The sequence below is a fragment of the Eutrigla gurnardus genome (genome assembly GCF_963514095.1).
Source record: "Eutrigla gurnardus genome assembly, chromosome: 4".
Taxonomy (NCBI): Eukaryota; Metazoa; Chordata; class Actinopteri; order Perciformes; family Triglidae; genus Eutrigla; species Eutrigla gurnardus.
Window position 1 is genome coordinate 25656028 of NC_139918.1, and position 144179 is coordinate 25800206.

Consider the following 144179-nt stretch of genomic DNA (forward strand, 5'->3'; position numbering starts at 1 on the left):
TCTCCTTCTATCTGGTGGCCTTCATGTGTAGTTAAACTTTCCTCCTCTTTCAGCAAAAAACAGAGTGCACACACACACACACACACACACACACACACACACACACACACACACACACACACACACACGCACACACACACACTCCTGAAGAAAAAAAAGGAAATCTTCTTTTCAACCGAAATAAATGTTTATGGCATTCCAAACATTTTGTGTGTGAGACAGTATGTGTGGTCCTGTCTGCACCTAACACGAGGTTTGAGGTTAAGGTGTTTGTCTGGCGTGTGAGCTGTGGTGAGTGTGTGTGTGTGTGTGTGTGTGTGTGTGTGTGTGTGTGTGTGTGTGTGTGTGTGTGTGTGGAGAGAGAGAGAGGAACACCCATGCTTGCTTCTAAAGTGTTTTGAAAAAGAGAGAAAAGAGATAGAAAATAGGGAAGTGGATGCGAGTTGTTTGGGAACACTGTGACATGCTGATACAGATATGTTGAAGGAAGGTCACGCAGGTCATCTGATGGAGCAGAATAACCTCTAGATGGCCCGACATGACTCAAATGTACAGACACAAAGTCACAACAAGAAAAAGCCACTTTCTGCCATAATGTGCTTCCATAAAGAAGGGCTTTTTATTCTGATTTTAGTGGTTGAAGAGCCGCTCTCTCTCTCTCTCTCTCTGCATGTGACAGGAATTGCTTTACTGCCTAATTATGAAACATGACAAATATTTGAAGTGCAGGGACATACTGAAGGTGCCATCTTTTAAAAGGACTAACCTTAGTGCTACATGACAACGTTTAGATTAGTCCCGTATCTTTGTTTGTAATCTTTGCTCGATGACATTTCTTTCCACAGGTTCAATGTTTGCATATAAGACGTTTTGTTAAATATGTGCCATGATCTCACAAACTGGTTGGCCTACAACTGTCGGAATATTTATATATTTGAATCATAATGGGAGTCCAAAGATGACATGCCAGATTTTTGGACCGGATCAAATGTCTGCGGCAGGTTGACCATCAACAGCGAAGCTCGCATTCCTATTGGTCATGAAATTACACGTACAAGGTTGATGAGATTTGGACAAATATACACCAGAGCACTTAAATATTAGCAACGTGATAACATACAGCTGCAGCAATGACAGAGGTCCCAGTGGGGCCGCTGATGGACACACACACACACACACACACACACACACACACACACACACACAGTAGGCTACAGCCAGCTGCCACTATTTAGTTTGCAGTGAGTTAGAGCTTTAATTCTTAACCTTGAAAAGTTGATTACAAAAATCTCAGCTCCATATATATATATATATATATATATATATATATATATATATATACTGTATATACGGTATAATTCGCTTGTTGTGCAGCCTTTTACCTAGTTGGCAACTTTAGGTTCTTAAAAGTGAAGTAAATGCGGAAGAACCTTAAACTTGCATTCTCCCTGCTGGCCACCAGGGGGCGACTCCTCTCTGGTTGTATAGAAGTCTATGAGAAAATGGTCCTCCTTCTCTCTTGATGTATTATCTCAGTAAACATTGTAAACATGAGTTTATGGTCTCAATCTCTAGTTTCAAGTCTTCTTCAATCCAGCATGATGTTCATTTAGTACATTATGGTCCATTTAGAGTCCACCAGACCAGAAAGTAAACCAACCAGTGACGCCACAATGATTACGTCCACTTTTTATAATACAGTTTATGCTTCGACCTCCTCCAACGTGTTAATCAGCAGGTGAAAGCTGCTTGGTTGTCATGGAAACGTAGATGTTTAGAGCTGAATATCTGAAACAGTTACAGTGACTTTTGTGATGCAACACAATTGATTTCTCCTCATTAATTATCATCCAGCGTACTGAAATAACCTGAAGGAATAAATATGTTAAATAAACCAAAAGAATTAAACACTGGCCATGTTTTTTCGTTTACATTTTAAACAGACCCTTGCTGTAAAATAAATAAAACTAGAATAACCCAGCCCCAATCACAGTCAAGCCACTCCGTAACAAATAGCACACAATGCCTTTCCAGCACTTTTACAAATGTCTGTGTTATTTCCCCCAAAGGACCGTAACGCCAGGAGCTGTAAAACTACGTGGAAACAGTTGTCTGCATTTAAAGACCATTATAAAAGGAAAATGCAGAACACACTCGTGCAGGCCTCGTCACACACACACACACACACACACACACACACACACACACACACACACACCCATATGACCACACACACAACCCTCAAGAACGCTCAGATGATGCATTTCTTGCATTCGTCTGTATATCAAGTCAACTTCTGACCCGTGGTGTGCTGTTTTCACACAATCGGTTCAATTTGAGTTGTGCTTTGACTCAACTTAATTGATTTACTTTGGCTAACAGAAGAGTATTTAGTTGTTTTTTAAGCACTGTTTAGTGTCGACGCCAACAGAGAACGTTAAACATAAGAGTCCGTTCTTTCACCTTTTATGTATTTGTGGCTTAAAAGTTGTGTGTTTCAAAAACAGGAATGTTTTTTTTTACCACGCTAACTGCATAGCTGTGTGGACGGCGACGACATCGGTTGTTGGGTCGGTCCGCCGCTTTGGAAAATATCTCAACAACTATGGGATGGCTTGCCATGAGAACATTCATGGTCCCCAAATGATAAATCCATATGATTTTTCTGACTCTTCCTCTCGTTCATGTTCATGAACAAAAAGGGTTAGGTTAGGGTGTTAGGTTAGGCTGTTAGGGTTTAGGGTCTTTGGGTTAGGGTGTTAGGTTAGGGTGTTAGGGTTTAGGGTCTTTGGGTTAAGGTTAGGGTTTAGGGTCTTTGGGTTAGGGTGTTAGGTTGGGGTGTTAGGGTTTAGGGTCTTTGGGTTAGGGTGTTAGGGTTTAGGGTCTTTGGGTCTTTGGGTTAGGGTGTTAGGTTAGGGTGTTAGGGTTTAGGGTCTTTAGGTTAAGTTTAGGGTTTAGGGTCTTTGGGTTAGGGTGTGAGGGTTTAGGGTCTTTGGGTTAGGGTGTTAGGTGTTATGGTTAAGGGGGTAGGGTTAGGGGTTATGGTTAGGTGGTTAGGGTTAGGGGTTATGGTTAGGGGGTTAGGGTTAGGGGTTATGGTTAGGGGGTTAGGGTTAGGGTGTTAGGTTTATGGGTTAGTGTTCGGGGGTTAGGGTTAGGGGTCAGGGGTTAAGATTAGGGTTTTTTTTCTTCAAAACTAACGTTCCATCGTCATCGTCTTTACTCAGCACATACCTACATATTCTACATGAGCAATTTAGCATGCCGACATTAGCATTCATCTCCAATCACCACTGTAATGAAGTAGCTTGGCTGTAGACTCTTGACAAATCGGCTTGTTTTGGAGGCCAAGTTATTAGCTTTCTTAAATGTATCTTCATCCCAAACCATTATCTACCACACAAGGACGCACAACAATATGTGTAAATCTGTGTGTCCGAGTGAAAAACCAAGGGGGGAAAGAACAACAGCCATGACTTATTATTGTTTCTGGTGAAATACGTTTGGCTGAGGATCAATTCAAGGGGTTTATGTATCTAAAAGAAGATGATGCACACACACACACACACACACACACACACACACACACACACACACACACACGCACACAGAGTCTTCTCCAGATGTTGAGAGTGTTTTGTTTCAGGGAAGATGCAGCCTCACATTGTGAGGAGATAAATCACAGCTCCTGGACGGCGATGAAGACACTTTTACAGACATTCGTAAACCCACCACGCTCACTTTGTTCCCAGATGGCGATACGTCCCAACAGCCTGTTTAAATAAAAATAAATATTAGTTTTGAGAGCAGAAGCTCAATATTGGGTTTGACTGTAATTGTATCTATGTAATAATATGGCTTATGACAGGTTTTTTTTTAAAGTACCTGGCACTCAACACAATGCATTTCCCACACACGCATGGAGGTTTCCAAACCTGCAGTACTCCAACATAACCAGCAGGGATTTAAAGGTGACCATGTCATATTACTCTAAGACTAAATTTGATCGTGAGGTAGTTACAATAATTGTCATCAAAGTAAATTATTTGAAATTTAAAAAGACAGGGACTGATTGGGGGAAAAGACAATAACAAAAATTAAATTTAACTATGAAGTCATATTGAATTAAATGTACGAGGAAAATCTGATTTTATTATATGCCTAACAAAGTTATTACACCATATTTGAAAAAAAGGATAAAAAGTCAGATGTACAATGAGACAAATTAATTTTTTACTGTAAAATCACATTTCATTATGACTTGCATCGCTGTGACATGATCAAAAGATATTGCCACTCTTCTGACTGTGTCCTTACATTCTTCTCTTCTACCCAACATCACAGAGATGTATAATATTAGCTGCCTCTGTTGGATATGAGCGGTATATATGAGACACTTGTGGAATCACCCAGACCTCCATTCATGTGGGAATTCAAAATCACCATCGTGGTTTTGTGAATGGCAGCAGTTTCCTGGCCGTGACAACTAATATACTCGTCTTCTCATCTTGATATGAAGCCTTTTGTTGAACGGAGGGAATGTCATCAATCATATCTTCAAATGTGGTCACTCACACACACACACACACACACACACACACACACACACACACACACACACACACACACACTCACACACACACACACACACACACACACACGAACGCACAGAACTCTGTGGTCTAAAATGTAAAAATAAGTGAAAAGATTAAAGGGAACATACTGGCCATTTCAATGTGTTTTAAAAACAATAATCTATACTTTAGAATATAAGGGAATGGGAATTATATACTAAGCTATAGGATTTAAGTGTATAAAGATGGAGGATCCTCTTTAAAGCCACTACTGAGGAACCCAACATATTAATTCAGTTATTACTTTATGTACATTTTGCCGGCATTGAACGTAAATGGATTGAAGGCTTTCTTTCTCGTTTCCACCCACCATTTGTTGAGGAGGCCTTTAATCATATGAATGTTTTATTTCATGCAACGTAATAAATCAGTAAGTAATTGGTAGGTCATGCCCCTTCACAAGTGTGGGCATAAAACTCTGCTGTTGGCCTCTGAAGAAGATATTCTTCTTGTGCAAGAGCAAGTGAATGAGCACCATCTGCTGGTCTGAGGGCAGTATTGCAGATAACTAGGTGGCACTACAAAGTACAACATAACTCTATGTGACTTATGTAGTGTAATTGTAATATAACTATTTCTGTTATTGGCCTGTTTTATTTTATATGAAATACTTTTCTACTGGAATATTTCAGCCAATTTGCAAAAGCAATACAGTAAACTATTTTTTAATGTTGTAATTTCAAAGAACTGAGTTAAAGCCGCTCCACAGGAAGATGATTTTAAAAATAATGATGCATCAATCTCTTTGTTGCATCTCCAGCATTCATTGTGCAGTGTATGAGGAGTTGATATGTGCAAAAAAAAAAAATCCCCCAAAATGATGTTGACCTTGTAGGAGTCATCATGCTTGACACCAGATTTAATCATAATTCCTTAACTCCAATTGGACTCCCCCGAAAAAATGTCATGAATCAGACAAAAGGAAAGTCCTTCCTCGTGTCCCATTTAGTCCCCTTGAAGGGAATGTTGGAGCTCCGCTGCGGTGAGGGGAAACTCGCCGCTTAATTATTAAACGTGTGTGCTGTCGGCTCCGGGGGGGAGATATTCTCTGGACATGATGTGACTGACCTCGTGGCTTTCAATCCATTCACACATCCCGCTTTGCTTCACTGGTGGATGTCACAGTGTCACCCACAGGCATGAGGGAGAGGAATAAAAGAAGAGAGGTGGTCGGCGGACATTCCTACACTGGTTGCTACTTACAAGTTCTGCATTTATACACACAAACAACCCCCCATGCACCCACCCCAAACACACACGCACAGCAAGTCACAGCATCCTCACGTATAGATCTCTGGCAAAGCCAAAAGGGGATGCAACCGCTTCTCCATTGTCGCATACCCCCTTAACTCCCCTCCTCTCCCCCCCACTCATTCTCCTCACTCTCCCCCCAAATCGCTATATACCCCAATCCCCTGCTAGCTGGCCCCCGCTCTTCTTTTTTTTTATCCTGGTTGTCATGGCGACGGCTAACAAAGCCATCACTTTTACCAATTTCCTCAGAGACAGGTGCTGGCACAATGACTGCTTCCTCGCCGACTGAAAGGGGAAGGGGGCAAGAGGGGTCCATGGGAACTCCAGGCGGACACTCTGAGGGTTGTCCAAGTGTCCTCCTCCCCAGGCCTCGCCGAGAAAAGAAGGCTAATTTGTTGTCCCTGTTTTCCCAGGGAGGGGGGATGCAGGAGGAAGGAGGAGGAGGGAGGGGAGAGAGAGGCTGCAGGGTGGAAGGAGGGCAAGCGAGCAAGAGAGAATGAGGCAGAGAGAGAGAGAGAGAGTATGCAAAGGGGTGTCCACCAGTTTTCAAAACAGACCGCCTAATATCAGTCTCCTCTCGCTTTCTCCTGCCAATGTGTGGCAAGGTCCTCCTTTCTCCCCTTGTTCCTTCATCTCCTCTCGCTTCTCCCCATTCTCCTGCTACATCTCTTTGGGCCCGGAAACAATGGAGAGTCATGGCATCATGACTGCAAGATGTTTCAATTTGGCTTTCAGCAAGCATTCACTTCCCTCTTTGTGGAGGCCTTGTGTGTGTGTGTGTGTGTGTGTGTGTGTGTGTGTGTGTGTGTGTGTGTGTGTGTGTGTGTGTGTGTGTGTGGATTGTAATGGGTGTTTTTTAATTTTCTTCTAATTACTGCAAGAGTGTTGTATCTGAATGACCGAAAACAAAGCTTTTCTCATCACAGGTTTTTTGTTGTGTTTCTTCATAGCTAAAATTCGGTTGGAGGGAATTTCCCTAATAGTGGAATTCATAGATTTAACATAAACTATTTAATCAACATGAATCAGTTCTTGACAATTGTTGCCTCATTAGGGCTCCAAGGCCTCTATCTATTATTCAGCACTGTAAATGAACGATGTTGATTTTGTTTCGGGGGAACATTTTTTTTTTTACAATGCTACTTGATAAGCTGATGTTTTCTTTAAAGTCGTCGTTTGCTGGTTTTTCTCACAACTCTCAAAGGGGGCGACGTCTGTTGGCACAGCTAAAAAGTATTTCCCGCCCCTCTGAGGAGGGAAGTCGTGGGCTTTTGGTGCATGTGTGTGCGCGCTCATGAAGTCATGTGAGTTTGTGCATGCATGTGTGGGAGCTGTTTTCTGAATAGACCATACAAACTTTTTTGTTGGGCGGTCACAAAACTCTTTGAGGCAGCATGTAAAGCACTTACCTTCTGTAGAGGATCCGCGCTATTCAGCTGCAAAAGACCCTAACGGCTGCTGCACTGGCCTCTCTGTGTGTGTGTGTGCAAACGGTTCACGGTGTCCCAGGTCCAGGTCCAGGTCCAGATCCAGGTCCAGGTCTGAGGTCCAGAGTGTTACCTGCTTCGCAACCCAGGCCAAATAAAGTAATTGTCATCCCTGTCTGTGTGTGGGTAAGTTCCTTCACATCTGAAACAACCATTCATCCAAACTTCTTCACACTTGCTGGGTGTATTTATTGGTGCCAAGGACATAACATTTCATTAAATTTGCACATAAAATATCAATAAAATGTTAATAAATAAAGCGCAAGAAAGCTCTTATGCACATATAACTTACATAATTTAATTTTGTTGATAAATTTATAAGAATTATTAGAAGTATGAATGACAGTATCAACAGAATGGCCTTTTTTTGTTTTTTCAGATATATAAATACAGTATATATCGATGTATGACTCCATACCAATAGGTGGCGGTAGTACGACACAAGCGTGAGGCCCCGGCAAGAACTTCGCGTGGACACCGCGGGAGTTCCTTCAGCTGATGGGTCTAACATGCTAACCGACATGGATATTACACTTTCTTTTACTTCCCTGGAGCAGACGAGGAGAACCGGAACAGCGCCGCCAGGTCTGCCATTGCAACGGAAATTGTAAGTTTATGCTGAAACTAATAATTCTTCTAGCTTTTTCGCGGGCTAAATAACTCCTGTCCGTTTGTGTGTCCCCACTAGCTAGGTAGCTAGCAAATGCCTGACCGCCCTCCTACTGTAGTTACCTAAAGTAGCGGAAGAAGCGGGAGGGTGCCACCCTCCCTTCCTCCTCCTTAACTGTTCTCCTCCTCCTACTCCCCCCCCCCCCCCCCCCCCCCCACACACACACGTTGCCGCTAGCCCTCCTTTAAATTGTATCTGTTGTTAGCATTGTTAGCACCGCTAGCTGCTATCTTCCCGCTTATTTTGAGCGCCATGTTGAGGCCAAGACCGATTGTTACCACTAATAATACAATTATAAATGCTGTAATACTGTACATTACATTTTTAATTTTTTATTGAAAGATTTGCAAATGTCAAGGGTGTGTGTGAGCATGTACTTAAAGTTACTTAACATTTGTTAAAGGTGGAGCTTTCAATTCTATTACAAACTGGATAATGTAATAAATGATTAATTGTTGTAGTTTGTCAGTAAAAACTGAACCTACAATGAGGTAACATCTTTCTGAAATAGAGGTACACAGTGTGTTGTATACAGTTGATTTGCATATCGGCCTTTTGTTAGTTATTTCGGGGTATATTTGAGTTGGCATAGTAGCACCAGTCCGTAATATTCATATCTAAAGAGAATATTCCTGTAGTTAGTTGGTCAAGTCTTCCACCTGTGTTTCTGACAGAGGGGAGTGTTTTGGGGGGCGGGTACAGTGACAGTAGGAGTATTCAAAACTTTCTTTCAGAGTAAAGATATTAACTATTAATGATAAAACTATTAACGTGATATTGCACAGTAAAGGTCCTGCATTTAATTAACTCCTGCTCAAGGTGGAGCATTCAATTCTAACAGAATGCTGTGTAGTTTTATTAATTTTAATATTGCATCATATTTGAACTTGTCGAGTAAATTCAGAATCGTCAATGTAACAAGTATTATTTCTGTCAGAAAAATGTATCAGAAGTACTCGTGTATTTCGTATATAGTTGAGTTGAATATCTTTTAAGTGCTTTCGGGTCTTTTGTAAGTTGTTTTCGGAGCTCAGTGAGGTAGAATAGTAACATGATTTGTTAACGTTCAGATGAAAACAACATAAACACAACACAACAAAGGTGCAACTGGCAACACAAATTGCATTAAAATCGGAAAGCTAATCTGATACATTAAATTTAGAGGTGATTAATCATCATGTGTGACTTCATATATTATTTTTTGTAAAAAGAAAATACTGTCTCTTATGTCAACATTATGTCAACGTTATTATTTTAGGTTATTTATTAATGTAAAGTATAATGATTGTAGAATATATCTCTGTGACTCAAACAACATGATGTTTTGGCTGCATTTTTTTATTATTTCTGTACTGATACTGATCTGGCATCCAACTTATTTCCCCCATGGTTTTATTCATCCACTTCGTGGAACTTCTGTTCATCATTGATTTGAGATTACTAATGCATAGCACAGAATTTGATTGTAGTGAATAGTTTTTGTGCCCATGACTCCAGGGCCAAAAAATTATTTGACTTTGCAAAACCACAAAGTTACCACCTTTACAAAGCAGCACCACATTTACATCCCAAAAATATACACAGACAAAGCATTACAAATCTTTTGAAAGACTGTCTTTAAAGTTGCTATATTTGTGAAATTGTAAGTGATTATGACATATTTCTAATTATTCTCAGGGCTGGAGTTGTAACTACCCTGGTCAAAATGGTGTTGTCTATATATAAATTGCATTAATGTATTTTTATTCTCAGAGTTCTAGAGTTAAATTTGCAATAAAGAGTCTGCAGTGCTGACTGCCACATTGACATATACTCAAACTAACACTTGAGGGCGCCAAAGTTTCAAACCCTACACACCCTCATAGTTTTTTTTGTTCAGTTTTAGATGAGATTCAGGTTTCCTCATTCTGTTACTCATATAATAAATACTAATGTAAGTGGATGATGAAGTTCCACATGTGACGTTTGAGCAGGGTGCCCTGAACTTTACATCTTGGTTGCCACAACACACGTCAGCTGACCTACAGGAAGTTTCTCAGCTGTCAGGGAAATCCTCATCTGTCATGCTCAAATCTATGTTTAGCATTGAGTAATGTCCATTACCCAGCTTCCCCCGTGACTTTCAAGTTTTCAACCCGGACCCGACCTTTGACACGATCAAGTTTTCACATTGTTAGAAACAAAATATAAAACTTGGGTTTTATATAAAAAGCAAGGTGATAAAAAGAAATAATAGTTTTTTTGTAATTGCCAAGAGACAAAAAAATATTTCTCAATGCATAATTATTGAAACCATAAGCACATTGTCTGCTTTGAAAAGCTTTTTTACAAATAACCACACATGATTATCTACATCAGACACATTAGAAACTAAAAGCAAATGAAATACTTCGCTCTATTATCAATCAACTGCACCCAGAATGCAGATGTGAAAACACCCGTAATCAGTCATATCACTTAGCTCTAATAGCTTGAACACTATAAAAAGGATTCGGGAATTGCAGAAACCTGTTAGATAAAACACGTTTTTCTTAAAAATGAATCCATAAATTAGAATAGATTCTGAAATCTGGCAGAAGGTCACCCCTCCATGATTTCTTTGGCTATTATTGCATCATGTTGCCAGGAGGGTTGGTTTGTTTGGCGGGGTTGTGTAATTTCATAATAGTGCTAATAGTCATGTGTCAAATCTGTTGAGCTGTCATTTTCTATTATCAGTTAATCTGTGGGAGGGTTGTCATTGATGATACATCCTTATTCCAGCTATTCTTCTATTCCTCTAATTGGCCACCGAGAGAGTACTTCTTTTGTACTTCTTCTTACTTTTATGTCTATATATCTTCAAGAATTTACATTAATATAAAAGTTATATAATGCACTAGTAAAAAATCTGCTAAGGAAGTACATTTGGAGGTCAGGTCAGGTTGGACATGCATTCAAAATTATAAGTGAGCCTTAAACCAATTAATAATTTGATTGTACTTAAACCAGACCAGAGATTATTAATTCAAAGAACTTTATTTGTCTTCCATTTGTATGTGACCTCCAATGAGTCATGGGATATACTTGAAGCTATAGTTGGTTCAGTGATCACATCCTTTGGAGGCCACATGAAGAGAAAAGCGTACAGGAAGGCACTCCAAATCTTTTATGACATCCAGTTTTCACAATTCCTTTTCTAGTTTCCAACTATATTAAGAAACAAGTCAAACCCACTGTGTCGTCTCAGAGAATTTAGGTCAGCGGTTGTTCTCTTCCCGAAATCTTAATTTAATGATGGCTAATGGGACACACCATTAGGATGTAAACTGTTTTGTATTCCGGCAATGACTTTATTATGGACAAGCTCCAAATGCTGCACTGCAGAAGACACGGACGAAACTAGCACACGCTTTGTGTTTGATTCATTTTCAAAGGAAGTGCTTCAGGCCCTTTTTTTCTTCTCCTGTTCGTCATGTAAATGTTGACCGTGGTCTTTAGAATAACATGTTGTTTTTGTCCATCAGGGGGAAGCATTGTGCAAGGTATCGCCCCATCTGGGCAAGTGTCTTTTGTGAGTGCAGCTGTGCTGCTTGACCCTCGCCATCCATCCCGTCCTCCACTGAACTGTTATCTGTTTATTTGCTTTCCCAAAATGAGAATGGTGAAGTGACAGTGAGATAGTGTGGTGTGTGATTACAAGACAGTGTTGCATTGGTGACCAACAGTTCTCTGTACAAAACCTGACTCTTTTTAGCTGGTTTACATCCTCTGCTCCTCCACAGCCCTTGTTCCCGAAAAATGTTTTATTCGCTCCACTGATCCAGAATCAGAAAGGGCCAAACAGTGGCAGCTGTGACCATCTACCGTGAGATGTTGTCGTTCGATCCGATTCAGGGGAACAACCGTCACTGACACATGTAGCGTATATATATATATATATATATATAGCACAACATCACAGTTACTATCTCATCGTGTCTGCTGCTTGCTCTCTCCATGTGTTTTTGAGAGTCTAATGAATATTGCTGGCTCAACTGGCCTACATACACAGTGTGTGCCTCGCATACTTAATCACGCGCAGAAAATTAATATTCAACAGTTCACTGTCTTCACAGGATGACCAGAATATCTGTAATAATGCAGATATAAAGCGTCTTCCCTCATACGGATGGTAATCGTTGAATGTAAAAAGAAAACTGATGATTTTGCATGATATTCCAGATGTCTAATGCAAGAATCACGATAAAAAGGGACATACAGTACAAATACAGAGTGTGAATGTTGAAGATTGTCACTGTAATTTAAGGAGTCCTCTTGTGCCACTCTTATGTCAACGCCATGTTCTCTCCCTGTTCTCGCTGGGAAGAGTTACACACCGACTGTTGTATTATTTGGACTCAAAAATAGCAAAAACCGAGCCATTTTCTTTTTAACGTGCCATCTCTGTAATAACCCTTCTTCTTCCTCTGCTCTGACCCTGCTGAGTGATTCATCGACACAGACGGTGCACAGCTAAAATAGCAGCATTCAGTCAGTCACCCACTCTGGAGATTATACCGAATGTTGTCCTGTAGGACAACCTAGAAGTGGAGTGAACATGGAAACACACACACACACACACACACACACACACACACACACACACACGTCCTCAGAGATATAGTGGATGTAAAATGTATGAATCGTCTCCCTCACTCTTTTTTTTAACACGTCTGAAGTTGGGAATGGCAGCAGTTCTATTTATGGTAAATTGGCAGTTTTGCTAAATCCAGATCCAGATGCGTTTACGCCTGCAGTTTAATCTGCGGATTTACTGTGCCTTGTAGTGATGCAATCAGTGATGCGTTTGTGACCCTTTCTATTGTGGGCTTTTGTGTGTCAAATGTGCCTTTTTTTTCCCTCTTTGCTTTTAATCTATTCATATCCTGCTTCAACGTCCTACTTTTAGTTATGCATTGTTCTATTCTGGTATGATGCCACAGAAAGCAATACACACTCACAGAGACGTCTCAATACTTGCAGAGGCCAAGTGCCGCAGATGTTTTCAGGGCAAAAATAGTAAGAAGGGGGGGAGGGAATACATTTTTTTTTTTCCGAGGAGGATTTTCCTCACAGGTGCTCAGAGGACTATGTACAGTTTACTTGCATCTTTAAAAAAAAAGAAGAAAAAAAAGAAAACAGGTCTGTTGTGTTGGCTTGTGTCATGTGCAGGAGTGCTGCATGAAATATATGTAACAGCAGGACGGAGGTCCATGTTTGTGTTGGAGAGAGAAAGGAGACTGGATGTTCCTAAGACAGTTAAACACAATGAATCACTTAGAGATGTTCTAATTTCCTGGGCTCATTCTGATTCTGACCTTCCGATACCGATTTCTTTGTAAGAACTATAATTGACAGCAAGACTCCAGAGATATTTTTTCCTTGACACCATCCCGAAAAATAATTTCAACCATCCCAAACTTTGTTGTCGTCATCTATCGTGGTTATTGGCTTATAAACACACAACTCAGATGATTAGGAAATCAATTATTGTATATTTGTTTAAATATTTGCTTTGATTTAAAAAATCGTAGGTTTTAATTATGTATTATAAGAATTATATTCGAGCTAGTGTTAGGAAGTTATAGAGGTCATACACTTTTAATTATTATGCATTATTAAACATTGTTGTGAAAACATCTTGGAACTAGTTTCTACCACTAAAAAAAAAATACAATTTAGATCATTATATTGAATACATCATGATGGCGTTATAATTTATCTTCACCTAATCCTCATTTTTACTTGGTAGAGCTTGAATGCATCATGATGCAAATCAAGTAGATTGATGCCATCATTTGAGATGATGTAATTATGTGTTGAAGATGACATGATAGTCATGACATGTCATATTTGTTCTCACCACATCCATGATGGAATCTTGTTTCTTTGTGTTTATAAATGGCAAGACTTTGGAGTATTGTGGGTTATTTTCTTTACTTTTTTTTTTAAAGAGACATATCATTATGCCAAAGCTCAAAGCTGTCTACAATCACTGTCACATAATAACTCATTTCTGTTTCTATTTTGAAATCAGATAAATCACATTTTGGGTTCGTCTTCACTTATCAGTTAAGAAAAGTCTGTTCAGCAGACAACAAAAAGCAAAAGTAAAGAACAATACATCTTTATTCTTCTAAAATTAGATTAGTTACATCAGCAGCTTGTTTAACTACCTTCTGGTCAAATGGGATTTAACTTGTTTTAGGGCATTATTTCTCTTTTATGTTTTACCCTATTTAAAGTTGTGTAACATACTTAGCCCAAAGAAACAAGCACAAACAGGAAAAAAACAAGATATCCTCATATTGATACTGACATAAGAAATAGCATTAAAGCAATATCAAATCTGTTTAGTGTGTATCGACAGGATGCAGGGGATGCTGCTGCAGTGAAAGACACAAAAGCATACAGGAAGTCAGCGCTATGCTCTCTGGAAATTTCAGAGAATTTCACTGCTTAATGCTTTCAACCGCAGTGTCTTCTGCTGTTACAGTGTTGAGTCCTCATTTGCATTTTGTTATGTCCCTCATTTCCTTCATTGCGTTTCCCTCCTAGGGGGGTTCATTTCACTGATTAATAATTAGCTACACTTTGTTCATATTTGCTATTGGCTATGATTACTGTTTTTGGACATATTGGTAGGTTGATTTATCAGGTTTATTCAACACAACACTGCATCTTCCTGCATTACCCTCTATGCAAGTTATAGGCCCTGCCACATTAAATGTCTTTACACAGATACATCTCTATATCACTCTCTGTTTGACACACACACACACACACACACACACACACACACACACACACACACACAGATTGATCGCTCAGCTGGCCGTGCTCCAACACACTCTCTTTTCTATCATGACTGCAGCACTGTGATAGGGATAGAGCCTGGTTTATATGTGTGGGTTCATCGAGAACAGTATAATGTACTGATTGCTTTGCAAAAGCTGCAGATTTGGGGGATAACTACACAAGAGTTGTTGCTTGTTATTCGCTTATTGTGAGATTACAACATCTGAAATCTGGTGCTAGAATACATAACTGCCAAATCCTTTTGTTGGATAACATTTGTAGATTTCTGGGAAACTCTGACAATAGAGTTTTTAGTAGAGGAAGTAGAAAAGAGGCTGCAGTCCTCTCATGCTTATGGTAGCCTACATCCACTTCATATTGACTCATGTTTTTCTCTAAACTGACATTATATAATACAGCATGCAGCGATTTTGTCTTATGCCTTTCATACAATTGCATTAAAGGCCTTTTTGTGAACGCTCTGGGGAGGGATGGGTCTGCCAGAGGGCCTGGATTGTGTTTGTCAAAAAGTACTGCTTTTATAATGCGCCATCTGTTTTGGTTACGTCCTCTCTCTATTTGTGCACTTCATATTTTAAACATTTACATTGTCACAATTTGATTTAATGTAGCACACATAGAAACATGCATCTTTTATATATATATTTTTTAAATGTGTAATCCACATGTAAGGTGTCAGGTGCCACCCAGGCGGAAACCTCCAGTTCTGAAAAGTAAAAATGAAGTGCCTTAAATTCACATTTCTTCGAATGAACAGCAGGGTGCAATTCCTCTGTTGAAGTCAGATTGTATAGAAACCTATTAAACAACGTTGTAAACATGAGTTTATTGTCACAATTGCTAGTTTTAAGTCTACGTCAATACCGTATGATGCTCATTTAGTAAAGTTTAGAGTAAAGCAGATGATAAAACGTGCTTCAGGGCGTAGCTTTGGTCTCCACCACAGTGCTTTTGTCTGGTCTGGGAGTTGTCCGTGTTTTTGTCTTGCAACGTTAACCCTTTGTCAATGTTTTTTCAGTTCTTGAAAGTTAATTGTAACGTTTTGGTCAGTCAAAATTGGCTTAATTTAGCTCCACCCTGTCGTGTTACTTCTGGTTGCTCGGCTTGACTTTAAATATGCTTGAATTAACGTCGGCCCCAAATACAATATAACATTTTCAAATTGATTGCATTTATTTGTGGTCTTTTTTTATTAAGATTTGTACAATAATTGCAGAATTGTAATTCTCATCCATAAAATAAGCCACTGTGACACCCTCCCTGTGGGCGCAAATCAATTATCCTCATTTTCAATGCCAGATAGTTAAACTTTCAGCGAGTGCACAGCAAATTTGATTGTATAAGTGTTGTATTCCAATGATATGATGCTATATGAAGCTGTGCCATCTCATTTTTAACCTTCTAGTGCAGAACTCATGATTTCAAAACCATAGTCCAGCCAATGGGTGATAAACCCAGAAAATAATGTCATAACGACGAGCAAAAAAGACGGAATTGTTATAAGACAGCTCTGTTGGATATTTAAACCTGTACTTTGGCACCGACCTTAATGTTAATTCCACGCGCTGAACATTAAGTTATTATAGGGAAACTAATCCTCACAGCCGTAGCACATAACTTGAAGCAGCGAACTACACAGAAACACTCCCCCTCTGTTTATTTTTCACTCTCTTCAATCGTCCATCTCTTCCTGAATCCTATCAGGGGAGGACTAGCCTCCCTGTGGACCGCTGGAGAGAACGATATCATCAAAAGATGGCCGATAAGTGTGATCAACAGATTCATAGGATGTTATTGTTAAGAATAATTCGATTTTTTGCTTAAAATCATTTCATTTTGCAGAGTAAACATGGTGAACTGTTGCGGTTGCGTAAGCTGCACGGTCAAATAATTCATCATTATGATTATAAAATACTGCATAGTAGATACAAGCAGGGAATCGTGATTGGACACTTGTTTCTTGTGTCTGTTATGTAAGAGAAGACTGTTTGTTGTGTTCTGCTCACAGGTAATTCAAGGTGAAATGACTGTAAAAGCCTCTCCGACGGTTCTGTAATGAAAGCAGAGCGTTGCCACTTCAGCACACACTCACACAGCAGCTCTAATGCAACACTCAGACATGTGCACAAACACATGCTGCTACACACCAATAGTGCTGCTTGTTTGTTCTGATATATCTATTTTAAGTATAATGTACCTTGCATCAACCTTTGTTCAAACCAGGCAGAAACCTCCAGTTCTGAGAAGTGAAGCCAAATCCTGAAGTGTCTTCAACTCGCATTCTCGCTGCTGGCCATCGGGGGGCGACTCCTCTGGATGCAAAAATAAGTCTTTGATTGCATGCATACATCAATAGGGACACTTCAATTATGGTCCCATTTAGAGCAAATTAGAGAATAAAGCAGGGAATGCTTTAGGGCATTGCTCCCATTGCATCGCTAGAGTTAACTGTAGTCCACAAACCGATGGATGACAACATAATGACTACGTCCACTTCCTGCAGTCTATGGTTGAGTGAAAAGAGTTGAAAATGCTGGGCCGGATTTTTCATTTGGATCATTTTTAAAATCTAGCATACTCTTGTTGAAGCTATTAAACACAAAGTTGTACAACTTCTTCTGCAAAATGATCACGTGGGAACAATCTAAGCAACACATCAACAGCACAAAATATCTCTGCACGCAACATCTCTTTAAGATCTCCTTCTCTAACCCAACACACAAACACACCTCAAAGCGCACACGGATGTTTACAGCTCAGTTTTGGGCGGTTGCTCTCTGTTTCCCTTCTAATCTCATTGTGCCTCTGCTCGCCTATGATCTTTGGCATTTTAGACATTCCAGCCATCTGCTGGTCTCTCATTTGCCTGGCAACACCCCAGCAGCACTAAACTAAACAGACCACTTGCACCCTCTGCTTTTTATTCCTCTGTCTAACGTCTGCCCGACTCGTCAGTCACTGAAAAAGAAAGAAAGTTTATTGTTTTAACGTCCTCTTAATGCCAGTGTAATAGTTTTTACACATTCCCTTCGCCGCTGTGAGAACCACAGATAGTGATGAATAATCGGTCCGTTGGGTCACTATGACATGTCTGGATGTTTATTTTGCCTGCTGTGAACCAAAGGTGTGATGTGTCACGGCCCCCAGACAGAATTGTTTTCTCAAACACCATATCATTCTGAAAGCGAGAGTGAGTGGGAGTGGATTTTTGAAGCCAGAAAAATAGTCAAATATCACTTTTTTTTTAATGGGTCATCACCATCACACCATAAATCAGCACTACAAAAAAAAAAGCAATGATGAGCGTTGAAATGCTGCTCTAACGTCAGACAGTTTCCAAAGAGATAGAGTTTGTTTGTTTCCTGTCTGGTTTGTTAAAGGTGAAGCACGATGCTGTGGTTGAGAAGAAAGGAAGTTAGAAGGTCATACAGTGCTTCTATCACTTTTGCAATCTCTCCCCACGTGTACTTTTATATTTTCCATTTTTTTCCACTCTCAGGTTAGAAGACGGTAACAGCAGTTTCTCAGTTGTTTGAGTTGTAAATTTGATATGAATAAATGCAGACAAGAAAAAAAGCAATGGGAGTAGAGTGCTCTAATCCTTTTCTGTGACCAAGGCTTCTCTGTAACATGAAAGAAGAAAGACATTGTTAATACATGCGACTATTTCATGAATTGCGTAACACAAGGTCGTTTCTTCTCGGTGAAATGTGAGAAATTGCTGAAGCCCACCATACAATAGAAGACTGTGAAAAGGCTTTAAAAATATTAAATGATTACACCCTCTCACATCTGAAGACTTGCTATCATAAGTCACAGAGCTTTTAGTCACAGACCAACATTTATTTTTCAAAGACTGGGGATCTTGCAGAGTCACTGTTTGCCAAGATTACAACAAGATTCCTTTTGAAGATCATTTCCCGTCATGCTCCTTACAGAAGATAAACAGTTGGGTAATGGAGCAGAAACAGAAGCAGCTTTCGGGACTTTTGTGTGCTGTGGTTTGTCCTGAAAATACGGCCAAAAAAAGAGAAGACACCACATAATGGGAACAGCAAGGTCTGTCCGTCCTACTAAATGGAATTGGAGGTGAGTTATGACAACTAGCTCAGTAATTCATAGGCTAGCAAACTAGCTTTAATGCTAGATATATTTGGCAAAGAGACACATCACAACTGGCCTTCCTGTGAATGCACATCTATAATGCAAATACCATAAAGCTGACATACTCAATTTCTTGTAATACTGTGGTTTAGCAGAAAATGTACACACACTTAGTGTTTTAATTTACTTACTCTTGGCATTTTAACAGGGAAATGACTGGACCGGCTATAAGCAATGACCGCAGAGGGATTCGACATCCTGCTGGAACGGCCGACACCAAGGAAGACCGGCGCCAGGTTTCAGAAAGCCGTCAGTGCGAAGGAAAGGTTATCTCTGACGCTGCCATTTCTTTTGGCCACAGATGTGTAACCGCATGGGAGGAATTAAGACTCCTGTTGTATGCAGGTCAACACCTCCATCTCCCTCCCTCACAGTTTACACACATACATTTGACCTGGTGGTTTTGAAAGATCTGAGTGCAGGAACATAATGGAGGTCAAGTTGTTACCATGGCTCCCCACATTAACGTAGACATGATCATGATTTGCAACAGCCAATAATGCCACAGCAAAGCAGCCTTTGTAATTCCCGAAGATTCTGCCTGAATACTGCGTCATAGAAACCCGTGGCTATAACTCTCCAGTGAGCCTCGGATTTTCTGTAAAGAAAAGTGGTACAAATATACGTTGGAGCTCATTAACTCTCACAAACACACAGTATGACATGGTGAATCTCATCACATTTCTGTGTTTTTCCTTTTTGAAGGTGAAACTTCTTAAAATAAATACTCAAGTAATGTACAGTAGCAAAGTATTTGTACTTATAAACACACAACCGGCTGGTAATTCGGGCAGCACCGTCCACAATTAGAAAGGTCTCTTCTCGGTGGTGTTAATGGCTGTTGTTATTATAGATTTGTTTATGTGGATTGTGGGGAGCCGGGGCAGACTTTCCGACGGCGGTCTCTAACCTTCACCTAGCCATGAATGGAGGCCTTCTTAATGTTTCGTCACCAGAACCCCGACAGCAACACTGTGATACCTCACGGCTTGACCTGCACACTCCTCAAGGAGGTCCCACCCAAGGGTCCAAAGAGCTGAGGGCCATTGTGAAAGACTACGTCATCTCACCTCAAGGCCAAGATCCATGGCAGGAAGACCACATATAGTGTGCATCAGTATGATGATTTCTCCCCCTAACAGTGACCACGCATTAACATTTCTGTTTGTGTGTTTTTTTTTTCAAATACATCTGTTTGTGTTCATTTATGCTGTACCTTTTAAACTGAGAAGTTTCACATGTCACATAGAATAAATTTGATTCCACCAGTGTATCTGGGATTTCTACAACACGTACAAAGCAGCAATGGTGGTTTATTTCAACCTGATGGATGAAACATTGCCGGTGTCTACAATCGCGAGTGACGCGAGTAAACACGACTGATCCTCCGCTGACCAGAATGCACGTGACTGCTGAAGGTTAAATTAGTTCACTGGCATATTTACCATCACAACTTCATGCATGTTTACACCCTGTTGAACGGCTCCCAATATCCAAGAAATCATATTGCACTTCCGTGGTTCAAGTGATTAAAAAATGACAGAAACATCATTCAGTAATTGTCAGTTGGCTATCAATAAACATCCTTTTACAGGCCTGTAATAAAGATCAACCTATCTGATCTGTGATAGTGGAATTAGTAGGTAATCCGACTTGTTTCCTGGTAATAAGCTTTCAAAGGTTGTTTTTTTTACGGGGTGTTATATTTGAATGGCACATTTATCGTGACGGATTCGAGACTAACACATAAACAAACACACACACACCACGCGGCCTCGCACAACTGCTAAACCCGACCACAGGAGCGCCACGCGGGGGGTATCGACATCGACTTCCTTTAGCGCCGCTTACAGCAGACTGCAAAAACACCAGCAGGACACGGTGCTCGTGTTTGTGCATGTCTTTACCAGCATGTCAGACTTTTTTTTTTTTATGAAAAGGAAAGCGAGAAGGAGGATTTTAAAAGACAATGCACCTATTTACAAGAATCACTGTGATGTGTGAAAAATGTAAACGAGTCAGACTGAGAGATAGAAAAGAAAACGGAGACGGACCAAAAAGATAAAGTGGAGGGAGAGGAAGAGAGGGAGGGGAAAGAAAGGGCTGGGGTTTCCTCGCCTCTCCCTTCTGCAGTCTAATCACAGCAATGACGCAGGCACAGGAGATGATAATACACACACATATGCACACACAACCACTCTCTCTCTCTCTCGCTCTCTCTGCCACACACGCACTCACAAACAGTGTGAAGCAATTGCCCCAAAAACCATCGCCGAGCATTTTGCAAACCGCCCACGGCCTCTCGACTGCGTCACTTGATCCCCCTGTTTCTCCTTCCCTCTGGGCGAGCTCCCTCACATCAGTCTCGGTCTCTCCTTTCTCGCTCTTCCTCTTTTATCCTCCATCAGTGTGTTCATTTATTTTTTATCAGCTCAGCCCCTCTGTAAAAGCCACTTCCTGTAAATGGAGTGTGTGTGTGTGTGTGTGTGTGTGTGTGTGTGTGTGTGTGTGTGTGTGTGTGTGTGTGTGTGTGCGCATGTCTACTTACTCAGTCCCCTTCTTTTGTTCTTAGATGAAAGATATTCGTTGCATATGAATCATCTGGGATTCTTAGTAGCAGACTTTTATGCCTCAGCCGTCCTTTTCCACTACATCTCGACTTGGAGGCATTAAAAGACATTTTCTTGTTTAAATGGTTGAAGTGACCGTTCGCTTAAAACCCTTCACCCGGACGGCGATCGTCCACAGCTTAGTCACATCTTACAACACGCCTCCTAAGCTTCGGATTCGTACATACTTTGACACAGTGGAGCTAGAGCTCTAGTCGGAAAGTTCCTCGTCCTTCCAGAGCTAAAACCCAAGAGTAAAAGGTGTAAGGAATACATTAAACAGCATGGTAGCCTTCTCTAACGTAAGATGCAAACATTTGGCCAGTTAACTAGCTTTTTTTTTCGTGGGGTTAAAGGTTACATATGGAAAAAACCTTTTCATGATAGTTTATATTTTAGTTTAGGCCAAGATAGCGTTTAGTTTGTAGAACACATTGGCTAGTCCTATTCCTAAACTCCCTTTTCTCATATCATGATAAATCAAGTACGAAGTTTGAAAATGAAGAATGCTCTAGCATTATACTACGATGTTATTAGGGATGTTATCTTTTATGTGTGTAACTGTTATTTATTAAAATAATGGTATCAGATACCATATCGGTCCATTGTCACCAATAGGAATGGAATGATATCAACATTTAGTATTGGCCAAAATAATCTCAAATATAAAATATAGCGCTTTTCTCCAAAGCACTTTACAGGAATGACCCATTCACTCACACATTCACTCACCGACGGTGGAGTCAACCACGCAAGGCGACAGCCAGCTCGTCAGGAGCAATTGGGGTGAGGTTTCTTGCTCAGGGACACCAGGCACTCAGCTAGGAGGAGCTGGGGATTGAACTGGCAATCTTTTGGTTACCAGCCAAACGCTCTACCTCCTGAGCTAAACCCCCCCAGTCTCGATATCCCGACAATCACAACTATCACAACTATCGATTATCCATTATTATAGTTTTTTTATCCCGCTGAACGATTAAAATCCCTAACGTCCTCATGATGATATTCACGATTATCCCGATAATGGAGCTTCACCACAATCAACTTATTGTGTGTCTTATCTGAGTGTCTTTTATCGCAGTCCTCAATAAAATCCAGTAAACACATATCCCTAGTCACCAATACCTGATCCAGCTATTTGAGATCAGGGTGCGGATGCGTTGTAAGGAAATGTTTCTTTATTTGTCTTATATTGTTTATTTCTTCTCTGTCATCTTCTGGTGTGGATGCTGACTTTTAACCCATGTAGCACGATGATTAAGTGTTTCCCCAGTTTTCATTTTGAAGTGTAATACATATGAACGCCAGCAGAAGATACTTTCATCCAACTAAAGGGAGCTTACGCAAGATTATTGTAAAAAAACAACAAATAACAGTGTCACGGATTACTTTGTCGTTGTTTGACATCCTGGGTGATTAAGTTCTTTTAATTGAGCATATAATAATTATACAGGTATAAATTGTCCTCTGTTTATGTAAACACTGATTTAGTTCTTGCAGGCATGCAGCGTTTGATGTTCAGCTGGCATCTATGTGATGTGAATGTTTGTTTTGACACATGGAAAGGAAAAGTTCTGCGTTGATCTCCGAAGGTGGAACTTTTTGAGGTGACAGACAGGTCATCATCTGTTCTGACATAGATTTTTTTTTTGTGTGTTTTGTAATGTTGCAACATATGATGTGTAACCGCACATAGTGTACGCTGTTGCCAGTTCTGGGTGTGTCTGTGATGACTGTTTTTTTGCGGTATGCCTCATACCATCTTGCCCGTAACATTTAAGTGTTTCCTTGATGGATTTTAAAAAAGCAGCATTTTTTGGGGTTTAAACCGGATTAGACTTGAAGTAAAAGACGTGATGAGTGGTGTGTGCTTTCCCACCTGTTGTCTCTAATCTCATGTATTTTAGTTTCTGACAGCGTATAACAGGGTTATATATTTGCATACAATTCTCAGTAATCACACAGCCAATGCCTTTGTGTTGGAATCTATATAACATTAATGCATCGGTCTAAATCTTTCTCTCTCTCTTATTGTTTCTCTCTCACACTCATTTTTATTATCACACTGTAAACTAGTTTCTACCTGTCAGAGGGTTTTATGGGCCTGCTGACTGCACTGCTCTGCTTGGAAGGGATTCAAAGTGTAATCCGCTGCCTTGACGAGATCTGAGGCCGACAAATCAGCCGCGGTAACGTTATATTGTGGCTCGCTTTCCAGAGGAATGTTTGGACACTTGTGTTGTAAAATAGTGTGAACAAGGAAGAGGGGGGTTTCCAATTTAATATCCTCTCCTAAAGTAAAAGGAGATTAGGATATTATGAGGGAATTTACTACTTGAAGAGACTATGCTAATTTAAACTGTAAATTATGATCCCGTGAGAGACAGGCTTCAAACAAACAACACTTTATTTTAACAGTTTTATTAGCCAATGCATTAACCACATCTTAGCATCAAATGAATTATAATCAAAAACATAACTATGAAATGTGCTCATTCAATAGAGCCCAGTTGTGTTTTGAGCAGTAAAATCTGCTTTATTTTTAAATGGTGATTTCAACATGACCCAACAGGGGGCGCAGTGTTATGAGTCAGGTTGTTTTTTGAGGTGGGAAACTCTTTTTCACCCTGGCAAACTGTAATAGTAGTAGAGCTTTTCATAAAACAAAATTTATCGCAGCCTGAAGATAATAATTCTCTGTTTAATTCATATATTGTTTAACCTCAAATTCACTTGAGTTGCATTTACACCCCACCATCATGAATTATTGATTTACTCTCAAATAAAACAAAAACATTTTAAGTGATGCATCTGAGTAGTGTGATCAAAGACGAGGATCACAGAACCTTTAGGGCTCTTAAGAGACAGAAATAAGAGTCTGAATAAATATGCGACATCAATGCGGCGCTCTGTGTGCACGAGAGACACGAATAAAAGCCGATAGAATGACAAATAGGCAAAGTGCTGAATATGCACCAGCGGCGTATTGTTCTCCATATATAGGAAGGAGCAGTATGTGACATACGTACAAGCAGCAAGGGAACTCTCCCGGCCATAAATGCACCGAACACACCAGACGTGGACGGAGGGCCGTCTGCACTCAAAGCAGCTGTATTCCTCAGAAGTGTGCCAGAGAGAGAACAACGGCGGAGATTAACGGAGTGAAAAGATCTTCCCTCCCTCCCTCACACACACACACACACACACACACACACAGCCCTGGGCCCTGACCTTTTGAAGGAAGGCGACAGATGGGTCTTTCTCTTTGACCAGGTCCCTGCTGACAGCTGTCCAGGATATAGGGAGTTAAGGTTTGGTGTGTGTGTGTGTGTGTCTGTTTGCAGGGAGACGGTCAAAGGTCAAACATTCCCTGGAAGAAGGAATTGAAGCGTAAGCAAATTTAAATGGACGTGCACAAAGCACACACGTGCAGGCGGGCGGCATCCTGCATCTAATCACTCATTCATGTAGGCGCGTCCATATTCATAAACGCTTCTGTCTGCCGCTCTCTGTTTGTCCGTCCATCTGGGTGCCTCTGACTCATCATCATTTCTCTCTCTCTCTAATCAGGCTTTTGTTTTGACCTGATTAGTCTGCCCCCCCTGCCCTGATTATCACATTTAAACTGTGTAACTCCAATAACCCCACAGCCAACCGTGTTGTGTGTCTGGTACATGCAGGTCAGTCCTGTAATTTAGGATGCACAGAGCTTCCCCATGTGTGCCGGGGTTTCCCTTTCTCCCCAGTCTGGACATGTCTGTGCATGTTTGAGAGAGAAGGGGATGGAGGGGGAGAGAGATCAAAGAGGGAGGAATGTAAGCCCCGTTTTTTGGGGGGGAACAGACTCTAGTTATTATAGTTAAGTTGTGGTTTGAGATCATTCTGAGCTTCGCTGTCAGCACCAGTTTTTCACACTTTCCTTTGTGGATTTGTGAGTCTTACGAGTGAGTGGGCAGCTTCGGATCAGCCGACCTTGAGAAAAAAAAAGGCCTCGGTTGTTGAAGCAACAAGTCATAGCATCCATGCTGCCAAACTTAATGTTGCATCTTTGGTGTAATATAGATGATTCCTACTTCTGATTGTATGTCTGTGTTTGTTGAGGTTGGAGTGTTTATGGGGAATCTAGTCTGGACTGATAGTGAATCACTTTATAATCAGACGAGCGAGTCACAGGGCAGGGAACAAGATCAGGGTTGGTACGGGTGCTGGAACTCCTTGAAAAATCTTGAATTTTCGGGTGGTGTTTTCAATGTTTGAATAGTGCTTGGATTTAGAATAAAGTGCTTCAAAGTGCTTGAAATGTATCTATGTGTATATATGTATACATGTATGTATATATGTGTTCTATATCGATGACATGATACACACAAAGAAGATCTCCTTATTTGAGGGACTGAAAACAGCATTTTCTGACATTTCTGCTTGAAAAATTACTTTTGATAATTAACAGATCATTTAAAATAATTTCTGTGGATCTTTTAGTGAAATAGCATGAAAATGCACCTTGAAATGCTTGAAAAGTGCTTGATTTTACTTTGGAAATGGTGTAGGAACCTTGAAGATGATTAAGGCGCCATGTTGTGTGTTAACTTCAATCTTCTGTCTTCACACTGGAAATGTTGCCTGTATAATAATATAGCCTGAAGGGAAGTTGTGATGGAAAAATACAGTTTTGAATGAAGTGTTTGCTTTTGTTTTGAATGATATGTTTTTTATTTTGTATGTTCTTTTGGCTTTTGTGTGGCTTTTGTTTTTCAACAAAGAGAAACTTTGTTTTGTAAATATTCTTACATAAACTATTGATCATATGACGTGAAAGGTTTTGCTTGTCGTGTTAAAGCCACAGAGATTGATCAAGAAATTCTGCAGCTCTATAGAGCTTTTATTTGAACCACTTCTAGCTATTTATTGGGCTGGATATGCAAGGCCATCATATTCAGACCGCCATCAGCACCGCGTCAGGAATGCAGCCTTCTCTTTCACTTCAACAACAACAGCAACATCTCTGTGTTGATGAACTGAGAGTCTCAACAGGTTGGTTAACCCAGCTGACATCATCATCTGCAACGTGCCACGTTGGCCAATAATACATGTAAGACATGAGACAAAAGATAATGAGATGTATTCTTGTGCGAGAACATTACATAATAACTTCAGGGTGTTTTCTGCCCCATGTGACTAAAGTACCTGTAGAGCACACACAGTCAGAGATGCACGACAAATAGCTCGACAAATAGGAACAGGAGTTTCACACAACCTGAGGTGGTTTCAGTGGCGTTTCCTTTTTTCATGTTTGACTTCTGTCTGTTGTGTGTGTCTGGGTACATCATAACACAGCAATTATAATAAAAAAAAGATGTCAGAGACAGACCTAACAAGAGAAGGTCGAACTAGTTCAGAGCTGTTTCAACCCAAGGTTGACACTGGAACACTGACAGAGGTGAGACTGTTGAAGCCTCTGTGATGAGCATCAGACATCCTGCTACGTTAAAGCTGCAGCTTGCACACATTCCCACGGATAAACGGCAACGATGCGGAACACGGAGAACCAACTCAAATTCAGCTTAATTTTCTATTTTTATTTATTTACAACAATTGGATACATTTCAATCTACCAGTCTTTTAAGCAACGTGGCCTCAGATTTAGTCCTGTATGTTAAAGTAAATTATTTATTAGTAGAATAACGCAACTAACTCCTTGCTCCAATTGGGAGAAGCTCAGTGAAGAGTCAAATCATATATATATATATATATATATATATATATATATATATATATATATATTGCTACTTTGACTTGACATGAATGTGGGAAGCTCTCCTGTGTTTGTTCATATCCTTTGTCTGATGTGTTTCACCGATGTCTGAGTCAAGCACTACGTATTGATTGGCCTTGATCCTGCAGTGAACCCCTTGAGGCTTGTCCCAACCTGGAAATCCATATCAGTCCCAGTCAGTAGAGCACACAGAGATAAATGGGATGTGTGTGTCACGATAAGTGTGAACCCTTTGAAGAATCTGTTAATATTGAAAACAGGACAGAGAAGTTTTTTATTTAAACAGGTGGTTTCTTATCCGCGGGGTTGAGTAAATACACCGGTAGGATGGACCGTGGGGATTCACATAAACAATGGAGAGAGACAATAATCACACATGAATCTTCGTCTGTGGAAGACCACAGCAACAGATGGGAAACTACAGACTTTTCTCTAATGGCACAGATGAAAGTGACAATTGATATATCCTCCACACACACACACACACACACACACACACACACACACACACACACTGCTTTTCTGCAGTTCTGTACAATACTCTCCTTTTCTTCCCACGGGTGCATTCATAGAAATACGCACATTTTCACACTCTTTCAACACATGCTCAAACTCTTTATCGGCCGATAGCGCCGGCCGGTATTCCACATTCTTCACTTACTCAAAAAAAGCAGCATTCCAGCCCGAGGAACAGGTGGCTTTATAGTCGACGCTGCAGTTAAAACGTTGACCGTTCGCTGCCCTCTCCCGAGCTTAAAAACATAATTTACAAAAAGAACGTAAGCTTGCAATGTGGTCGGTGTTTATTGGTCTCTTTCAATTCAATTCAATATAGATTAGTTTCAAGCTACTTCTTGGTACATAAGTCTACACCTGGTTGCTTTAATTCAGAGCAAGAGGGCTTAGACTCATTTCAGATTAACATCCAATTTCACTGCAACTGTTCTGGGACAAATATAATTTAAAAATATAAAATATAATTTGCTGTGTGAAAATTAAGCTTCAATACCACACGAAAGCACAAGATGTAGCTCAGTGAAAACAGCTGTTTCAGTAGCGCATCAACACATTCCTGTGCCCCCCCTATCTTGTCTTCTCGGGGCAGGCATGCTAAGAGGACAGGTGTGAGTCTATTGCACTTGCACACAGCCGGGATTGGGATTTCAATAATGTCATTCATTGGAGCTGAATAGGAGTCAGTAGGGGCCCCCGCTCTGCCTCTGGTTGACAGACGAGCAGCCGTCTCTTTGTGCCGAGCCGAGGGGCCCCGGATCACTCAGCAGAAAGGAGGAGGCCGAGGAGGAGACGGCTGGTGGCTTTTTACGGCTATGGCGATCACAGGAGCCTGTAGTCACTTTGTGACGACAGGAGGAGCAGCAGGGGGAGGTGGAGAGGAGGGAGGAGGTGGAGCAGTGGCGGTTATGGTTTTGTGGCAGCCGTCGAGGCTTAAGGTCATGTGTCAAGTCAGTGTTCGCTGCTTGACACAAAACTCCAAAGCAGATGGAGTTTTTTTTTGTTTTTTTTCCAGCTTATTGTCTGTGTCAGCTGGGCATCAACTTTACTGCTTGTACCTCTTCACTGCTGCCATGCACTTACTGTGAAGCTTGAAGCTTGTTTGCTGGCATCCATGCAAATGTACATGTATGTATGTATGTGTGAGGGTGGGGGGGCAGCTTTAGTTGATCCCACCTGCTGAGGTCCATGCAAAGCTTTGCAGTGTCGACTCGCCACAATACCCCCAAAGCTGCTGCTCCTGCTGCTGCCTCGCAGCCTGCTTTTCTTTTTTTCTTTCTTTCAGCCTATCTGCTGCCACCATAATAAACACTTCTCTAAAAGGATCAACACACACAGTCTGCCAGGGGTCATATGCATATTAATGTATGGCACAAGCACGCTGCTTATGCTTGAACTGATCCAATGCATCCCCCCCCCCCCCCCCCCCCCCTTTTACAAAGCTTAGTCTGTTATTTGCAAATCCTTTACAGCTTGAAGCACAGCAACCTATCTAGTTAAAAGGTCATTCTGTTGAATTCACCACGGCTCCAGTAGCAGCCATGCTTCCTGAGAGACTGTTGAAGGAGCTAATGTTGCCACACATCATAGACTTTTTAAGCATATATTTCCAATTTATGTAAGTAACACTATGCATTATCTTTTTTTTTTTTCATTGTTTTTATTGCAATTTTTGTTCCCATTCAACAAAGAGTGTTACAACACTAGACACAAAACAAAACACACACAAAACATACACTACAGCTTCTACATAAGAGATGAACTTGTGACATGATATAAGAGGTGGTGAATCTTACAGTACACAAACGTTGTTCAAGTCCACAGCAGTCCTTTTAATAGGGTGGAGGAAAGGTCTAGACCGATATAGTCCAAAACGGGCACCATACTCTGTAGAACTGATCTACACTGTGATGTATAACATAAGATATTCTAAAGGGATCAGTTCAAAAATGATTTTGTGCCATCCACAGATAGAAGGAACCTTGTCACTGAATATTTTTAAGCTACTATGCATTATCTTATGGTGGCCTAATCTTACATGTCTTCTAATCTAGCAGACGCCATGTGATGTATCTTTTAATCTTAACTCTTCTTTTTTTCCCTGTGCATAGTCTACCTCAATTGCCCTTTTCATTTTTGAAATGCTTCCGGCATTTGTTGCTGCTTTGTTCGGGCTCAGCCTCTGAAGTGCAAACAGTATTTCATAATGTTGTTTTTCGTGTTTGTCTTTACCTGAACTGAAGGTTAGATAGACGGTATCGGTATGCTGTACAGATTGTTCACCTTCAAACAAATGTCTGGTTTGAGGTTTTAGGCTATATAACTACAACTGACGTTACATAACTTGCCTTTCTGCAGGGTAATCATCAACATAAAAAATGTTTTATAACAAATGATCTAATTGTGAGACACTCGATAGATAGCTGAAATAGTTTGATGTCTCACACAGACACATTCACACGTACATAAGGCCATTCCATCACCAGTTATGCTCCAGGCCAACTCTCTAAACCACATTTTGTAAAATATAATTTCAGCACAAGAATTCCCGGCATTCTCACATCGACTCAGATGAGTCACCGTTCTCGCAGGGAGTGACTCGATGCAATGAAACACGCCAGCTGCAGAGGTCTCGCGTAGCCAAGTTTGTTTTATTAAAGATAAAATGATGAAATATTTAGACTCCCCGTGAGTTGGATTGTGTCAGGCTCACTCAGAGAGGTTCAAGACAAAGAGGAAGATGAAGATGCATTCAGGGAAAGCTACTCGACTGGGAGTCATCCTCCTCCGTGTACATGCAAAAAGGATGCACAAAATATTAAGCCAGGCAGCTATGATATAATGATCATGATCCCATTCATGTTTATTTTGTACAAGGCGACATTTTAAGTATCTAAAGCATGAATGAATCAAACGCATTAAAAAAGCAGCGACCCATTAGCCGGAGGGTGATGATAGTGAGGATGACAGGTGTGGTAGTTATGTATGCTGATCACGTCTGAGCTGTGACATCATTGCGCTGCACTCTCTCTGTCTCTCTCTCTCTCTCTCCGTCTCCATGTCTTGCCCTCTGTTTGGTATTCTGCTGCAGCTTCTACTCCAAGAGACAACGCTCGATTTGGAGTAGCAGCAAGGGAGGGAATGAAGGAAAGAGAGTGCATGAATGAAAGAAAATCTGGGCGTGAAATAACGGTCAAAGCCGGGGAAATTATCTCGATAAATGATGCAGACAGAGGAATGAGATAGGTAGAGATGTACAAGGGAGAGAGGAAGAGATGCAGAGCGAGACTAAAGGGAGGGCCAAGGGCAAGAGACGGAGAGGTAATGGTGCAGCCTGGCCTCCCATTTTTTATTCACCAAAGGAGCACCTCTGGGAACTACCTGTCTGTGTGTGAATGCATGAACGGTCAGCTGGCTGTGTGTAAAAGGAAGCCATTACACCGATATCTCTGGTGAGGCAGGCCCTCTGTGTGCTGAGAGAGGCATGATGCACGGCGTCATGCTGTCCTGCTCCATCATTTATGCACCGCTTCGCTCTCGCCCTCGTTCTCCCGACTACTCTGTTTTCACAAGTGTCCTGTTTCAGCGCAGCAGACCAAAACGCAGGCTCACAAAAGGAAACTTCAATTTGACGTAATTGACCTCGGTGAGACGAAATGCCGATCGGATCACGGCAAGGAAACGCATCGCCCATTTTCTCTGATTGCACGAAAAAATGCAACGGTTTCACAAAATCAAGGCGATATCTATTCATTCAGCAATGAGAGGCCGCTCGACGTGAATATCTGCTCATTCAGACATGCAAGGACACCGTCATACCTATTAATTTCCCACTGCTGTGTTGTCTCCAGTATTGGCAGTCAGTGATTCACTGTATGGTTTTCATCCTGCGTAGATCCACTCTGATCACAGACGCATGACGTACTCCGGAGCTTAATTACATGTCTGTATTGATCTGAGTGGGAAACCTCAGGGCTTTGCTAAATCAATCATGTAAATTGGGGGAATTGAACTCAACCGTTTTATTGCGTTTAACATATGTAATGCAAGTTAAAGCAGCTCCGATAATATTCTCATGATTACAATTGATCAAATTATAATGTAGACACAAGACTTGTCAAAGTGTCACACACAAGGGATTCTGATTTAAAGGTAAAACACATTTCTTGCAGTGAATTCCTAAATACATGCACAATGTGTGAAGATTAAGGATTAAAAGTGCTGCTTTTGCTTCATTGGAGTCAAAATGTGAGGAATGGTTTGATCACTCATGCTCACAAAGAATAAAACAATCGGCGATTCATAACTAATAAAGTTCTCCCTCATGGTTGAGATCAATTAAACATTCCTCAAATACCATGAAATTAGCTGAACGTTCCCCCCTTTTGTTCTCTAAAATCTCAACCATGTGCTAACTCTTTTAACAGCTGAGCCCTGTTCTAATATTTTCTGTCATTTTACATTTGATAACCACAACTGATAATAAGTCACTGTGGGGTCCAATGTCCCCACAGTGACATCTGTGACATCAGTGACACGTCCATTGCATACCACACGTCTGGTGTAGAACACTGCTAATGCAAATTTTGACCTCCATATTATTTTGCTCTGTGATGGTTAAGTGGACCTTTACGTACGATGCCTACGTCAGTTGAGTCTGGATGCATTATGTAGAGTCATGTTGCACACACTGCCTGCATCCTACTGACCAATTTACCGTTGCCATGGCAACTGGATCATTATTCTCCTTTCCCCCGTGGGTGCAGAGAACTAACAGAGCAGATGTTCGGATAGGTTTTGATAACTTTCAAGTCTCCTTTTCCATTGAGCTCCTGCAGTAAATTCACTATTTTATTTTTCACGCTTTTAGGGTTTCTGTTCCTGATCCTGAAATTTCATGAATTCATTTAGTTCACGTTTGTCTTCCCAAGTCACAGTCACATGTGATTAAACTGACACAAAGTGGCGTTAAGCCTGATTTATAATAACACCGTTATAAGTAAACTGTGATATGCACCTGCTCTTCCACCCTCCCCCCTCTGGTGCAACAGCATGCTTTGGCTTTTATGTGTCGGCTTCAGCAGCACTTCGACTGCTTGGAGATGTTGTGGATGTTCATCCTTCGTCAGATGTCACATTCTCACTGTGCAGTTTTATGTGACCATAATCATCTTCAGTATACTTCCTCTGTATTTCTTTTTAGTCTTCTGGTAGAGAAAGACCTATTAGATATTGTGAAAGAATGAAAGTGTGTCCACCTGCACACGTTGGAAGATCTACATCTGATTTACACATTTGTTCAGATGTGTAGTTAGACTTTGCAACACGTCAGCCCTCCACTTTGTTCATTCATTGGGAAAGCAGATATCCATCACACCATAGAAGGACATTTATAGTGACATTTTCCAGAGCCATTAATTCACAAGACAACTGCAGCAGGTGTCACAGCTGCCCCCCCCCCTCCAGGCCACAAAACACCACTTATGGCCAGAACTGTAGCATGTCATTTTTCCACACTGCAGTAAATGCGTATCGAGCTGCGTGAGAGAGTCGGCGTGTAGAGTTCACACCAGCCCGTCGTAGATCACCAGCCCTGCATGAGGCCCATGACTCAACCAGGAAGTGTTAAATACAAACACACAGATAACACAAACCACAGCAACACGAGCCCCCCCGTCCTGCAGCCATAAAACAGTGTGGGGGTGCAATGCACTGTGAAGGCTGCAGGGGGTCCGGTCTTAAAGGGGGTAGCATGCTAACGGCAGGAGATTGACATAAGACGTTTATTTTTGTGGCCTTCAGCTGCACAAATCACAAAAGGAAAAAAGATCGTTATCTAGAGACGGAAACCTCCGTTAGCTCAGAGTGCAAAAAAGAGCAGCAGCTGATTTTGTGATCAGTTTGGTGACGGCTGAGACTGAGGATGGAAACATTTGGTGTTGCGCTTCGAAATTACTTCTTGTATATAAATATCTATTAGTGTCATATACAGCTTGTGCACCACACAAACAGCAGCTAACGTTACTATATTTGTGTTTGAGTAGCCTTGGTTAGCGTCAACATTGCTAACTAGCATTGCTAGCTAGTCGTGAACAGTGTTTTAACCGGTTTGCAGAAAGTTGCTTTTTTCATAATAAATTTTCTCTATGCATGAGCTTGTATGGGTGCTGGAAATCCTTGAAAACCCTTGAATTTTCAGTTACAAAAAGTGTCACTCGGTCCGCTGGTTGCCTCACTATTTAAACGTGAGACAGGTGTGTAAAATCAATGATAATCACGTGTAACGATGGTGGCTTTTTGATCGCATTGTGTAACCGAAAAACAGGATTTTCTTACTGTTTTTAGCTCTGCACCTGGGAATATAAGACTCAGCAAGGGAGGGGGGTGTTAGGATGAAAAAGAAGGGACCTAGTTTCTGGAAAATGCATCAGAGAGAGAGAGGGAGAGAGAGAGAGAGAGAGAGAGAGAGAGAGAGAGAGCAGGTGGTCAATAGAGAAAACATTAGGGACAGAAAGTACCAACCCCATCTTCTCTCTCTCTCTCTCTCACACACACACACACACACACACACACACACACAGATCCGTGAGCTGAATGGAAGAAATTCAGTCATCTGGTGTCCAAATACTGACCGATAATCTCCAGTGAATTGCTTCCAATATAAATATGACTATTGATTATAAGTGTTAACACATAAAGTACACAAGGCTGCACACAAGGCAAGAGAGACACGAGCACTAGGAGGACGTGAATATGGATTAACACCGGGTGACTCACCAAGACACACACTCAACAGTGATTATGGGTTGTCGCATCACCATGGCAACACATCCTGTAATGTGCCAATGCCTCATTTCTCTGTGTGTTTGTGTGTTGGTGGGTGGTCGGTGACAGTAATGCCACACTTGCCCTTAATTGCACAGAGTCAAACAGATACTTTCAACGTGACACGGGGGCAGCACGCGGCGGTTCGCTGGAAAGAAAGTTTACTAGTTTTATAGTTGATACTGACTGTTATTGCCACAAAAAAAGTGTTATATTAGTGTCATATTTGAATATCAGCTTAAATATTCTGATATGATAAAAACGTAAAGCTCCTGGACGGGATACAAATCCCGTTTTGGTTCACTTTGAGTTCATGTTCAGTCAAAAACTCTATTGATGTGCAAGTTTATGTCAGTTTAAGAGTTGTTATATTTGACTTAAAATAAATACTATTACAGCTGGGGTTGACAGGCTTGTCTTGAGTCACACAATGATTCTTAAAGCAATGATTCTTAAACCAGCCTACTAAGCTCTCAGTGAAGTGTTTGTGTTGACGGTGATTCAGATGTAGAAATAACTTGAAGTCATGTGTGTGCAAACGAAAACGGTGACCTAACGCACCGCAGCTCGAAGATACAGTTATGTCAATGACACTATGTTATAATATGATAACAACTCAGTCAAGTCAGTATTTGCATGTGTAAGTGTGAAGGCTGTGCAATGATAAGAGCAATATGTACAGTGTCTGTATCTGTCTGTGATCTCAGGCTCAGCTGTAAATGCTGTGTGTGTGTGTCTGTGTGTGTGTGTGTGTGTGTGTGTGTGTGTGTGTGTGTGTGTGTGTGTGTGTGTGTGTGCGTGTGTGTGTGTGTGTGCGTGTGTGTGTGTGTGCGTGTGCGTGTGTGCGTGTGTGTGTGTGCGTAGTGTCATACTGTATCAGTAAAGGCGTGATATTTATACGCGTGTGACGTGATTAGGATGGGCTGAACTGACACTATATGGAGAAGTAAATTCCACAGGAATCACTTTTAACTACCGCCGCTGCTGGGAACAGATTAATTAATGACAACCTGAATGCAGACACACACACACACACACACACACACACACATGTATAACAGCCATATGAATATTCCAGAGATACAAAAAAACAGACCATAAATCTTCCACAAAGGGCTGAGTTTCATCCCAGCAAAGATTCAGAGAGTTTGCTGACTGCTTACGGGAAAAAGTGCAAGAGAACATTTTACAGCTTGACACAGATACCGAGTCCCTGAACTGATCCCCAATCCAAACCCACACCCAGACCCTCCAGGGTTAATTTATAACACCTCTGTAGAGAGAGAGAGAGAGAGAGAGAGAGAGAGATGAATAATAAAGAATGATAATTAACACGGTTTATTGACGTGTCCTTTCGGTTTTCATTTGATAAAAAAATTAATTACACTGTTGTTTCATGTGAAGACAGAAGTTTATCTTGAAATGTCTTTATGTGTGACGAGCAGAAATTGGCACGTTGCTGGACCTTTCTTAGGAAAAACGATAGTAAAATGAGCAATAACTTTTTGTAAGATTGTCCAATACAATACGATCGCTGAGGGAGCTCTGACTCTCAGGTGCTTTTCTACTGACGAATCTCGGGTACTTTTCTGTTCACATCAGTTACTAATGTACTCATGCTCAGAGTCGGTTCATAAATTCTTTGTCAACAAGTTAAAATCAGGTTCTTCTTATTCAGTAGACAAATTATAGCTTGTGTGGAATGTTTGTGGTGGTGTTTTAATGAGAATTCCGATTAATCAGAATTATCAGATTTAGCACCGGGGAAGCTACTTTAGATCTGGTGACGTCCCTTTTAAAAATGGTCAAAGCATTACATTGTACTTCGTAGTTTGACCAAGTCAGATGTTTCTCACTTTCCTTTCACTTCCCTCTTCTTGCTCCATGGAATCTCTGTAATCTTAAAAACAGCTCATCACATAAAGACGACACATGACCCGAAACCCCCGAGAGACACACATTAAACGCTTCATGACAAATGCTAACACCTAGCATTTATTTGAGCGTAACGTGATGAGATAAGATGTTAGGTGAACCCGTGTGAGAACATGTTGGAGTGAAAACAGACCATAATGTTTGATGAGCAAACAACAGCGGCAGACATTTATGGAATTAAATACTCGCCTTATCTGTCAGCTCTCATAAAATACACTCCAGCCAGCAGCTCTTTACAGTCGGCCGTGTGTCGGTCTGACCCTCAGATAACGGCCGTGTTATGAGCTGTTTCGATTGCCTTTGGGCACGTTTTTCTCCTGATTGTCTTCACGTTGTTATTTGCTACCATGATCTTGCAGTATTTTTCCCACTCAGGCCCACTGTTTTTGTTTTAAACAAGAGAAATGTCCACTGTAAACCTGGACGAGATTACAGGAAAAGAGGTAAACTGCCAAGAAACCTTTTAGGTGTTGTGAGATAATAAAGAAAACACACACACACACACACACACACACACCTCCGTAAACACACACACACACACACAGCTCAGAAGTGAAGTCTTCGAGGTTCTCCTTTTATTGAAAGTTTGATTATGAATACACACTGTGGGCTGTTCTGATGAAGGTGGCACCCGTGGGACAGCCCCGCGGTTTATTGAAATACATGAAAGGCTGTTCTGAAAAGCGGTGTGGAGGCTGTCATGGGGAGATCCAGAGCCGGGTAGATGGGCGTCTTGCTGACTAAAAGATCTATTGTTGTCCCGCCTCCGCACTCACTCTTTATGTGACAACCATATTATCAAATGGCAGCGTGACTTATCTGGTTTGTAGAATTTCCCTGTTAAGGTGCTGTGAGGAAATAAAGTAAAATATGTTACAGTAACTAAAAATGCAAGTGAAATACCCCTCAGGTGTCGGAAAAAAATAGAGTTACTAAAACTGATGCTACAAACCTACTTGACCTTTTATAACCGCATGGTGGCTGTTGTTAGAAATGTCACACTGAGCTTATGAGTCTTGAATTCTATATTACATGGTGTAATATTAATTTTATCAAGTTTTTGCTCGTACGTTTTAAAGTGCACAGATTGTAATCTAAACTGCAACAACAGCAGCCGGTTTTGTTTCCAAGGACGCTGAGCGATGGCTCATTATCTGATCCACATTTTTGAACTACTTTTAACATATTTGTCAAGCAATTATATCCTGATGACATACATTTAAGACATCAAATTCTTCAACGCAACGTCAAAGTAAAACTGCATTAATTATTCTATATGAACTGCTTGCACCCTGCCTATAAGATAAACAAACGCATGGGGGTTAGCGTTAAGCTCTAGGACACGGTTCCTTGTGGTTAGCTGCTTCCAATCTACAGCATCCTGGTTCTCCTGTACACTCTGTACGGGATCCCAAATGGGCGTTAGACATGAAAAATAACCTAAAAATCATCATGGTTTCTGCTCTAGGTCTTAACATGGAGTAACCAAAGTCATACAACTAGTCTAGCTGTTGGCACACAGCTTGATATATCGCACAATAATCTCATTATCAACGCTCGCACGAGTTTGCTTCCGGCCAGTCAGCCATGTTGCTGGTTTTCCCCTCTTTTATTTTTTGTTTTCCTGAAATAAATTAAATCATTTCATTAAAAACATGTATTTGTGGGGGTTGTTGTCAGCTTGCCTTTGGGGTTTTATTTACAATTCTGTCACATGGTTTTAAAAATGTGCCTTTCTAAGACTCAATGTCCCGGTCCGGACAACGCCGTGGCCACGCCCCTAAAGCATGCCTTACTTTATGCTCTATTTCGCTCTAAATGGACCATCATTTACTAAATGAACATCATGCTGTGTTGAAGCAGATTTGAAACTAGCGCTTGAGACCATAAACTCATATTTACAATGTTTACAGAGATAATAAATCAAGTGAGAGATTCTAATTTCTTGCAACCAGAGACGTCGCCCCCTCTTGGCCTTCCCATCACTTCTGCATTGGCTTCACTTCTCAGAATTGTGGTTCTTAATGGGGCTGGTGACGACGGAGACGACCCCTTCAAAAACTTCCAGAGGACTGCATTTGCGATCAAACGTGATAAACAGAAAAATGTGCTCTCTACCTGAAAGAATGTGGCCTACGTCAAACTATCACAACATGTGAATTCCTTCTTCCTATCTCACATTCTCTGTAGCTCACAGTTCAACAGCTAGCTAGCCACATCATGTGTTATGTGCAGCTAAAAACTTCTCGAAAAAGGCAACATGCGGCGACAAAGGAGCCCTTTTCTGATGTGATCAGCCCCTGACTCATTAATAGTTGACTTTTATAAGAGACTCGCTGTCCCGTTTTATTTTTATATGTAAATTAATAGAAAAATGGGGATTTCATGAGCCAAATGTCTGTCCCATGACCAAGTCCCTCTTCTCTGCATATACCTGTGCATGTCGGGGAATCACATCGCAGGTAAATTCCCCTTGTTGTAAATCAAACATTTCCCCCTTCATGTTTCCAGAATGAAAGCTAATGCAGAAATAAATCTTTGCGGACTTAAAGTCTTAACGTGCACTTTTCATCTGTGTCATGGTGAAACTAGGCTCTCTGTGTGTGTGTGTGTGTGTGTGTGTGTGTGAACATATGTTTGCGTCTGTCAAAATGATCCACAGTGTGGGAATTCCCCTCTTATCAGTCTGGTCTGGTCTGGAATCTCTCTTTTAGCGCTAATGTTTGTTTGGGTTTTGCGGAGAGCAAAAAAAAAAAAGAGAAGTGGTGAAAGAGAAGAGAAACCGGGACTATGAAGGAAAAACAAAAAGTCAAATGAAAATAATTATGCGTGTGTCATGGTAAATCTGATCTGATCTTACATGTGACCTTTCCTTCTTAATTTCTGCATCCTGCATCCTTTTAATTAGCAGTTACTTTTCTTCTCTTGCCAGTTTCATTTTTTTTCTCCACCAAGACTTTGAATTAGGAGCTAATAAAACCTCCCGGGGGTGTTTTCATGAAACCCCCACGTAGAAAAATGGACAATGTGTCCCATTGAGATGTGTGAGAGGGCCCATGGGTGCCTTGTCCTACAACAGGCTCTTATTCTACACCAGTTGGAGTTGTAGCTCAAACATACTTGTAGTAGGCGGCTTTTCAGTGTGTCGATTGTCCAACAGAGTCGCCTTCAGAGATTGTGTAGTGGAAAGAAAAAAAAAAGGCTTGAGTCTTACAAATAACTCTTCTCAGTGGAAAATAAGAAACATTTAGTCTAAAGAGACCGGGCCTGCAAATCTGACTTCATGATCTCGTGATCAAAGAAGTTATTACACCAATGCAGAGATCAAAATTGAGATTTATTTTTTTATTTTTTTGGTAATTCCATGTGACTTTGTTGCCATGTTTTGTCATATTATGATGTTAAAATATTCCAAAACCCCACACGTTTCAAGGTAACACCTGTCCTTTATTATTTCCCGTGTGATTGAACCACATGATCGTCACATGTAGAGGGGATCACACGGGGTTTTCCATACTGAGCAAAGCTAAATGAAACCTTGTCGTGTGACAAAACAACACCAACTGTGGAGAACTACTTTATGTCGGCGGTACAGTGAGTGGATCTTGTGCTGGGATTATTTTTGTTAAGATACTATTTCCATGATTAAGGGAGAAATAAAACACTTAATGATTATAAACCAACATGGACAATAAATACAAAAAGTCTCTGGATTAAACAGCAGCAGCTACTGAAATCACGTGACTCATGAAAGAAAAAGGAGCTAAAAGAAAAATCAAGTGGGGATTTCTTTGCATTTACTTCCTCATCACAGGCCTTTCTCCAAGGTCATATGTGTCATGAACTTAATAACTCAGTGACAAAGAACTTGTGATTATGACCAGCTGACTTGTCCCTTTGATGACTTTGCTCGTTAACTTTTGGTTTTTGGGTGTCTGTCATGTGAACGGTCGACCCGGCCGGTGACCTTTGACGAGCCGTCATATGAGTGCTGATCCCGTCCCTCTTCTCAATGATCTCACTCAGCTGTCCTCCCCGTCACATGAGTGTTGATGACCACAGTGTGGTCTGAACGCTGGATTGTGCTTCTGCTACGCTTTACTTTCAGCACATTAACTCAGCACGAGGTCTGGCGGCCATGACGAGTGAGGTCCACAACGGACCTGTTACAGACCAGTGGTGGGACCCACTGAGACTACAGACCTGTTACAGACCAGTGGTGGGACCCACTGAGACTACAGATCTGTTACAGACCAGTGGTGGGACCCACTGAGACTACAGACCTGTTACAGACCAGTGGTGGGACCCACTGAGACTACAGACCTGTTACAGACCAGTGGTGGGACCCACTGAGACTACAGACCTGTTACAGACCAGTGGTGGGACCCACTGAGACTACAGATCTGTTACAGACCAGTGGTGGGACCCACTGAGACTACAGACCTGTTACAGACCAGTGGTGGGACCTCACTTGCAGAAACTAAAAGCAACATCTTCCATCAGTTGTTGTCTTCCATCCACATGCGCCAAAATGTCACTGTCTGCCTTTTCTCGGTCAAGAAGGCACCAAATTCTAAGTGCATTTTACATTTCAACCACATATGACCCACTTTTACTACAGGTTTCCACCGGTGAAGTTTATATGGAGACATCCTCTGCATCGCTGTCCTCTGGCCATCTGTTTCCAGCCTCTGTGCTTTCTGTCTCGTCAGCACGGTCTCTCCCTAGCAGAGAGACATTAACGGTCTGGCATACAAGGTGTCGGGATGATTCAAGGGTGTGGACACGAGCTGTCACAAAGATGAAAAAACACTGTCTCACAGGAGGCTGCCAAACAGAAATAAACTGTGACATGTAACTTGAGTTTTCTCAAAAAGAAATGCTACATTTTGAAAAGGAAGCCTCCACCAGCTTGTTTCCCAGTAGACATTTGCATATAAAAGCGACTTTTAATGTGGTTCAGCGGCAGCGAGGGTGAAAACAGTGTGTCACCAGAAAGTCAGATGCACCTCTGACTCACCTCCCCGAGGCAGGAAGAGAGATTTCAGATGACAATAAATCTATTAGCAATACTTATTTTTTTGTTGTTTGACATATTCCAGATTCATGTGACCTCACAAGACTTGTTAACTCAGAGAGCACTGGAGGTTACATAAAAAATAAAAAAAAACCAGTGTGACGCTGATATTCAAACAGAAATAAACTCCAACTGCCGTGCACGTGTTGTTATTTATCTGTGTGTGTGTGTGTGTGTGTGTGTGTGTGTTGTTATTGCTGCGTGGGCACTGTGTGGCTTCCTCTCCACCTGACACACAGGAAGGTGTGTGTGTGTGTGTGTGTGTGTGTGTGTGTGCAGGATGTAAGATAATCATAGTTGATCTTTCCACGAAGTACAAGACACCCACTGTAGACCCCCCCCCCATGACTTTTCAACTCTATAAATAGTTTTTCTTTCTGTTTCCACATGTTGGCATGAGATTATAGTGTATGTCCAGCATGTCCACACACACACACACACACACACACACACACACACACACACACACAGACAAATGACAGACATAGTTTTGACTTTGGCTCTGAGCTCAAAGGGCTGAAAGCAGCCCACTTGTATCAGATATCAAAGAGGTGAAGAGCTACACTTGCTGTTAGACTTGTTTCATGTCCTGGTGTTACTTCTGGGCTCATAAAGACTATAAGAGTTACTATAAATAAGTTGAAGTTAAGTTTTATCCAATATAAGTGTGTTCTTGTAATCTATTGATGTGTAAATGTGTCTTGTCATAATTCAGACCCAAACCACAAAGTGGAAATGCAGAAGTGGTGAATCAGTCTTATCGCCACAGTTTTCAGCCAAGATTTATGAGTTACTCAGATCCTCTACCGAAGTAAAACTGCTAATGTCCCGCTGTGAAAATACTCCATGATACAAGTAAGATCCCTGCATCCAAAGCTCTCCTCAAGTAAAAGTATGCAAATGTGATTAAAGTATGAAAAGTACGAAACTGTTAAAACTGAAGAAAGTAAAACGGACTGGAGAGCGAGTCCTTCTCCTCACAGCGTTCAGGCTCCTCCCATTCACACGGAGCCAAAATAATTACTTATGCTATCGTGTTTATTAATGCAAATATGCGGCCACACTCGATCATAGACCATACGGAATTAAAGCGTATGATCAATATGCTTTAGCCACTACAAGCCTCAAATATGTGTGTCTGTGATGTGATGGAGTGGAAGTATAAGTACCTCAAATTTGTTCCCAACTACAGTACCGGAGTACCAGTGTATCTTTGAGGCCTTCATGTTGAAGGCACTTTCTTCAGAAAATGCACACATAAGCTCAAAAGCTCCACAGGGAACCTTTAATTTCAGGGGCTGAGGATACTTTTTCTCTGGAAACAACCATTAAACGAAACGTTTATGAAAAGAAAAGTAGAAAACAAGCTCTTAAATGGGTAAAGCAGAAGGAAACCGGTTGTGGGCGACACCTGAGATGCTGTGAAAGAACTGGGATTATATATATATTTTTTTTTTTGTGCAAACAGACGGTTCCTCCTGAGGGAGACATTTTATATTTCTGTGTTGAGGATTGTGGACGGGAAAGCCATAAACATAATAAATGGGAAGTGAATGTGCGTCTCTGAACAATGCATTAGGAAGTCCCGGGGTCTGAATGCAGAGTCGTGGGAAGGGAAAAGGGTTCGATGAAACCGATGCAGACGACTCAGAAACACTTGTTCCTGAGTGGAAACCAGAGAGAAAGAAAAAAACCCTTTAAAAAACCCCGAAACACACTCACACAGGCCTTGGCTTGTGGTCTTGGCTTCGTATGAGGAAAGAGCATTACAATGGCCTCACACACACACACACACTGAAGGGGGCTGGGCAGAGAGAAAGCTCTTGAGAAAACAGAAGTTACTAATTAGGTAAAATTGTCCCACAGCAGTTGGATGTCTGGCTGAATTCTTCCTCCCTCCCTCCTCCTCCCTCCCTCATCCGTCTCCCTCCAGATGTTTGACTTCCTGATGCGTTGACTTTGGTTTTTAGTGCTGTTTCATGTTCTGTTGCCGCAGCAGGATATATTGTGGCTAATCATTAGTGAGGATGAATAATGAGCCCAGATGAAACACCAAAGAGCAAGAAGAAACCGGCGAGCTATGTTATACAGGAGACATGAGACACGGGAAATGTGGAAAAAAAGGACTCCATCTGTGTATAGAATACCTTGGAAAATGACTAGAAACTATGAAATGGATATTTAATTTCCCCTCTCTGCTCTTTTCAACAATACTTCCTGAGCAGACAAACAACTCCAGCTGACCGCTTAGCCTCAACCGTGAAGCATTTTATCGTTTAAACAGCCCCATGTGTATATTTCAGAATTTAAGAACCTTTTACAGGTTCTTGTCTTACACCAAATAGTGGGAAACCTCAAAAAGTCTAAGTTGCCCTCCAAGTTGCAGAGTTCTTGCATAGTTTCCGCCATAGACGTAAGAAGTGGACGTATTCATTGTGAGGTCACCCATTGAGTTTTTTGCATCCATTCTGGTTCGATCCCCTAACAACGTTAGCTTCCATAATTCGAGGTCAACTTTACAGTTAAGTGCTGAAAGCATCTTATAGCTAATTGCATTGGTAGTGTGGTAGCGACCTGTCAATCACAAGGTAGCCCCGCCCCTAAAGCTTATCGTCTGTTTGACATTAAATGGACCATAATGTACTAAATGAACATGGATTGAAGAAGACTTGAAACTAGAGATTGAGACCATAAACTCATGTTTACAATGTTTATTGAGATAAAACATCAAGAGAGAAGTAGGACCATTTTCTCATAGACTTCCATGTAATCAGACTTTTGCAACCAAAAAGAGTCACCCCCTGATGGCCAGCGGAGGAAATGCAATTTTAAGGCATTTCCGCATTGGCTGCACTTTTCAGAACCGGACACTTAAAGATACTTGTGTCTGGTAGCTAACAAAAAAATCATTGAGGGGATTATTAGGGGAGACTTGTAGCCTGTCCAGATCTGTCTTTTGGTTTAACATCATTTAAATAGAGAGTGTTACGAAGGCTTCAAACTTTCTCAAACGGGCCCAGGATCAGATTAAAAATGCTCAGAAACGACTACTCTTCCCTTCTCTGTGGCGGTCGCTGATTCACTGGAACTTGGAGAGAAAATTTCAGGCTTCCGGCATCACGAGAGTGGATGGCATTCTCCTTTGTGCTTTTAATGGGAAACAGAGGGAGAATCGTTAAAAAGGGAAACACACGTTTCCTGTAGGACTAGTGTGTGAGTGTGAGTGTGTGCGTGTGTGTGTGTGACGTACATAAGTGTGTGTGTGATACACTCCTTGTAGCCTCAACAGGCGGGGAATGTGACATCAGCAGCAGGATCCTGCCGCGGCCAACACAAACACACCGCGGCCAGGAAAAGATGTGGCCAAGGGTCAGTGGAACAGTGACGGAGGAGGAAGGGAAGGATGTCCCCCTCCTTCGACTCCTCCTTTTCCAAGCCACCCACATGGCTTTACCAGACACACATCTTCTCAAGGCTTTTACAGAACAGTAACCAGGATTGTCCTTTTGGTTCCCTGTAAATGTGAGGGAAATTTCACAAAGTAAGCAATCCTCCCAGGGAACGTAATCACCTCAACGTGTCTAAGGAATGTTAAAAAAAAGAATGTGAGAATCACACACACAACATTGTTTCTATAGGATTTCTACCCCAAGGGAGTCACATTGGAAGAAAAATGTGGGCTTTTCAGGGAATTTTTGTACAGAAATAACACCAAAGGCGAAGTAAAATATGACATTTTTCAAACCGATCTTCTTGATGATTGGCTACATCCATCCATCGTCTACTACTTATCCTGTATTCAGGGTCACCAGTCCATCGCAGGGCCAACATGTAGAGACAGACAACCATTCACTCTCACCTACGGGATATTTAGAGTCATCAATTAACCTATCAGAGAGAACCTGCAAACTCCACACAGACCCCGACCCAGGAATCGAACCCGGGACCCTCTCGCTGTGAGGCGTCAGTGCTAACCACTACAACATTGCACAGCCCCTGATTGGCTACATGTACAGTATAATCAAAATATACAGCTTCCTATATCAGAAATCCACAACTTCTCTATGGAATACTATTAAATATACATCACGTCATACACCAATACACCTTTGTAAGTTGCAGTACAAGTTGCTAGAAATGTGCTTTTAGCCAGACTTAATCTTTGTTAATCTTTGTTATTTAAAATCTGGAATGAATGGATTTAAATTGGTAATGTTTTACAGCCCTTTATGGAGAAAGCTGATCGCGTTGCTACTACTGCTTTATCTGAGCTCTGAGGCTGGACAGTTAATCAACTTTTCTGAGAAAACAGAAATAAGTTAAGCTCTCAAAAGCTTCGAGCATCTGGGTCTCATATTAACGCAACTATGGAAAATAGAAATAACAAACCTGTTGGAACAGAATGACTCAAAATGACACACCACACTTAAATTCTTTTTTGATGTTGATGATTTCTTGAAATGAACTCGAGATAATCGCAGAGACTAAATAATTATTTTATTCTTCTAAGCAAAAAGGGGACATTTGCGTTTTAAAAAAAAAGTTTTCCACTATACAGTATTTCTGGCCTTGATGTTACAGGTGTATCCTTACACAGGAAGTCTGACCTCAGCATGCAAACATGGTGCTATTATGAGTATTAGGGGTGATGTGATATCATACAGTGCTACAGTTTAAGTAGGAAGTTAATGTGATATTACTTTTACACATACACTTAACATCACTGAAGGATATTGTGCATCTTTGGGAGTTTGTCATTCTAATATTTATCCATGTTTATTGAAGCATGTACTGACAAATAAATTAAAGTTAAGCTCCTGTTGCCACCAGTCCATTGACAGAAATACAGCCTGTCTCACTCCCATGCACACTGTACAATCGCTTCCCGATGACAAAGTGACCTCATTTAGATACACAGATTTGGGAAAAGCTGAATTTTAATCTCCCATCAGTAATAATTGATGACCCGTCCGACTCCGTTAATCGTGTTTTTGTGGGCCGTTAGCAGGCGTGATCGTTTGACCGGAAGGAAGAAACAAAAGCGCTGAGAAAGCAAAATGCTGAAATGAGTTGGCGTGTTGCCATCAAGGTACAGTCCTGTTGAGCAAATGATCTAATGCTGAAATTGCTGTGGAGGTGATGCAGTATATATCAAGGATGTATCCCAGACTCCACCTTCCAAAAACATATACAGTATTACCATTTTTTTTTTATCCCCTGTTGATTCATGTTTTTATGGTACTATTGTTTGTTTGTTTTTTAATCTCCTCTCCATGCTGAGATCTTCTTTTTATTCCAAACAAGCTGCTGTTATTACTGGACACAAAAAACGCATTACTTCCTGCAAAGCTGAGCGTGTTTTCCTGGAATCGGCAACAAATGTGAGCTTTCATGAACAGAATAAGGGCTGCGTTTCTAATGAGTGACATTGTTCTGTAAAATCTAATTTCACATGTAGGCCTAAAGGCGAGTCCACACCGGAAGAACTGCCCGACTCGCGTCGGTAAATGAAGTCGGGCTACTTAATATGGCCGACTCGAACAACGACATGGGCGGTTCACACCTACGGAATTACAGCCGAGGCCATACGTTCCGCGCTTGCGCGAGATGTAATGTCTCCAAAACAACAGGTGGCGCTAATCTGTATTGTGGGCCAAAAAACACGAAAACCGGAAGTAGCCGGTCCTCTCTAGACCATAACACAGAGCACGCTGTCCTCACCAGTCACTGTTGTCAGCAGAGTGAGGTTGTAGACTGTAGTTGTGATTACTCTCTGAACGGAAAAATCTAAAATGTAAAATGTAACCCGATTCCACTGTTTATCTGGTATGTTTACCATCGTCATTTCCGGGCTTCACTGATTCGCTAGTCAAGCTGCTAGCCTCCACCAATCAGAATGGTAAAAGAATGACCGACTCGGATGGCGGATTATACATTTGAATCGGCTGAAATGAACGCCAACGTGGGCCGATTCGAGCGACCACACCAAGTAGACTCATGTCACGGACGCCGATTTTTGGTCCGGTGTGGACTCGCCTTAACAGGCATTAGCCTGGGTTAAAGTACCATTCCAGTTTATTACTGAGGAGTGACGTCACTTGATTTTGGACCATATACTGACAACTGCAGGTGTGAAGAGCAGATTTAAAAAGCAGATAATGAGGCCTGTGAATGTATTCAGAATACAACGAGCATCCCGTCTCTATCTGTACTTGCTAGAATGAGCAGAAAACTTAGGAAGCCTTAGTTTCTGCCTTCAACACGAAGCTTTTTAAAACACTTTCTTTTTTCCGTATCTGATCCGTCAATGTAATATTTAATTGATATCCTGGCACAAGGTTGCTTATTCCTTTAAGCATATTGCTAAATTCAAAAACAGTAATAAATCATTCAGCATTAATTTGACAGGAGAGATTCTCGTTTACATCCTACAGGTTAGTGGCTCTCTGCAATTAAAGTCAGCAGGTTTTGGACTGTGATCTCTGGCTGCGGCTCCAGTTTTCAGTTTGCGATCGTGATCGTGAAGTTTGACGGAGATTAACCCAATATTTTGTGTTCAAAAGCAAAAACAAGTGTGCTCATGTGCACGTACATGAAGTCGCAGGTATTTGTTTTTTAAGCTGCAAGGTTTTCATATCTATGGAAACTATTATGTGACACAAGACGCATCTCTTTCTTGCACTGATAATAAAACTGGTTTGACACACGTTTGAGACTCACTGACGTAGTCCATCCATCCATTGTCTACCGCTTATCCTGTATTCAGGGTCGCGGGGGGGCTGGAGCCGATCCCAGCTGTCATTGGGCGAAGGCAGGGTTCACCTTGGACAGGTCACCAGTCTATCGCAGGGCCAACATATAGAGACAGACAACCATTCACACTCACATTCACACCTACGGGCAATTTAGAGTCATCAATTAACCCGACGTCATTTAACACTATTTTTTTTACACAGCTAACACAAAAAACAGTGCAGCAAACACACCATTAATGCTATAAATGTTACACAGTTATGATTAAATGTTAGAATCGAACTAACATGTTTTTGGAATGATAATTTGCTTCCATACTTAGTTGAACAAATTATGTTAGATACTTTGAACTTCTTTACCTAAATGAATGGATCACTATTTAGTCACTTCCACAAAAAGGAATGTGTTGCATGACTATAGTGAGATATTGACTTGAGGCAGAATTCATATGCTTGAGAGTTGATTATGTTATTCTTGTCAGTGTATGGATGCTTTGATGAGGAACTCATGGGTGGGGGGCGTCACTGATGTTAATACTGCTGAAGGGCAACAAAACAAGGTTGTGTTAATAAGCTCTTCTTAGAAACAGTTATGGATGAATCTCTACAGCCTTACAAAAGAACAAAGTAGGGCGTAACAGTCAGCTGAGCGGGTTGTCTTGTTTGTCTTAGAAGCATCGGCTGTCAAATATCTGTCCATTCTGTAAACCCACAGATAGTCTGAATAAACACTAATGCTATTGTGATAGTTACATTACATTAGCTCTGTATTGCATTTCCCCCCGGGCATGCCTCACACTTTGACTACTGGGTCTTTGCCAGTCCTCCCTTACTCATGCATTAACCTTAGGGGTTAAATGTTTATGACTCCCTCACTGACGTGTTTCCATCCGAAGTTATTTGGGCCAACCGCAGACTGAACACCCATGGTCCCGCCTAATTACAAACCTTTATTAGGCATACCAAGGCTACCCTTATGAGTTGGCACCATCGCTAGTGGACTCGTCACTTACCACTATTTTTTAACCCAAGATGTCTGAAAAGAGAAGCTTACCATGGATGTGAATGACACTTGTTTAGTTTGTTAAAAAATGGATCAATTAAGCACCCAAAAAAAAAAAAAAAAAACCTGTGAACTGAGAAATTATACCTTTGCAGAAAATGTAAGATGTCCAATATGAATAAAAATGCAAAATAAGTTCATTTTCAATAAACTTTATTTTGTCCCATTTTACCCCAAATATGTTACATACAAAAGTGATCGGAATTGAACATTTCCTTGTGTCAAGACCGTAACATTTACACAACAAAATAAATAAAAAAAACACATGTATAAATAAAAAATAAATAAACTGGACATTATGTGCCAAAAAAATAAAGACTCTTCTGAATTGGCAGATGGCTTTCAGAATGTTGGGTTTTTTGAAAACACATGTACGTAATACTTGCATTCCAGGTCACAGTTTTTAAGGATACAACTCTGGGTCGAAAAAGCAATGTAAACCCATAAAAAGGATTACAGTACAGTACAACAGAGTACAACGTTTTCTTTTTTTCATAGTAGATATTACTGGGATATATACTTATGATGCCAGTTGTTCTAAAAGCTTATACCAGGTAGTGAGAGTGTAGTGCTATTGGACTTACTTCTAAACTTTGCTCAAAGTACAAAAGTAAATCCCACCTGTAAAAACCCAAATCTCTCTCATCTCGTTTGTATCCCTCTTGACATTCACAAAAAGGGTTGTTATTGCACTATACAGACATCCCTCAGAAAGGCACTTTTATCACCCCTCCCCGGCCCAATTTTCCAACCATCAGTTTTGTTTACCAGCACATATGTGGCACACACGCACACATTCACTCACTTGTGAATTTAAAACTTTAAAAACCAAAGAAAATGCCTTTTGGTATCTAATTAAAACCAAATAAAATATAACATGTGGTAGTAAAAGGTTTCATTTTCCAAATGAAGTTACGAAAAAAAAAAGTGCAAATTGTGTTGCTCCCATAGCCCCTTTAGTATGCCGTGTACCACATCAGTGAAATTTGTTTCCAACTACTATAACAAAAAAAAAGACGAAAGTGATGTTTGTTGGGAAGCAGCAACAACCTTCTCCAACTCTCAGCGTCACCATCGTCAAATAAGGCCAGGAATGTTATTTGTGCATGTGAGGTCAAGATCGTAGTGTGATCCTATAATTGGCTCTGCTTTTTCTATTTAAAAAAAGAAAAAAGTAAATAAATGAATGTGTGCACCATAGTCCAAACAGGCCAGAAACCAACCGAGGGTAGGAGGGTCTCTCTCCCCAAATCCAACCACAGTTCTTCCCAAAGCATCCTTGCTGTAAGATCACGGTTCCAATGCAAGTCAGCGGTGCAAGTGACCTTGCTGCTAAAACACTTTTGGGAAAACTGAGCCTAAAAAGAGAATTCCAGCTGCAAGATTATCCTCGTTCCATTGCAAGCAAATAAGACAATTTTAGTGTTTTGGATACCTTTGAGAAACCATGCCTGGATTATCGGCTATCAGGGGGAGCTGAAAGCTGCAGGGCTGGTTGTTGGCTTTGAAAAGATCCAGCCAAGAAGCAGTGGTTTTGAATGAGTGAGGGAAGATAATTGGAGGTTTGGTGTTCATTTAGGTATCTGCCTGTCAGGGATCCATCATTTCAGGCCCTTGTTTTAGGTATCAATACCTTCCTGGTGGATACCTTTGAGGCGTAAGCTGGATAGGCACAAACCCTTGAGGCAAACTTCCTGGCTGCTTATCAAGGTCAATCAATCGGATTATGCGCTGCTGACGCCCCAGTTCAGAAAAGAATATCTGCTCAACTCCTCTGAGGAGCCTTCCATCCATCAACTAAACAAGCATCAGCTTGTCCTGGCATTGCCTTGGGAAATTCCATCAACCAGTCAGGTCGCCTCCAAGGCATCTGCCGCTCAGGTGGCCTGGGAGGCGCCGAGCTGTACTCTCAGGCATCGGCGTGGTGTTGGAGCAGCTGGACCACGTATCGCAGTCGGTGTCTCAGTTCGGCGGTGCAGCCCATCTCATTCAGCATGCTCAGGAGGTACGTGCATGAGACGCGCTCCCTGCTGATGTAGGTTAGCAGGTAGGAGTCATCGGACGACTTGCACAGGATGATCTTCGTGTGGTCTGCGTAGAAGTTAACCTGGAAGGATTTTAAAAAAAAACAGCAGGAACACAGTTAGTAGAGTCCCAATATCCAAAACGAGCATTACCAAAGTGGGTAAATGGCTCTTCTTGTTACTCATCTAATTAAAACACAGAAATAATTAGCTTTTCCAAACCTGTAGAGTGCCATTGTTGAAGAGCATGACAAGTGCATGGTCAGTCTTCACCCACTGGAGCAGCAGAGGAGGACAACCTGATACTTGATCCTCACAGTGCAGATCTCCACCCTGAAGGACAGAAAATATTTAGTTTAGATCACAGGATAGCACTTAAAAAAAATATATTTTTTTAAATGAGTTAGTCAAAAGACCTCCTCCTAGTATGTACACACAAGTCAACAGCAGTCTTTTAGCTAAAGCTAATAGCTTTGCTCATACCTCCATAAGGTTTTGCTCCATGTAGTTGGCCATGAGCTCTACAATTTGTTTCTGGCTGCGAAGCTGCTCCGGTAGAGCGTTGGCAGCGAAAGTGAAGTGTTTGTTGTTGGGAAAGCAGTAGTGGACGGTCCTGTTAAAGGGGAAAACAAAAAGATAAGTTAAAGTGTTACTGTTGGAGATATAAATCTAGTATAGTTTTAATTAATAACCGCTCTAAAAACAAAAACATTATGTTCCTTGGCCGAGTCTAGTCATAATGTTCTAAGTACTATGTAAATTTACACGACACCTTAAGTAAATACTGCAGCTCTGACGGTACTTACTTGCGTTTGTCACAAAGACTGAGACGCGTTCCCTCATTGAAGAGCACGCCAATGCTTTGGTTGGAGAGCTGGTAACCGAAACCATATTTGTTTGAGTAGTCAACCCATTTAGTCACCCACAGGAAGGACTGGGGCCTGGACAAACAGGGCGGGTTCCTAGTGGCTGGGGGGATAACGGATACAAACGTTAGGGACTATGGAACAATTATACAGCATACTTATATTAATCATAAGTAAATGGAGAACTAAATGGAGTAAATAGTTTTGATTGTATTTATATACCACAAGTCTATAAGTCAGATTTTCTGAAAGAAAAATATCCTACAAATGTTAAGAAATCTATGAGCTAAAAAGGTGCTCTAGGCTACATGAGTCAGCAGATAATTAGAGGATGTGAAGAAATCGCTGAGACACCCAAAAGATCTGCTTGATTGAACTTCTGCAACATTTCTAATTTATTTCAACAGAAAGTTAAGAGTTCATATGGAAGGAAAGGGCACATTTTGGTTGACCGTGGACAAATCTCAGTCGAGATATATAAAAGATGGGATTCAGCATTTCCATTTATTGTCTTGTGGTTAGACAAATCTATCATTATCATCATCATACCTGCTGGCATCGTAGCCAAACAGCTGGTGAGAACTTTCACGGCCGATTCAGACACCGCTGCAGGGGTCAGGATGTCCTCGCATGCTGCAGAGAAAACAGGAATTAATGGATCAGAAGAAGACATAATGTATATAATGAAATGCATGTGCACTCAAAGCAGAGTATGGGTGCCTACGTTCAGTGCTGCTGGCCGTGGTGCCCTTGAAGGAGCGAGAGAGTGACTTCCTGGACTCCTCCTCGGCGGGGGTTGGTTCCACCGGGCTGACCACCGGCCCGATGGGACAGGGCACCTGAGCAGCAACAAAAACGGACCGTTTAACATGCATAACAACCAAAACAGGCAACCGCAGGGTTAAGAAAGTGTGAAAAAAAATCATCCGGAAAGGTTGCGTCACTGGTTTTGGATCCGTTAATCTCATGCATCTTAGAGCTACCACACTTTCAGTACCAGTTTCCTGGTGTGTGCTTTTTGCAGGCAGTGAATGCCTCTCAACTACAACCTGGTTTCTCAGCAGCAGTCCAGTCACCATGCCGACAAAGAAACATTCACACCAAAAGAGCAGACAATGTATTTCCTATTGGGCCCCTATAAATAGCAACTAGACCAGTCTGATTGGGGGATTGGACAACTGAGCTTCCTGCTGGTTTGGCATTAATCTCAGCTCTGGTAATTAATATCTAAAAAAAAAAGTCTGTAGTAAGAATAAATGTATGTAGTAGGAGAGAAAAATGATAGATTTTGCCAAAGTAATGGTTCTCTCTGGCTTCAAGCTTCAATAGGCCTCATTTGAAGGACTTCTGGTACAATACAGATTACACAATGCACTCCCAAAGGAACAGAGCTAAATAGCCAGAAGAGAAAAAAAAAACCTCTTTCTAATCCTTTTAAGAAGGACCAGTCATTTGAAATATCTGTATAATTAAAAAGGCATAATAATTCATTGTTTGAATAATATGGCTGTCCCATATTCTGTCTAAGCTGGTATTTGCGATGCCATTCTGTGAGAAATACGCCCTCGTTATTAAAGACATTTCTATTTAAGTGGCATTTATGAGAGCTTTACAGTCTAAATGAACAAGCTGTAAATGTGTCCAGCTCAATGTAAACGTTGGATGCAAAGCAATGAGCTGTCATGAAAATATGAACCCTTTATTTGTGAGATGATATTTTTGTTTTTATTTAAAACAAGGCCAACATTAAAGCATATCAAATCATAAATACATACCTCATTGGGTCCCACTGTCTTGTAGCTGATCTGTCTGTTGATGGAACACTTAACGATGCCGGATACCAGCTTGGAAATGTCTTTGTCGTCTTTTTCCTCGCATGGACTCTTCTCCACTGCAAAAACACAAGCGTCTCACAATGTAGTCACAACAAATACAGCAGCCCGACGCCGAATACAATCTGGTTCTTCAGTTTTAACATCCATTCTCGTGAGAGGAAGCCAGATTACCGAGACGACAGGTGTCGTCCGATTACATTTTGGGAAGGGACAAATATGTGACTAAGTGATTACTAAGTCTTTCATCACATCGGTCACTGTGCTGCTGCTGCTTACCTTTTGCTTTCTTCTTGCCAAAGAAGCTCTTTGCCATTTTAGTGAAGAATTTCTTGGCAGGGCTGGGGGGGTGGAGCTCTGGCACCATCACACAGCTGCTGGGGGGAAGCTTATCGGGGGTGAAGCCCTGGAGGAAGGGGGGGAAAAAAAAGGTAGAAGGGATGAGAACGATGTAAGAGGGATAAAAATACAATGAGTCTATATTCTGTTGTGGTTTCAAGCACAACTGTCTGCACTTAGAAACATTATGATCTTTAGCCAATTGTAAAGATGTCCATAAATCGTTGTTTCCCGACTAAATAAGCGGGGCTTTTACGTACTTTGCTGAAGAATTCGTGGTTGAGGATTTGATCCAGCGAGAGTCTGTCACTGGGGTTCTTCTGCAGGATGCCTGAGATGAGTTTCTGTGCCGCGGGGGAAAGCGAGGCTGGCAAGTTGTACCGAACTTCCTTTATACACTTGTAGGTCTCCTTCAGGTCGAGGGTCTCAAACGGAGGGTTGCCGCACATCAGCGTGTACCTGAACGGGGAACACGGCGAGGAAACGGTCGGTCAACACGACGTAGAACATCACGATTCCCCACACAGACTGATAAAACCCTAGAACATATTCCTCAAAATTAAATGTATACGTTACTCACATGACACATCCGAGGGACCACACGTCGGACTCGGTGCCGTGGCCCTGCCTGTTGAGCACCTCGGGGGCGAGGTAATTGGGAGTCCCACAGATTGTTCTGAGAAAATGCAAGTACAGGATGTATTATTTACTGCTGTTCTGTCTATGCATCGTGCAGACAAGGAAGTGGTTTTGAAGCCTCTTTTTTTGCCTTTGACACGCTCATTCCACGGAAGGTGTCAAACAGGTATTGAAACTCTGCTTAGAGTACAACATTCAACTGCCAGTTGGAAACCGGTTTATCTAGGTACTTACTGGAGGGGAGGGGGGGTAGTGGGAGGAGGAATGTGCTTAGTTACTGATGTAATGCTTTATGGCCAATATGCATTATGCAAGAATAGAATGGCCACTACTATAATGTTCAGGTTTTCGGTGATTTCATTTATCAGTAGCCACTCAGGGATTAGGAATGCGTTTTTCCAACTTGTAAAATCAAATATCAGATCCCCCAATAGGAAAAATAAAGTATCTAAAATAGTGGTATTAATTAAAAAAGTGCATACTTTTTCCTCTGTTCGACTGTCTCCAGCTTGGCAGCGAGGCCGAAGTCTCCCAGCCGCAGGTCCATGTTCTCGTTGACAAAGAAGTTGCCTGAAAGAGACAAAAATGCCCGGTCAGCATTCCACAAATGACATGTGCCTGCCCCAAAAATCACAGCGGATTCCTGGGATGCTTGCCGTGTGTGTGTGTGTGTGTGTGTGTGTGTGTGTGTGTGTGAGTGGGAGTGTGCATGTATCACTCTGCATTACCTAGTTTGAGGTCTCGGTGCAGGATCCCTCTGCTGTGGATGTACTTGAGGCCTGATATGATCTGTCTGAGGTAATATCGCACTTCCGGCTCTGTGAGTGTGTGTCTCGCCTTCCAGATGTGCGCCAGGGACTTAAGAAACAAAACAACAAAAGAAAAAAAAGACAGTCAACACTGCTGCACAGACGTCACACAGCCACATTAGCATGGAGGCTAGCCGCTGCTGTAAACCAAGCTGCTGTCTGGGACTCTCCGTCAGTAATGATTGGGGCTGTTAGCCGTGTTTACTTTAGCTCATGGTGAGAATAATGCGTTTATGCTCTCTGCTGAGGAGTGATACGAGCTGCATGGCAGCAGGCTACGCAGACCACTCACCTTCCGACTGCAGAGCTCCAGGAAGATGTAGATGTTCTCTTGGTCTTCGAAGTGATGAGAGAATTTCACCACATGCTTGTGCGACAGCGTCTTGTGGAGCTCGATCTCGTTCGTGATCTGTTCGGATTAGACATGTCGTCAGTTTCCACCCCGAAAAAAACCCCACCATTTCAGATGCTGAATTCAGGTCATGCGTGGGGCCTTAAACCACCACTGGTGGTGTGTGTATGCGTGCGTTAGTGTGTGTGTGTGTCCATGTGTACCTTGTCCCTCTGGTGTGGTTTGGACACCCGGCTCTGGGGAATCACCTTGACGGCATACATTTTGTTGCTGGAGAGATCCGTCATCTCGTAGCATCGAGCGAAACCACCCTAAAAAAAAACGGGGAAACGGGAGGATCAGTAAAGAAAGCAGCAGGTTTGAAACCTGCAATGGCTGTAAATAATCAGCCCCCCCCCCCCCCTCTAGGATCAATGGCTGCACACATCACAATGATTTAGCCAGTGATTCACGTGTGTGTGTCAAAGATAATCAATTGGAGAGGGAATCCGGGGTTACATGCAGTCATTTTATAGACAAGATAATTGATTGACAAACATCTTTTGTTGCATTTGCCCTGAAAGAAAAACAGACAATCACCCCCCCTTATATGGTGTTTAACGCTACACGCAATCAGGACGACATGTGCGCGAGGACGCGAGGCTGCTGCATTCATTAAGACGTGAGATCCAGAGACGTTTCCACCTCTGCGGCAGGCAGCGAGGAGAGAGAGGGAGAGAGAGGGAGAGAGAGACAGACTTGGCTGGCAGCCCGACGCAGCGTATCGATGACTGGCAACATGTTGCTACAGTCGCTCCATTCATACATGGCAACATACACGCGGGGTGAGACACCGTTAGTGAGGAGGAGTCGTGGTGGGTTTATCATCCGGACAACATAGAAAATGTGTCTTTTTCTCTTTTTTTTTTTTTTTTAATATAAAAAGGTGTTGCCAATCATGTGTGCGCGCACAGGAGCCGGGCACACCTTGATGCCTGATTCATTCAGCAATGACGCGACACCACGAGGTCATATCCCCGCATTAATGTCACACCTGGGAAACCGCTCATAATTAGTTAAAATAATACAAATTAAAATATAAAAAAAAGACAGCTTCCCCGCATCGACCCCAAAACAAGCAACTCAATATTGCCCGTGGTGAGGCGACACAAGCACAACGACCATTTAAAACATGTATTCGTACCTTTCCCAAAAGCTTCCCTTTACTGTAAGACCTTCCCGTTTTGGAGTCCGTCACCACCTGGGCCAGCTCCGGCTTGATCTGCTCGGCTTTATTCCTGCTGGTCTTCACCGGGGCGGAGGACTGTTGGGGTCCACCACGCTCCGGAACGGGCTTAAATAAATCCGCATTCATGGCGTGGCACGAAATACGCTGCGCCGCGGTGAAACAGCCGGTATCCATTTGACACAGTGGTGAAGATGACCAGTGTGTGTATAAATATATATTTATATATAAGTATCTCCTTCGCTTATTATCTCAGTAGCTGCTCTGGTGCGTAATGATGCGTCCGCCTCCTACGGCTGTATCCATCTGGCGTGTCTGGACACGGCGCGACAGCACACTATATAAGGAAGGCGTGACGTCACGGAGCAGGGGGCGGGGCCAAGGGCGCTCTGGTGGGGAACGTCCAGACGATTCGCTCAGAGATAATCTCAATAGAAAAAACACATTATGTGGGATGCGAGAGAAATATGAATGAAACTGATGATGAAAAAGAGAAACTCGGTTTATGTCACGTTGATGTTGCGCGTGTGTCGGTGATGCTAATCTACAGTTCATCCTCTCTGGGGATGATGACGTCATGATGCAAAAGTGTGACCCGTCAAGGGCCTTAAATTTTATGTAGCAGCTCTCATTGCTGCGTTGCTAAGAAGCGCACGGTAATGATTTACCACACATGGAATTGTTGCACCTTTACTACCGAGCAATGGGGGATTATTCGTCACGAAATAATATATTGAGTCATTTGCACACTTGTTGCCTCACTTGAGTTAAACAGCTCAAGTGTAGAAAAAATTGCAAAAAAAAAATTGCAAGGCACTTGGTTTTCCCTCAAATCTCTTCAGAATCCTACAAAACAAAAGCACAAATTTTAAGTAAATTCTGGGTAGAATTTCCCATCTCTCTGTGTGTGAAATCACCGAAAAAACCCATGTGAACTACTCACTGCTGCTGCCCCCTGGCGGACAAACCGCGCAGCTCGAAAACTGCAAAACTTTGATCATATACATTATTTAAAACTAGTCTATGCTGTGCTGTGGCTGGCTGTGAAATCTAGACAGGCATGGAACCGTTCAAATCTGAACCACGTTGACAAACAATTTGTCAGTGTCAATCATTGCCCAGTTTATTATGTATATACTTAAAAGATTACAGTCATGGAATAAAATACCATATATTCTGTGCACAGGCAGACCTCTGTAAAGCCAAATCTAAATTGTGACTCTTGAAGGCAGCATGATGGATGATCATGTTTGATTTAAAGGACAAGTAAAACATTATGACCGGATATGAAACCAGACGACAAACAGAAGCAAGGCGGACTCCGTTCAAGATATATATTTGTGAGGACTTCATGAACAACCTGATGTTGGGCAACGATACATGTGGGATTATGACAAAAGGCCAAAGTAAGACAAAAAAAAAAAACATCAGCATATTTAAAACAAACATTATTAGATATTCAGAAATGCTGGAGGGAAACAGGCAACTTCAACAGCGCTACGTGAATATAACGGGACAGAAACAGTCACATTAAGGGGATTACAAAGTGTTTCCCAAGCGTTGCAACAGGTCAAATACATTAAATGTCAAACACAGACCTATGCAGTAATGGTTATTATCACACTGAACTGATGCGTGAGCAGGAATCTCTTTGCACCTTTTGATGAAATGACAAAACAGTCAAATAAAAATGCTGATATGACATTAAAATATGTCATCTGGTTTGTCTTCATAAAAAGGAATGTGGGCATGACTTTGGCAAATGTACACTGGGAAACATCTTCAGCTCACTTTGGCTGCATGTGATTATGAACAATAAGAAGAGGTGACTTTATAGAGCATATTTAATGGAAGATGGTCCAATTTAAACTAATAATTACTGACATTCATCTCAAAAGAGAAAGCAAAACTGCATTGTGGTCCTTTAACCTGTTAAACTAAGTAATGGAAAGCTGTGGTTTCTGGCCGTGTCACAACGCCATCTGCTGGACACCTACAGGCATTTTACAAGCAATTTATTGAAAGGTTTCTGCATTAAGTCCCAAGGCTTTCAGCACAAAGGTATGCTGTATTTCAAAGGGCCAAAACGAGGCCATCCAAGGCTTACACATTAATCCCCAAACTTTATTTATGAGCGGTACACTTGAATTTCCAGATTTTTTTGTTGTTGAAAATATGATTTTATATACTTCACCCCAATAACATTTGCTATTCAAGTCATGTTCAGGTGCGTCCCCGGTCTCACTTGGTCCTGCTGTGGACATACGCGTGTGTGGCTCACAAGTCCATCATCTCCTCTCCTCGAACTTTCTTCTCCTGGGACTCTGACCAGGCTTTGTTGATGGTCCTCTTCATGTCGTCGTCTCCCTCGGAGTAAATCTTCTTCAGCATGGTCATGAGGCCGTCGCTGGGGTCTGCGTTCTCCTCCACACTGGGTTTACTGTGGAGCAAGACAGGATAACAGTCTGTATGTGTGACTGGGAATAGCTGGGGATTCTCATTCTCACCCCATTGTATTCACCCAGGCTTCATTCAGGGTTCCTTCACCTTCTCCAAAGTCAAATTCAAGCCCTTTTCAAGCATTTCAAGGTGCATTTTCATGCTTTTCCAGCACCTTCCAGCTAAACTCCATATTTGTATCAATCCAATGGTCAGTATTCAGTCTACTTATTATGTCACTTGTTCATCACATTAAATGAGATGTTATTGTCCTATAAACAACCAACATGATGTTTGGAGACAGCTTTTTACAGAAGGACCACAAATGAAAGGAAAACTAATTCCACTAACAGATCCACAGAAATATAATCACCAACTATTTCCATCATCTGTTCATCATCAAAAGTCATTTTTCATGCAGAAATGTCACAAAATGCTGTTTTCAGTCCCTCAAATATGGAGATCTTCTTTTCTCTGTTCTATCAGATAGAACACACATTTCAAACCTTGAAAACACCACACCAAAATTAAAGCGTTCTCAAGGACGTCCAGCCCCCACCCTTTTCATTACATACAATACAGTGACCCCTGGCGCACGGATGTGGCACTGCACTCTATCAGAGTGCTGGTAGGAGTGATTGGCCAGGCATGGATGAGAATACTGGCAAGGTCTCTCATAATTACGAAATGACGGTCATTAAGGTTATTTTTGCCTAACAGCTGCTCGTGCCCCATTGTGTCCTCGGCTACTGACGACTTTGGCATCGTCTGTAGTCGTGATGGTTGTAATCACCTTGTACAAATGAATCTGTTGGAAGCGTGCACTCGCCTCGCCACTTACAATCACGTCTTTGTGCAAATTGCTTGAACTAAAATTAACCGTCATTCCTCATTTATTTCAACTTACTCTTTGTCCTTCGACTGCTTTTCCACCGTTGTTAGACACTCCCACTTCTTTGGCGTCTGCTTCTTGCACATGACCAGGACCATGTCTGTTTTTATCTGTCAACAGGGGGGAGAGATGGTTTCAGGCCTTTTTCAAACACCAACAAGACTCGGCTGCCCTGCTTTCTCCAAGAGATCAGCAGACTGAACAAAGAGTAAAAATGTAAGTCAGCTCTCGTGTAAAATTCATCAGTTGGCAAGAAAAGGGACCACTCGATGCCCATGTTTGTCTGTCGATGCTGGATCTGTGAGAAACGTTACAGGATACTTAAACATGTGATAAATCACTGTAGTGAATCAGGGAATCTTTACATTCTGCCCTGTGCACAATAGAAAACCTCACTATTAAACTATCTGCTCCAGACAAAATGGTACCAGAGTAGGTGCTAGTAATAATAATACAACATATGATAATTAATATGCTTTTGTAGGTACTCATAGACAATTTAACATTAGATGCTGGACAAAGAAATACAGAATAAAAAAGGAAGTCAACGATCCAAATGTAAAGCGATGCAACAGAACGATCAAACTTCAGATATTAATTTAAGGCAAAAATATTTCCATTAATGAAACATACACAGTATAATCCTTTAAGAGAGGAAGAGGCTTTATTCACCTTTTTATAGCTGTCCTTTTCATCAATCGGAGACAACAGGTTGAGAATTGTCATCTGATGGTTTTTTCCATCGAGATCCTTTACCAACACAGAAAATGAGCTGCAAAAGAGAAGATGAGCAAGATTAAATGAATTATATGGCAAGTGAAGCATGCTTAATATACTGTTTGTGTGTGTGTGTCATTACCGTACCGTTCTGTAAAATTGACCTCCACATTTTCCGATGGAATTTTGTGCACATCCTTCAGTGTAAGGTAAATCTTGACAAACTTCTCTGACTCGTCCCATGCTGCATAGAGACAAGAGGGCGTGAACATTGTATTCAAAGCTCTTCTAGATCTCGACTGTTCTACTTGTTCATGGATGAAGATGACACCGTACCGTAGTTGTTAATCTTGACTGTGTATGCTCCTTTAGACGCAGCAGATGGGTCTGCCTCTCTCCTGGCTTGCTTCTCCTTCTGTTGTCGTTTGACTGCGAGCTCCTTCTCCACCTTCTTCTGCTCCTGCTTCAGCAGCTCCTGCACTCTTTTCCTCTCCGCCTTCTCCACGAGCGACCCCAGCTCCACCAAATCTGCCTCCAGCTGGTTGATCTGTAATGTCACAAATCCTTTTTACTTCATTAAATACATCTTATAAGATCATGGATCGTAATGTCTCCCTACATACATACAGGATAAATACATTCTTAAAATGTATTTTAGTATCCTGTATTATTGTTTTCTCTCTATTTTTCACTCCTCTACCATGATAAACCATGATCAATTATTGATATATGTTACATTATTATTCTTATTCAACACATCAGGTATATATATCTCAAAGTTTTTATTATACTTATCTCAAGTATGTATGTAAACCTAAACATTGGTGCAATTACACTTAATTTCGTGTGAAATGTTTTGGGTATAATTTTAGTTATTTAGAGCAAGCCATCCGCTGTATGATCGTGTTTGGGGGTATCCTCAGGGGAGTTTTATTTTTTTATTTTATCAAATGTCGCTGTATCACCTGAAATAATAACTTTTTAAACGAAACAAAAACAGATTTTACTCAGTTCCAGCTCTATGAAAACTACCGTTATCACTTCTTCGCGATAAATAGTAGTTTTTTTGCGTGAAAAAATTATCTTTAAAAAGCACAAACAACATATGTGAAATTCATGGCACAATTCAAACGGGATCAGACAATAATTTCGATCTCGCCACAGGAATACATGCATCATATTGAGGTCCCATGTGCCGGAAATACAAAGGCGGGACTTCTCCGTTCTACAACAGCGTCTATTCGCGGATGACGGTGTAGCTAGCTAGCTGGCTAGCCGGCTAGCAGAGAGCTAGCTGACCGACAACACAACTAATGCGAGCTAGCGCCGAAGCTCGTTATTCCTAATTATCTTAAAAGTACGCGTTCAAATAACGTTACGTGACTGTAGATGAACGTACTTCTAAACCACAGATTCGCGTTGCTGGTTAGCGAAGTGAATCAACGTTAGCTAAAGAAGCGTTGCTTTTAGATGAATCACGTAGCATAGCGCTAGTTGGCTTGATTCAATACAACCCCCAGTAAACATGTACTAAACTGAATATAAACAATCCGATTACCTGTTCGGTCAGGTCCATTTCGGCTTGTATCGGTTTGGTTTCCTCGGTTCCGTTCGTGTCCGCTGCCGCAGTACTTCTACCGACTACCGTTTCTGCTTCTTACTCTTTGATCAGCGGCGGTGGGCGAGCCAGGCTCCGAGGGCGCTCTACCGCCACCTACTGGACCGGATGGTTGCATGTATAAGATACATATTTTTTATTCTTTCTTTATTTCGGATGATTAAAAAAGATGAAACTGAATAAACAAAAAGAAAATTGGATGCACCTTTTTTTGCCATTCACGAATGAATTAGCCCCACTTTTTAATTACTATATTTACACTACAGTGTTTGATCAAACAAGGTGTATATTGTTACAATTACATTTTATTTAAATAAAGGTCTGTTTGAATTGTATATCAAAACCCTTCGTGTGTTTTGGGCAGTTTACGACTCAAACAGGCAACTCAATTTAATCAGGGTGTTTTCTTTCAATTCAGTAGAATAGATGCAAGTCTTTACAACACTTCTATTTAAACATATTTGGACCATCCACATACAGCCACACAGTATATTTGAAAGAAGTCATTGGAATTTAAAATGCATTGTCTATACCATAGTCTGAAGATGTAGGACACATCATTTTAATTTCAGGTGACTCCTTTGTCAGTCAACACTTAAAAACCTCATTTCTGGTGGTAGAGAAAAATGTTTGTTTTTTTCTTGACCATATTTATACTGATAACACATGACTAATTTGTATCAATTCTGAAATCTACACATGAACCAAGACATGTGAAAAGGTTATGAATGTACAATATTTATTCATCCATTTATTTCCTCAAGTAACATGAACATTTACTCCTCTGATGAGTCACAATATTATGTTCTCTTTAGATATTATGTACTTATGTAATTTCTTTGTAGAAGAAAACAAAAGCATCTTAGTGACTGGGACAAATATAATCTACAGAATGGATAATTTCATGCCCTCCTCAGCGAATACAAAATATGCTGGAGAAATCTCACCGGATTCACTTTAAACATGACCCCCATCCCTGGGTTTTGTAGACTCCGGATACTTAAAGGCAAAATAAGTCTGTATTGAATGATGATGTCCTGCTTCTGACAATAACAACGGAAACAGACGATGTTTTTTCATCATCCAGTCGGATTGCAGCATCCAATGGATCCCCATTCACCACCTTGCCCTCAGAATCCCAGACATCTGGTTGTGGTCGGCTAAGTGACGGAAAACAATCCGGCTGAGTCGCCACCTCCGCTTCACTCCACGCGGCCTGGAAGTCATCACGCACCTGTTGCGTATTCTCACAGGACAGCTGTCCCTCGGTAACAATGCAATTTCTTTATCTGCCACCTCCTGCAACAGATTTCAGGAATAGAATATATATTTTTAAATAATTTGGCATCACCTTGCATGTTGGTTTTAAAGAATCATCTCCTTCATAATGATCACAAAACGTGTGTGTGTGTGTGTGTGTGTATATATTTATATATATATAGTGTCGTACCTGAAGCTCTTTGGGTAGGATGGTGTTCTTCCTCAGCGCATTGATCCGTAGCCTCTCATCGGCATAGTCGAACGCCATGCGTCTTCTCTTGACGTCCCTCAGCATCCTCCAGTCGACGTAGTAACCCCTCACCTGCTCCACCGCCCCCCAGCAGCTCCTCAGGGCCTGAACACAGCGTTACAGCAGTCCTTATTGGTAGCTCATATATACCTCTGTACCACCCGTTTTATACAGTGCTCTGAATCTCATTGATAAAAAAAATCAGTTGAGCCTCTGAGACAGATTTGAAAAAAGCATCGCCCCCTCCCCTCAGTGTTCCACGATTCAGCGAGGTGGGATGACGAGGAGGAGGGGAGGCGAGGGGATTGGATGGAGGGTACGAGCCAATGGGAGCCTTCCTGAGCACTGGCCCCCATTGGTCAATTTCTATGTAGGCCTACGGCTGATAGACTGAACAGAACAAAAACAGAACAAAAACAACCCTTATAGCATGGGCGAGCGGTCATAATAAGCTATAAATGCAGTGCATGCCCAAGCCCTTCAATAAAAATAATTGAAAATATTAATCTGGCAGTGTGTTCAATTATACAATACCTTAGTTTTACTGTTTTGGTCTTAAATCCGTGCCTAATCTGTCCCGTTTTGCTTGCGAAAAGCTGGAAAGCTGACAGCTTGTTTCGCGCATGCGCACTGTGACACCGACTAGTAGAGTTACTGCTAAAGGCTGTGTTTACTGTAGATGAGCATTTTGAATGGCAAAAAAGCTGTCAGTGAAGCAGCTTATCTGCCAACGCGCATGCGCAAAAATGACTTGTTTGAATTGTTCAGCGGGAAACTGTCAGTGGTTCATTCATTGTGTAGCCTGGTCAAAATGGCTGAAAATATTGATTATATTCAGGCTTTGCGTTCAGTGCCGTTTTCGCGGAGACCTTTTGAGGAAAAGAAAGCTATAATTTCAAGTGGTCGGCCTACTCCTGAAGTAAATATCACAAAGACTGCAAAGAATTCCGTCCGTCACTTTCAAGCTAGCACGTATGAGAAACATAAATAACTAGCTAGCCGACCCCCCTCCCGTCAAACGATCCGGTCTGACAGCGACATATTGCCTGTTCATTCATGAAAACCATCTCGAAACACTCTCAGTCAAACAAGGTGGGGAATGAGGAATCTGCGGCGCTACTAGCCTAGTTCGTTTTAAAAACACACCGGCAGCAGCGCCTACGAGACGTGTCAGTGAGTTACTGTAAATGCTGTGCGGAAAACCAGCTGTGGTCTGTGATTGAGGTGCAGACGGGTGAGTTTGGAGCTGACGAGAGGATCGCGCTGACGACCGTTTCGTTAAATTTTTCTCATTGAAAAACTATACAACTGGCATTTAGATGATGTTCTCCATAAAAAAATAAGTGAAATACTGTAATAACAATTCGGTTTTAGTAATCAACCGCTTATAGTGATCAAATGTACTCTGGACCAACGTGATCACTACAAGCTGTTTCCACTAACCATATTATATTTTTTATTAAAAAATATAATGCCCCCCCACGGGCGCGCATGGTATTGACACTTCAGCATGACCACAGTAAACGGTCACCGCTCGCCACTGCCTTATAGTGACCTCTGATTTCTTTAGAATCAGAAACAGATTTATTAACAAGAAGGATTTAACACCAACGAGGAATTTGTCTTGGTGACTAAGGTGCATACATTGAGGACAATAAACAAACATATGACTACAATAAATAAACAGAGACATAAAGTGAGTGATGATAGATAAATGCGCATCCAGTCCAACTTGTGTCCCCAAAAAACGACCAAACCAACGCTCCAGCTCTCACTGACAGGGTATATATTACTTTGTTGAATTAAGACAATATAAATGAGTCGATGACGTCAGAAGCTCACCTTCAACACACTGACATCACAGAGGCAGACTGGTGAGGATGCTAACAGCCGTTAGCTTTAGAAACGAGTCGACATTAATTCATTAAGACAGTAGCAGCTCCCATTGTCTATCAGCTGTCATGTTAAATATCAGATGTGTATTCATTTAGCAGCAATGTAAACGGATCGGTTAGCATTAGCTACGAAGCTAACGCCAGGAAGCTAGCAACGACGCGGGCTAATACGTTGCTTTCTCGCTCCTTCTCGCGTATGTTTGCGACGCTTTGTTTACGCAAACACGTAAAACCATAAAATGCGGCGTTGTAAGAAGTTACCTGCTTTGGGGCGCAGACGCTGGAGTAAAGGGCATTCAACCCCAAACATGCTATCCTGTGGGCGGACATATTGAATGGTTAACACACACGTACACAGGAGGATGATAACACGCTGGAGATATCGCCCCCTATCGACCTGGAGGGGAAATTACATGGTAACAAACGTGCAAGTTTTGTGTATCCTACATATATTTTTCAAATCAAGGTTTCCTTCAGTTTATGCGATGTTTTTTGTTTCGTTACAGTTCGAAATTTCAGGTAATGGATAATCAAGTATGTGGATATCATCTGTGAATACATTTATTATAATAATAATAACATTATTAATGAAACACCTTTTGACAGAGCAAAGCAGAGCACATACAAATCCATACACATATACATATATACACATCAAAAGAGCAAGAAATGATGAGCTAAAAAGACAATAATTAATGTAATTAAAATTAAAAAGGCTACATCACATAAAAGCAAGTCTATAAAAAATGTTTTAAGAAGTAACTGATTCAGCCAGTGTGATTTTAACTCCTAACACCAACTGCAGGGGAAAAAACTGGTTCTTTATGTGATTACTATAAGTTTATTATTGAGGTAACATGTTAGTGATGACATACCAGTTTTATACCCTTTTCCCGTTTTCACCAGCAGGACTCAAACTCAAAAGTTTGTTACTCGCATTATTTCGACCCTTGTAGTACTACATAAGAACCGACAGGTGGCAGTGTCGCTCCACGAGCTGTCTCTTTCTCATCACCCACCAAAGGAGTCTGGTCCTTGATGCTGAATCTAAAGCTCATGTCTGACTCATATCCTATTCTTTAATATTTTGAAGCCCAGATGTGTTTCGTGTCTCCCCTGACGCCACTAACAAGCAAACTCTTGTACAAGTACACATATAAAAGAGTCCACTTTGGTTTTCTTTTATGGTTCAGCAGGGAAAGAAAAGAGTCTATTTTTATAGAAAAGAGCTGCAGATTTCATTTAAATTTTCTTAAATAATCCCCATTACATTGGAGCCTTGAGCGGATGTGTTCTTGGATAAATATTAACACATGACAAACTGCAGCAGTGCTTCCTCTATAAAGAGCAACGCGATGAGGGAGGCTGGGAAATCTGTTCAGGCTGTTATCAACAAAGAAAATCACAGGAGGCAAAGTTCATCAATGTAGCTTGCATAACAGGTAGTGGTCCTTGCAATATACGACAACACCAAAACCATTCAAATCAAAACAATATTAAGTATCTATGCATGAAACTCATATATGAATAGGCAACACATTGATTCAAATGATTGTAACTGCACAATTACATGGTTGTCAAGCACGGAGAAAAAAATACTTTGTGCAGTTTTTTGAGATCTTGAAAATACAGCAGCGCTGTCATTCGACAGCAGCAGTGCAGCATCGTTAAACTGCTGTTCGGCCCCCAGTCGCCTTCAAAACACTCCTCGGTGGCCGTTCCAAGATCACCAGGAGGGCAAAATCATTCCCTCCGTAATGTCGGTTACGCCCACGGCATAGAGATGTCAAATGCTTGAGAGGATCTGAAAGGTGACCTTTTTTTTTTTTAACGTTTCCATATGTTGTAAAAACTGTATGATGAATGCAGCGCTGCCAGGTGACTGCCAGTAAAGCTTTTGTGTTGGTTGGCTAGAAATACATCTCTCTGCTGGAGGAGTTCAAAGACTCTTTTCATCAGAACTCAAAAAACAACAGCAAGACGTCTTTCTGATCAAACCGTCAACTATGCAACGCATAGAGGAGCACTCAAGAAAACGTGTAATAATCACGTTGGTCTACTGCGTTAGACCATATCCTTTCCCTCGGGATCAATAAAGTATCTGTCTGTCTGTCTGTCTGTCTGTCTGGCTGTCTGGCTGTCTGGCTGTCTGGACACACTTATATGTGATATATATGTGAACAAGTCCAAACCTCTGATCGCCGTCTTTATAGATACAACTTGTAAGCCATAAACTATCTGCTGTGGGTGGGCTTTTCCCATTTCTGACCTAACATCACGGCCACATGATTAGACTACCATTCAGGAGCATAAAATACACATTAATAAAACGTACCTCTGGCATCCGGGAGGGACGGCGGTCTGAGTTTAGACTGCTGAAGGCCGCGGTCGGAGTCCGGCACCACATCTCGGCGTGTTTCATTCCTCTTGTGGTTTCCAATGATGGAAACCCAGTTTTGAGTGCCGTCAACTCCAACTGTCGAAGTGAAATGCCCCTCATATTTCTATACTATAACATAATATTATACCGGGCCATAATGTGATGGAAATTGGCACGGAAAACCGAGGCGTCATGCCTCTTTGAAAATCATCTAATGTAAAGTCTTGTAGCCTGGCAATCATTCTGATATTCTACAACTTAACACACTGGTGCCTATATTTAGTTTTCAGTCAATCCTCCTGCTTATTCCTATTTAAATGCATCAGTAATCACGTTTGACCAGGTGCAATGATTACATGATGTCCCAATCACCCAGGGGAAATTAATTCATGCATCACATTTGTTTGGCGCTATAAAAGACATTTGCAAATTATTCCAACTTCCTGTAGATAGTCAATTTCCTTTTATTTAATACTCCGCTGGTTGGGACAAATACGTTCAATGTGTTATCGTTTTTTAAAAAACAATATTTCTTGACGTGTGTGCCTATTTTACACGTTATGAATATTAATTGACATTACAGTCACTAAATGTGAATAAAGTGTATACATGTGGTGATCACAGCCCATTTAAAAAAAAATTCCACTCCATTCAAACCATGATCTGATGCATATAGTACCTGGTGCAACGAGGGGGAAAAACCTGAACCTTGAGACATTTCCTGTATTTCTTGCCTCACCGGGTAAAATAAATAACTCTCCCCCTCCTCGAGATGTCGTAAACGTCACAAACGCAGCCTCGGCTCGCAGGCCTTCAACTGGATCATTGTTCTGGTTCGGACGTCGCTGACGAACCTCGCTGCCAAATGAAAAGAAGCGAGCACATGGTACAGTATTTAACGGGATTTAATAAATCGTCCACAAAGTGAGCCATTCAGGCTGGATGTTTTAACGTGGAAAAGTCATTCGGTCGTGCAACCGGTTTGAATCGCTGCATAAGTGTGACTTTGGGAGAAACTGAGACGGCAGCACGTTATTACTAAACACGCTAACAAATACCCTGAAAGTTGGCTCTGCAGTGTATTTATTTTGTTTTTGCATATATTGTAAAAACATGATTTGGTGATCTAGTGCATATTGACTTTAGGTATCAGCAGGTGGGAAGTACTTAAGTGGAGATTTCAGGTATTTGTACTTTACTTGAGTATTTATTTTTCAGACAACTTTTTACTTTTACTCCCTAACATTTTCAAACAAACATCTGTACTTTCTACTCCTCACATTTTCAAAACAGGCTCATTATTTTTAAGTTTTAATGCATTCGAATATGTTTTTCTCATTAATATGACGTCAGATTTACCGGAGAACACAAGTATCTGTACTTCTACTCTCACCGGAGAACACAAGTATCTGTACTTCTACTCTCACTGGAGAACACAAGTATCTGTACTTCTACTCTCACCGGAGAACACAAGTATCTGTACTTCTACTCTCACCGGAGAACACAAGTATCTGTACTTCTACTCTCACCAGAGAACACAAGTATCTGTACTTCTACTCTCACTGGAGAACAAAAGTATCTGTACTTCTACTCTCACCGGAGAACACAAGTATCTGTACTTCTACTCTCACCAGAAAACACAAGTATCTGTACTTCTACTCTCACCATAGAACACAAGTATCTGTACTTCTACTCTCACTGGAGAACACAAGTATCTGTACTTCTACTCTCACCAGAGAACACAAGTATCTGTACTTCTACTCTCACTGGAGAACAAAAGTATCTGTACTTCTACTCTCCCTGGAGAACACAAGTATCTGTACTTCTACTCTCACCAGAAAACACAAGTATCTGTACTTCTACTCTCACCATAGAACACAAGTTCTGTACTTCTACTTTCACCGGAGAACACAAGTATCTGTACTTCTACTCTCACCAGAAAACACAAGTATCTGTACTTCTACTCTCACCGGAGAACACAAGTATCTGTACTTCTACTCTCACCAGAAAACACAAGTATCTGTACTTCTACTCTCACCGGAGAACACAAGTATCTGTACTTCTACTCTCACCCGAGAACACAAGTTTTGTACTTCTACTCTCACCAGAGAACACAAGTTCTGTACTTCTACTCTCACCAGAAAACACAAGTATCTGTACTTCTACTCTCACCGGAGAACACAAGTATCTGTACTTCTACTTGAGTATAGTATTTCGGTACTTTTGGCTCCTCTGGGCGTCGGGCGGTGAATCAGCACTCTTTAAGCCGTTGCGATGCCTTCACTGACACATCTGCGTGGGAACTCCTTCTCCACTTAGTAATCAGTGTCCATCTGAAGCAGATACAGCTCATTTAGCAGGAGGCCGTGACCTCGACTGACTCAGGGGTGCTGACCTCTGAATATCTGGCATTCCCCGAGGAGGGAGAGAGACATAAAAGGGGAGAGAGAGGCTTGGTAAGGGAGGTATCCTCGCATCCTTAATCACAAACACCGACCACGGCTTCTCCTGTTGGAGGGATGACTCAGCACTTTACGAGTTCTAAATAGTTGATTGAATGGATACTGGAGGGAAATTAATAGTATAATCAGGTCCACTTAGAATAAGTATGATGAAAGAACTTATACTTCTAATTCATTATATTATAATTCTGAAGTCAATTTAGAAATATAACATATCTTATCATCATGTGTCCTAGACCTAGATTTCCTCTTTTCCCAGAGTGCAACAGTGAAACCACTTAATACATCCGTCTAACTTAAGTTTCCCTTTCTAATTTATGATGTTTTAAAAAAAAGGACGTATACAATACCTAATTTTTAACATTGTGTCCATCAAACGCATTATTTGTTGAAGTGGTAGTGTGGTCATCAGTCGTGTGCCTGATGGTCTCAAAGCATCTGTTTTTATCATTTCCTGGTCCTGGCAGATATATTACCACGTCATAGTATCAATCACAATATAGACTTGTAACTGAGTCTTTTGGGTCAAGTAAAAATGATGCGTCCCATCTGTAGATACGCTGCGTTCACTTATGTATTTTTATAAAAATCTTCCTTTTTCCACATTCAAGAGCTGCTGGACTATTTGTTGGTATAAAAATGTGTGATGCATCACCTCATAAACAAAAACATGAGTGCTTGTCAGTTTGTGTTTTTTTTTTTTCTCTTTCTCCACTTCAGTCGTATTAAAGATGATTTCATGGGGGGGTCTTGATGTTGTTGTCAAGGAGAAGAACAGAAGGACTCTTAAGAGATGAGATCTGAATGACTACTTTGGAGGGTAGACAGGGGGGGGGGGGGTGCAGACACATCTGTGATTATACTTAGCTGCAGGACCACCAATGCTTTAGGAAGTGTAGGCGGCAAGCTTTGAAAACAAATCTTCCTTGACCCCAGAGATCCAGGTGGAGGGTAACTCCTGGTGCCATTAAGCTGAAACGTCCTCTTTTTTCTCTCAGTTTGAGGGAGTGTTGATCCATTTCACTTTTTCCACGTTTGAATTGTGTTAATACGGGAAGGAAACGAGTTTAGGGCTCTGTGTGAAAGATCGGTGATCGGCGTGTGATCTGTCATCTGTCACTGTCTATAATCGTGTCCCTCAAGTCTCCAGTGGAGACCCCCAAAAGGTCTCGGCCTATCAGTCCAAGGGGATCTTCAGTTTGTTTTTCCCTGTCAGCTGAAATCACAGATTCCTGCGACGGCGTTTTAGGGCCGAGAGAGGAGGGAAGAGGAAGAAAAAGTTGCAAATTTGTGAGTTAATTACAACTACCAGCATCTATGCTAGCTAACGTCCCATGAATGTATGCATTTATGTTTCTAATTAGTGCATCCCATCATGTCACAACGCCTCGTTAGGGTGATGATGGTGATGCTTATTGTTGGTTTTATTCATATGAGGACAAACTGTCATCTTATGGGTGTTTATTGATCGGGGGCGGTTAAGATGCTAGCAGTAGCTTTCACTTGTTGTCATAGCGACGGCAAACATCTGGTTCTAGCTGGAACCATGCAACTTGTTTATGTTGGCTATATGTAATAAAAAAAAAAAGCACAAGCGGTGTCGAGTCATGTCAGAGGGCCCGGGGGGGTCAGGTCTCCACGGCGACAGCGTGACCCCTCCAGGATCTGGTATCCACATCAGCCGGCCGTGCAGGAAGCTCTGGAACAGCTGTGGACAGCAGCTCATCCGTCAGACTGCTGCTCGACTCGCCTGGTCTGCTCCAATTAAGTCCTCCGTTAATGTGCACGCGAGGACGGAGTCATCAATTCTCATTATGACGGCGCTTCATTTCCCGAATTGCAGCGGATATAAACGCCCAATTAAGTGCCTTCATTCACATTTTTTCTTTGTATGTGAAAAGTTATGTATTCATAAAAAAAAAGTTAAGCTGTGATGTGACGCAGACGGGTTCTCTATCGATGACATCACAGGTTTGAGTCATCGTCGTCAGACCGCCTTTATTTTACCGTACGAGCTCTAGTAGTTACCATCTGTTCCTCGGCTTTGACAGACTTTGACTGAAACTAGCGTTTTCTTAAGTGTATCATAAAGAATGCAGTGAGGGAGGAATGGTTTTACTTGCATGGTGCTTGAACAGCTGTCACAATTTTTTATTGTTCATTTGTAATCATATACATGTTTTATATCCTTTATTTTGTATGCAGGGTTCGTACGAGTCCTGGAAATCCTTGAAAACACTGCAATAATAAGTATACTGAATACTGAGTATAGTGTTGTAAACATAAGGTGCTGGAAAAGCATGAAAATGCACCTTGAAATGCTTGAAAAGTGCTTGAAATTGACTTTGTAATAGGTGTAGGAACCCTGTAGGGTTTAGCTCAGGAGGTAGAGCGGGTTGGCTGGCAACCGCAAGATTGCCGGTTCGATCCCCGGCTCCTCCTAGCTGAGTGCCTGGTGTCCCTGAGCAAGACACCTCACCCCAATTGCTCCTGACGAGCTGGCTGTCGCCCCGCGTGGTTGACTCCGCCGTCGGTGTGTGGATGTGTGAGTGAATGGGTGAATGTCAGTGATTCCTGTAAAGCGCTTTGGAGAAAAGCGTTATATAAACGAGGCCATTTACCTGTAGATGGCTGCTGCCTTGGCCAGGTCTCCCTTGTAAAAGGGATTTTTGATCTCAGAGGGACTCAAAAAAATAAATAGAAATAAAATAAATAATCTCTGTAAATCGGATGCACACATGTTGCCTTCACCACCGTGTACAAACATAGAACCTTATAGACATCTTCCAGAATGTATAGAGTGTGTTTGTTTGTATGTGCACAATGCGGTCGGCATCAAAGGAAGCCGATCACACACACACACACACGCACTCACACACACACACACACACACACACACACACACACACACACTCACACACACACACACACACACACTCACACACACACACACACACACACACACACACACACACACACACAGGGCTTTGAAAGGGAGCACGCTCCCCAAAAACCTCCATATGGCATTGGTTTGTTTTTCCCCTAAACGGCTTTATCTCCACCGCATCCTCTAATCTCATCTGCTCTCTGCCAAAGTCGCACACGTTCAGTTTACTGCGGCGCAAAATAAAAACAGCCTCCGAGTGTAAACACTCACATGCAGGCTGGAACATGGAGCCCCCCCCCCCCCCCCTCCCCCCGGTCCGATCTCTTCATTTCTACATAAACAACAAGAAAAAATGTTTCGACGATTTGACTTAATGATGGAAAACTGTGATAATCTGCCCTTATAATAAGTCAGACCAGCAAACATAATTCATGTGTTGGATACCTTCGTGATATTCTGATCCGTCTGTCAACCCCTCATAGCGGATCCCCGTCAGATGGAATCAGCCCTCTCCATCAGCGGATCCCAGATCCACGAGGAAACACCCAATCAGAGCCGTTTCCGTCCCTCTGACCGCAGTTTATCAAATACACCCGGCGGTTCAAAGAGGAGAGCTAACGTACTTTCTGTGTATTTACTTGATGCAATGAAGGTTCAGGTTTCAGTTACTGAAAATGATTGTTTGAGAGCACAGAGAGATGTGCAGCAGTCGGTGACCTCTGACCCTCAAGACTGGAGAGTCCCTCTGATACAGGGCTAAAACATTACAGTGGTAACTTTTAAGCTTTAGGGTGATTCTGCGATGGATATGATCAGATCGATAGCACTCTCAGGGGGAAAAAAAGGGAATGTGGTTTTCCCAGAATGCCGAATAATTCTCGAGGACCCAGAAATATCCAAATAGCGTAACTTACACAAGACACTGCAAATATTGGGTTATTATTGTCCAAGATGTTCATGAGAAAGTGCTGAAAACGTTTAATTCTTTAAGGTAAAAGTCACATATTTGCTATAAAAGGGAACAATAAATATGTTGATGACATCTGTGGTAAAACCGTTTTTTTTCCCGACTATCACGCTGTTTGTGGCAGGACGTCTCTTTTATTAACTCGCAAGTTCTCAAGAAATCTACGAGCATCTGGAGGGTTTCTGTTTATTTATGACACAGAGAGCTGCAGCAGGCGAAGAGCAGCGCACACTTAATGACTTCCTGTATTTAGCCAGCATTCAAATTCACATCCAAAACCTGCTGAAGAAGAGCGATGTCAGCCGTGCTCGTTCGTTTCATTAGTTCAGTGTGAAAATCTTATAACCCGGGGTTGGTACGGGTGCTGGAAATCCTTGAAAACACTTGAATTTTAGTGTGGTGTTTCCAAGGTTTGAAAAGTGCTTGGATTTAGAATAAAGGTCTTGAAATGTGTGTTGTATGTGATGACATATATGATATAAGAGAGAAAAGAAGATCTCCATATTTGAGGAACTGAAAACAGCATTTCCTGACATTTCTGCATTAAAAATGACTTTTGATGATGAACAGATGATGAAAATAGTTGGTGATTATATTTCTGTGGATCTGTTAGTGGAATTAGTTTTCCTTTCATTTGTGGTCCTTCTGTAAAAAGCTGTCTCCAAACATCATGTTGGTTGTTTAGAGGACAATAACATCTCATTTAATGTGATGAACAAGTGACATAATAAGTAGACTGAATACTGACCATTGGATTGATACAAATATGGAGTTTACCACAGCTGGAAGGTTCTGGAAAAGCATGGCAATGCACCTTGAAATGCTTGAAAAGTGCTTGAATTTGACTTTGGAGACGGTGTAGGCCTGATAACAATAAGTGTAACTTTTGCTGAGTTTGATTCATTGGTTGCTCGATGACTCTTTGATGAAAGGCAGGTGCGTAACCTCAAAATGTGGCCACGACTTTGTGGAAACGGGCTAATTTGAAAATAGCATTGCCCTTTCGTAATGAGGTTTGTACGATTAAAGTGAGACTTTCAATTTTATAGCGACTCACGGGAAAGAAACGTAGCGCGGTGAGGATTTTTAACGATGCTTTTGAGCTCAAACGAGCGACGTCGTTAGCGAACCACAACGTCTCAGTTCGGCTTTATAGAACGCTTCCTGCAAGCCGACCAGCAGCAAAACCCAATGATCACATCTATGTGTCCGCTGGAGGAGGGTTTTGGTGTACATCCATTATTATTATAATTGTATAATTATTATTATTGTTATTTTATTACTGAGTTAGGGACATCCTTTGACTTACAGCAATACGATTAATGTAGATAGATGGGTAGGTAGGTAGGTAGGTAGGTAGGTAGGTAGGTAGGTAGGTAGGTAGGTAAGAAGGTAAGAAGGTAGGTAGGTAAGAAGGTAGGTAGGTAGGTAAGAAGGTAGGTAGGTAGGTAGGTAGGTAGGTAAGAAGGTAGGTAGGTAGGTAAGAAGGTAGGTAGGTAGGTAGGTAGGTAGGTAGGTAAGAAGGTAGGTAGGTAAGAAGGTAGGTAGGTAGGTAGGTAGGTAAGAAGGTAGGTAGGTAGGTAGGTAGGTAAGAAGGTAGGTAGGTAGGTAGGTAGGTAGGTAGGTAGTTAGGTAGGTAGGTAGGTAGGTAGGTAGGTAGGTAGGTAGGTAGGTAAGAAGGTAAGAAGGTAGGTAGGTAGGTAAGAAGGTAGGTAGGTAGGTAAGAAGGTAGGTAGGTAGGTAAGAAGGTAGGTAGGTAACAAGGTAGGTAGGTAGGTAGGTAGGTAGGTAAGAAGGTAGGTAGGTAGGTAAGAAGGTAGGTAGGTAGGTAAGAAGGTAGGTAGGTAGGTAGGTAGGTAGGTAGGTAGGTAGGTAGGTAGGTAGGTAGGTAAGAAGGTAGGTAGGTAGGTAGGTAGGTAGGTAGGTAGGTAGATAGGTAGGTAAGAAGGTAGGTAGGTAGGTAGGTAGGTAGGTAGGTAGGTAAGAAGGTAGGTAGGTAGGTAGGTAAGAAGGTAGGTAGGTAGGTAGGTAGGTAGGTAGGTAGGTAAGAAGGTAGGTAGGTAGGTAGGTAAGAAGGTAGGTAGGTAGGTAGGTAGGTAGGTAGGTAAGAAGGTAGGTAGGTAGGTAGGTAGGTAGGTAGGTAGGTAGGTAGGTAGGTAGGTAGGTAGGTAGGTAGGTAGGTAGGTAGGTAGGTAAGAAGGTAGGTAGGTAGGTAAGAAGGTAGGTAGATAGATAGATAGATAGATAGATAGATAGATAGATAGATAGATAGATAGATAGATAGATAGATAGATAGATAGATAGATAGATAGATAGATAGATAGATAGATAGATTCATTCGTTAGGAGCATCTCTAGTTCGCAGCTCAAAAAAAATAGCAGATATAAATATAAAAATGTGAAAATATAAAAACAAAAACACAAAAAAAGATGATAAAATGTAAACCAGATGCCTCGACCAACAAGATCCCAAACTACGCTGAAAAAGAAGAAAGAAGCAGTGAAGTGTTATATTTCCTCACCGTCTCAACCCGAAACAAGGGAATTCATCATAATAAAGTGTTGTTATTGTGCAGCTCACTAGTCATTTCCAGACATTTTCTTAAATCTGTCACTATTTATTATCACAATGTTTCATTTCTGGATGTGTTAATTTAGTCATTTTTTTCTCCCCATCCAGGATGTGACAGCGAGAGCATTCTAATAATAAAGTAAGGCAGCGCGATCCATCACACAGAGTATAAGAGGCTGCTGATGCATAGCTAAGGTGGTTACAATTTAGAGGGAAAGGAAGCAGATCTACGTCTGTCTCACACAACCATATATTTATAAAGTTATAACTACTTTAAGGAGGAGTCCAAGGCGGCAAAAGATCGGAAATGAAACGGACAGATGACACTAGTTGAATGGGAGAAGATCAAATAAAGTGGACTGACCTTTTACCTTTGCTTTTATTTGGAATCGTCCACTTCTGGTCCAGAAGGAAACCAACGTGTGTGTACTTCTAAGTTCATACTTTAAAGGAAACGTTATATGGGATACATCTGCTGCTAATGGCCACATTTCCACAGCACAGTGACACGCTTGAGATGGTATCTCATTGGCCTGTGATGTGATGCAAATGTCACCACCTCCCACCCGCCGTCATAGCAACAGACGTGCGCATGAATGGAGTTCAACGTGCTGATTTGCATGTTCTTCATTATAGCCAGCGAAGCTGAAGATTCCGCTTGTTTTCGTTGGGAACCATCAAGACTTTTGTTTAGTTCGGAGCGAGGAAGGGACGGGCCTTTAACTGTTCATGCAAAACTACAGCAGCTGTAGTTGAAGGACGTTTTTCAAGGTCATGATTGGTGGATATTTACAAGCAGACCCTCTAAAGGAGCAAAGAGATCTTTTGATCTCCTGAATGTTCCCAAATTTAGTAAAAGCACTTGTTGACAAGTTGTCAGCCGAAATAGAAACTTAATGCTTATTGACATTCGTGACAAACATGTTTGAGTGATAGGGTGTGTGTGTGTGTGTGTGTGTGTGTGTGTGTGTGTGTGTGTGTGTGTGTGTGTGTGTGTGTGTGTGTGTGTGTGTGTGTGTGTGTGTGTGTGTGTGTTACTGCATTCCTCTGGGCTGGTTTGGGATCAGTTTACCTACGTAGTAAACCCATGAGTCAGTAATTGGGTCCAAACGTTTGAAGCTGATCTGGGATAAGCAACTATAATGGCCTCGTTGATGCCGATCATGATATGACACGCATACCGGACACACACTCCACCACAATACTTCCTGCTGCGTTCAGGAGCATTTCTGTTGCAGTATGTCATAGAATTTATGATAAATACTCCTATTAAAGGTGTGTGTGGGAGGTCTACGCACCTCAGACAAACATCTATCTATCTGCAACACCTGCAACCACTGCCTCTCTCAAACCCCATCATGTTGTATGTCTTTTTCACTCCTGTGTCTTTTATTTTTATTTTATTTTACTTTTGTCTTTGAGTGCCTTAAACAAGCATTATATATCATATGAATTATTATTATGATTATAATTAAAACTCATGTGAAGATGGACGTATAAAAGACACGATGCATGTGAGGAGTGGAAACTGACAAACACCCAGAACTGATCCCAGGGGACTACCTAGTGTCTCCAGATTCCTCTTCTTCTAATGACAACGACAGACGAGCTCAGCGCCGTGCTAATAAGAATCTTTCAACAGGATGAAATGAAAACTCAAAGCAACTTCATTCATCTTTGTAGTCTTAATTGTCTTGGCGTAGCGTCATAGAGAAGACGGGTAGAAAGCCTCGCTCCAGTCCTGGATCCCAATCTGCACCGATGTCTCAAGGTTGCAGCGTTACTTCCAGAGGGAAGAACTTCCTGTAATAACGCTGTCGTTATGGAGCATCCATTCATGTCTTTCCCTCGGTTCCGGAGGAGCAGTTTGTTTCTAGAGAATGACAGATATTATTAGTTATGCTGCGTCTGGGTGCTAACAGTATATCCCTCATTCCTTTTGTTTTATATTCTAAAACTGGCAACAAAGAAAAAACACAATTCATCCACGCATTACCCATCATCATCCTGATCCTCAATAAGTGTAAAACGTAATGAGCACATTGTCACTACGACTCATTTCTAGTGACGGATTTCCACCCGTTTCCCCGTTTCTGCTCACTCGTTGGGTTTTTACTGCCGACGTCTCATTTTGGCTCAAACTTACACTTCTCACCTGAGCAAAAATGATGCTGTGTCAGCTTAAAAAATAACTTGTAACATCTTATGGGATATTGGGTAAAAAAGACAGATAGAAATAAATAAATCATGGTCCAAGGTAGGCGTACAATTAAAAAAGGCCCCCGAGCTCCAGTTTCAGAGAAACAATCCCAGCGTCGAAACTCGAAACCTTCCTTGTATATTTAGAGACAAACAGCCGCTGTCAGCGTAAAGTATTGCCAACCTTGACACCCGGGGTCTTTGGTGATGTCACGGTGTTGTGTGGATGATGTGTGGTCTGTTTGGAAGTGTGCTTGTAGCTGCCTGTGTGATTTGAAATGTAAGTGTGTGTATATCTACAGGGTCGCCCATGAAGGTGGAATAATTTGCAAATGTCTTGTTTTTTATAGCGTCGGACAAATGTGATGACTGAATACATTTTCACCTGGGTAACTGGGACACGTTATGTAATCATTGAACCTGGTCAAACCTGATTACTGATGCATTTAAATAGAAATACACAGGATTGTGTCTGACAACAACATATTCCAACTTTATGGGCAACAGTGTACAAATGAAACCAATTCTTTTTTTGTTTTCTTCTTTTTTGCAGGAGTAACCAGAGCTTTCTGGGGTGATTTTTGACGAGACGTCTTTTTTTTTGTCAGCTTGAAAGGCTTAGCCTGCTGTTCGTCCTCCCAGCATGCTCAGCGGTGGTGCGTTCTCACAGATATAACCTGAGGAGCATTTCGGAGAGAAAAGTATGCAAACGTCAGCTCAAGTCTGGACTTTTTTGGTGTGCCACTGCCAATCATCCTCACCCTAACAGTAAATGATCCAATGATTGTTATCACCATTGTTTTCTGTCTCAGCACTTTATTATAAGTATTATAAGTATCAACTTTTAGAGAAAAAGTATTCAGTAAATGTAACCTCTCGGTTCCTAAGCCGTTTGTCTTCCACGTTGCCCCCTGGAGTCCAACCTTTATCCAGTTACTGTTACAGTCATCAAACACACTATAAATATTAATATTACTCCATTTAAGAGACAATGAAGAAGAAAAGTAAGAGATTAACTCCTTGAAAAGAGAAGTAAACTCTGCTCATTAGCTCTCTCTCCTCCTCCACTCCCTCTCCCCCTTCTTCATTCACTCACTAGAGGAGACGAGGCGAGGAGACACTCCCAAACTAACTGCCCATTGGCCTGCAGGCATCTCAGGGAGACTTTTTTTGCAATTGAAAAGGGAGGGAGAGAGCAGAAGTCAGAGGCTTTGTGAAGGTCTTGGAGTGTCGACAGGTGGCAGAGGGAGAGACTTTGAGAAGTTCACTTCTTCAGAGAAAAGAGAAAGAAAGAGAGCAGACGATTCAAAAAGAAGATAAAGGGGTAAGGCAACACTTGTTTTGTCATCCTCTGTGGTTTAGACATGAGACTTTGTGTGTAATGTTCCCCAGTATGTCTGTTTTTTAATTGAGGGGTTTAGTTAACGGGCCGTTAATCCTCCAATTAACACCAGGTAACAATTTGGGGATTTTATTGACAGGTTTGGTTCAGTTCAATGTAAGTATTTTTTTTTTAACCAAGAGGAACAAACCCTTAGTTGCCAGCTGTGACTTTAAAGTTATTAATTCTGCTGTGCTCTTTAATTCTACATCATCCAAAGGAGCAGCTACGTGTTTCTTCCCTTTTAGTTCCCTTATTTTCTATTTATTGATCTGTTTTCTCAGCTATTTCCTCCCTTTCATCTTCTCAGTCCATTTGATCTCCATTTGTCGTCTTCCCCTCATTCTCTGCCTCTCTATCCATCCCCGTCTCACCCGTCTCACCCATCTCAACCGTCTCACCTGTCGATATCAGCTGATCAGGTGAGAGTCGGATGAAACAGTCCTCATCTGCAGCCTCTCGACCCGACTCTGCTGTCAGTTACCTGACGGTCTCAAGTTTAACTGGGAGTTTATGAAGCTCCTCTCATGTTAGTTTCCATGGCAGCACATTGATGTGGAAATGTAATAATCAGTGATGAATATTGATCTGGGGTTTGACGCACTGAATGCTCGTTGTAAAGCGTAATGTGTTTTTCTGCGTAAAAAAAAGAAGAAAGTGCTGTAAATTGTTTGTTGGTGGAAAGTATCTAAGTACATTTACTCAAGTACTATTCTCAAGCTTTAGTTACTTTATAAAGTAACACTAACCTACAGAACATACAGCTATATAAAATATGATGGCTATAGATAAACTGCCTGAAACAGCTTAATGTTAATAATATTACACTGACACGGATGATTCTCCATAATGAGCACATTTCCTCTGCATGAGCAAATTCTTGAATGCAGGACTTTAACTTTAAGTTATTTTGGTTGCTGAATGAACGCGAATATTAAAAAAAAAAACATAATTCTATTTAGATTCTCTAAAACAAATTTAGAACAATTAAAAGTTAGAGCTCTCATAAATGTTCAGACAATCTCACATAAATCAACCGTTATTTTCCCGTTGGAGCCTTTAATTTCTACCAAACATGTTTTTGAGCTCTTATTTATGATTTGTGTATCCAGTTCCAGAATGCATTAGCAGACAATATCACGCTGTCTGTCAACAAAGCTGCTAGCACACATTTCTTCTCTACGATAATAACATAAATATTCATAATGACAAAGTGCCGGGGGGGAGTGGGGGGGCGTCGATCCACTAGATTTACCTTTAATGCTACTGTGCTGGCTCGGGGAATACACAGAAGCCCTCGCGAAATGAGCTACAGATGTGGGCCCTCAGCCATGCAGAATGATAGAGAGACAGAGACAGAGAGAGAGAGAGACATAGTCCTGAGTGGGTGGCTTACAAAAAAAAGTGTTCAGATTGCATAACGTGACTGTTTTCACAGAATCCTCACAACTCCAGGCTTTTTTTTCTCATTTACTTCCACTGATTGAAAACGTCCCCGGGGCGCATGAAAGCTACTCAAAACACTTTTTTTTTTTATTATTTCAGAAAACCTATCTCTGTCTAGAATTTAAGCTTTTTTCTATCATGAATGCTCTGGTTGTGTTCTTTCTCTTTCTTTCTTCAGCTGGTTAGGTTTTCATCTGACAGCCCCACTAAAGGGAGCGAGCCTCTGGTTCTGATGAAGCGAGGGCCTTATCGAGGGCTACTTGTGGTCTGCAAGGCAGCGGGAGGCAGACAGAATCGTGAAGATATGAGCTCTGCTCTCAGACGATAATTGCTTTCAGCTTCGTTTTTTATTCATTTCGGGTTCTCCCTCCCTCCCCGTTCAGTCTGCGAGCTGAAGAAAGGGGAAGAGGAAGGGAAAAAACGTCCACAAAGTTTGCAACCGCACATAAAGGCTTGACCTCGCTGCTCCTCTCATCTTTTTAAACCCTCCCTTCTCAGGCTTGTTGGTTCGGTCCAGTGTGATTTTGTCTTGAGATGAAACCTGCAGAAACACTTGGCCTTTTGTCCGAGGCTTAATGGCTCTCTAGAGGAGGAGAGGGCAAATGTGCTCAGACTACCCAAGCCTTCTTCTGCTGCCGATCCCTCTGAGTGGATCTGAATTCCCACTTCATCCCCGTTTATCTCCACCTATGTGCCGCCATCGCTTTGTGTGGAGACCAGAGGAAAGAAGATCTCTATATTTGAGGGACTGAAAACAGCATTTTCTGACATTTCTGCATGAAAAATGACTTTTGATGATGAACAGATGATGAAAATAGTTGGTGATTATATTTCTGTGGATCTGTTAGTGGAATTAGTTTTCCTTCCATTTGTGGTCCTTCTTTAAAAAGCTGTCTCCAAACATCATGTTGGTTGTTTAGAGGACAATAACATCTCATTTAATGTGATGAACAAGTGACATAATAAGTAGACTGAATACTGACCATTGGATTGATACAAATATGGAGTTTACCACAGCTGGAAGGTGCTGGAAAAGCATGGAAATGCACCTTGAAATGCTTGAATTTGACTTTGGAGAAGGTGTAGGAAGCCCGACAGATGCACAGCTTGTCCAGCAGCAGTGGAAGGCGTCTCTAAGATATATGTGCTGTTTTTGCATGGTTGTCTCTGTAACCTGTAAGTGATACCGACCTGGGCGGAGTCCCATTCACTTCTCTCTCCTGTATAAAGGAGTGAACACACATCAAGGTTGTCGTCAAACCTTTTTACAGGCCCATTGACATTGGCATGGAGCAGTTATTGTCAGGAAAGGAATGTTTAAGCGTGTTTATGGACATGTTGAATTTTACTTGCGAGGGTTTGGGAGCCAGGTTGACATCCTATCCGGAGGGCCGTGTGCTGCCAAACCAACGCTAACATCTTTTATTTCACTGGGAGATTGGAGAATAAATCCCTCCTGTTTTCACAATGATCGAATGTTTCTTCTGCTTTGTGCCACGACGGCCAATCAATGCTCCGATGATCCAGCATTTCATTCAGTGGTACGTCACCTTTCCTGTTATTTCACTGTCTGACTATCTGCTGCCTTCATCCTCAGATGGGTCCATCCATCCAAGTATCCATCCATCCATCCGTCCATCCGTCCATCCATTCATCTATTCATCCATCCATCTATCCATCCATCTATCCATCCAAGCATCCATCCATCATCCATCCATCCATCGCTCCATCCATCCGTCTATCCATTCATCTTCCATCCATCCATTCATCATCCATCCATACATCCATCCATCATTGATCCATCCATCCATCCATCCATCCATCCATCCATTCATCATCCATCCCTCCATCCATCCATCCATCCATCCATCATTGATCCATCCATCCATCCATCATCCATCCATCCATCCATCCATCCATCCATCCATCCATCCATCAATCCATTCATCCATCCATCCATCCATCATTGATCCATCCATCCATCCATCATCCATCCATCCATTCATCATCCATCCATCCAAGCATCCATTCATCCATCCCTCCATCCAAGCATCCATCCATCCATTCATCATCCATCCATCCATCATTGATCCATCCATCCATCCATCCATCCATCAATCCATTCATCCATCCATCCATCCATCATTGATCCATCCATCCATCCATCATCCATCCATCCATCCATTCATCATCCATCCATCCAAGCATCCATTCATCCATCCCTCCATCCAAGCATCCATCCATCCATTCATCATCCATCCATCCATCATCCATCCATCCATCCCTCCATCCATCCATCATCCATCCATCCATCCAAGCATCCATCCATCCATCACCCATCCATCCCTCCATCCAAGCATCCGTCTATCCATTCATCATCCATCCATCCATTCATCATCCATCCATCCATCCATTCATCCATCCATCCATCCATCCATCCATCCAAGTATCCATCCATCCATTCATCATCCATCATCCATCCATCCATCCATCCATTCATCTTCCATCCATCCATCCATTCATCATGCATCCATCCATCCATCCATCCATCATTGATCCATCCATCCATCCATCCATGCATCCATCCATTCATCATCCATCCATCCATCCATCCATCATCTATCCATCCATTCATTCATCATCCATCCATCCATCCATCCATCATTGATCCATCCATCTATCTATTCATCCATCCATCCATCTGTCCATCCATTCATCTTCCATCCATCCATCCATCCATCCATGCATCCATCCATGCATCCATCCATCATTGATCCATCCATCCATCTATTCATCCATTCATCTTCCATCCATGCATCCATCCATTCATCATTGATCCATCCATCCATCCATCCATTCATCTTCCATCCATCCATCCATCCATGCATCCATCCATCTATCCATCCATTCATCTTCCATCCATCCATCCATCCATCCATCTATTCATCCATCCATCCGTCCATCCATTCATCTTCATTCCATGCATCCATCCATCCATCCATCATTGATCCATCCATCCATCCATCTATTCATCATCCATCATCTATCCATCCATCCATCCATCCATCATCCATCCATCCATTCATCATCCATCATCTATCCATCCATCCATTCATCATCCATCCATTCATCATCCATCCATCCATCCATGCATCAATCCATCCATCATTGATCCATCCATCCATCCATCCATCCATCCATCCATCCATCCATCCATCCATCCATCCATCTATTCATCATCCATCCATGCATCCATCTATCCATCATTGATCCATCCCTCCATCCATCCATCATCCATCCATCCATCCCTATCTCCTCCAAGAGAAACACTAAAAAGGGCCTGAAGATGGCAAGCATCAAATAAAAAGCTATAAACATGCTTGTTAAGCATAACGTGTCTAACTGCAGGACTGACTCAAACACACGCTCTCACCATCATCCCCTCGCTCACCTATTCATACTCACTCACTCACTCACTTAAACTCTCTCTCTTGAGTCTTTTCATATCTATTTCCCCGACTTTCCATTTGTCTCTCCATCTCCTTCTCCTAATGCCTCTTATTCTTCATCTCTAGTTTTCCCTCCGAAGTCTTGGCCGTTGATTAAAAACCCCCGCTAAAGTTTTGGCCACCACATAAGGTCGAGAAAAAGCAATTTGCCAGTGATGTCACAGCTTGGTCTCCGACCTCAAGCTTTTGACCAGCAGCGATGAAATAGACAGCTAAAATAACCAAAGCAGCTCAGCTGTATGGAGTTTGGCCACGTTAGAAAGAGATGGTGGTAATTACATGTCTATCTGAGGGACTGGAGACTCTACAATCACACAACTACTTGAGTTACAACCTGTGTAAATACGCAGAGGCCAGAGTTTATTTTACTGAAGACAAATAGTGTCCAATTGAGTGAAGTGAAGTAGCTTTCATGCTTAGTTATTGGAAAATAACTCCAAATATCAGGAATTCTATGTTAATCTGATGCTATCGTTGGAGGAACGGCAGGTTTTAGATCAACTTGTTTGACAGGTTAATGTTCTGGGGTCCGATGGGATTTTTAGGATCTGCTTCTCTCTCTCTGCACATGTTGTACTTTTCCATCTGTTTGAGTGTTTGCTGCTCAACAAGCACATGTTTATGTGTCCAACTGACCCTTCACAAAGTCCCGCCTGTCAAAACACAGACCGGCCAATCACAGCGTAGCATCAGCCAACTCTGACCAGGATCAGCTATACTGGGCTCGATAGACTCCCATGCAATGGTTTTTAGATTTTCTTCATTTTCAGGCTGGTTTGTGGTTTTTCTTTATTTTTTAACCAATTATTCCATGTCGTAAAACACATTCAAAATAAAACTCACCATTACTGTTTCAACGATCCCCAACAATCTGAACTTGTGATTGTGTGAACAGTGAAAAGACTAGCAAAGACAGATTTGATTAGTTTCATTGTGTGTTTTAGGACACGGTTAAATTACTGTTTTTATCAATGGAGTCTGGTGTATTTGGCAAGAGAGATAAAGCTGACGTTTCTGGTTCAACAAAAAGGATTTTACTCTTTAACAAAAACATTCTGTCTCTGTCGGGTCCTTTCCAAAATATTGTAATGACTTTTACATAATTTAATTCTTAAGCTCCTATCTTTATTTTTCAAAGTTGCACATAGTAAGCAAACATCACAATTATTGTATTAAATTATAAAATATTATATATATATGCACAGTGTGTACAGTATTGTAACAACGTTGGGGTTTTGCAGTGTTTGCATACTGAATAATCCTGTATGATTTCAAACAAATCCAACATATTTATTGAAGTATTTATGCTACTCTATATTGCTACTCAGTTTAGCTGTCAAGCATCACGCAGCACGACATTTTTTATGACTGAGCTTTCTTCTCAGTCGCTCTATTAGAGGGTTTGGGTTTCCACAGACCACACAAGCAGTTAGACCAGAAGTTTCTTCTGACGCAATTCAAACTTTTTACACCAGAATACCAAATTCAGACCAAAGTTCCCCAAAAAAGCCTTCTGTTTTGAAAAGCATGTAATTTGGCTTTCCCGGGGGAAGCCGCTCGCTGCTGCGAGGGTTTAAGTTCACATGACATCACTGTCATTAGACACGATGACATCAGCGCTGAGGACAAGTTTCTCTGAAGCTCTGAAACGCCTGACTGAGCACAATTTATGGTTTAGAGACCAGAGCAAACTGTCCTCTGGCAAAGTGATGACTGCTGCGCACACACACACACACACACACACACACACACACACACACACACACACACACACACACACACACACACACACACACACCACAGTGACACAATGGTTCAGGTTTCTTGAAATTGAAATACACAGTAGTGCGACCCACTGAATGTAACTTTTGCATTGTTTGGATTTCTGTCCTCAGTTCTCGATAAAACACTGACTGGAAAGTTGAAAAGTCACCGTCTTTCAACCGACTCGGTCCAGTCACCCATGACAGCAAACATCTATAGTTTCGGTAGTCTGTTACACATAGTTCATGCCAAAGATCCATCATTTCCTGACAAAATGTATAGACTGGCACTAAAAGATGACATGGAATATGTATTTCATCTATGAAGAATTGTCTCGTGACACTTTGTGTGCGAATCTCAACTTGATTTGCCTAAAAGTCAGCAGCCAGGAGTGAAGTTTTATTCTTAATGATGTTTCAAATGTGTAAGGTTAAAAAGAAGAGGATAATCCTTTGGGGAAATGTACTTGAGATGAACAGGGTTTTGTTTTTGTGCCACGCTTTGCATACCTTCTACTGCAATTTTGTCATAAAAGTAACCACTTTTGTGTTTAAGTTTTCCATCCTGGAACAATAACTCCTGCTCAAACCACAAAGAATCCGTTTTTTTTTACTATCCTATGGAAACAATGCATTTATGATAGTTTAATGTTTGTGAGGGGCCGATCCCCACTTTCTTTGACTAATCACAGTTTTAAAAGGATTACCTCCCAGTCTGTGCTCTGCATGCTCAGATGCTGTCCAATAAAAAAAAAAGATACCCCAAAGACGTTGCCTAAGTGGTGTTTTTAAATACGGATATATATATATTTTACAATCTATAGTAAAACCTCATGCTTTCTCTCAGAAAAAAAATAATGTGATTGATCAGAATAAAATGAACAATGATCTGCTTTTATTGTGTCCTCTAGCCATGAGTTCGAGACCCCCGTGGAGGGCCCTGCGCCTGCTGGTCCTACTCTGCACCGTGACACCCTTCAGCTCCGCCACCAACCCCCCGGCCCCCTCAGCCCCCGAGCAGGGAGTCACCTTCAGCCATGTCTATAAAATCGACATCCCGGGGAGCTCCGGTTGTAAACTCGAGCGCTTGCCAACCCAGGGCGAAACAGGTCATAAAGCCTGTAAAATCATTTTAAAAATAAAACAACCACAGAGAATGCAACTGAGATCTATGTGGATAGAGAAAGCTCAGAATATTGGATGTAAACAATCAGTGGAAGGAATTATGTTTGTGTTAAATTAATGTAGTTTGGTGTTGGTCTACATGCAGTATTTTACCTCACATTCTGGATGTGACTGCAGGTGGACATTGCCTCTTAATTCCTTCCATTACATAACGCTTGTTTAGATTTTTCACTTGCCAATAACTATTATACTAAATATAGTGCATCGTTGTTAAAAAGCTGTGTTTCCGTGCCGTTGTGCAGGTCTGCAGACAGACGCCTCTACTCCAGGCGGAGAGGACGACATCGTCTTCAGACACAACATCAGGCTGCAGACACCGAAGTGTGAGTGTGAGGAGTCGGAGAGCTTCAAGTCGCTGCTGTACAGAGTCAACGGGCTGGAGGAAGAGGTCACCTACCTGAAGACGCAGTGTACCCAGGGATGCTGCGGAGGCGGCGCGGCTGCAGGTAAACCACATTTACACACTTCAGTAAAATTATACCACAGTGTAGAAAAACTCCTGCATTCAAACCAACCCATATTTGTAGGATACAGTTGATCTGCTACATATATGAAACGTGGAAAGTTCTACCAAAATAATTAATTATAGTTCGATTATAGACTTTACATGCAGAATCGTTCAACAAAGCATCGAGATGCATCATAGAATAGATTATTTCTCCCACCTCTAATATCATAATATTATAGCTATTATATGTATTGTAAAATGGAACTACTTGTGAAAGAACAAACAGGGTAAACAGACGGAGGAGTTTGCAGTCGACTGCAGCCTTTAATCTCATTTTACATCCTGATAAAAGCATATTTTATATGAGTATGCTGTAGTACACCGATGTGAATAACTGCTCTTTCCTCCAGGCGTGGACCCGAGCTGCAGCGGCCACGGGACCTACCAGCCCGCCGGCTGCAGCTGCCTCTGTGACCCGGGCTGGGAAGGCCCCGACTGCTCCGCGTCGTCCTGCCCGGACGAGTGCAACGACAACGGCCGCTGCGTGGACGGGAAGTGCGTGTGTCATCGGGGCTACGCGGGGCACGACTGCGGCCAGCTCCTGTGTCCGGACAACTGCAACGACAAGGGGCAATGCGTGGACGGGACGTGCGTGTGTTTCCCGCACTTCACCGGCGAGGCCTGCGGAGTCTCGACGTGCCCCGACGACTGCACCGGCAACGGCCAGTGCGTGGACGGCCAGTGCGTCTGCGAGGAAGGCCTTCACGGCGAAGACTGCTCCTTAGGTAAGCTATCAAAAATAACGTTATCGTATATGTCATGTGACGTACGTGCTGCTTAGCTAACTGGGCTGGTGATGTGTGAATGCTAGGCTAGCTAGCTGATGTGCTAACGCAGAAGCTAGCAAGATGGGAGCATGCTAGCAGCGACGTCATTCACGACATATCGAGTCTGTTAACAGTTAGATAAAGTTTTGTGTTCTTATTATTGATTATTATTATTTTGTTATCGATGTTGTTTGAAACTTAATTGAATAAATAGTTGTTAAAGGGGGTAAAAGCTGGTTAGCTTGCTAGCTGAAAGTCAAACTCATTTGCGCTAGCTAGCTAGCAAGCTAGCACATAGGCCACATTGCTTTATTATGACGTGTTTATACTGGTAATCATGACTCACAAAACCTTTTCTTGTGAAAACACTTTGGACTCCGAGAAATACCAAATAATGGTTAAATCAATTAAATGGTCCCGTAATGAGTCTTCCTGAAGTTGAACTTGAAATATTCATGCATGGGTTGGTACAGGTGCTGGAAATCCACTTTAATTTTAGTGTGGTGTTTTCAAGCTTTGAAAAGTGCTTGGATTTAGAATAAAGGTCTTGAAATGTGTGTTCTATGTGATGACATATATGATAGAACAGCGAAAAGAAGATCTCCATATTTGAGGGACTGAAAACAGCATTTTCTGACATTTCTGCATGAAAAATGACTTTTGATGATGAACAGATGATGAAAATAGTTGGTGATTATATTTCTGTGGATCTGTTAGTGGAATTAGTTTTCCTTTCATTTGTGGTCCTTCTGTAAAAAGCTGTCTCCAAACATCATGTTGGTTGTATAGAGGACAATAACATCTCATTTAATGTGATGAACAAGTAATAAGTAGACTGAATACTGACGATTGGATTGATACAAATATGGAGTTTACCACAGCTGGAAGGTGCTGGAAAAGCATGGAAATGCACCTGGAAAGTGCTTGAATTCGACTTTGTAAAAGGTGTAGGAACCCTGCATGCACATTCACGTCACTCGTTTGCATGTGAATACGACTATTGCAGCACATTTAATTTAAAGAAATTGGTTTCACCATTACATTTTACCGTATTTGTTGTATAATCAGGCCTGGAAGTTGATTTAATCTGCATTGTTGTTGGCTCCGAGGGCCAGACATTGTATTTGATCCCTGCAGGTACAGGTTTTGTCTTTATCCCAGCTACCAGCAACATTTCCAGATGTTGTCCTCTAGAGATGAATTGTGTCTGAGCAAGCGTATCCCACCATGATCTTTTTATGGGTGAATCATATATCTGGGGTTCTGCATTGCAAACTGTTATGACCCAGGCTCGCATTTTGGTTTTGAGCTGTGTTTCTCTCATGAGGATTGAGATTCAAATTTCAACCTTTTTCTGCAGTCACCTCTACTGCTCTGCTGACATTAAGCTGTGAATGTTAACAGCCATTTCATCTCAACACAGATGCCACAAGGAGCTCTCTGACCATTAAAATATAACGCTTGCCCCTAAAGCCCAGTTCACATTCACATAAATTTCCTTCCTGCATCATTTAGTAAAAACTTTTAGGCTGCACCCAAATGAATTTGAAAAGCTTACAGCAGTCAATTCATGCTTGTACTAGCTTTTCTGGGTTTGATTCATGGTGCAGCACATTTTTTCACAGCAGAAATTTCAACTTCTTTTAGTAGGAAAAGCAGAAGTGTTACGAATAACATTATTGATGGCTCCGTTCTACACAGTCCAAAGCAGCTTAATGGAAATCAGACATTGTTTTTATTCATTTATTATTTACACCTGTTTTTTCTGTTTAAATTCTGTGTCAAAAGTCCTGTCAGCTTTAAATATTTACAAATAAAGATAATGAATAACTACAATTCTATAATCTGCAGAAACACTTACGTTTTAAGTAGTAGTCCACCTAATGTGGGGATGAAAAGAGAGAAGATATAACGTTTTTACCTTTTCAAAAAACAGCTGTAGTCTTCCAATTTTTTTACATCATATTGTTTTATTTTTATAGATGCACCGTTTAAAGAAAGACAAGAAAAAAGACAAACTCAAAATGAGAGAACAGCTAGATTTTCTGTAGAAAAGAGTCATTCTCATTCTGTCTGTGTTATCTAGCCAGCATGATTTGTTCATTTCTCTTTGCAAGTAAAGAAAAAATCAGAGCTAAAAGGTTCAGTCGAATATCTGAGAAAGAAAAATCCAGAATGAAACACGGTGTTATAAACCTACTGTAGCAATAACTCTGATAGACTCTGACAGATTATAACCAGCTCAATGAGAGACCTCCCTCAAGGGCCTTATTTTCTGACAAATTTCATCCCTAGCTATTTGCAATAAATGGTCAGTTCATTGTCAAGAGTGACTCTTACATAAAAACTTTTGTCAGTTATCGTGATAGCCACAGTGACCCACTTGTGAGGAATTCAAAGCATCTTTACAACAGTTATTCCAGGTAGAGCAGCTGATGGGGCCTTTCCAGTGGGCTGACCTTATGACCACTGGCACCTATGGCCTCTACTCAATAAATGGCATCAGGTCACATACTGTAATACCACAGGGATATAAGACCACCCATCCATCTTTTGGGGCTTCATCTGGCTTTGACCCTCCCAAGAAGAATTATCACCTTTCCTGCTAAATGCACTGCTCACCAAAACCTGCTATTACTGTACTGCCTCGGGAGCAGAGTACAAAATTGCATTTTATGGCAATTTAAGGCCAGGCAAGCAGAAAGGTGAGCAGCAGCAGCCAGGCATGCACAGTTTAATTGACTAAGTTCATACTGTGACATTTACTTCTAACGATATCTCTGAAGATTCAGCTGCAGGTGAACGGCACAAAATGTTGCATTTTCATAGTGCTTGTATCTTGGACTGCAGAAGAAGATTTAAAATAATATTCTATATATGGAAACCTCTGGCTAAATGTGTCCATAGTACTCCTTCCTCAGCATTTAACCCAGGGCACATACTTTAAGCAGGGGATTTTTAACGTTTTTGCCACGCATGGATCCACCAGAAAAAAGCTCCACAACCTATTTCAGGTGCTGCACCACAGTCTTCACAGTAGCAGCCAGGTCAGCTATGTCAAACACCTGATGGGGATTTCATTTCTTCAAGCTGTGTTTTGCCCTGCAAAGACACAGAGACATAGCTAGAGACATATCTGTGGCTTCATGTGTAGGTGCTGTTGAGTGGAGTCCAACGTCAACAATGGCACCATGTCAGAGGAAAGTCGGGGAGAGAGGAAAAGAAGGAGGCATGAAAAAAAAATACATAGTGTTGTTTTTAGGTGTTAGTATTAATACCCAACGGGAGACGAAAAGACATGCTTTGTTTTCTGTGGCTACTTGCCATTTCAGAAGCTGGGTGATGGATGTCAATCAGCTCCCTGGGTGATGACATGACTCTTGAGGTATAGCTTTAGATATTGCCTACTATTCATCCAGTACAGTGCCGCTTTTATGTCCACTATCGAAGACAGATGGCACGGGGTTTAGAGTATCAGTGGCACTTTAACAATGAAAATATGTTGTAGCCTGAACACTTGTTTATCCATCAGATTAGAGTGTAAAAAGCAACTGAACCTAATGACATAATCACAACATAAAATGGGTGAGATGATTAGATGTGATGGTAGTAACTTCTGAAGTGCTGTATCAACACACTGCAAATGCCATGGATTTAACATTCTTATCATGGTAAATGCTATTCAGATTTTTGCCCTCAACTCAAAACCATATTTGACCACTTTTCAACTTCTGCGTGTAAGTGAATTGTCTAAGAGACTTGATTGACATGATTAATATTTACATACAGGTGGAAAAGATAATACTGAAATACTGAAAAATTAAATCATCCTAAGCATTACTTACCACTTCTTTAGTGCTCAAATACTGCAGATAAACTTTTTAAGACGTCCACATGTTTGATAGACACATATCACTTGTAGTTTCCATGGTAATTTATTTACCCCAGCTGTTTCTGAGATATTATTCGAGGGTAAAGATTGTTGATAGTCATTCCTAGAGTAGCAACAGCGGGATATTAACTGCTACTGGATGGAAAAGGATTGCTGCATTTGGGAAAAAACACATTGAGCTTCCTGACTTTGCCTTGTGGAGCAGCATCTGAACCAAATGTGAATTGAATTCGCCTCCTACACCTCACATTTTCCTCCAAGAAATATGCTTACGTGTGTGTCTAGTTTTAAAATATACTACCGTAGTTTATTTCCCTCAGTTGTACCTGCAGAGTTCTTCTTGTTTGTGTGAAGCCCCCCTCCCCAGCACTGCTGACTTGCCTTCCTCTGGCTTTTGGCTGCTGTTTTGTTATTGTACTACTATAGTTATATACCTTCTGATTCGCCAACCTGCTATATTTTTTTCACATCATCTCCATTGAAGCCCGTTGTAAAACCACTGAAAAGCAATATTTTTCTCCCAATTTCCATCTCAGGTTTGTGAAGAAGGAAGTTTGAAACGTCTACATTGCCTTGCCAAATAACACTGTTGGTCCAAACTGTGACCAGAATGCATGCTTGTCCGTCTCCATGTGATAGCCTGGTGACGTATCCAGGTGCCCTGCCTTCGCCCTATGTCAGCTGGGTTTTTAAAGAATGCTGCTCTGATGATCTGCTCTTAGTCTGCATGGTGATTTATTCATGCACACTAGGGACATACATTGGAATCACATTATTTTTATTTTATTAACACTATTATTAATAGGGGTCAGTTATTCAGCACCTCCATAAAGCCTGATTGGATTGTTTCATACCCACATTTTTTCTGAAACTGCAGCGATTCGACCGAGAATCATGAGATTAGCTGTCGAATCGGGCTCCTTAGATCACCCCTAAAGGTAATACATCGTGTATTAAAATGTGCTACAACCTCTGATAACCCTTTTCTCTCTCTTTCTCTGTCAGTCTTCAGTCCTCAGGGTCTGCGGTTGGTCCAGGCGACCGACGTCTCCCTCCTGGTTGAGTGGAAATCAGTTCCAGGGGCACAGTATTACATTCTGACATATCATCCCATAGACGATGAGAGTACCCTGGAGCATGTAGGGTTTTTTTATTATTATTTTTGGTCGTATCTGTAGGTATGTCAAATTTTCATTTTAAAAACTCCACCTGTTTCCAACCACTATCCTAGGTTCGGGTTCCCTACACAAAGAACTCCTACCTCATCACAGGACTGGCTCCTGGGCTCACCTACAGGGTCCAGGTGTATGCTGTCATCAAAGAGATCCAAAGTGATGCAGACAAGATCGAAGCTACCACAGGTGAGAGCAGCCTGCTGTCAGCAGGAATGAGAAACAACAACGAGGCCTTAGAAATGTGTGAGTCACTCTTTTGACTTAATGAGCATGAGATTAAGATCCATTACTGGTGAGGTGGAAGAGGGGCGGCATGCTGCTTTTAAATGCGTCGGTGGTGTAGTTTCAAAGGCAGAAGTGACCCATTAAAGACTGATGTGGCAGGGACATGGCCCTCAAGTCTGGTGGATTTTCCTCCATGTGGATTAACATCCACATTAACGTTTCAAGGAAATTAGCTGCATATCCTCCTGCACTGCAAGTCTGGGGCAACTGGTCCCCACTTAATATTTGTTCAGATCTGATCAATATCACTTCTTAATGCAGGCGCCGACATGATTAAGGTATAGATCCATGCACAGTTGAATCATGGATGCATGGATCTGTTCCACTTATGCTAAATTACTTGCAGAGCATTATGCGAGATGAGGAGTTTTTCCTGTATTTAAATCTACCATAAATGTCTTTCACGGAAATGCTGTACTAAAAAGCAATGAACGGGGCCGAAAGCCTGTCATTACTTAGTGTTTTTCGTTGAGCACGGTTTTGTTATCCATTAAAATTTAAGGTAATTACAAGGAAATGGCTACACAGATGTGTTTAATGGAAATCGGACTTGCTCACAGATGTGGTAGAGGCAGATGTGAAGAGAGACTACTAGACAGGATTGGTGAGCATGAGCGAGATGGTCCCACTAGAGATTGAGTTTGACTCTAATGTGTGGTTAGTCTGGTTCGCCATGGAAAACCTCTCATTCCCATAAAGGCGTTATTAAACACGCCATCATCTGACTTATGGTTGTGTGAGGAGAACGCTGCATAAGGCAAAATGGTTATTTAGTTTTCATCTTCAAACGAGGATTTTACTTTCAAAGGGGGATCAAGTGAATGTTTTTCTCTTTCCCTCAGGAAAAACCCAATAACTGGCATAAAATATGTTAACCCTCTTTATTTGGTACCATTTATTTGGTTTTATGGTTTTCTTCTGTCTATTTGAACCGTATGCTTCAAATTCTGACATCCCTCTTGGCTATGCTAATGTTCAAAAAGGTACCTAACTTTACACACAGTTACATGCATATCTTATCAAATGGCGTATGTGTGTAAAAGCCTTCAGCGCTTCTAGTAATTACAAGCATATTCCCATGTGTGGATACGGTAATAATATGTACAGCACCTCTGAGTCACAGTTTTACAAAGAGTGGTTAAACCAGTGGTTATGTGTTACACACTTAAAGGTGCAGTCAGCTATTCTAATTCAATACACTTTTTGTCGTATAATGTTAATGATCTCGTCACTGCTGCTGTTCATACACAAAACAGTGGCTTGGAAAACGATTCCAGCCAATCGGCAGTATTTTCCACAGGATTTTGTGAGAACTTTTAGGGGTGTTCGAAAGACATGGTCCACCTCAAAGAAAATAAAGATAGATCAATCTGATGCACTTTGAGAGCAAAATTAAGTGAGCACTGAAGTGGCCGTTTAAGCGGTGAAAGCTTGGCGAGGCGAGCTGTAAAGCTGAAATGCCCAGAGTTGTGACCCAGTCTCATTTTCCAACGAACTAGAGCCGGTCGCTGCTGTAGAGGAAATAAAGGAGAAATGGGCCAACTAGCCTACGAGTTACGTGTTAAAATATTTTCAGTTCATTATGAAACTGTGGCGGGACAGAATAGGCTTTAGTGGCCCGTCACAGGCGAGTTAATTTATGGGAAACAGCAGCAACAGAAGCTCATGTTCATGCACAGGACAAGGGGAAGGCCATGGATGGAAGAGAGAGGCAGTGGGAGCAAGAGGGAGTTGAGTTAAAATATCTTTTAATCTTCTTTTTAATTGTGCTGAAAATATTTACATATTTTGGGCCAAAACATGGTAAAAATAAACAAAAAAACAGGTTCATTAAATACACTGTCTATGCAGTTGCATTGCAATTTATGTTAATAATTGAATTAAATGAGATGGGAGTAGAGTTTAAGTCATGTAAGATGAGCATTGCCTACATCATAATTCTGTTTTATTCACAATATCTCCTGACCCTGATGATGATTAAAAAAAAAAAAAAGTTGAGTCGATTCGTGCAAGAATGTGTTTTAGATGCATTTAAAAACTCCAGTGTGTAGTTTTCTTAAGATTTAAGTGAAATAGGATCCCCAGCATATGGATAAGGTGTATTTTGATAGAGCGAAACACCATTTCCCAATATCATGTTTGGTTATGATGTGTATTTGACAACTGAAAGAGAAATTCCTGTACGGCCGTCTCCCCTGGAAGGTCACATTTTAGGGTGAAAGGGATTCATTGTCTACCTCAAGGGCAGGGGAGCAGAGCAGGGCAGATGCTTGTGATTACAGGGGCTTTTAATTTAGGCTTTTCACTTTGAGGGTCACGTCTGTACTCCCATTTCCACCTTGCTCTCCAACACTTGTATCCTTCCCAGATGTCTCCGCTGTTGATGGTATCAGAGTTCTTGGCCAGACAGAAGTCTCCATCCAGGTGGACTGGAAGAACCCGTCGGCTGAAGTGGATCACTTCAGGCTCAAACACATTGACCCGGCAGGACAGGAGGAGGAGCACGACGTACAGAGGAACCAAGAGGCACGCACCAAACACACTATTGTTGGTGAGTGTTGTAATAGACAGCAGGGCTGGGCTGGTTATTTTCATTATCGTGTCATCTGCCTATAATTTTCTCGTTTAATCGTTTGATCTCTTAAATGTCAGAAAATAGTAAAAAAACAAACATTTATCCCAAATTCCAAGGTGATTGTGTTGTCCAAACCCAAGGAAACTCAGTTTTATAAGAGCATCATCATAGATTATTGCCTCACAACACCATGGAAATAATTAATGAATAGGTTAAGCAAATAGTGAATTAGGCCTGACGAGATGAAAATGTAAAATATCCAGTATTTTGCAAAGCATGAAAAGTTAAAAAATAAACGTGGAATAATGGTGTAACGGATATATTAGAGATTTAAAAGAATGGGTTTTCCTGCAGGTCTGTTTCCAGGAACGGAGTACCAGATCTCCGTGCAGGCCATCAAAGGACCCACTGAGGGGAAACCGTCCTCTGTCGCCGGGGCCACAGGTCAGTTTCCAAAAAAAGTTTCGTCCACGATCTATTCAACCTACCGAATCCACATTCTGGATATTATTAGACATTTTTTTTTGTTCGCAAATGTTCTCGCTAGATGGAAATGAGACTTGAGAGTGTGTGTGTTACCAACGACGGTGTCTGAATTGGGTGACACTTAAAATGATGGATCAGCCACTTGTGGAAGTGATGGATCAGGAAGTGAAACGCATTATAGAAACCGTGAAGACATCCGTATTCCACTTGGTTATGAATTGGGGTGCAGCATCAAAGGCAGCTCCTGGCTCTCTGGAGCCACCGGTGGGTTCCGAAGCTAATAGTAAAAACACATAATCTGTCACGCACATTACTGACTATGAAACAACCCGGTATTACCTTCGACACGCAGCCAAGCATAATAGCATGATGAGTACAGCCAGCAAGCAGCAACGCGATTGGTTAAATATGTAGAGCTGGAATTTACAGCCCCAGTAATGTGGACCGGTCGTAATGTCTGTGGTGAGCCTGTTGAACCGAGAGGGAACGTGATATGAGCGGTGTAACGACTACAAGATGCTCCCCGGTGGTTGAGGTGAGAAGGTCCATGATTTAGACAGAGGCCATCTGGTAATGTCGGATTTTAGCGGCGTGGCATCAGGTTTGACGTATTTCATCTAACGTTTGGTTTTCGGACGTGAATAGGAATTTATTTAACAGTTTGACTTTACCAGCTGCTCATGTTATTCAGCTGCTTTAAAGTTATAATTTAAATGACTGATGAACGGAACAATGTCATGACGGGTCTTCAGTTTCTCCCATTATTCAGCTCATTTGTGCTTTTATATATATATATATATATATACAGTATATATTTTTTGTCCTCGTTCTCCGTCACCCTCATCCACCCTCAGAACTCACTAAGTTCAAAAGCAGTCTCCGGGTTGATGGCTCTTCATTTTTTCGACCCTGAGGCAGCCAATTTAATGGCTTTTAGTCATCAATCAATCAGTGTTAGCTAGATATTTTCAAGACTCACCTCTCTTCTTTTGAAGCCAGCCAGGTAGGGCCGCTGATCTCTCCGTGTGTGAGTGCGCCACATACTCGTGTCGTAATTGCATGTGTGCGTGTGAATGTGCTAATCTACACCAGGCAGACAGCGGCTTGTCTCCACTCCAGTAGCTACAATCCTTCATTTTCGGTGTTGCATGAAAGGGTTTAGAGGTGATTGAGGAGGATAGTCCTCAGTTCTGCTTGCCAGCGACGATGTGCTGGTTTCACGATGTCAGGCATGGTGCAACAGAGACCACATACACCTTATTATCTCACCCTACATGCTGTTTTCATTGGGCCGGGGTGGTTATATATGAGTGAGAGATTAAAGGAAAATGAGAAGGAAATGAGAGGAAGAACAGCAATAAAGAAAACCGCAATAAAGAAAAATAAAATTTGAAGAGGAATGCTAAGCTAACACAAGGAAATCAAGATATTTCTAAGGAAATCAGAGCCATGACTAAGACAGGATATAAAAAGTAATGGGTCACAAAGAGGCAATTCCAGTGACATTATGTAACAGTGAATATTGCAATACTGTGTAGCTACTGTTTTGGTATGAAACTGAGCATTTGTCCGTAGAGGCTATTACTGACTCATGTGGAAAGATTTTCTGTATTTTCTTCCTCATTTTTACCATCTGTCACCATTTATATGTTTTTATTATTTGGTAACTCATAATGTGTGAGTGTGAGAGTGAGAGAGAGATTCTGTACTCTAAGTGAAGATTTAGGAAAACACCAGTCACATATATCTCCACTTGGAGCAGACGTCCCTCTGTCACTAAGCTGCCAAAAGATCGTTAGGTGTATAAACACAGCATGTCACGGCTGCAGATACAGATTTAATAAAGTCTCCACCAAGGCCCGTATAACCGAAAGCAGATGGACCTGGGCGTTGGGAGGGGAGATGAATGTTTGGTCTTTGTTATCTGGAGACACTAAAGCACCTCATGTGGCCCAGTGGGAGTCTGCTCAGACTTGTCCATCAAATCTGTACGTGCCAGAAAATAATGTTTTTATAAAGACAACGATAGGATGTGCATGATGTCGGTGTGGTGAAAGACGGCTCTATCGGCGTGTTCATGTGTCTGTAGCAAGGTTCAGATATAGGGGAAGGTGTGCAGCTCTCAGGTCAGTCTCCAGTGGTTTATTTGTAATGTTGATTAGCTCTCAGAAGCAATCCGGTAGTTAAGGTTAATTAAACCCTGACCCACAAATCACTTATGTGGAGCATTTGGAGGAATATCTTCAAATTGGGCTCTTACTTATGGACACATAATCTTAACACAGCTCATTTCGTTTTTTGCATCGGTTATTTTGAGAAGCAAGAATACTAATAATAATTAGAATAATAATTCCTGGTGATTTGACAGCATTAGTACGGCTTAATTTGCAAAGGCAAAAATAAGTATTTTATTTCTGAATAACTCCTTTTCATGCCTGACAGTGGAATATTTATGATGACAAAAGCAGCATTTCCTATCATTACTTGTACCTTTACTTTTACATGTGGCAAATCTGAGCTGCCTGCTGTACAAATACATTGTTGGATAAACACAAACAAGCCTCCACAACAAATCATCAGCATGTCACACCAGATATACTGCAGTGTGAAACCTACTGACACGTATTTTTCTCAGGGCTCCGTTCGCCGGTGTTCTGCATGGCTTCCACTGTACCGTGAGGCTGTAAATGATGAAAGACAGTTTCTGTGCACCTTGTGGTCGATGCCTCGGCTGAACACGCCAGCCATAATGGATAAGCTGTTTTCCAAATGACCGAAGCTGCAGCGCGTGTTCTGTAGCCCGGTAGCCACCGTGTCGCTACGCAGCTAGTGGGCTCGAACGTCTGGAGAAACTCAATCCATCACAGGCTGTAACTTCAGAGCGAATGCAAGGCGCCCTCAGAAGGTATTAGTTCCTGGAAGAAAAGATGTAATAACAGTCAAGACAACAAAGAAGCCGCGAAATAAATCTTTTAACTTTCCTTGTTTATTTGGGCTGTCTGCAACCAACATCACTTTGAAGGGTTCATTCTCTTCAGATTGAGTGTTGGAAAACAGTGTATGAAGAAAAGAAAGTTAAGTTTGATCAATAGTTGCCTAAAAGTGGTCTGCTGTTTTCAGCCCTGTTTCAGTAGGGATTGGGAGGGAGATTGATTCATGCAAGAATCAATAGTCTTATCTTCTAAGACTCTGAATTGATTTACAACTTTTTAAAAAAACAGCATTTTTTAGAAATGCTCTTTTCTACAAAACAACTTGGATGCTACTGCTGATGGACAGTAATCTGATGGTGGCCTATGATGTCTGTTTGTGTGTCGCGTCATACTCACACGGCTGAAATAACCACCTTTGCTGCTTTGTACATCTTGTGGAAGTCCGAGATACGGCGCATAATCAAGTCTGAGTTCATAACATCACCCAAAGGTGCTCGCTGAATTTCACTGAGCTGATCTCACTGTGTATAGCAAAACACACGTTGGCTGGAATAGTGGAGTGAACCCACAATAGCAGCACAAATTAATTTAAAAAATGCTTTGTTTGGTCTGTCTGCAAGACGATAAGCAAACCGCTGTTAAAATGTTTATTTTTATGTGAGGTGTCCAGTATAGTATTCTAAGAAGCCAAATATTTAGATGAAAACCTACATGCTTGTCATTTTATATGTGTAGTGGTTTCTGCTTCCTGGCTCCCTTACTAGCACTCACTTAAGGTACTTAGACTACTGATTGACCTCTCATTTTTTAAGCCTGGGAGGAAACACTCAAGCCTAATAAAATCCAGCTATTATAAATTATTTCTGCGGTTTAGCTCATCACAGACTGTCAGGCAGTGCAGCCACAAGGACAGACGAGCAGCGAGACACAGAGGAGGTATCACGGTTCCTTTCTTCTCCTGGATACACCATCAATCAGCTTTCATGATGCAGACTGCACACTGACACAAGGCTGACCTCCGCTGAGTCGCTGCCGCAGAGGAATAATCCTAAATGATGATTGCTTTTACATTTCCCTTCACTTCCTCTGTGTGTCTCCCCTACTTTGTCTCCATGACTCCTATATTCTGTGTCCCTGCCTCTCCCTCTCTTTGCGTTCATCTTGATTCCCTCGACACAAAAACCAACACCTGTCCCCAAACTTTCACCCCCAGCCGCTCGGCCGGCGTCTCTGCCACACGTCTGCTGTGATTCCTGAAGCCTCTTGACTTTACAGACAGATGCTCTGTGTTCTGCAGAGCTGCCGTGTCCTCGTCTCGCTGCGGCTCTTCCTGTGGAGTCAGCGGTCAGGACCAGACCGTTTGGTTGGTTCGTGTGCTGGTTCTTTTTTTTTAAGTGCTTCAAAGATTCCTTTTGAGAGACTTTGGTTCATTTGTCATTTTCAGTGTGGATAACAAGCTTGCAGTATGCACTTTGTGGATCAGACTGAAAAAGACGGTGATTTCTTCAAAGTGCTGTAATTTCCTTCTTGTCAAACGCTGCAGACTACAGCTAACTCTCAGCCGCTTTTGCTGGTTCTTGTACTCAACTCACTTTGACTATCAGTCTTTTCAGCTAACACGTTGATGTTACAGTGACAACGCCCCCTAGTGGCCATCGTAAGTGACAGTAGCAAAGGGGGAAGTCAGGTGGTGTGAATGTAGAGCTGTGGACTGTTCATCTCAGTCAATATTAGTTTTTTTAATATATTTTAGTATACCATAGCATAGCATACTTGTCTCATTCCTCTTTTAAAATGTCTTCTTTTCCAGACATCGATGCTCCTACCAACTTGGTCACCACCGAAGTGACCGAGGACACGGCGACAGTTTCATGGGATCGTGTCCAGGCAGAAATCGAGGGTTACATGTTGAGCTACAGCTCTGCTGAGGGCTCCAGCACCGAGATCCCCGTCGGACGGGACAGCACCTCCTACAGGCTGCTTGGTTTGAAGCCTGGAGTTCTCCACACCGTCTACATCTGGGCCTACAAGGGGGACAGAGACAGCAGTAAGAGTTCGACAGAAGCTGAAACAGGTAATCTTTGGATGGCGACCCGCTTTATTACAGGGGCGATGGTGGTAATCCACAAAGGTTGGACATAAGGGAGGAATTCCCAACACTTTTATTTGAACACAGTTGTAGCTTTAAAACAAACGTTTTGACCAAGTTTCCCAGCAGTGTGTTTCTTTTCTTCCTTTCTTTGTTAACAGCCTGTGAGCGGAGGGAAAGAGGTTTTAAATGCCTCTTTTTCTTCAACTCCTTTTTATCTTACCTCAAATAGCCCTTATGTACAATCATCAGCATCACAGTAGGCATTTTACATTTAGCACACTAACCCCTCTTTCCACCAAGACATCATTTTCACTGGAAAAAGGCTGTTTAACATAATTAGGCTGGACACCTGGTTTAAGGGTGGTTTAGTTTAGCCTGAGGCTGCATGTCTTAAAGAAGTTTGAGAAGAGCCAAACTTCATTTACCAAGCCAGATATTCTGTCTCTCCTGTGTTCTCCTGTCTCTTCATCTTTGCTGTTGTGAAGGTTAGCAGCTGTTGCTGTCGTCTTGCCTTTATGTCTCTGAAGAAAAAAGCAGGAGAACGCTTTTGAGTACTGACTGGCTTATATCCAATTTGCGCTGGGAATATATATATATATTTATATTTATATATTTATATATTCTTGAATATTTTCATAATTGGGTTTCTGCGGGTGTATGTATGCAGTGTGCCATATTTGTCCTGAGCCCTTCGGATGAGGGAAGCAGCCATGTTAGCTCCGATATCCCGACTCATACATCAACCAGCAGGGTTGCTCTCAGATTCAAATCCCTGAAGTGGCTTGAAACTCACTTTGCAGGCTCGTGATGTTAGCACATGTGATCAAGAGAAGACACGGGTTCATCTAGAAGCAAAAAACAGTGATTTGTCTTTAACTTCAACAATGTTTCTTTGATTAACATAGCTCATCATAGACCTGCTTGCTTAACAATGTGATATGACATCAAACTTGGATATAAAACCTCAGAAGAAACAAAATCCAAATGACACTTTTGGGGTTTTCAACTTTTTGGTGCGAAAATGACTAAAAAATACATCAAACCCCTCCACACTTTGATCCAAGTTTGACGTTTTCACCCTCTTACACAGTTAGTGAATATTATTGGTAAGAGGCAACTACTTTATACTGTGTGTTGTTATGTCTGCCCTGGATGTAGTGCTATCCTTCAGTAGTCTATACTAACCATGACTCCCCACACAGAGCTGGATGCTCCCACTAACGTCTTGGCCCGAGATGAAACAGAGTCCAGCTTCAGGGTGTCCTGGGATCACGCCCAGGCGGAAATTGAAGGCTACCTCCTCACATACAGCTCCTCTGAGGGCTCGAGTGAGGAAATCCCTGTCGGGTCTGACAGCACCTCTTACATGCTGACTGGCCTGAGGCCCGGTGTCCTCTACACCGTCTACATCTGGGCCATCAAGGGGAGCAAAGCCAGCAGGAAGACCTCAACACAAGCTGAGACAGGTCTCCAATCTACAACTTTCTGTTCAAATCCAAAGCCCTTAATTATCTGACCAGCGGATGCCAGCATCTACATGCACCACTTCTTTGAACAATTTAATGACAAATATCTTTAAAATTGTTCCCTGATGGAAACCTGACCAACAACTGGTTGTAAAATGTAGCTTTCAACTTTTATGTATATTACCAAAAAAAAATCACACATTCTATATGTAGATGTTCCTACTAAACTCTTTAAAAAGTGTGTCATGAGACCAGGTCTTGAGTTTGCATCAGTAGTGTATTAACATCCTCCACTAACATCTCCCTCTAGAACTGGATGCTCCTGCTAACCTCTCAGCCCGAGATGAAGCAGAGTCCAGCTTCAGCGTGTCATGGGATCCAGTCCAGGCTGAAATAGACGGCTACGTCCTCACATACAGCTCCTCTGAGGGCTCGAGTGGGGAAATCCCAGTGGGGCCTGGAAGCACCTCGTACACGCTCACTAGTTTGAGGCCTGGGGTTCTCTACACCGTCTACATCTGGGCCATCAAAGGAGACAAAGCCAGCAGGAAGATCTCCACACAAGCCCAGACAGGTCTCACATCTACCAAGCTCAGTTAACACAACTCACATATTCTTTTCGAGGCCGTATTTATGTGTAATACTTCAAATCTACAGTTAACTCACATGCGAACCCCCCCAGAAGAAAAAAGTTTCTCTCACATGGTAGACTAATCAGCTGTTTGTTTTAAAGAAGTTGTCCAATGTATTCATCCATCTACCTGCCATCTTCTAATGCGGGTCACGGCGAGCACAGCAGCCCGGACATCCTTTTCCCCCCCAATAACTTCCTCCAGCTCAGAGGTGTAATCCCTCAAGCATGTCCTGTGACTGCAGTCTCCCCTCAGCCACTCATGCATGGAAGGAGGTGCTCGGGCCATGCTTTCCCATGACCAACAGACCTCTACCTGTTTCTCTGGATGGGACTCTTGCAGACTGAGGTCAGCCAACACTTTTGGGAACCTCAGCATCTTGTATCCAACAGTCGGATCACATCAATTTCATGTACTTCTACTACTTTGGGACTACGGATGAAGGGTGGACCTCTGCCGTCTCTTCCCTAGCAGAGTCTATGATGTCTGAATTGCTGCACCCACACCCCTCTGATGTTGTGTTGTCCTAACTCGTGTGCAAATCCCAATTTACCTGGCTTATTGGAACAGCTGCCTAATTATCTGAAAATAACAAGTCACCTTTGGCCAGGAGAGGACGACTGAATGCCCCTGAAGGATTATTAAGCTAGACAGCCTTCTCCAGCGATACCAGAGGGCACAATGTTCTGACCGATCTTAGTTTCCCTCTCTGCAGCATGTGCAGGTGCGCCAGGGGAAAGCAGGATTCTGTGTGATGTACATTTTGCTGAGTCGGTACTATTTGGCAAACAGGTGTTGCCCCCGACTTCCTTCATTTCTTGCTCAGCTGCGAGGTCCATCAGGCTGCAGAGGCTCTCACGTCCTTCTTCCAGGCCAGATGTTTTCTTAGCTTGTGCCCCTCCCTGTGACTCCATGTGCAGAACTGGACACTCTTGGCCCAATGTCAGCGTGTCATGAGACACGGTGCAGTCAAAAATCAATGCACATACGATCAGGGACAGTTCCGATGAGATTAACAGCCCTGAGACACCTCTGGGACCCCATGATGTCTTTCACAAGCTGTCCTTGTGTCCTTTTACATCATCTACACGTGGGCAGTGAGGTTGAACACAGCTAGTGGGAAGATTTAAACATATATTGTGTCTCTTATATATAACGAGGGCATCTTATTTATTTTTTATGATGCAATATGTGAAGGTAGATATCATTATTTTTGTAATAACCATCACATTTCTGTAATGTTTTGAGCAAATGCATGCCGGAAGATTTAATCTCTTCATCTTGTAGTTTGCATCTCTGTAGTATAATAACCAGCTCCACTAACATCTCCCTCTAGAACTGGATGCTCCTGCTAACCTCTTAGCCCGAGATGAAGCAGAGTCCAGCTTCAGCGTGTCATGGGATCCAGTCCAGGCTGAAATAGACGGCTACCTCCTCACATACAGCTCCTCTGAGGGCTCGAGTGAGGAAATCCCCGTCGGGTCTGACCGCACCTCTTACATGCTGACTGGCCTGAGGCCCGGTGTCCTCTACACCGTCTACATCTGGGCCATCAAGGGGAGCAAAGCCAGCAGGAAGACCTCAACACAAGCTGATACAGGTTAATACACCGCGAATAGGCACGGTTTTCAAAGCTCTCCTCTCTCCTGAAATGGCAATTAATTGTTCAACATCTTTAAAAAGAGGACTCCCTACAGAGTTGATTAAAAAGAAAACTCATTATTTTCATTTATACTGAATAATATAAGAGCGTTAAATTGGTTTGTGGATTCCTGCAATAGTGGATGTGTTTTAGTGCTTTGCTTTTGTTTGATGTGACTACTGTATGCACTGGTATTCACAGGGGTTTAATTATCAGAGGTGAGGGGATACATCTGGATTGTTTCCTGGGACAGTTGCATTTGAGTCATGTCTCAGATCTAATGGACTTTGTGGTAAATTTTGCAATTACTTGTGCTTTTTTAATATAGAGTGTCAATCTGATCTCTAAAACTGGTGATAGTCTCAGAAACGGTGATTCAAACTGTAATCTACCACGTGTTGTAGACACCTGCAAACCAAGTGAACTTGAAGTTGAATCATTCGTTCAGTAATTGTGTTGATCACCCTGTGGCCTTACATGTATTGAACTGGACATGTCTTTAAAAGTCTACCGGGGAGCAGTGAAATGTGTCCCACAGGCCAGGCCAGGTCGCTGGGTCTGGGAACTTAGCGTGGGGTAAAAATAGCATCGGCAGCACATGGTGAACAGGTTCCATCAAGGACTATCTTTGTGTGAGCCAGATGATCTGTAAAATCACCTGGGAGCTCTTATGTGAAAGCTGGATCGTTTTCAATTAGCCGGCAAACGGCTAAAGTTTTCAGATTGTAAACTTGTCTCGTCTACGTAGTCGGCGGCTCCAGACCCGATGGGGGGTCGCTGGGTTCAGATAGGAAAAGAGCCAGCGTGTTGGAAGATATCATCCGGGACACATAAAGGCATGTGTTATGACATTTGTGATTTTATTGGACCTGGTAACGAGCGGCGCCATTAAAACGGTTTCAAACCGACATCTGTGTGTTTCAGCAGCATCCGTTTCACTAATGACACCACCAGTGGCACCACTACAGGGTCACTGTTCTCACCATATTCTCCCATTACAATTGGATCGCCATAAAAACGGGTGAATCCTTCTCAGTGATGGTAACACTGACATTTGGATGAAATGTGAATGCACACAGAAGGCAGTATTTCCTGAAGTCTTGAGTAAATAATAGATAGCTGGCTGATTATGTACGTCCTGGGAGGTCAAGGCTCCCACTGTTGCAGCTTCTTTGTGTCTAGACATATTATTCAGTGTTTTTCAGGTCAAACCTTCAAAGCAAACTGCCAGTTGGTCTGCAGAGGGAGATTCTTCCTTTACAGGTGGCTGGTAGTCGTCTGGTGTCGTGCTGCAGGTGGAGGGAGGCTGGAACGCATCGTCGTTGTGATGGTGGAGGTGGAGAAGCAGAATAAAGAGGAATAAATACGGCAGCCCAAAGTTAATTGTCTGTTTGCGAAGCACTTATTTTAAGTGAGAAAGGTTTTTATACACTGAAGGGCCACTAAAATGTTTGATTAAAATGGTTTAATTAAGGAGAATATATTCGCTCACGGTTGATTGTTTTCTCCCGTTTTAGCAAACAAGCAAAAGCAGCACTTAAATTCTCTGCTCACCCCATCCAGACACGAATCGTTGGTGTATGGATGAACACGATAACGCACCGTGTTCCTGTAACCGACTCTGATTTACACTCCAACACTCAGACATGGACGCCCCGAAGGAGCTGAAGGCGACCGATGTGACGCGTGATTCTGCTTTCCTGACCTGGGTTCGTCCTCTCGCCGACATCGAGGGATGCGTCCTCACTTACAGGGACGAGGACGGCAGCAAGGAGGTATGCATTACATTAAATTACCAAGAACACGTCCTCGTTTAAGAGACTGTGGTTTGAATGTGTAGGAGGGAGGAAAAGGCCTTTTATTCTGCATTGATCTGCAGTTGCTTTCGAACTAAACTCTGGATTTTAAGCCACATCTTTGTCTTTACAAGAATACAAATACCACAGTTTCACAGCTGTGTTCAACTTCAGCTCTGTAGAACGCTGACCTCTTGTGGCCAAAAATAAAATGAATACTAAAAGTATTTTTAAGTACATGGCTGAGGTGATTAATCTTTCATGTGACACTTTAAAAAAAAAATGACTTAATGTTTCTAATTGAAGCTCAAGCGAGTGTTCAGTTAGAATAACTTCCTGTTTATTGTGTTCAGACGGTTGAGCAGCGGCTCGGGCCCAGTGAGGCCAGTTTTGCTGTTTCCAGTTTAGAGACTGGGAAAACATACATCGTCACCATCATGGCCTACAGGGGCAACAAGAGGAGCACGGTGGTGGAGGCCGTCTTCAGGACAGGTCCGTTCATTCCCGCCTGCAGAGTCATCGCTGTTGTCAGCGTGTTGGTTTACCTGACGTCTTCTTCACACCTCTCCCCCAGTCGGCCTGCTCTACCCGTTTCCCATGGACTGCGTTCAGATCATGAAGAACGGCAACAAGCAGAGCGGCGTCTACGCCGTCTACATCAACAACGAGCGCTCCAAACCGATGGAGGCTTACTGCGACATGGAGACGGACGGAGGCGGCTGGCTGGTACGGACCAATCATAAACCACACAGACCATCACGTGGAAAGATAATAACATTGTTCATCATGCGTTTCACTTACAGTAATGTTTATTATGTGGGTAGAATTTAATCCAGTAGATTATATCCACATGCTGCCGAGTTGCTTTATGGGTAATGTAGGAGCGAAGGACTAAAAGTCAATGTATCACAATCTCTTTATGCTTAAATTATGATTAATCTTGCATTCCTTATATGCTAAATATCCAGTCAATTATAGTAGCTGCTACTGCAATTTTAGTGGTTTTATCAAAATCCCGACGCAGATCGTTTGAAACGTTTGTGTAAGAGCGAGGGCTGCGTAGCGTTTGAACATTTTAAATACCGAGACCAGTTTTCCGATCCCCGGATGGACCGTCTAGTCCAGATCCCCAGCCCTTTAGTGACATCCTGTCCTCGCTGCTTTCAGGTGCTGCAGCGACGCACCAACGGCAAACTGGACTTCATGAAACGCTGGAGACAGTGCATAGCCGGGTTTGGCAACATGACGGAGGAGTTCTGGATTGGTGAGCAGCGGCGTTGAAACATGAAACATGAAAATCAACGAGTTGTTTCTTCACCCTGTCTCTGGTCTGGCTGCTCCCTCAGGTCTGGATAAGATATATGAGCTCACCAACACCCCGACTCCGTACGAGCTGCGGGTCGACCTGGGCCTCGGTGCCGAGAGAGCCTTCGCCGTGTACGACAACTTTAAAATTGCGCCGGTCAAACAGAAATTCAAACTCACCATCGGCAAATACAGCGGGACAGCAGGTGAGCCTTTTTGCTCCTCCAATGTTTTCCTAAAAAACTCCCAGCAAGACGAAAGACAGCATATTTTAAACACTCATATCCTCTCTGACTTACTCAAACAGAAGAGTTATAGGGAAGAAGGGAGGGCAAGCATGTCAATGAGACAGACAGGAGAGGTGAGACGGGGATTTCAAGCAGCAGCAGCCATCCTCCTGTGGGGAAGCAAATACAACCCAGCAATAGGTGGAATATTTGTGTTAGAAACTTATATTCAGTTAGTTAGAGAGGAGAGCTGTAAAGGGAAGAAGAAGGCAGAGTATTACTGGGCTTTGAAGCCAGGAAGATAGAGACGCACAGCAAGTGGGACGCTGGCTCTACGCAAACCACAGTGTGTCTTTCTATTCTTAGCCTTTTATTAAAGCTCTTCCATCGGGGGGAACTTGTAAGGAGAAAGGGAGCAATATGAGAGAACATAGAGGAAGGTTGAACTGCATACAGACTGTTTATCTGTTGTTTGTATTCATTTTCAAGTGTACTGATTACGGGGTTGGTACGGGTGCTGGAAATCCTTGAAAACACTTCAAGCGCGGTGTTTTCAAGGTTTGACAAGTGCTTGGATTTAGAATAAAGTGCTTGAAATGTGTGTTCCTTGTGATGACATCTATGATAGAAGAGAGGAAAGAAGATCTCCATATTTGAGGGACTGAAAACAGCATTTTCTGACATTTCTTTATGAAAAATGGCTTTTGATGATGAACAGATGATGAAAATAGTTGGTGATTATATTTCTGTGGATCTGTTAGTGGAATTCGTTTTCCTTTCATTTGTGGTCCTTCTGTAAAAAGCTGTCTCCAAACATCATGTTGGTTGTTTAGAGGACAATAACATCTCATTTAATGTGATGAACAAGTGACATAATAAGTAGACTGAATACTGACCATTGGATTGATACAAATATGGAGTTTACCACAGCTGGAAGGTGCTGGAAAAGCATGGAAATGCACCTTGAAATGCTTGAGGGGTGCTTGAATTTGACTTTGGAGAAGGTGTAGGAACCCCGTGATCATCATTGTTAATTCCCCCCCTCCACCAGGTGATGCTATGACCTACCACCAAGGCCGGCCCTGGACTACCGTCGATAACGATAATGACATCGCCCTGGGCAACTGTGCGCTGACCCACCGAGGAGCCTGGTGGTACAAGAACTGTCACCTGGCCAACCTCAACGGCAGATGGGGAGACACCCGGCACAGCTTGGTGAGTGAGGGGAGGCCGCCATGATGGGCGTCCTGCTTTATTAGCAGCTAGTAGATTCATCCAGTCGTCTGGTGATCGCAGGTATCTGCAACATGCACACGTGTGTTTAATCATACTGGATAATACTCCAAACATATCATGGCCTTGATGGTTTCATCTCAAGGCCAAAGTGTTGTTTGTCTGGTGTTGTGTGATTCTCACCAGTAGGAGGTCGAGGTGTGTTTATTGATTAATACTAAAGTGTGCAGATTCACCAGCTAAATGAGACACACTCACAGCTCAAAGCACATCAAAACAACTATTATCAAAGTACTGCATTCATCAAGTTCCCCGTGTTTGGATCCTTGAGATAACTGATGTTTTTCTGGCCAGCTAATTGTTGTGTTCTCCATCTCGCTGTGAAGTTTGAATCCGCTTCATTAAGTCGACTCCTTGTCCGTGAATAATAAGCGGATCGCAAAACTATTTTATTCTCAGCGTTTCCTGTTCTGAAGTCCCCTTCGGCTCAAAATGTCAACGTGTCAAATCAAATCGACAGTGTTCTTGATTAATTGAGCAGCCGCTGGAGGTTTGTCTATTCATTTTTCATTGTGCATACCTCTTAATTGCTAAAAGGAAGTACCGTTAGTTGTATAACCTCCACTCACAACGAGATGCTGCTCCTTTATTGATTTCTCCGCCGCTAAAGTGATGAACAACAGATCTCCCCTCTGTGAGTTAAAAAAATAAATACTCGCTGTAATTTGGGGTTCTTTCAGAACATGCTTACAAAAGCAAAAAGCACAGAAAAAGACTGGGAGGCTGTTCCCTGGTCAGCAATCAGAGACAACTTGGCCCCAGCCACCTCTTTAGTTGTTGTGTTTTGGATTGTCGAGATAAAGAAAATCCATCAGCGGTGATAAGAAAACACATCTCTCACACAGCTATAAAGCATAAGTGTTTGTTTGTTTCTTTGCTGGAGCTGATAGGCTAACAACAACAGTTATTATGTCTAAGTGAGTCTGATGCTGAAGAACATTCCAGGGGATTTCTCTGCTCTCCTCCAGGATTTCATCCACAACGTCTCCCTCAATGTTTGCCTGCAAAACGCAATAACACCCAAAAACAAGCTCGTATTAGAAATGAAGCCGGAGGCCGGAGTTCATTAGTGTTCGTCATCCTGCCTGTCTGTGATTGCTGCCTGCAGGGCGCTGGAAATCCTTGAAAACACTTGAATTTTAGTGTGGTGTTTCTGAAAGTTTGAAAAAAAAAAAATTAGAGTAAAGTTCTTGAAATGTATGATGACATCTATGATAGAACAGAGAAAAGAATATCTCCATATTTGAAGGACTGAAAACAGCATTTTCTGACATTTCTGCATGAAAAATGACTTTTGATGATGAACAGATGATGAAAATAGTTGGTGATTATATTTCTGTGGATCTGTTAGTGGAATTAGTTTTCCTTTCATTTGTGGTCCTTCTGTAAAAAGCTGTCTCCAAACATCATGTTGGTTGTTTAGAGGACAATAACATCTCATTTAATGTGATCAACAAGTGACATCATAAGTAGACTGAATATTGACGATGGATTGATACAAATATGGAGTTTACCACAGCTGGAAGGGGCTCCTTGAAATGCTTGGAAAGTGCTTGAATTTGACTTTGGAGAAGGTGTAGGAGCCCTGTGCTGACTCTGCCTCTCCCTTTTTCCTTGTCTCCCTCATCTCCCCACCAACGTCTTCCTCTCTCTCCGTCAGGGAGTGAACTGGGAGCCGTGGAAAGGCCACCTGGTGTCCCTGGACTTCACCGAGATGAAGATCCGACCCGTGGGAGCCTCGTCCGGCAGGAAGAGGCGAGCGTTGATGGCTCGAGAGAAGAGCAGAGATAAGAAATAAAAGAGCTCCTCCCACTAAAACCCACCAACGATCATCAGCGGTCCCACTGAGCTGCCATCATATGTTCGTACTCTCGTACGTCTCACCTCCAGGACAATACGTACACTTCTTTGAGCAAAGAGAGAGTCTGCAATAACTTATTATCTGTTTGTCGTGTACAAAACAATCCATCAGAAAATACAGAAGTTATTACGTGTGATTGTTGGGAAGGAAAAAAAAAAACCCCTTGGAGATGTTTTGAAGTGCAACATTAACAAGTTGTCATAATGCAATTTTTATATTCTTGAAAACTCCTGTTTCACTGATTCTGGTAGAAACCGTCATTATAAATCAGGAAATGGTTAGATTTGAAGTTAAATTGGGGAGCCAAGAAATCCAATTTATCCTGCGTTCATTTTAACGTTCAGACCTCGGGGCACCAGGTTGTTTGTATTATATTTGTTCATTTTACGTCTGATGAAGAATTTTGAGGAGCAGCTTTTTCTTGTGTATAATAGAATCGCCATAACAAACCAAAAGACAGTGTTGAGATTAGAGTGATTGGCGTGTTATTGAGTGAAGTGTCGCATCACATTAGCGTGCGACGACGGCCGTCTTCAACGCTGCTGCTTCACCGTTCATAAGATCCCGACGGCCGCATATCAATCAACGTGATGCGCCGCGTCAAATGTCAATAAGGATGAAGTGTGTCCCCCCCCCCTCCTCCGTCCTCCGTCCTCTGGGACTTTAATGAACAAACTCTTGTTTTCAATCTGGGAATCTGACAAAGGTTATTAATACTGCTTTGACTTTGACTTTATTGCATTATTACATTTTACACTTTTATTACAAACTGTTGGTTTATGAGACAAGGAGGGAGCGCATCAATCAACATTTCTGCTGACCTGCCAGATCTGATCTAAGGTCCTCGCTCCTCATAAATTTTTCGCATTCACTAAAAAATGTCTTTTTAAAACCTTCACGGCCTGTAAGCTTTTATTCCAACAGATCTTCTATCGGGGGGGGTTTCAAGGTTGGACGTGAGGACGGTCACCGAGGAATTAAAAAACTCCGTCTCATCAGTATTTTGTTTTACTAATTGTGTTGTCAGACAGCTGCTCATTCATATTCCTGCCACGCGGACGGACGGAAATAAAGGTTTTGTTACATGAGATGTTGTGTTTTCTAGAGCCTTCAGGGAGAATAATAAGCAAGTATCTTCCCAGAGGATGTTTCGGGATTATCAGAAGGTAGTTTATATATTTAAACTCATGCTGTAGTATCGTATCACTGTTGATCTGTCCTCAGATAAAACACTACAGACATGCCAGCAGCTCTGCACCAATCCTGTTGTAGCTCCCTTTGTGTGTGTCGTTGTGTAATTTCAGTGTCACTCTCGAACCTTCTTTTGAGCTTCGCTTGTACTTGAAGGGAATTATTTTGTCCTCACAGCCAGTAAGGACACGAGGAAGTGACCGGTTACCCTGGCGATGGAGTTTTTAGCATAACATGCTGATGTCCTCTTAGTTTCAGCTCAGGCAAATGGATCTCTTCAGTGTGCTTTAGTGTTTGGACGTATTGAAATGTTGACCTGATGGTGGAACTCGATGAAAGATAAGTGATGCTCAGAGTTCATGAAGTTCCGGGGGGATTCATCACTTCAGTCGTCCAACTAGTTTAACAAAGTAGCTTCATCCCGATGATCTACATCGCAAAAGCCTCCTCGCTCAGGTTGATAAAATCCTCAAACCGTCTTTAAGATGTGAGCTCCGCTTCAAGGATGTCCTTCCTTTCTCAAAGGTCACATGACGAGGTGAAAAGGGAATAAAGTTTTGGAGTGTTTTTACATCAATTCACAAATGAGACCGAGAGAAGGCGTATTTATCGTGGCCTTTCGAACCTGCGTGGCCTCGGCCTTCGACTTGGGTTTGGTGTGATGAGCTTTTTCCATGAGGGAAGTTGTAACAAGGGAGCGCTTGTTTTACGGGTGGAGTTAGCTGTTGGTGGAAAGAGAGAAGTGGAGACCAGACAGAAGAGAGGAAGCGAGGTTGGAATTAACTTTTATTTCAAATGTCATTCAGCAAATGAAGAAACACCAGTGAGTCACACACCACGGTCATGGTGCAAAGTTAGGTCCATGGACCCCCTACTGGCGCCAATCGGTATTACAGGGAATTTCTTTCTTTCTTTCTTTCTTTCTTTCTTTCTTCTTTTACTTTCTTGCTTAGCTCATATAATAGCAAAATACGTAGTAAAAGTATTTTCCAATATTTTCTTTAGATCATTTTACTTTTGTTAAAAGAAAAGTCTCTTGATAAGAAGCCTGCGTGAGAGACTAACAGTTCAACAGGTTGCAGCAGAGAAGAGGCTGCAGCTGCGTGTCCGTCTGCGGCCGCTAGAGGCAGCAGAGCGCCGGGGAGAGACAGCGGCGACCCAGCGTCCCGGAAGAGATACCTGCTGAAAAGGTTTATGGGGGGTCGCGACCGGGTTTTGCACTAGGTGAACAGAACAAATGCATAACAATGCAATTAATAAATAAAAAATAATTTTATATTGTATTTACCTTAATTGATCACAAGTTTAATGAATCCTGAGTGAACCGCTGACGTCAAACGCACCCACAGGTGCTTTTTTTTTTTAACTAACTAAGCTAACTGCTAACAAGCTCACGGTGAATCATCAGACAGGTGAGTACAACCATGAACTCCTTGACTTTGTTGCCAGGCAACAGCGTTACGTTAATATTTTACTACAGTATATACATCTCTGTGCTGTTAAATTCACAAGACGTGTTCAGGTTATCTCATTGAGTTGCTTCTATATTGGCTGTCTGACTTTTCATTTACTGTTGTTTTTTTTGTAATTGGCTGCCGTCCCTGTTGTGGTTCATCCTGCAGACCGGAAGCTGTATTTAGAGTTGATAATCAGCTGAATGCCAAGTGTCCTCTATAGAAATGGGACATAATGGGGCTCAGTGGTGTGTGAGCGTGGACGCTGACATTTAATGCAATTTATTTTTGTAGCCTAAAGGTCTTTAATTTGGTGCCACATCCACTTAAGTTTGATTTCTTTCCTCGTGTTCAAGCAGCCTCGTGTTGAACCTCAGGAGCAGATTTTAGGTGTCAGATATGCGACTCGTACCAGAGTGTACTGGTCTGCCTGCTTTATTTATCTGTTTTTATTTGATTTATGTGTTATTTAATAAGGACAGTGCAATGTAATTATGCTAGAGTTAGCACAATGGCTAGTTTTCATCTATTCTCCCGAGGCAGATAACGAAGAAAACATAAAAACTAATATTTAATTTGAAGGGCCGAAACACACAAACAACAACAACAGCCAACAGGACATGTGAGTGACTCGCATAATGAAGTGTGTGATACAGTTAAATGTGAACGCAGCTTTGATTTTCCCTGAGCCACAATTTTTAAATGAGTCATATAATAATGAACCAACCCAGATATTTAAATTATGCTAATATTTGGAGAAAATCTCATGCGGATTAAGAACGGGAATCCATGAGATTTTCTCCTCAAGCCAAACGGGATTTGCTTTCATCAAAGATTCATCAAAGCGATGATGAAGATGACATGTTTTTATTAATACATCCACTTTTATACCACATGTCTCCTTACTCCACCGCTTTTATCTACTTATTTTCCCATAATTCACTGCAGTGAATGCAGACGTTGGTGTAAAGCGGATGTCATATATGTGAATGCACCAAGAAACAAATCTGTCTCTTTGTTGGTTGTGTTTCCGTCACGGCTCCCGACGTCTCGACGTGAAGCATTCGTTGAGTAAATATTACATTTTCATGAGCATATTGTCTGAATCCGAGCAGCTCGTTGAATCAGGCCTCGCCGTTTGTGACGAGTTCGTACGCAAATATAATGACTTTTATGTCAAAACTCGAAGGCTCCATCGACTTCGGTCCACGTCAGAAACGGATTCAAGCTTAAAAGAAATGTATTTCACCACGTTGTCATTTATTCCTGCATCTCTATACGTTGGGATAAATAATGCATGCCGAGCTACCAACAGGGTTCGTTAGAGTGCTGGAAATCCTTGAAAACACTTGAATTTTAGTGTGTTTTCAAGGTTTGAAAAGTGCTTGAAATGTATGTTCTATGTGATGACATATATGATAGAACAGAGGAAAGAAGATCTCCATATTTGAGGGACTGAAAACAGCATTTTCTGACATTTCTGCATGAAAAATGACTTTTGATGATGAACAGATGATGAAAATAGTTGGTGATTATATTTCTGTGGATCTGTTAGTGGAATTAGTTTTCCTTTCATTTGTGGTCCTTCTGTAAAAAGCTGTCTCCAAACATCATGTTGGTTGTTTAGAGGACAATAACATCTCATTTAATGTGATGAACAAGTGACATAATAAGTAGACTGAATACTGACCATTGGATTGATACAAATATCGAGTTTACCACAACTGGAAGGTGCTGGAAAAGCATGGAAATGCACCTGGAAATGTTTGAAAAGTGCTTGAATTTGTGTAGGAGCCCTGTACCAACAAAGCCCAGGCAGGCACATCATAAAAAAGAAGAATATACCACGTCATGCATAATTGGACGCGTTGATAAAAAAGTGATGCTATGTATAGAATAGCGTTTGACGGACGCGCCCGCCTCCGTTTCCCTCTGATCTCAACATGCAGGATTCATATTCCCTCCTTCTGATGTCCATACTTCCTCCTCCTGAACATAATATGATGCGTTCAAAGCGAGAGAAGAAACAGACGAGGTTTAAACGTCAGAGCGACCAGGTGGTAACAGAAACAAAGGGATCTCATTAATGCAACCAAACACTGTGTGTATGTACAACAGGCTGCACACACACACACACACACACACACACACACACACACACACACACACACACACACACACACACAGTGTTAATCTCTGTAAAGATGGAACATTTCTATTTTTACACGTCTTAACGATTAAACAAACCAATCAGAGAAACTAAGTCGTAAATGTGGCACTTTATAAATATATATAGCCGATATAAACAAGTCGCTTGGTTCCGCTAACACCGGATGTTTGCCGTTGCTATGACAACAAGTGAAAACTACCCCTAGCATGTTAGCCCCCCTTATAAAGTGGAAGATTTGTACTTTCTTACGATGCTAACAGCCGGCATCTATGCTAGCTAACATAATTTTTTTTTCTAATTAATACATCATGTGACAACGCCTCGTTAAGGTCCTTATGGTGATGATGTTGATGCTTATTGATGTTATATGAACTGTCATCCTATGGGTGTTTATTGATCGGGGCGGCTATGACAAGTAAAAGCTACCGCTAGCATCTTAGCCCAACTGTTTCTCTGAATATTGCCCCCCCCCTCTCTCAGCTCGTTTTTTTTTTTTTTTTTTTCCCCTACAGTGGCCCTAATATGCTCCGTACAAACAAGATTATAGGATTATTAATTATTATTTGCTTTTACTTTGGACAACGCCAGGCTAGTTGTTGCCCCCTTGGTCCACTCTTTGTGCTATGCTAAGCTAAGCTAACCGGCTACACATTTACCACACAGCCACAACAGGAGCGTCACAATCCTCATCTGAATATTGACAGGAAAGCAAAGGAAGGTAATTTCCTCTCCCAACGTTACCTTTCTTTTATTTACGCCCTGTTTTCTTTATCATCGTCTTTAAAAAGCTTTTATTTTGAAGGCCGTTTTAAATCAAGCTCAACAGGTCTCTTTCTCTCTCTCTCTCTCTCTCTCTCTCTCCCGTTTTTCCACGTGGGACCGCATCGCTGTAATGAAATGAGTCTGATTTCCCAGAAGCCCTTGAGCAAAGAAGATCAACTTAGTGTCAGTGAGAGCTAATGTCTGAACATGATGAGACACTGCTGCTTCATTTGGGCTTTGACATTTCATCTTCATCTTCTTCTTCGTCTTCTTCTTCTTCAAACAAATAAATAAATAAATAAAAATATGAGCCTTCAGGCATAATCCACTTGAAGTCTCATGAAAATCATTTGATTATTTCTGAGTTTCTCTTCTCTGATTATTTTTGAATATATGTTGAATTAGGTCAGAATAATCTTTAAAACATGTTCTTTTGGACCTCTTTGAGAGATTAAATTATCGTTCTGTTTTTTTCTCAAATTAATGAAATTCAGTTCCCGTATTAGTCAAACTTTTATGAATTGCATAAAAAAAAAATGCTAGACAGAGAATTTACGACAAAACAAGGAAATCAAAGACAAGAATCAGTTTCATCGCTCATTCTTTGTTTACAGAAAACATTTTCTCAGTGATATGTGAAATCATTTGTATCCTTAATATCTCTAGTAAAAACGAACAAGTGAAATTAACAACGTTATGACATAAAGGATGAAATGATAGAAAAATGCACATCGGACAATTTAGCACCGACACACCAACAAGGACGATAAATATCTTAAATTTCAGAGCATTTTTAAAATTTGTTCAGATTTGACTCTTTGAAGTTTTGCTCGTCGATTTGATGTTTATGATTCTTTTCCTTCTTGAAGGAAAGTAACTGGAACCTGAGAGCCAATCAGGAGTCTAGCTTGTAGACAACATCACGTCTGAACGCTGGCTCCGCCTCCCAAACGCTGGCTCCGCCTCCCAAATCCAGACGCTGTGAATTTCACACGGGAGCTCTAAGAACAAAGTGCTCTCCATAATACTGTACCTCATACACACACACACACACACACACACGCGCACACACACACACACACACACACACACACACACACACACACACACACACACACACACACACACACACACACACACACAGCCTGCATATTTATGTACCAAACACTTTAAAAGCTCATATGAAAGTGTCGTAAACATTCTCCACACACGAATATAAAACAACAAGAATCTGTTTCATGTCCTTCAGCCGTTACAACATGAAGTCTTTTTGTGTCCAAGCTGCTCTGAGTTCAACACTCGTGGGAACGCTCCACCAGCTCCGCTGCAAACGGCTGACCCAGGATCAGACATCTTTAACATTAGAACGTGGAAGTTGCTACACCAGGGCCAGGGCGACCCTGTCGGGCCATCGGCCTCGTCTTCACAGAGATCCACAGGTCTTCAGTCGAACTCTTCCTCTTCTTCGTCTCTGACCTTGTGGTTGCCATGGCGTCCTTGCAGCAGCAGCTGTTGGCATGGCGACAGCAGCAGCAGTGGCAGCACACAGCCAGCGTGGTGAGGAGGACGAGCAGGGGGAGAGTCAGCAGGACCACCAGGCAGACTGTGTTGTAGACCCCCTCCTGGTGTTTGTCCGTAGCGAAGCTCCAGACCTGGTTGAAGAACTCCTTGACCTGGTCCGTCCCCCCGTCCATGACGTCCAGATCCAGAACCAGAACCAGAATGGGGACTCCTGTTTTTTAATTGAAGTCTGTCTGGCACTTGTGAAGTTTAGAGGCTTGTAAAGTGTGTGAGTGGGTAAATGTGCATCTTAGGCAGCTGGAGACATCCAGATAATGAAGATATGCTGTTAATTTAAATTGAAAAATAATCTGGTTCCAGCTTTAAAGTTGTAAGTTCTGAAAGTTTTATTCCAAAATGAAACCTCAAAGATCCACCGGCCCGAACAGCTGTCGGCTCAGATGTTCTTGTTGACGCCGTCTGACGAGGATTGTGTGTGTGTGTGTGTGTGTGTGTGTGTGTGTGTGTGTACGTTAAATAGACACGTGGTGAGGTCGTTACGAGGTCGGAGGATTCTTTAAACACATTTTGAAAAGACCAGAAGCTCGTTTGTTTGTGATGATCTTGATTGATTTCTGCTCCTCTTCCTCCTCGATGGTCGCCTCTTGCCCTTTTTTTTGGATTTCACTTTAATTTTGTAGCGATCTGCTTCAATATGTGAGCTTCTGTGGAACAAAAGAAAGAGAGAGAGTGAGCATGGACTGACCCAGAAGACTTTTCCTTCTTTTTTTGTGTATTTTTCGGCCTCCCAGCCTTCGTCCCGTCTCCGGCTCTAACATCTCTACTCCTGCTCTCCTCCCCTCATGTCACTGTCAGCTTCACATGTTCAGCTTTCCCCTCATTAATACTGCAGAGAGCCATTCAGGATTCAGGGCAGATCTCTGTAAGAGTCCCGCTGAGGGAGGGAGGGAGGGAGGGAGGGAGAAGGAGGGAGGGAGATTGTGTGTAAGAGAAGGACAGACGAAGAGGTAACCAATCATCCTAAGAGTCCCGCTGAGATGGAGAGAGACGGGATGGAGGAGAGAGAGACGGGATGGAGGAGAGAGACACGGGATGGAGGAGAGAGACAGGATGGAGGAGAGAGACAGGATGGAGGAGAGACGGGATGGAGGAGAGAGACAGGATGGAGGAGAGAGAGACAGGATGGAGGAGAGAGACAGGATGGAGGAGAGAGACGGGATGGAGGAGAGACACAGGATGGAGGAGAGAGAGACAGAATGGAGGAGAGAGGATGGAGGAGAGACGGGATGGAGGAGAGAGGATGGAGGAGAGACAGGATGGAGGAGAGAGACAGGATGGAGGGGAGACAGGATGGAGGAGAGACGGGATGGAGGAGAGACGGGATGGAGGAGAGACAGGATGGAGGAGAGAGAGGATGGAGGAGAGACAGGATGGAGGAGAGACGGGATGGAGGAGAGAGACGGGATGGAGGAGAGACAGGATGGAGGAGATAGAGGATGGAGGAGAGACAGGATGGAGGAGAGACAGGATGGAGGAGATAGAGGATGGAGGAGAAACGGGATGAGGAGAGACTGGATGGAGGAGATAGAGGATGGAGGAGAGACAGGATGGAGGAGATGGAGGAGAGACAGGATGGAGGAGATGGAGGAGAGACAGGATGGAGGAGATGGAGGATGGAGGAGAGACGGGATGGAGGAGAGACAGGATGGAGGAGAGACGGGATGGAGGAGATAGAGGATGGAGGAGAGAGACAGGATGGAGGAGAGACGGGATGGAGGAGATAGAGGATGGAGGAGAGAGAGACAGGATGGAGGAGAGAGACAGGATGGAGGAGAGAGACAGGATGGAGGAGAGACGGGATGGAGGAGAGAGACAGGATGGAGGAGAGACGGGATGGAGGAGAGAGACAGGATGGAGGAGAGAGACAGGATGGAGGAGAGACGGGATGGAGGAGATAGAGGATGGAGGAGAGACGGGATGGAGGAGAGAGACAGGATGGAGGAGAGAGACAGGATGGAGGAGAGAGACAGGATGGAGGAGATAGAGGATGGAGGAGAGAGAGGATGGAGGAGAGAGACAGGATGGAGGAGATAGAGGATGGAGGAGAGACGGGATGGAGGAGAGAGACAGGATGGAGGAGAGACAGGATGGAGGAGAGAGAGACAGGATGGAGGAGAGAGACGGGATGGGGGAGAGGTTCTCTTCAGACTAGCGGGTTCAGGTCTACGTCCTCCTTGTGAGGTTCTCTTCAGACTAGCGGGTTCAGGTCTACGTCCTCCTTGTGCAGTTCTCTTCAGACTAGCGGGTTCAGGTCTACGTCCTCCTTGTGAGGTTCTCCTCGGATGAAGCCTCCCTCTTCACCGGCTCTCCAGCTGCTCGTCAACAAAAGTCTGATTGTTCCTGATTTCTCTCTGAGGCCTCGAGGCTTTTATTTAATTTATTTATATATTTGTATATTTTTTTCAAATTATTTCAAACACCACTTAACTGGAGTGTCCTTTAGATTCTCTGTAGCAGCTATGGAGAGAGAGGGGGGGGGGGGGGGGGGGGGGAGAGAGACAGAGAGAGAGAGGGGGGGGGGGGAGCAAGACAGGGAGAGAGAGAGATGCCCCTGTGAGTGCAGATAGATGATATTTGTAGATCTGGTTACATTTAATTTTCTCTTTAGTTGTTGTTTGAGTTTAAAGCTGATTTTTTGAATCCTTCATACACTGGTTGTTCCAACGTGGGGGTCGGGGTCCTACAAGCGGTCGCAACATAAACACTGGAGGTCTGGAGATGATTAAGAAAGTAACGGATATTAATGCAACACTAAAATTCTGTTAATTTTATCCTCTAATCTTTGTTGTTTTTCTTATGGATTACGTCATCATTTCCTGTTTTTAAGCTTCTAACAACTCATAAAAGATCAGCTGCAACTCCATTCTACATATATTACTCACTCTCTCTCTCTCTCTCTCTCTCTCTCTCTCTATATATATATATATATATACATATATATATATATACACACACACACACAGAAACCAACATGGTCTGACAGGAAGTGTTGCAGCTTCTCGTGTTCCTGCAGCTCTGCAGACGTGTGAAGCCTCCCAGACGTGACACACAGATTCTTCTAGAATCATTACTGACGAGTAGAATTCATTTCAGGGTTTTAACCTGCTGATTGAAGTTTTGTCGGACCTCCATCTTCTCCAGTGAACCTGATCCTGATCAGTAATTTTCTTTAACGAGATTTCTGTTCATATTTAAAGAGATCTGGATGGAAACGTGACTCATGAATTCATTGTTGAACTCATTATTTTTATTATTAATTTATTTTTCTTAATTTTTAATGATGAACTATTTAAAAAATGAATACATATACTATGTAAATACTATATATAATATATATTTTTTCTAATTAATTCACTTTTTTCTTGATTTTACATTTTTTAATTATAATTTTTTCTATGTGCTCAAGATAAAGTTTCTACGTTTAGTATTATTGTCTCTCTCTCTCTCTCTGGTCTGAGGGTATTTTGTCGTGGTTTTTAACGAGACGCTGCCGTGTTTATAGAAGATATGTTTTAATATGAGGTTCATATCATCTCTACAACATTCTCAGATTCTGTTGACTCTCTCTCATGGCTGCTGCTCTCCGGAGACCTTCATGTCCAGGAAAAGGGGAAGGGCCACCGCGGGGCCACACAAAGCCAGGAAGGGAGCCGACGGGAGAAATGTTAGGATCGCCGTGGCTCCGCCCCCCCCGTTGCTCTCCACGTGTGACCCAGAAGACAACGGCGTGACAGAAGGCAGGACTCTTTAATGACTCGCCCCGAGCACCCGGGTCAGAGCAGATCCCTGATCAGCCAGCGTTCAGATCGGCACTCCGGTTTCACTCCATTTAGAATCGTTAAAAGTGAACTCTCCTTTGTTTTGGCTTGTTCTTCCTCCTGCTTCACTGAGGTTGTGTAGCTCCAGGCCTGCTGACGGCGAGGAGGAGGGAACAAGTGCACAAGTCTCTTTACGGTTCAGACTTGTGGAAACTCGACCGGCCGAGAGGACGGAGCAAACGATGAGGAAACTAAAAACCAGCTGATGTCTGTTGAGCAGAGGGAAAGCTATCCTCCAAAACGTAGAGATTCTAACTTTAAAATGTCATAAAGCGAGGTTGAAATCAGCTGATTCTTATTTAAGAAGAAGAGGATGTAGCGACACTCGCTCAAAGGCAGGAAGACGTCTATCAGCTTCTCGTCAAACATCCTGTCGGATCCAAACCGCTGCCCGGAAACGTATTTTACTTTAAACGGAAGAAAGAACGAATCTGCTTCTATATGTGTATAAACTTCTCAGAGTGTTTGCTGCTGTGTGAAGTGTGTGTGAAGTGTGAGATGTGTGTGAAGTGTGTGAGATGTGTGTGAAGTGTGTGAGATGTGTGTGAAGTGTGTGAGATGTGTGTGAAGGCGGCGTCTTACCCGGCGAGGGTCAGCAGGTCAGCTCGGCCTCCTCGTCCTCAATCCCGTCAGCTGCTCACGCTTCTGTTGATTCTGGTCTTGGTATCTGGTTTCTGGTCTGTTCTGGTCCCCCTCACCCAGACATCTTGACAAGTCTTCACTTTCTGTTCCTGTTTGCCTCTCTGCCCTCGTTTCCCCTCCTCCTCCTCCTCCTCCTCCTCCTCCTCCTCCTCTCTGTGAGTGTGTGTTTTGGTCGTGACGTCACTGATCCCTGCCCACTTCATGTAAGAATGGGCCCTCTGTCTGTGCTTGTGTGTGTGTGTGGAAACTGGATTCTTGTGGTTTACTTTTTACTCACACGCCGCTGGATGATGTCAGACGTTGAGAGGGGAAAGTTGGGTAAATATATATAGACTGAAATCACAAGAAGCCGTTTATTAAAGGGGCGTCCAAAACGAGCTCGGGGAAATATTAAAAAGTGCAACCGGTCGGAAAAAGTTTGCAACGCCCGGCCGGAGACGGTTGCACGCTTTTTTTTATTTTTTACATAAATAGCGGAACTGAGTTACAGTAAAGGCTGCTCCGCCCGTCTCCGAGTCCCGAGGGAGTACAGAAAAGGGGAAACAAAAGTGTGTGTGTGTGTGTGTGTGTGTGTGTGTGTAAACCAGCAGGTGGAAAGGGTCAGATGCAACTGAGATATGAAAGAGTGAAGTCATGTGAACAACAACAATACACACACAAACACACACACACACACACACTCTCTATGCCTTCTGGTGATAATCTGCCCTCTCAGTTCAGCCGAGCAAAAGAGGATTTTTATTCAAGTAAGAAAAGAGAGAGACATTAAAGTCTCTTTATTCTCTCTTAAAGGGGAAGTTGCTCGTTAAAGGCCACTGACTGGAATACTGTCCTCACACACAACGTGATGCTGGTGAATGTTGAGCTGTCAATGTTCCTCTAGAATACTATTCGAATTTTCTTCCATCATTTTTCAATATTCAAATTGTATTTGAATATTTGATGCTCAAATTCATCCTATTATTATTATTATTATTATTATTATTATTATTATTATTATTATTATTATTATTATAACTCCACTACACAGGCTTTACGTTGTCAATGCCATTTTACTTCCTGTCCACTAGAGGGCGTTCCAAAAACATCACCAATAAACTTGTTGAATTACCAACAGCTGACAGCTTTCTAGATAAGTAATAATTAAGAAAGTAAAACGACCACATTACCCCTGGGAACGCTGTGTTCCCGTTGCCATGACAACGCCCTCCTCGTCTCACCGTCAGCTCTACGTTCACACATACATGAACGCGGGTCGATCGAGCTAGCAGCAAGCATGACATCATCGCTTCTAGAGCTCCGCCCACATCGTTGTTTCATTTCTCCGCGTGTCCGTGATGCGCCGCCGTCGGCACTTATAATTTTAATATACATATTTTTTATATATATATATATATATATATATATATATATATATATATATATATATATTAAAAATATTATATATATATATATATATATATTAAAAATATTATATATATATATATATATATATATATATATATATATATATATATATATATATATATATTCATGTACCAGCTGCTGCGTTCTGTCTGATGAACTGAACACACACTTCCTGTCCGTCTCTGAGGCGTGCGGCGTGTCTTCTGGGCGCCGCGGGGCACGCTTACATGAGGATGGATGAGACAAGCCTCGCCATGTCTGCAGGTGTGTCTGAATCATCCTCGACAAATAGCAACCGCCCGCCCGCCCACACACACACACACACACACACAGTGCACTCTGACTGGCAGGGCGTGAAGCTGCATCACAGCTGCTGTTGAGGCTCGACGGCGTCCAGTCACCTCCAGCAAGCGTTGATGAATGACCTCAGCGGAGCGCCGCTTTCATCTGATGGGAATCTGTCTTTAACAGCGTTCATATCAACGTTTTTCACTCCAAGCTGCTTTGGGCCACTGTAGGAAAAAAAAGAAAGAAACGGAGCCAAGAGAGAATATTCAGAGAAAAAAAGTCACAAATTTGTGCGTATGAATGTAAGCATTTATTTTTCTAATTTCAGCGTGTTTAACGCCTCGTTAAGGTCGTTAGGGTGATGATGATGATCCTTATTGTTGCTTTTATTCATATGAGCCATGTTGTCATCTTATGTGTGTCTATTAGCGGTAGCGTTCACTTCCTGTCATAGCTGATATAAACAAGTAGCTTAATTAAGCTACCGCTACGCTACCGCTAGCACCTTAGCCCAACCGCCCGATTTGCCATTTGCAACCTTTTTTCTCTGGATATTCCCCCTTTCTCTCGGCTTCGCGGCCTTAACACGCCGTCGTACCGATGAGTCTTTCCAGTCCTACAAACACACCTTCATAGATCATGTGACCCCGCGGTGACCCTCGCACGCGTCTCATTTCCTTAGTGGAAAAACTCTCACTCTCATTACATTTTGTCGTCCCATAATGGGAGCAGCTCCCCGTCTGGATCGTAATAAAAACATTCTCCGTCCAGCTCACCTACGAGGGGCGAAGGCTCAAACACACAATATGGTCTTAATACGGCCCAAAGAACAAACTGCAGAAAAGAAAAAAAGGCTGGTGCCGGATCACCAATCACACAATAATGATAGCAAAAGAGTCCGTGTGACATTACCGGCAGCATTAGAGAGAGAAAGCCTTGAAGAATCGGTGGACTCTGCAGAAAGCAGCGCCTGCGAATCACTCGGACCCGGCGTTCTGCTGAAATATGAGCGTGCATGGACCCAACGCGTGTGAGCGCCGATGAAAAGTGACTCAAGCTTCGCTGCAGGCCGATCTGACAGAAATAAATAAAAGCGGGTTCCCCTCGGAGGGCAAAGCCTTCAGCTGGGATCCGGTCCAATGTTTTGGGGCAAAGAGCAGCAGCATGGCGCAGACATGAGGAGTCTATATAAGGACTCAATGAAGGCTTCAGGGCAACGAGCACATTCCTGCTATGAGCTCACTCAGCTATTTTAACATTTATTTAGATTCTCAGAGTATTTCATGTATGACACCGGCCGTATTCCCGTCACGTTAAACATCTCTTGTCTTGGCTTGTGAAGGACGGAGCTTCTTCTATTCGGCTGAATAAATAAATAAAAGCTCGCACTAATGGAGGTATTTTCCAAAACCGGGGCTTTTTTAAGTTCCTCTTCTCTCGCCGGTGTTTCTTAATACAGAAGAAGCAAAACGAGACGTCATGAGATTTAAAAAAAAAGCCATCAAGCTGTAGTCGGGCTCAAGAAGAAAAACCAAACGGATGACTGAGAGAGAGTAAGGAATAGATGGACACAGTGTTTAAAGCAGATTAATGCCACAGAATACTTGCTGTGTGATTATCTCTTATTAGACAGACTTTGAGTGTTTCCTGCGAACAGAAACGTCTTACAACACTGTCACGACCTTATGTGGTCACGGAGTACAGGAGTTCACTTCCCCGTTTGAGTGTGAAATGACTCGCATGTCGCCGCCGCCCTTTCACAAGAACTGGGTTTTTGTTTCCACGGTAATATTTGGAAGCTGTAATAAGAAACGTTCAGCCTGCAGTCGTGTCACATATCACGTTATTATCCCGGGATCACGTCCAGTCTCCCAGCCGATCGCCGTTCAATCAATGTCAGCTGTTATCAGGAGACAGCTGACCTCGTCACCATGACGAAGATGACGGCATATCTGCTGAGTTTTTTGGCTTGAAACATGTTTACACAATTTTAATGTTTCTCTCTCTCTGATGGGAAACCAAATTTCTTGAATCACATGTTTTCTGGTCTCAGAACGGACCGCTCCATCTTATTTCACAGCGCGGGGGGGGTGGCGGTCGGCTCTCCAGACACACAAACACAAGTGTTTCCTCATATAAGTGGAATGTTTTAACTCTCTCAGATAAACGGAAACACATTAGTGAACATTTCCTGTTGTTGTTTACAGAGATATTTTAATATCCGATAGTTATTTGGGAAATAGGAAAATGTGCTTCAGCTTTGAGGAACCAGGTTAACCTTTAACCTGCTTTGTTGCTAAAATGAGAAGATGAATGTTGAAGATTTCCAGACCGGCTGTTTGACTTCATGTTGACTCACATGCTATTTTTAATTCACGTACATTCAATTCAAACTGTGAATCAGAGCACACACACACACACACACACACAGACACAGACACAGACACACACACACACACACGTAACGTGGGGGCGTTGGTGCTGCTGGCACGGTGCACAAAAATAAAACTCCATTTCCTATTTGGCCTCGATCATAAATAGAAGGCGACAAAGCAGAAAAAAAAACTAACTGGAGACGAACTCGGACAACGAAAGTAGAAAATGAGCTGAACACACGAGGACGAGATATTATAACGTTACGTAAATCATTGGAGCCAACAGGAACGTCCACAGGAACATTAGACATTTTGATTTACAGTCACATACATAGGATTATTGTAAATGATGAACTTTCCCACCAACATGACTTGGAAGCTGATTTAAAACAGTGTGAAGACGAGAAGTAAAACACCACAAAGCTAAAAGTACTCTGAAGTACAAATACAAACTACACCAAACAGAAAAACTACAGTCTAACAATGTGGATTCACATACAGCTCAGTTTCATCTGCAGGGAAATACTATCAACGTGTTTTTATGAAGCCATTTCATAGATCAAAGGGTAATATACTGTAATATACTTGTAAATGATACAATTATAGGAAGTAACACCAAACCAAATATGAGGGAACAAAACCACAACAAGCTTCTAAGATCAGCAGCAAAACACCAGCATGACAACATTAGAGCCACTTCCTGTTAACCCATTCATACCGGATGCTCCGCAGCGTAGCATTGTTGATTCGTCGTCATTTTCATGACGCATGCAGCATATAATGCACTATCATTGGTTCAAAGAATATTTACTCTTGCAATGCTACAGATTAATTACAATAGTACATTTTTTACTGAAATCATTATTTTATTCTTCTATTGTGCCTTATTGAAGCATTTAAATGTGTCAAACTCATGCCGTGTTTGGATGTAAAATCTCAAATTTGACGTGTACAAGGCAGATAAGGGGAGTTTACATTATCCACATAATCTTACTGTGGGATATATTGTTTATGAAGTTCTTTAGCTTTAAATAAGTGCTGTGGATTGCCAATAATACGCTATTGTAAACAGTTTTTGCAAACGTTTTTACTCTGCATAAACAAGAAATTCCAAAGAGTCGTTCATGTGAAACATTTTCCATTAAAAATCAATGCTGCGCAGCATCCGGTATAAATGGGTTAATGGTTTGCTCAGACTGATCTCATGAATCGGCGTATGTATGACACGCCAACTCTTATGCCATTATGGCGTGTTATCACTACGCACAATCGCCTTTTCGCGTGTTTATCAACGCCAACCCCTAACCCTAACCCTAACCTTAAAGGGCGTTTATATACACGCGGATGTGATGGGTCGTTTCGCTAGAGGGTGCTGACAAACACGCGGATGTGATGGGTCGTTTCGCTAGAGGGCGCTGACAAACACGCGGATGTGATGGGTCGTTTCGCTAGAGGGCGCTGACAAACACGCGGATATGATGGGTCGTTTCGCTAGAGGGCGCTGACAAACACGCGGATGTGATGGGTCGTTTCGCTAGAGGGCGCTGACAAACACGCGGATATGATGGGTCGTTTCACTAGAGGGCGCTGACAAACATGCGGATGTGATGGGTCGTTTCGCTAGAGGGCGCTGACAAACACGGGGATATGATGGGTCCTTTCACTAGAGGGCGCTGACAAACATGCGGATGTGATGGGTCGTTTCGCTAGAGGGCGCTGACAAACACGCAAATGTGATGGGTCATTTCGCTAGAGGGCGCTGACAAACACGCGGATGTGATGGGTCGTTTCGCTAGAGGGCGCTGACAAACACGCGGATGTGATGGGTCGTTTCGCTAGAGGGTGCTGACAAACACGCGGATGTGATGGGTCGTTTCGCTAGAGGGCGCTGACAAACACGCGGATGTGATGGGTCGTTTCGCTAGAGGGCGCTGACAAACACGCGGATGTGATGGGTCGTTTCGCTAGAGGGCGCTGACAAACACGCGGATATGATGGGTCGTTTCGCTAGAGGGCGCTGACAAACACGCGGATGTGATGGGTCGTTTCGCTAGAGGGCGCTGACAAACACGCGGATATGATGGGTCGTTTCACTAGAGGGCGCTGACAAACACGCGGATATGATGGGTCGTTTCACTAGAGGGCGCTGACAAACATGCGGATGTGATGGGTCGTTTCGCTAGAGGGCGCTGACAAACACGGGGATATGATGGGTCCTTTCACTAGAGGGCGCTGACAAACATGCGGATGTGATGGGTCGTTTCGCTAGAGGGCGCTGACAAACACGCAAATGTGATGGGTCATTTCGCTAGAGGGCGCTGACAAACACGCGGATGTGATGGGTCGTTTCGCTAGAGGGCGCTGACAAACACGCGGATGTGATGGGTCGTTTCGCTAGAGGGTGCTGACAAACACGCGGATGTGATGGGTCGTTTCGCTAGAGGGCGCTGACAAACACGCGGATGTGATGGGTCGTTTCGCTAGAGGGCGCTGACAAACACGCGGATGTGATGGGTCGTTTCGCTAGAGGGCGCTGACAAACACGCGGATATGATGGGTCGTTTCGCTAGAGGGCGCTGACAAACACGCGGATGTGATGGGTCGTTTCGCTAGAGGGCGCTGACAAACACGCGGATATGATGGGTCGTTTCACTAGAGGGCGCTGACAAACATGCGGATGTGATGGGTCGTTTCGCTAGAGGGCGCTGACAAACACGGGGATATGATGGGTCCTTTCACTAGAGGGCGCTGACAAACATGCGGATGTGATGGGTCGTTTCGCTAGAGGGCGCTGACAAACACGCAAATGTGATGGGTCATTTCGCTAGAGGGCGCTGACAAACACGCGGATGTGATGGGTCGTTTCACTAGAGGGCGCTGACAAACATGCGGATGTGATGGGTCGTTTCGCTAGAGGGCGCTGACAAACACGCGGATGTGATGGGTCGTTTCGCTAGAGGGCGCTGACAAACACGCAAATGTGATGGGTCGTTTCGCTAGAGGGCGCTGACAAACACGCGGATGTGATGGGTCGTTTCGCTCAGAACGTACACATACACGCGGATAGCTCGAATTGCGTACAGATAACACGCCAAAGGCAGTGGCGTGTATATTTACGAAAAGTCATGATGCCACGTTGGTTTGCTTCTGGTTGACTTTGGTACTTCTTCCTGAAGCTGTCGGTCCGAGCCGTAACTCCCCGTCTGAACCAGTCGGCTGTTTACCGGCCGGCCGATGGATTTAGTCCTCGCTGTATTCGTTTGTGGATAAAAACCAGACTACTTTAAAGGGAGATTAAAGGCTCAAGACTGGGAGCGTTTTTATTGCCTCGACATGCTGCTGCGTTGCTGTGAATGTCTTTTATTGCTCGTTTAAATCTCATATATGTTGTAATTTGTGTGAGTTAATTTGTCGTTAAAAACGAAGAACAGCCTCATTACGTAGTTTCGAGGCTTCAGAGGTTCCAGCGTTGAAAATCATCTGAGATAATTACAATAATAAGCACTTGTGATCCCATAATTAGGACAAACAAACAAAAGAATAAAGCTTTAGATTATTAATAAAAATCCTCCAGCACGTGAGGTTGTGAATAGTTAAACGTTCGGTGAGCTCAGCTCACATCAATACACGTCTGAATATCAAGCTGCTCTCCCAATTAGGCGCCGCATGTTTACAAGCCGTCACAGAGAGACTCCTCATCTCTGAGGCTCCTCCCCCTTCTATTCAGACGGCCTGCCAGGGTCCGTTAGCGTTCTGGGTTCAGTGAGATGGAACGAGACTCCGGGAGGCTGGCGAACGCTCACCACGCCGCTTTTCATCAGCTTCACGCCATCACCCTGCAGAGGTGTGGAGGCCGAGCAAACAGACGGGTAGACGGGGAGGAGAGCAGACAGACAGGTAGACAGGGAGGAGAGCAGACAGATAGGTAGACGGGGAGGAGAGCAGACAGACGGGTAGACGGGGAAGAGAGCAGACAGACAGTTATGCTGCTAAACTTTATCTGCTTACAAAAAACAGATTGTTTATCTTCCATGTGAGCAGAGGGGAATCGTGGGTAATGCAATTATATTTCATAATTGATGTTGAATGAAAGTAGAAATACTCCTTTTTCCATATGTTGATAGTTTGGATTGTGTCTTGGTCATAAAGTCTCCAGTTTGTGGGATTTGCAGCTTCAGACTCGTTAAAAGTCTTCAGGAAAGTTCACAGCGGAGGTTTGAGCCCGTTTCTGGGCCGTGAACCCCCGATGGATTCACCAAGCAGAGAAATCCCCGAAGCAGAGAAAGGAAGACGCTGGGAGATTTAGGAGAGTAAGAAAGCTGACTTACTGGAGGTTGATCAGCCAATCAGAACGCTCGGTCCTCTGGAGAAAGGTTGCAGTGCTCGGCCTAGTCATTTCAGTATTAATATCTAACGTACTAGTCGCCTCCATGACGTGGACAGATGTGAAAAACCTACAGGTCAGACTACTTTTTCGATGTTATAATTTACTATACTTTTACTAGACTTTTTTATGACTTTTTGTGTTATATTTATACATATAAAACTCAAAAAGACATGAAAAAATCAGTGTTACATGTTGAAAAAAGTCATACAAAAAGCATTACAGTACACCTTATTTTCAGTATTTGACAGTAAGAGGCTCCCGGGTTGGGAACTGAACCCACATCCTTGTGTTTCCCAGCCTGTCACAGATCACCCTGAGTTATTTGTCTTGATATGAACTACTAGTTCAACTGAGTACTCTGTACTGTGTAGTGTGTGGACAGACAGTGAAGCTGCTCAGTCGTTTCTAGTAACTTCCATAAAGCTGCTGTCGTTCCCACGTGATGAGAAACTCATCAAACTGCTTTGTTTTGCTTCAATAAAGGCTGAACACGAGCTTATCTCCCGACCTTTACCACACCACTGCGCCGCGTTGCTGCTTTGTGTTGGACTCTTAATATATTCATTATTTACTCATAACGTTGTTTCTGCTGACCAGACATTTGAACGGATAATTAACGGATAATTAGAACATGCAGTAATTAAACGATGAATCTGGAAGCTGCTGAACCGAGGCTTTATGAGGATTTCGCAATCAATTCTGCAGCTGCTGCAACGTGTGTGTGTGTGTGTGTGTAATATAAAATGTTAAAATATATTATTAAAGTTTGACTAACAGTTGGTAGTCAGCTGAAAACCGACGTCTCAAGTTCACTAAACTTCCTTCGTTTATATTTGACACCTGAAGTTTAGTCAAACAGAAAACCTGCTCATCCTTCTAGCGTGGACAGTCTGTTGCCATAGCAACTCCCTCTGGCACAGCAGTTACAGGTTAAACTGGCAGATCTGAGTTACAGGCAGACAGACAGGCAGGCAGACGGTTGCAAATTAGAAATAATTTGCAATTAATTGTCGCTTTCTGGTATATTTATGCCATACATGGAATTACAGCCAAATCAATGTCTGCTCATCACCATGATGGGATTATTCTTCAATATAATCTAATCTAATCTCACTGTGCTACACATGTGGAGGTGATGCTGCCAATGTTCATCCACCAAATAATCCAGGGTCAGAACTGCCCATCCATATCAATCAACCGAACCAAAACTGGTATCGATCTTCAAAACCGAGACGTATCGGTGTCATCCATATTTGGTTGCTCCAATTTTAACTACTCCGTTTTACCCCCGCGGGCAAATTTATGTTATTTTCCATGAATTAAAATGAATGGTGGAACTTAAACGCCTCTTTGAAGGTGAATATGTAGACACGCCTAGAACGAATGTTTAGCTCGTACTAAACTGGAGATCCAGTGGGGGGGGCTTCAGCTTTTAATGGCCTCCAATTAGAGGTGAAGAGACTTTTAAAAAAAGTTTATAACATGGAGTCAGTTTGGCTCAAGGTTCTTCATTATTTTGTGGGGGTGAAGAGGAAAAGAGGGAGCCGTCGTAGGAACAAAAAAAAAACTTCAACAAGAGAACAAAACCAACTTTGTTCACGTTTAGAGGCCTCGTTAGAGGCCTCATTAGAAGCCTAGTTAGAGGCCTCGTTAGAAGCCTAGTTAGAAGCCTCGTTAGAAGCCTAGTTAGAAGCCTAGTTAGAGGCCTAGTTAGAAGCCTAGTTAGAGGCCTCGTTAGAAGCCTCGTTAGAAGCCTAGTAAGAAGCCTAGTTAGAAGCCTAGTTAGAGGCCTCATTAGAAGCCTAGTTAGAAGCCTAGTTAGAAGCCTCGTTAGAAGCCTCATTAGAAGCCTAGTTAGAAGCCTCGTTAGAAGCCTAGTTAGAAGCCTAGTTAGAAGCCTCATTAGAAGCCTAGTTAGAGGCCTAGTTAGAAGCCTCGTTAGAAGCCTCATTAGAAGCCTAGTTAGAAGCCTAGTAAGAAGCCTAGTTAGAAGCCTAGTTAGAGGCCTCATTAGAAGCCTAGTTAGAAGCCTAGTTAGAAGCCTCGTTAGAAGCCTCATTAGAAGCCTAGTTAGAAGCCTCGTTAGAAGCCTAGTTAGAAGCCTAGTTAGAAGCCTCATTAGAAGCCTAGTTAGAGGCCTAGTTAGAAGCCTCGTTAGAAGCCTCATTAGAAGCCTAGTTAGAAGCCTCTTTAGAAGCCTAGTTAGAAGCCTAGTTAGAAGCCTCGTTAGAAGCCTAGTTAGAAGCCTCGTTAGAAGCCTCGTTAGAAGCCTCGTTAGAAGCCTAGTTAGAAGCCTCGTTAGAAGCCTCGTTAGAAGCCTAGTTAGAAGCCTAGTTAGAAGCCTCGTTAGAAGCCTAGTTAGAAGCCTCGTTAGAAGCCTAGTTAGAAGCCTAGTTAGAAGCCTCGTTAGAAGCCTAGTTAGAAGCCTCGTTAGAAACCCTGTTAGAAGCCTCGTTAGAATCCCTGTTAGAAGCCTCGTTAGAAGCCACGTTAGAAGCCTCGTTAGAAACCCTGTTAGAAGCCTCGTTAGAATCCCTGTTAGAAGCCTCGTTAGAAGCCACGTTAGAAACCCTGTTAGAAGCCTCGTTAGAATCCCTGTTAGAAGCCTCGTTAGAAGCCACGTTAGAAACCCTGTTAGAAGCCTAGTTAGAAACCCTGTTAGAAGCCTCGTTAGAAGCCTCGTTAGAAACCCTGTTAGAAGCCTCGTTAGAATCCCTGTTAGAAGCCTAGTTAGAAGCCTCGTTAGAAGCCTCGTTAGAAGCCTTGTTGGAAGCCTCGTTGGAGGCCTCGTTAGAAGCCCTGTTAGTAGCCTCGTTGGAGGCCTCGTTAGAAGCCTCGTTAGAAGCCCTGTTAGAAGCCTTGTTGGAAGCCTCGTTAACATAAAATCATCACATACACACAAAAAACAAAACACACCAAAATCAGACTATTTGAATATTTTATTAATATGTAGAAAATGTATTAAAAAAGGAACTATATAGTACATGTTAAGTCAAACTAGAGCTAAATTTGACAGTAAAGTTTATCCAACAGTAAACCCTTAGTTTCAGCATAATGAGCTTCTCAAACAGTCAAGATCACATTGTTTTTTCTACGTTTCATGGATTTCAAATCAACGCGGTTTCACTTTCCGGCTCAGTTTAACAAAACATCACCGAAGACGGCGGTTATACCAGTTAAAACCATGAAATGAAGATTTTTATTTTTGATATCATAGACGACCATGTCATTATTAAGTGTCTTTTTTTTGTTTTTCTTCACGTCGCATCAGTTAGAGTAATTGGAAAATAAATAGAATGTGGAATAAATAAAACTAACAGGTTCCTGACAGAAGTTGAGCAGAAACAAACAGTAATACAGCGTGAATGTTTTCCAGCTTTTAAGTTTAAATAACAATGATTTGAAATAATGATTGGTTTTAGAGGGACTGGCATCATATTTTGTTAAATTATTCAGGCTCTTTAATCAATTTGTACTAATGTGCATCTCGTCTGTATTTGCTCAATTTCAAATTATTTGTAAATAACTTGTATTTTGTTATCTTTTTAATGGAAAAAGGAATACAAATAATTGAGATGATTAACCTGAAATGAAACCGTAGGAGGGAGGCTTTTTTCCAATGAGGCAATCTGATTCAAACAATTTCCTTTAGTGTTTTTTTTTGTCAATGATTGACAGATTGAAATTGATGAATGCTGAGCGGGAAAAAGAAAAATGTAAATTAAAGTATAATAAGACTTTGAGTTTTGAGAAATCACACTCTGTGCTCCTTTGCTGCAAAGTTTCGAGACGTCGTTCCTCGTACGAAATGCAAACTTCCTCTACGTTAACGACAGAAGTAGGCGGAGCTCTACTCTTCTACGAATCACGGTGGGAGACGGATTTGCATGAGAGCCTTTTGAAACAGTCACTCTGACAATGAAACATAAACCGGAGCCGGGAAAGTTCAGCTGCTGAAACGGTTTGTTAGAAAATAAGAGTTCCAGTTATGTTGACGTTAGTTCACTACGACCGCGTTTTAGAGCCACTATAGGGGGAGAAAAAAAAAGCGGCGCTGAGAGAGAGAAAAAACTATTTTTTTGCAAGTTTTTTTAAAATATAATATAGAATATTGCCCCCTCTCCCTCCTCTGTTTTCTTTTGGCATATATCGCCGATATAAACAAGTTGCTTGGTTCCGCTAACACCGGATGTTTGCCGTTGCTATGACAAGTGAAAGCTACCGCTAGCATCTTAGCCCAACCGCCCCGATCAATAAACACCCATAAGATGACAACATGTCCTCATATGAATAAAACCAACAATAAGCATTAACATCATCACCCAAAGGACCTTAACAAGGCGTTATGATGTCATGTATTCATTAGAAACATAAATGCACTCATTCATGGGAAGTTGGCTAGCTTTATGTCGGTTGTTAGCATCGTAAAACTCGCAAATTTGCAACTTTTTCTCTAAATACTGCCCCCACCCTCTCGGCTCTGTTTTTTTTCCTACAGTGGCTCTAATACGCCATCGTTGTTAGTTCACCAGTTAACCGTTTACATTCTGTACGTGGTTTTTGTTTTTCACAAACTATTTCAACAGCATCTTTGACCCAGATCAGCAGAGAAATATGTCGCTACATAAACACATTATTATGACATTTTGTTCTTTACTATCAGACTCAGATTTAACACAACGATTGCTAAACACAGCAGTTAGAGAGTTAGAGGTGAAATGTTTGCATCTAAAGAGGGAACACAAGGACCAAAGTCACGTGATCTTCTACTACATCTACGTGAGTATAATAGTAGTTCATAGAGGGGAGAGGCACCAAAACAAAAAATATACACAGTCAATATGATACAAGCCAGATTCTTACTGGTTTGTTTCAATCACATAACTTAAACGAAGACACGGACATAAAGAATGAGATTACCAGCTGTTAATATTGGGGTTATTGAATATATATATACGAGACCAAATGTTGCTTGCAGAGACGGTGAGAACACAGATTTGTGTTTTATTGATAGATTGAAGCCAGAGAGAGATTCAGCCGCTTCTATGAGGTTTGTTTTCAAACTCCATAAAGGTAATTTCCCTCCGACGTGAAGGGAAGGAAACTAAAACAAAAAAGGGCTTCCAGGAAACTGCAGTTTAACTAAATGCAAGACGCCTTTTGTTTGCGACTGAATGAAGCATAATGCTCGGTGGGCACGCTGCAGATTTACACCGCCACTTTACTGAAAAGAATGCATCCTCTGCCACGTTTGCTGATTGTTGCTTGTTTTTGTTGTTCCACTGGGGAACTTAAACAGCACAAGTAAAGAGAATGAAGAGAAGAAAAGGCCTGGCTGCGCTCCACGGACGTTCCGCCTTCTTTGTTAAGTTAATTTCAGCGACGCCTTCAGGGAGCGGCCGGACGAAAACCTCCGCTGTGCCCAGCAGACTTTCTGTTGCAGAGGATTTAGTGTTCACGTTGCATAAAGTAAACGCAGGAGCAGGATTACCATAAAAGTGAAAAGCCTCTAATATATATATATATATATATATAGAGAGAGAGAGAGAGAGAGAGAGAGCTGCTTCAGGGACTTTGGTGACAAACAGCAGAGTCTTTTAACTAAGCGGTCTTTGGTTGAAGTTCGGGTGTACGGTGGATTTTTGGCACCTAAACTAACCTTTCAACATATTGTCATATTGTAAGAGAGAACCAGAGTCCTGGTCCTGCTCTGAGGCTTTCAGGCCGGATCAGAGAGAAGGCCTTCTGATTGGGTCTCTTCAGTCCACCGGCAACAACCGACACAGCAACTCTACAAAGATCATGTTGGGGAAACCTTTCAGAGATGTTGCTAATAGTTTAGCCCCTCTGGTTGCAGCTAGCGGTTAGCAGAAGGCTAAATTATTTTAGAGTTAGAGTAGGTCATATTTCCTTTTAATTGTCGGATTCTAAACGAACAGAAATGCGACTAAGGTTCGTTTCCATCGACGGGTTCGGAGAGAAAAACGCATTTTCAGCGTTGTTTGGTCAAACTCGTCCATGTGGCTCATCTACGCAGGGCCGTTTCTTGCTATTAGCGGACTATGCGGGTCCAAGCTGCACATTATTGTTTTTTTACATCTGCTGACGGCATCTGTTGCATTTCATAACACAAAGGCGCCTCATTGTTTCGTTGTAGGTTTAATGGCTTGGGTCAACTTGAGATGTCGTATAGGGGCCCCCAAACAGAATCGGGCATCGGGCCCCACAAAGATAAGAAACGGCTCTGCACCCGAGAGAAAAATGGATCAGGAATTTGTTTAAATTGAACTGTTTTTCTGGTTCAAAGAACTCACATTTTCCCTAGAAGACACCGACGGAGAATTAGCATTAAAATAAGCGAATGCAAACACAACATTTGTCGTCTGAAAAGGTTTTACAGAGTTTTATTAAACTCCCGAGTTTGCAGAGAAAACATTGTTATAGAGACGGCTTCAGGCTGCAGGCTGTACTTTTCCAGAAAACTGCAGCTACGACTTGAATCACAATATGCTGAAAAGGCGATGATGGATTTTTTTCTTTTTTGTGAAAAATAAACGGCCTCCCTCAGCTTCAGATGTTTGTGTATTTGTGTTTCAGCACCGTCTCTGCAGCTAAACTCAAATAAAATACAGTCCAGGAAGTCATATTTAAACGCCCATGAATAACTAATGAATTTAACTGAATGAACAAGAATCGCTTTGCCGTGTTCCCACTTGTAGTGCAAATACTGTCTCAGTGTTGCTACCGATAAAAAGAATAATAAAGTTTAATATTGATGATTTTCATCCCGCTTCAATAATCGGACGGAGGAGTGAAATAAATAAAGATGATGTGATGAAGCTGCTTTATGAATGAGAGTTTCGTTTTGATTGTTGATGCTCCTTTTTATCTCTTATGTTTGTCGTTATATTTTAGAATTACATCAAGTTAATATCGGCTCCAAAACAAAGGCATCAAATCATATTCAATAGATGGACTTTTGTCACAATATCAGTTATAAAAATATATATATATCTTACAGTTAAGGGTTTGAAGGGCATGTACAGTATATTTTTTGTTGTTAAAAGTGTTATTATTCCGTAACAGTTAAAAGTTAGCTCTCGCAGTCTTGAGGGCGTTTCTGAGTACATTTCCTCGCATCCCGGGAAAGGCAAATCACAGACGGAAAAGAAAAAAAAAAAAGCTTCTCGGCTTGCCTTTCCATTTGTTTTCCCTTTGTTTGTTTTTTTATACAGCAAATAGAACCATTGTCATTCAGAGCATTTAATAAATTACATACAGTGTCCTCTATCATCTGGGTAGAAGTACAGCAGGGAAAGACTAAAGCCGGACGGGGGAGAACCGGAGCTCGGACCTCGTTCATGATCTCGCTTTCTGCCTGTTGGTAGTTTATTATTATTAATAATAATAATGGGTTTCATTATTTTACTGAATATTAATAAAATATTAGTAGCTTTTTTTTCTCTTTGCAGCGACACTGAAAGGCAGCAGAGAGCCGATCGGTGAAGCAGAAACTCATCAGTGGGACGTGGTCCGGGCTCCGGTTCTCCTCGGGTCCGGTTCTCCGGGACTCGGGGTCCGGGTGGAGGCAGCTCCTTTATACGGGGGCGGACCGCCTCCTCTTGCTGCTGATGCTGCGGAAGTTGAATGGCCTCATCTTCATCTCCACGAAAGGAATGGAGAATTCGTGGCCTTTCCAGTGGTACCAGTTAATACCCTGCAAGAGTGGGACAAGGTGTGATTTCAGAAGCTCAAATCAACATGAAAGAAAAACGAGAGAAAAGTCAAATAGAAGGGGGAGAAGACGGGAATGCTGTATATTCTGTCACGTGTTAGAATTTCAGCTGAAGAGAGCGTTTTGAAGAAAGAGTCCCGACTTAAAAACATTAAGTGGAGTCTCACTCCGGCGCTGCCAATCACCAGAATGCTTCCCAATCACAGCTTCACACCGAGTCTCCACCCCCCCGCTCTCCTCTACACCTGGTATCTCCCACCTGCTCTCATTCATGTCAGCACACGAACGGAGCGGAGGGAAGAGTTCAGCCAAATCACGACGCCAACGGCATGGAGGTGGGAGAGACACGCATCCGTCCTCCAACATAGTGTGAGAATGGGAGTAAAAAGTATTTTATTTATTTGTTTTTATTTTATTTATTCATTTTTATTTAATTAATTATATTTTTGTAATTTTTATTTATTTTCATTTTATTTATTTATTTTTATTTTGTTTATTCATTTGTATTTAATTAATTATTTTTGAAATTTATTTTAATTTTATTTATTTATTTTAATTTTATTAATTCATATTTTTATTTTTTTATTTATTTTTATTTTGTTAATTTATTTAAAGATTATTGTCATTCTACTGTCTTTTTTCTTTCTTATCTCAACTCTTAAACTGGTGGTTTCTCCTGCTCTGCTGATGTGTGTGTTGTGTTTGGGTTTAGCACTTTGTTAACAGTTGTTTTTAAAGATGCTATATAAATAAAGTTATTGTTATTCAATGAAACACGTGAGCATGTTTGTTCCAATGTTTTCCTCCAACGTGTTCCTTTTATTTGAACTGGATGAGAGTGTCGTTATTTTGGTTACTAAAGGTTAAGATGCATCATCTTTTCCAAGTTTGATTCAAATTGTGTAACATTTACACACACACACACACACACACGCACACACACACACACACACACACACACACACACACACACACACATCACGCCTCCTGCCTCAGTGTAACAACGATGGAGACGGATGTCCGCCGTGAGTTTCACCAGATTTTAATTTACAAACGATCAGTCTTCAAAATGAGAAATTTCAACCTTTAATCACGCCGACATCATCAAGATAATTTCATGTGAGTTTAGTAAATGCCAGCGCGGAGTTAAAGGCCACACCCTAATGGCGGTTTCATAGTTGTGGTTCTCTCGTTTCCAGCTGGTTTGACTTTCTGATATTTCATCTCTCACGTTCACTCTGACGGCGTCCGTCTCGGACGACTCACCTGGCTGTGCCTGGACTCGCCGTATTTGCCGTTGAGGTTGGCGCGGTGGCAGTTCTTGTACCACCACGCTCCTTTGTATGACAGGGCGCAGTTGGTGACGGCGATGTCGTTGTCCCGGTCTTTAGTGGAGAAGGGTCGGCCCTGGTGGTAGCTCAGGGAATCACCTGGGAGGAGGAGAGAGTAACGCCAGACATGAACAAAAGTCTCTCTGCGTGTATTTAGGAAACGGGGATTCTCAACATGAGGGGATGACATATATATATATATATACATATATATATATAACATACAGTCATGTTGACAGACTGGGAGGAGGAGAGGGGAAATGTGCTGAGTCGGCGTTCAGACATCAGGGAGAAGATGGAGGAGAAGGAGGGAAACAGACACGGTGCTTTATTAAACTATACAGGGGAGAGAGCGGCCATCTCTTGGCTCGATCACAAGGCTATCAGTACAGTGTGTGTGTGTGTGTGTGTGTGTGTGTGTCCACCACGTACCGGCCGTGCCGTTGTAATCTCCTATCCGGAGCTTGTAGAGGTTTCTGGCGTCTCCGAGGGAGAACTTGTCGTAGTTGGCGTAGACCGCCTCCTGTCCGTCCTTCATGTCGATCCTCAGCTCGTAGCGTCCCTGAGCGGCGACGCGCTGGATGTTGTCCAGACCTG

General features: G+C 42.2%; 6 protein-coding genes across 7 annotated transcripts in view; 1 reads left to right on the forward strand and 5 right to left on the reverse strand.

Moving 5' to 3' along the window:
* Window positions 1–49735: 49735 nt before the first annotated feature.
* On the reverse strand, window positions 49736–57986 carry plk3 (polo-like kinase 3). Its single transcript, XM_084008378.1, has 15 exons — window positions 57644–57986; window positions 56664–56771; window positions 56401–56517; window positions 56028–56157; window positions 55782–55869; window positions 55241–55336; window positions 54921–55119; window positions 54601–54727; window positions 54265–54380; window positions 53214–53328; window positions 53039–53122; window positions 52430–52592; window positions 52107–52236; window positions 51846–51956; window positions 49736–51706 (listed from the first exon to the last, which is right to left on the reverse strand). Exons 1-15 carry the CDS (start codon window positions 57860–57862, stop codon window positions 51509–51511), a joined length of 2001 nt encoding a protein of 666 aa, XP_083864504.1. The 5' UTR covers window positions 57863–57986; the 3' UTR covers window positions 49736–51508.
* Window positions 57987–59005: 1019 nt separating this feature from the next.
* cacybp (calcyclin binding protein) lies at window positions 59006–63425 on the reverse strand. Its single transcript, XM_084007514.1, has 6 exons — window positions 63292–63425; window positions 62070–62280; window positions 61881–61977; window positions 61689–61788; window positions 61032–61126; window positions 59006–60125 (listed from the first exon to the last, which is right to left on the reverse strand). Exons 1-6 carry the CDS (start codon window positions 63307–63309, stop codon window positions 59963–59965), a joined length of 684 nt encoding a protein of 227 aa, XP_083863640.1. The 5' UTR covers window positions 63310–63425; the 3' UTR covers window positions 59006–59962.
* Window positions 63426–64073: 648 nt separating this feature from the next.
* mrps14 (mitochondrial ribosomal protein S14) lies at window positions 64074–67106 on the reverse strand. The gene is made up of 3 exons (XM_084007278.1): window positions 67018–67106; window positions 64802–64966; window positions 64074–64650 (listed from the first exon to the last, which is right to left on the reverse strand). Exons 1-3 carry the CDS (start codon window positions 67084–67086, stop codon window positions 64468–64470), a joined length of 417 nt encoding a protein of 138 aa, XP_083863404.1. The 5' UTR covers window positions 67087–67106; the 3' UTR covers window positions 64074–64467.
* Window positions 67107–81425: 14319 nt separating this feature from the next.
* Window positions 81426–115529, forward strand: tnn (tenascin N). 2 transcript variants are annotated; one of them, XM_084007504.1, is made up of 19 exons: window positions 81426–81546; window positions 89233–89430; window positions 89749–89952; window positions 90365–90739; window positions 95679–95812; window positions 95905–96034; window positions 98502–98684; window positions 99063–99152; window positions 103938–104201; window positions 105422–105685; window positions 105996–106259; window positions 107654–107917; window positions 109604–109734; window positions 110109–110247; window positions 110330–110481; window positions 110923–111019; window positions 111102–111266; window positions 112339–112502; window positions 114241–115529. In XM_084007504.1, the coding sequence occupies exons 2-19, from the start codon at window positions 89235–89237 to the stop codon at window positions 114376–114378; spliced, it is 3354 nt and encodes a 1117-aa protein (XP_083863630.1). In that variant the 5' UTR covers window positions 81426–81546; window positions 89233–89234; the 3' UTR covers window positions 114379–115529. The 2 variants fall into 2 exon arrangements, with proteins under 2 accessions (XP_083863630.1, XP_083863631.1); XM_084007505.1 differs by lacking the exons at window positions 105996–106259; window positions 107654–107917.
* A 5072-nt stretch (window positions 115530–120601) lies between these two features.
* On the reverse strand, window positions 120602–126166 carry kiaa0040 (KIAA0040 ortholog). Its single transcript, XM_084007071.1, is given in 3 exon segments — window positions 120602–121424; window positions 121426–122243; window positions 126000–126166. Coding segments are annotated over 2 exon segments (315 nt in total). The 5' UTR covers window positions 121713–122243; window positions 126000–126166; the 3' UTR covers window positions 120602–121396.
* A 15794-nt stretch (window positions 126167–141960) lies between these two features.
* The window catches only part of tnr (tenascin R (restrictin, janusin)), a 75867-nt gene continuing 73648 nt past the window's right edge, over window positions 141961–144179 (reverse strand). The window contains exons 27-29 of the mRNA XM_084007500.1: window positions 144015–144176; window positions 143518–143681; window positions 141961–142233 (exon numbers count right to left, since the gene is read on the reverse strand). Of these exons, the coding sequence (XP_083863626.1) occupies window positions 142114–142233; window positions 143518–143681; window positions 144015–144176 (446 nt within the window). The 3' untranslated portion in view covers window positions 141961–142113. The remainder of the gene's footprint in view (window positions 142234–143517; window positions 143682–144014; window positions 144177–144179) is intronic.

What these genes read in the sequence shown, in the direction of transcription:
- mrps14 (XM_084007278.1), bottom strand. Translation starts at nt 67,086, where the DNA reads ATGTCCGCCCACAGGATAGCATGTTTGGGGTTGAATGCCCTTTACTCC. An exon ending in GCGTCTGCGCCCCAAAGCAG is followed by an intron (nt 64,967 to 67,017) that starts GTAACTTCTTAC and finishes CGCTGTGTTCAG; the next exon opens with GCCCTGAGGAGCTGCTGGGG. An exon ending in TCCTACCCAAAGAGCTTCAG is followed by an intron (nt 64,651 to 64,801) that starts GTACGACACTAT and finishes AATCTGTTGCAG; the next exon opens with GAGGTGGCAGATAAAGAAAT.
- tnn (XM_084007504.1), top strand. Translation starts at nt 89,235, where the DNA reads ATGAGTTCGAGACCCCCGTGGAGGGCCCTGCGCCTGCTGGTCCTACTC. An exon ending in CTCAACACAAGCTGAGACAG is followed by an intron (nt 105,686 to 105,995) that starts GTCTCCAATCTA and finishes ATCTCCCTCTAG; the next exon opens with AACTGGATGCTCCTGCTAAC. An exon ending in GGAGGCCGTCTTCAGGACAG is followed by an intron (nt 110,248 to 110,329) that starts GTCCGTTCATTC and finishes CCTCTCCCCCAG; the next exon opens with TCGGCCTGCTCTACCCGTTT.
- cacybp (XM_084007514.1), bottom strand. An exon ending in GAGGTCAATTTTACAGAACG is followed by an intron (nt 61,789 to 61,880) that starts GTACGGTAATGA and finishes TCTCTTTTGCAG; the next exon opens with CTCATTTTCTGTGTTGGTAA. An exon ending in AAGCAGTCGAAGGACAAAGA is followed by an intron (nt 60,126 to 61,031) that starts GTAAGTTGAAAT and finishes CTTGCTCCACAG; the next exon opens with TAAACCCAGTGTGGAGGAGA.
- plk3 (XM_084008378.1), bottom strand. Translation starts at nt 57,862, where the DNA reads ATGGATACCGGCTGTTTCACCGCGGCGCAGCGTATTTCGTGCCACGCC. An exon ending in TGGAGCTCTGCAGTCGGAAG is followed by an intron (nt 56,158 to 56,400) that starts GTGAGTGGTCTG and finishes TTGTTTCTTAAG; the next exon opens with TCCCTGGCGCACATCTGGAA. An exon ending in CACGGCCAGCAGCACTGAAC is followed by an intron (nt 53,123 to 53,213) that starts GTAGGCACCCAT and finishes TTTTCTCTGCAG; the next exon opens with CATGCGAGGACATCCTGACC.